At 48.0% G+C, this 107,944-nt stretch overlaps 1 protein-coding gene across 2 annotated transcripts; it reads right to left on the bottom strand.

Moving 5' to 3' along the window:
* Window positions 1-43,886: 43,886 nt before the first annotated feature.
* On the bottom strand, window positions 43,887-106,890 carry LOC104033930 (uncharacterized). Of its 2 annotated transcripts, XM_075708214.1 has the most exons (5): window positions 106,765-106,890; window positions 87,215-87,290; window positions 85,448-85,938; window positions 57,176-57,229; window positions 43,887-44,063 (listed from the first exon to the last, which is right to left on the bottom strand). In XM_075708214.1, exons 1-5 carry the CDS (start codon window positions 106,867-106,869, stop codon window positions 43,935-43,937), a joined length of 855 nt encoding a protein of 284 aa, XP_075564329.1. In that variant the 5' UTR covers window positions 106,870-106,890; the 3' UTR covers window positions 43,887-43,934. The 2 variants fall into 2 exon arrangements, with proteins under 2 accessions (XP_075564329.1, XP_075564330.1); XM_075708215.1 differs by lacking the exon at window positions 57,176-57,229.
* Between the last annotated feature and the right edge of the window lie 1,054 nt (window positions 106,891-107,944).

The raw sequence follows: 107,944 nt of genomic DNA, 5'->3' as shown, positions 1-107,944 counted from the left end.
GGAGGCCACCGAGGGGCTGCCAGGGCCCTGGGGGCACTGCGAGGCCTGCCTGTTCCTGCCCAGCCCCTCTGGGCTCTCGGAGAAAAATGGATCTTATTCTGTTTGTCGCACTTTAACTTTTAAGCAGTGCTTTCCTCGAAACTGCAAGTAGTGGTGGGATTTGGGACCTGAAGACCCCAGCTCGGTAACATGGTCATCATTTGCCAGCTCACCTAAATAGTCACCAACTGGGGGGATCCGGTCCTCTGGGTGACTCACAATTGTCCCAGAGCCAGCGTTGTGGTAAAGGCAAGGGTCACGCAGGGCATCTAAGGGATTGTAAAGCTCTAGGCACAACCGTAGTGGCGAGGAAAGCCATAGAAATGTTAGTGTTGTGCTCCAGGGTCACAGGCCCTTTGGTGTGCTTCCACCGGACAGCGGCCACATCCTCATGGATAAATCGCAGGAGAGCGCATCAGAAGCTGGGGAGAAGGAATAACCGTACAACTCCTCTGGTTCTCGCAATGGTAGTGTTGGAGCAATGGAGCTCACTCCAATTTTACCCCACAGAGAATGTAAAACAGTTTGGCAGCTTGGCATTTTTTAGGTTCTTACTTAACATGCTCAAGTGACATCATCTTTCTGCCTGTAATCTTCAACATACTAAGATTTTTTTTGTCAGCATCTGCTCACCAGGCTGGGCAGCCTGAAGTTTCCTGCTTCTGGCAGGGGTGTATCTTTACGTAATCCAAGGAGCAGCTGTTGCCCCTCCATTCAAAATGCCAGACCTCATAGGTTTCACAGACCCTGTAGCCCTTCTCCAGAGCCTTGTTCAGTTCCAGGGTGCACCAGGTGTCTGCAAGGGACTTCTGTTAATCGCTGTGGGTGCAGAGGGCCTGGCAGGTTTCAAAGTGCAGCACAAAGGAAACAATAGTTTGCCATTTATGCTTGTGAGAAGCACAGGGAAAAAGAGCCTACAAGGTGGGTACACCTTTATTTTGACCATCCCAAAGTAGGGATGTGTGTCAAAATTCTCAAAAAAAAAAAAAAGGACTTCTGGGTTCCCAAGAGGGTATTTTTTAGTTTTGCTGGTGCAAAGATAGAAGCTAGCAAAATTATAGCATTGTATCTTTTCATCAGGGGCCACTTTGCAGTACAGACAAATGTTTTTTGTCCTGCTGCCAAAAAGCACATCTCTGGGGATCAGGGACTGGGCATTTTGGTTCTGGCTAAGACCATGAGCTCCCCATCTGTTTCTTTCCGTAGTGGCTCACTTGTGCTCCCATACAGATGTGATGGTAAAACCTGCTCTCTTTAGGCACTCCATCTTTTGTTGCATTCTGTAATATGAATACCCAAAGGTGGTCCCCACCGGATGGTCCCAGTCATTTTCATGGTAGCATTCAATACAACCATGGAAAAAGCACTCATTATATTTGAAAGTTGTTGTCATCCCATCAGCGATCACTTAGCCATCCCAGAATACGTTCCCACTTGATATTCACGGCCGTGTAACACATGAGAGGTTTGAATATTTTCCTTTTTGGCTGGGAATATATGTCATTTGTCAAATATCTCTTTTTTCCTCCAGTGATAGCCATAAACCAGTATGTGTACATGCAAGCAGAGGCCACCATATTATACAGAAAGGGATCTACACAGCAATAAACCTTGACCTTTTCATCACTCTCTCTCATCCACTGTGTGATGGGCCATCACCGTAATCTTATTTCTGTATGATCTGCAGGCCTCCCTCAAAATTTTTACATCTTGCTGGCAATAGTAACTCAGTTTTTATTGCAAGTCAAAGATCTCCTGATGGTCTGTGACCATGTCAAGAATTGCTTTTTTTTCCTTAAGCACCATGCTGTGTGCTCTGTCATAATCCCATTGTGGAAGAGGGCCTACTTAACTTTGATTTTCAGCAGCATTGAAAAAATGGAGGAAATAACTTTTGCAGCCCTTGATACCCAGCACTTCGGGAAGACTGCTTGGCTTCATGGGTAGAGAGTCTACGAAAATGAAAACTCTAGTTGCACATCAGTTTAGCACCCTGGGTGATTAATTACACACCCAGTTTTTCTTTCAGAAGCTGGCTGACAACTGAGCAGCCATCGCAGCCTTTGGCGTTAAGAGAAGCGTAGCCCTGAAACTTCGTATCATTAAGCAGCTCACTAAAGTCCACGTGTCCCCTTAAGCTCCCATTCTCCTTCAGTTTTCCTTTCCACTCCTTCTTCATCTCATGGGGCATCTGGCACCGACTCCGTGGCAAAAATGTAATCTGGGCCATGTGCCCAGTTTCCTGCATGCGTCCCATCTCGTAGAGAAGAGAGCCTTGCCCTGCATCTGGGGTTTTGATCATGGCATGGAGCACTGCTGCTGGCTTACATTACAGGTCTGTTTGTGGCACAGACCGTGCTTCCAGCCTCTACATTTGAGATGCTTTTCCACATAGATCTTGCACTTTTTCACGTAAAATCAGAGCCAAACAATCTGGGTTCTCCAGACCCATGCAGCAGTCTGCAGCTGGGGCACCTTCTTCTCGTGGTAGTGTTAAGTGCACAGTCATGCAGCAAGCAGAGTTGGGAATAATATTTACAGCTATGGGTGTGGTTATAGCATGTATGGCAAAGCTCACAAAGGTTTCTCACACCAGACACCTTTCCTGACCTCCCTAATGCCATAATGATGTTTACTGTGTCAGAGGAGGAAAGGGGTCTTGGGATATTTAGGACTGTTGCTTGGCTTTTTTTTTCCCCCTGCTTTTTTTAGCATTTTTTTTCTGCTCAGGGGGATGATGAGTACAGTAACACACAGCAGGTCCTCAAACAAGAGGATTCTGCTTAGCACGACCTTCCTGTGCACAGACCACTCTGGTTTTTCATGAAGCTCTCTTGCTCTGCTCAACAGTTCTGCATCAGTCAGACCCCTCACTGTTGTAAGCGCTGTGAGACGTCCAGCAAAACAGAGAAAACTATCACTGGTGGGTCTGAGCTCAATCATACAGCACCACTTTTTGTCTATAACATTAGAACAGAGACAGGCTGCAGGGTCCTGCATACCCCACTCCCAGCAGCTTTTGCTGTGAGAGTAGCCAGGCGGAAAGTCTGATCACATCTCATCTCTCTCTGACTTCATATGAGAGCATTGATCCAGTCTGAAATTTTTTTCTGAATTTGTAGTGCTTAAATTAACAGTGGAAGATTCTAGTTGAAGCTGTGCATGCAGACAGCTTTGAGACAGAGCTGAGCAAAATCACCAGGATCAAACATCTGGCATAAGTCATCAGAAACTTGCTCTACACCCCAAACAAGTGCTTTGTGAGCTTCATGCAGCACTACCTCATCCAAATTAACAAACCTGTACTTTTCCACCTGCTGCCTAGCCCTGAACCTCTGGAATCGCCATTCCCACTGCTGTGTGTGCTCTGTGGAAGCCACAGGTTGGGCTGATGTCCCCTCCACCACCCCCATTACATTTGAGGATGGGGGTAAAGACAGACATTCAAATACAGACCCTGGAGACTTGGGAGGGCAGCTGCTTCCACCATAAGTGCTCTAACAGGACAATCTTGACTGCATGCTGGGTTTTCTGGTTCTTCTTTGCTCCATTGACCAATAGATAAGAAAACATGCAGCAAAGGCTGCATCTCAGGCGTAGCTGTAAGGTCCCCCACCACCATGGGCAAATGGAGCTCATCCCACCACCTGCCATTCCCTGTGTGTCACCTCCACATCAGCCAGCTCTTCTGGTTTGCAAGGTCATTTTTTGCCAGATGCCCCTGGGGCTTGGTGATTTTGACCCAGCACTGTTGCACTTTCTCTCTTCTTTCAAAACCACAGATTAGAGCAAACAACCTCCAGATGGAGCTCATGATGCACAGACCTCACCGTACCTTAGGTCTCCTCCGACTGCAAGGAAGGAATCCCGGCTGTATCTGTGGGTAAGGTCCCTTGAAGAATGCTTCCTCTTGCTTATCTAAGGAAAACTGAAGCTACATCCATGCATGTAACACTCCATTTTCTGGAATAGAAAGGAGCATTCATAAGGTCCTTCAAAGCATTCAAAGGAGCGTAACACTTATTTGGTTACCTACTTGTCAAACTGGGCTTACAACACTGTAAAAAGCTACAGAATGCAGAGAGATGTCATTAACAAGTAGACCATCCTGTAGCCAACTCACAGGCCTTGCTCCAGCATTCAAGACGTGATTGTTTAAAGCTGCTATTTCCTGCACAGAGTGCACGATTAGTTGGTATTTTCTTTGCAACATGTGTTTACCTCATTATCATACTTACTTTCCGCTGCTACAAACCTTCCAGTTCTGTATTCACCTAATAAATACTCTTAAACTGATGGGGCATCAATGCCCTAAGGCCCATGAGCACCTAATATTTGGGCAGCTGGCTGCAAGATATTTTGTTTTGTAGTTCTATGCATAAAGTAATATATATTTTGATACCTGTATAGCAACACAATCTGCTGTTCGGGGGCACAGAATTATACAAACACACTCAGCATCGCTGTAGACATGATATGGGGGGGGGTAGGTTTATTTTTTACATTCTGACAATGAAGTGCTGTCTTAGGAGCTCTCAGTTTCATTTTCAAAGTGATGTGAAGTAAGATGTGAAAAACATTCTTTAAATTAAAGGAAAGGTCTATATATCACCCTGATTTGCTTAATTATGCTTTTAAATTGTGGAAGCGTTTTGTTGATCTTGCAGCTGTGTGGATGTATACGCAGGTGTATGTACGCTTTCGACCATGAATATATTGCTTTGTTTTTCTGCTTTGACCTGTTAAACCACTTGAAACTCAAGTTCATGCTTTTGCTGGACACAGTCTGCTGAAACTGCAGTCTGATGGCATTTTGAGCAACTCGCCTGTTTATCCTGAGTACCTGTTTCAAATCCAGTTTCTTGTAACACCTAGAAATGAGATATGCAGGCTAAGAATAGCATATGATATGAATCCACCCGCAGATGATTGCTCAAGGGAAGTCTAATTAAGATTAGGCTTGTGGAACAGCAGATCAAAACTCACCTGTGCTGGCCCAAATGATGAGGGTGCTTGGACACACCATAGAAGGCTCACCAGCTCCCCCAGACTCAAGGCAGAGGCACTGAGTCTCCCTGTTTGTAAGGATCATGTTTTGTACCCCTGTATATAAAGATATACCTGCTGAAGTCTTGACCATATGGTCAGTACGCAATGTGTGCAGTCCTTTGGTTTAAATGCAACACATGGACTCTGACAAAAATTGATGTTCATGTGAACTGCAAAAATCTTCATGCATAAGGAAATTTTTAAGATCTGGCATATGTGATACAAGCAGGCAGAGTCTGCTCCAAAAGGGCAGTTTCAAAAGGACAAGATTTACCCAGCAGCTTCTTATACTTTCTTCTGTTTGGCAATCGATTATTTTCTTTTCATGCAGACGCCAGGGACTGGCAGACACCTTATGAAGCTGTCCCTTGACAACAGCTTTTCCCAATTTCATTTGATCTTGTATCTTTTCTCCCATTAGACTTGGTTGGGTCTGGTTTGCTGCCACTGGCGCTCCTCTGTTCTGCCATTGCTTCTCCAGTACGTTGAGTCCAGTTCAAGCTTCATCATTCCTCATGGGATAGAACCCCGTGGGGTTGTGCTGAGCTGCTTCCTTTGTTCATTTTCATCCTCAAGCCCATCTCCACCTTAGCTGTATTCCAAATCATCCCCTTCATACTTTTGTCCTGCTCCTGAGTTGCACAAGTGGTTTTGCTGGGAGTTGAACTTAACCAGAAACCAGTCTGAACCACAATTTTCTCCCTCCCTCTTGCCTCCTCCAAGCAGAAACTGAACCTGAATTTGTATTTCAGTGTTTTGAGTGGGACCTCCAGTCCCAGTGGAACCTGAACCAAATACTTTTTTCAGGTGCGTGTCTGTCTCCCAGCTGCCCCTTTTCTTTGGGAGCCTTTTTTGGGGGTTCATCCAGTGCAGAACGAAGTGGGCAGTATCTCTGGCTCAACCTGGTGTTGCCTGGTTTAGCTCTGGCCTCAGCCCAAGTCTGTAGGCTGTGCGCTTACCACTGCCAGGAGTCAACCGAAAGGGTTGGCTCCCAAACTGACAGCTGTCCTGGACAGGAGGTATGTTTGCCATTCGAGCAGGGCTGAGCAGGTTGACGGGTTATGAGCTGGCAGTATGAAGTGGCTCAACCCAAGGCAGCTGGGTAGCCAAATCTCTACCTTTTTGTCCTCTCTAATCAGAGAGGAGTCAGGGAAGGTCTGAGATTTGCTCTTATAAATTTCTTTGTGGGGGAAATGGCAGAGCCATCAGCTCATGTTAGGCTGGGATGACATTTCTTTGCAACAAGCCAGAGGAATATTGATGTGAAATCTCGTAACTTACTCATTCATCTCCTTATTCCCCAACCATAAATAATGACCGCATTCCCATTACACCTCTTCAAGAAACAGCAATCCAGACTGCTCCATAACAGCAAGGCAGTAACATCCTAATTGCTCTTACATGCTAGGGTAATTATAATGGGGTCTGTGGTGGAAAGATGATTTATTTTCCAGTGTTGAAAGCACAGCTGTAAGTACACAGACCTTCTCTGTGCTTCCTCCTGAAACAGCTCTCTTGGCTTCTCAGGTGTCTCACCGCAAAACAGATGAAACCGTTTTCTCTCTCCAAATTAGCAGATTTGCCTGAGAACTGTTATCTGCTCTTGCGAAGCAGTCAGACAAGGAGACATGCTGTGAAGCGCTGATGCTCTGCAGATTCTCTTCTGCCGCTCAAAACACATAGACAAGTATTAAACAGTTTAGGCTCAAGCCCAAGCAGAATCAACTACTGAGATTTCATCCTGACTCACTCCCAACCTCTGACTTTCCTACAGCATTTACCTCTCACTGCTCAATTTGTCCAGCAGTAAGATGCAGCTAATTTCACAGAAATGCAGCTGTACTCAATGAGTGAAACCTTGATCGCTCTGAAAGACTCTGGCACTGGGTCTAGGACTTTGCCGTGTTTGTGAAGAGCTTTGTTAGCCTGGATTGAAAGGTGCCATCAAGTGCCTCCTCCCCCTGAAGATGGAGGTGGTGTTTGGGGTGGGAGGGAGAGAGGGGAGGATGACAGGATCTCTCTTGTGTAGGAAAAGGCAGAATTCAAGCTATGCTTGAAATGACTACAGAAAAGCTTGCTAGATACCTGGATGGGCTGCTGAGAGATAGCAAATGGGCAGGAGATGCAATGTTGTTATGCCAAAAAAAATTACCCTGGTTAGCTGTTGTGGCACCTGGGTGATTAAAATCCTGTCTCAGATTAGGCCCAGGTTGTTCCCTGAATACAAATGTGAAGATGTGCTCTTTTTAGAGTACGGAGTAATGGTTAGATGTTACAACTCTGTATAACTGCTTTCATCTTATGAAATGAGAAAAGCATGAATGAAAAACCCTTAAATGTCCATTAGGGAGACAACTGGGTGGATGGTCCACAGGTACAGATAGTTTAATCTCTTCTCTACTCTATCAGAAATATATTCTGTGCCTGTGAACACTGGCCATATATTTCTCTCTAATCATCCATTCACAGGCTAGATCACACCAGCTATGGTCTGTTCGGGGACAGAACAACTATGAAATCTGGAGTGGCTTCCCCAGCAAGAGGATTGTCTTGCAATCAAGCAGCTTCCTCGGTTTTGTCTCTACAGTGGGAGGGAGATAATTGGAATTCATTCTTCTCATGACTGTAAGCCCAAGATGTATGCGGCTGTGCCCAACTTCCAAAGTCCAGTATCCAGCAGCATTATACGATAGCTCTTCTCCAGCTCCCGTAGAGCTGATCTGTGGTGGCTATATACAGAGAGAGATGCAGGGAATCTACAAACAATATTGCTATCTTGTTTAAAAACGATGTAAAATTTACAGCAAATCAGATTTCATTGTTGTATCCTGCCTCCCCTCTATCTGGAATTTGCTGAAATGTGTAATGGCTGTAGGGTTAACCCAAACCAGTTAAACTCTTTTAATAATGACTTGTCTTTGTCTCTGCTAGCTGCAAAGACTTACTTAATGTTCTGTTGTGTTTTTTAACAAGCATCCAGTGTCAATGGGACCTCATTAGAAGAGGGTGTTTTTTAACTACAGTTCTTGCTCCAGTTTGTATTTTGTAATAATCGTGTTTAAAGGGAAAGAAATGTCATGTCCCAAGCCATGAGGGGGGCATGTGTCTAGATAATACAAAGGAACTGGAACTGGAGCTGTGCAACAGCAGGAGAAGGAAAAAAGTGCCAGATCTTCTCTGCAGCCTCTCGGAGTTTACTAGAAACAGAAATAGCTGCACTGGGCCAGACCAAGGCTCCACTTAGCTTGTTATCTGTTGGATGCATAGAAGAACAAGTGTAAGAAACCATGCATGTGTGTATGCATATATGTATATATACACACATACACGTCTATCTCAGACTATCCTGAGAGGTGCACAGTGGTAGGAGAGAGGCAACAGTCACAACCTGCAGGAAGGAAAATTCCAGTTAGATATTAGGAAAAATTCTTCCCAATGAGGGTGAGGCAGCATCAAAACAGGTGCCCAGAGAGGCTATGGGGTCTCCACGCCTGGAGGGGCTCAACACTCAACAGGACAAGGGCCCGAGCAATCTGACCTAAGTGGGCCTGGCTTTCTGGGGTTTAAACATGTTCACCTCCAGAGGTCTTTTCCAGCCTGAATTATTCTAATATATATGTATTGATTTACATACACATGCACATTTTTAAACTATATGAGGATATGTATGTGGTACACTCACTCTTCATATTCTGTATGGAAAAGGGTGACTTAACCTGTTGCACTGTTGTCTAGTCTTTTCAGTGAAAAGAGAGAAGACCTTTTGGACATGATCCTTCAGACACACTTGTTCAGTGGTTGGTGTTCATGGAAATTTCAATGAAGAGATCATTCCTCCTGAACTGGGTAGAATTGGGCCATTCTCATGAAAGGGTTTGCAAAATCTGACTTAGAACTAAAGTTTAAAGTCAAACTAGAGAAAGCATGCTACAAAACAGACTTCCATGACCAGCTAAGCTGCTGGATCTTTCTTGTGTGAGTCTGCGTAAGTATCTGGCCAACAGATGAGGATGGTTGCTGTGGAACTGGAAGGTCAGATATTGGGGAAAATTATGACCTTTCTTCTGTAAGAAATGATAGTGTGAAATGAGCGCTGTGTGTGAGGGAGTGAATGAGCTGTTGTCTCTTAAACTCTGGTTTTAGTTCTTGCTTTGGATCCTATTACCTTTTGCACAGAAACGTAGTTTATTTCTACATTCCCTTCAGCCTAAAGCAATTTATAGCTCTTGTTCTTCCCCTTGTGAGTGGGTGGGAAGCTCTTATTTCAGAATCCTTTAAATAACCAGACTCAATTTCACCCTCGTAAATTTGATCTCCAACACACATCCCCTTACTAAATAAGCAAATATTTTTCCTAAAACCAGTTTGGCTTATTCCTAGGTTGACCTTTTCTCAACAAAACATGAAGATATTATCGTGATTGGAAACACTTCTCTCAGGCCCATAAACCAGGCAAACAAAAAGGGGAGAGGGGAGGGGAGGGGAGAAAGGCTGGGGCTTAAAAACCTCATTTTGGAAATGTCAACTGGGCAACCATCAACATGAATCATAAAAAACAGTGAAAGAGGCAGAGAAACAATGTGTGAACAGTTATTGCAGTGAAAGAGCTGGTAATTCATTGTATACATAACAAATCTGTCCGTTAAGCTGGGAAACAATATTTCATTTAGTCCTATGGCACAGCCAGGGGTTTTCCATGCAGCAGGCTGGGTTCAGATGGCACAGCCTCCTTGGGCAAGCCAGGGCGGGGGGAAGCCACCAGGATGCCTTGCAGAGGTCCTCAGCTTGTGCACTGCAGCAAACGGCTCACACTGGCTTTGCCAGGAGGGATGCCAGGGATGCTGTAGTTGCCAGGCTGGTAGGCAATCTTCATGTGCTACAGGCAAGTGAGCAGCTTTTCCAAGGCGCCTGTCACCTTCCTTTGCCAGTGAAATTAAAGGTAAGGGGTGTTTGCTCTTCATTCCTCCAACAGGAATTATCCTGGCCAGGGATGCCAGTCCTGCTGACTCCTCCAGAGGTCCTCCAGAGGTTCTCCAGACCTCTCCAGCCTCTGCTGGTCCCAGAGGTCCAAACATGCAATGACAGGATGCCCCAAAGCAGCCAAGTGTAGTTGGCAGGCACAAGCTGGCCTCTGTTTTTCCTCTCCCAGTCCAAGCCCCGGCAGATGTCAAGTGAGGTGAGTGGCTAGGCACAGCCTGTTCAAACAAGCTGCTTCATAAACCTAAGTAAAGATCTTTCCAGAAGCTGAGAAACACTGTTCCCAACTGACTGACAGTGTTAGTGTCATTGAGAGGAAAGGCCTGGGGTGAGCACAGGAGAAATGGTTCATTAAACTCCAGAATGGCATAATTCCTGCTAGGAAAAGCTTGCTACTCGTCATACAGGTCTTCAGTAGCAGTGGGAAGGGATGACCTATCTCAGTGACCTCTCTCAGACATGCGCTTTCCCAGCTGATTCAAACTCCTCTCATCACAACAGCACTGCTGAGCCAAGAGGCAGCATGGATTGCCAAGTATGTGGTGTTGGGGAACCGGGAAGGACATTACCCCCACCACAAGAAGACCCTTTTCATGGGATTGGAAGGCAGTTAGATGCTGATAGAGCTTTTCCTCAGCAACTGCTGACACACCAACCTTCTGGATCAGCTAGTGGCTATTGATCCCTCCTTTCCCCTATGATACTGACTGGGTTGAGTAAACCAAAGAAGAAGGTTTGGTGAAGAGGAGAGTCCAATACAGGCTATGGCCTCCCGGAGCAGTCTGCGTATCACATCTCTTCAGGGAACCATCCTCTCCTGACCATTGCTCATGACTTGTCCCCTCCCTTCTGGTGGCACATGCTTGTTCTGAAATAAGCATGCGTGAGGCATCATTGGCCAGAGCGTGGCAAGTGAAGCTCTGTCCTGCTCCCATCTTTTCTTCCTTGCCTTAGACAAGCTGCATCCTGGGCTAGCCCCTGTGCATTGCCACCAGTGCTATCACCAACTCCAAAATGACATAGGAAAGTTGGTGGAAGAACCAAATGGTGAGTGTACGATGCTGTACTAGAGAGTCAAGATATCACAAAAAATATACTGAGCATCAGGCGCAGGGCAGATAATGCCCATTATCTGCTGTGGTCAGTGGAGTGACAGGGGTCTGTCTCTGGCTTGGTGTTCACATTACAACTTGCTATGCTTTTACTGGATGTCTTCCTGCCGTTACAGAGGGTAGAGAGGAGAGGAAGATGAGAATACAGTTCTTAACAGATTTAGGGAAAGGCTGAAGCTGTAAATCAAGATCTTCAATGCATTTCATCTCCTTCCCTTTCAGTATTTAGCAAGAAAACAAATGCATACACAGGAAATAAGGAACAGATGCGCAAGCGCATCTTGGGACAAATAAATTAACATGTAAGAAAGAAGGCAGGCAAGAGTAGCAATAAAGGGTAATTAGACCACACAGGCACCATCAACATGGGGCTATATCTCCAAATATTGCCAGCACCCAAGAGGGACACAGCAAAGTGAACTCTTCCATTTTTGTTGGTGATGGTCCCAGGCCAGGACTTTGGCTATGAGTACCTGATGCTTTGATGACTGGATGGGTAGTAATGCTCCCCAAGAATAAACAATCACTGAGGGATATGGAAGAAAACCCCCTGGTTCCCTCCTTTTGGGGAAAATTCCCTCTTTCCACAGCAACTAAACAAACTGGATAGCACTTAGGTCAGGGATTGGAAAGTGATCATATCCTGTAGCTGCTCTTGGGGATTGAGTGTGGCCAGCACCTTTCATCTCCCACCCTGTATACAGAAAGGTGGGATTTTTTTCTACTGGATCTACTGAGGTTGACATATTCTTCCCTTGTCCCCAGTGCTCCATAAATCCTTACCCAGCAGTGTCCCAGGACACCAGCCTGCAATGCCGTACAGACCACAATCTTGCAGTGCCCACAGAAATGCAGTACAGCCTTGATGAACTCCTCAAAGGCCAACAGCAGCCCTTAGGCACTGTAGAGTCTTAGATGGCAGGGCAGGGTTTGGCTCTGGGGACCTGGATCTCCTCAAGACCATATGCTTACCATGCTCCCATCTTGCTCTCCTAGTTTCTGCCTTGTATGCATTAGCCCAGCATCTGTATGTGTTTTACTCAAAGGTCTGCCCAGCCTTTTCTGAATAAGCTGAAGGCATCACATGGCACAGCCACCACAGTGATTTGTACTTAGGTCCAAGTAAAAATTAAGCTCAGCTTTGAGTGTCTGTTTATTCCTTTGCTCCCCCCCCCAGTTTTGATTGCACACATGGGACTACAAATGCAGGAAGGTTATGCTTTGTATTGTATTTTGCACCATTCGCTGAGCACCTTCAGATGCTTTGCGAACTGCATGGACCACAGGCTGGCAAGTACTGCGCTGCATGAGAGAAGAGATGACTGCCCTGCCATAAGGACATCTGAGGTGCTACAGCTGTCAGGAAAAGGGAAAAGCAGCGACATGAACACAACAGTACCTGTGTGGCACTGCTGTGCCCAGCTTTTGGAAGGGCAGCTCTGCTTAGCAAACACTGTGGGAGAGTTGATCCTCTCGGGTCAGCAGAGCCCACCACAGCTCCCAAAATGTCCTCACTGCTCTGCTGTAGGGCCATGCCCACCCCTCCACATACAGCCTTCCAGGCAGCAGCAAGGCACCTCCTCTCCAGCCTTGCTCGAGGACTGGGATGGCATTTCCTTATTCAGGTCTATTTGCAAAGTTTTGAGAAGGTGGTGTTTGACCCGGGCTTTTGCCCAAGGCCTGGGAGGTCCCTGCTCCAGCTCCCCACTGCCCTCCACAGTGCCCCTGGGGATTCAGGGAGGCCAGACAGTGATGTCCCCTGAGCCCCAGGAATTTGATAACTGGCAAAAAATCCTAATGTCATCCCTGCGACCAGCCCAACTCCCACTGCCGAGGGGGAGGGAGGTCTGCTCCTACTGCCTCACTTGCTCCAGATAACTGCATTCTGCTTCCCAGCTAGGCCAAATCATTTGGTTAATATCTAATTCCTATGTTCCCCAGATAGGGCAAATGTTGGGCACCTGGAATAAAATATCTGCACGAGTCCTTCCTCCCAAGTTATAAATGACACAAGCATGCTCTTCCTTTCTTTTACCCCTTCCCTCCAACCACAACACGCATTGTTCCTCCTCTGCCTCCTTTATCTGTCACCTACCTCCCCACGGCCTTGCCTTTCAAGTCCTAGCTGCATTGTCTTTTCTCCTGAGCCTCCTTCCTCTCCTCTCTTGCTGTACATTGCACAGATCACTCGACTGTGCAATTGGCAGGACCTGGGCTTCATTAGGTCTCTTTAGTTATCATGCTCTTTCATTAGCTGCCCAGAGACATGCTGGAAGCATGTTGCAGGCTGTCCTTCAGTGGTCAAGCACTTTGGTGGGGTGTTTGCACGAAGGTCTTTGCAAGCCACTCTCAACAGGAGCAGTGTGAAAAGTAAGTAGCAGCAATGCTGGCCATCTTACGCATAGCACAGTGTGCAGGCAGGAGAGAGGTGGTACTTTCCATTGTCAGAAGGTCATTTTGCTCCATGCCCTCCAGCCTTTTTCTGGGGGAAATATTTTTTTTTCCTCTGTGTCTCAAGATCAAAAGGACTAATGCCCCTTCCTGCCAAAAAGCCCATCTTAATGCATATGCATGTTGTCTCACAAGTAATTTTCCCCACAAAAACAATTCTTGAAGCTTTTTGCCACTGTGTGGAGGAGCAACCCGATCTGGTGAGTCTTGCTCTTTAATCACAGGACAACGTTAATGGAAGGGACCTACTGGGCTGTATCTAGTCCTTTGCTATCACAGGCAACTAGGTCATAAAATCCCTTACAGAGACTTATTCTTAGCTCTGTGGAGCTATTCTGGAGAATGTTTGGTTAGCAAGAGTAATATTTATGTTAAGCATGAACTAGAATCAAACCTCAAGCGCAGGTTTCAGTTCTGGTTTGGCATGTCCTCAACCCAATCCCAACAACATATGAAATCTCTAAAACTTCAGGTTTGCATTTCACACTCTGTCTTACATGAGTGTGTGCCTCCAACCAGGCTATCTTGGTATCATGCAGTGTAGAAATAACAAGCTTGCATTTAGCTGCAGGACCCTGTCCAGGTCTCCCATGTTTCACCCACTAAGTGGGTCCCAAAGTGCATGACAGACTATGGAAAGGTTTCTGGAAACCACTTGGGGTCGTGCTGAGAAGCAGCCATCTCTGAACACATTGCAGCACTCACTGAATGGCTTCCAACAATGCGAGAGCTTCATCTGTGAGACTCCTAAGGAAATTGCACCCAGTTGTCATTGCAAAAGAGGGAATTTAAGGCATGCACAATGTAATTATTCCCACTGGGAACCGCCAAAAACAACAAGGGTGGCACCCCATTGCTGTGAGAAAAAAAAAAAAAAAAATGTTGTAGAATATCTACTGCTGTGTGTGGCCAGGACTTTGATGTCCCATCTCCTCTGAGCACGGCCCTTCCCCTCGGCTCCCCCTCTGCCAGCCTCCCAGGCCCTCCGTGTGCAGCAGGAGAGCACAGACCAGGCTGGAGGCAGAGGTAGGAAGCAGCCACAAGGTATTTGGCTGCCTGGTGTGGTAGCACAGACCTGCCTTATTGCAGAGAAAGGCACTATGGAGCTAGGCCAACAGCTAAAAGTTTGGAAGGTCAAAATTTGATTTCCAGCATGTTATGAGCAAAGTGCTTAGATCCAGGTAGGCATTTAGGTACTGAATTATCCTGGACTTAACTGCGAGTTTGATGTCTAAATACATTTGCAGGTCTGTCTGTAAAATGAGCATAATAGCACCTCATATTTTCACAGAGGTTTTGTGAGGAGACAGAAACCCCAGCTGGTGAGGTAGGCGGCACTGGCAGACACAGCGTGGTATGCCTTAGGGGCATTGCCCTGCCTCTCCAGGAGCTCCCGAGCGAGGACCAGTGCCAGTGCGCTACTGCTGCCCTGCCATCCAGAGTACTTCCCATCGACGTACACAAGCCACAAGGCTGCCTGCTTGGGCAGCTTGCTGCTTTTGCAGAAGTCCTGCCGCAGTTAGCCAAAGACAGCCATCACTGGGCTGTCAGGCTGGGAAGGCCAGGGAAATCACTTATCTAAGCTGTTCCAGGCTTCTCCACCACCCTCCAGGCTCTGCAAAATGTCTTCTGGTGTCACCAGAGTTTGAAAAGACCTGGGAAGCAACACCTGGATCAGATCTAGGCTTCATTAATCTGTAAAATGTCCTCCTCTTTTTTCCCTAAGCTCTTCTCCCAGCACACAAAGCAAAAACATAGCAAGGAGCTCAGGGGGAAGCTGGGCCTGGAAGAGGCTCAAAAGAACCTAATCTCATTCTTCTGTGTATGTTTTTGCTTTGCATAGTCTTTTGTATATGCTTTTGCTCCAGATGTCAGCAGCAGAACTGAGCAGCCGGGCTGTGGGCAGCAGAGCAGCCGGTGAGGCAGTAGGGCTGACCAGGCAGGGTGGCATCCCGTGCAAAAGTGGCATCACCCTCACTCTCCCCCATGGCAGCACCCAGGCTTCACTGGCATTTGCAAGGCTATTCCCAGCAATGAGTCTGTCGGTATGAAAGACAGCCCGGCCCCCAGTTGTTAAGAGGAGCTGTGTCTCCTCTGATCTCCCATGAGGACAGCTCAAGTGAAACCACTGGATGGGTCTGACTGACGGCTGGATCTGGATGTCATGGGCATGGCACAGCCCTGTCAGCTGCCAAAATGCGGGAAGTGTCCCACTGATAATCAGTTGTACAGTGAAACGGCCAAAACCCACTTTGATTAATCTCCAGCATCAGCTCTAGATTTCGGTAGTTGTTTTGATCTGTGTGTTAAGTAATACCAGTGCCTTACTGAAAGAATATTTGCAGAAGGTTTAACAGCAATTAAATTCATATGTATCTCTCACATGGGAGCTCAGCTTCAGTGAATATGGTTTCAATAATCAAGTGGTATTTTGTTTACAAGCTGTAATTATGATATTAAAATCTATACACAAACCTCACTGGAGACAACGATCTTTTAATGTGTGGCGGTCTTTGCAACTGATGGGAGGATGCAGAGGTAAAAGGTGACAAGATGGATGTGGTATGAGCACCCGTAAGATTAACGAACACTGCAAATACAGCTGAGCGAGGTCCCTTGCATCCAGCAAGAGGGGCATGGCTTCCAGCTCTTCAGCTGAAAGCTACTAGATGGCTAGCTGAAATCCCTGAAAGATGAGCACTAGCGGGACACCAGTTTGGAATGCTGTGACCACAGGGTCACAGCATTGATGAAGTATTTATCTTTGTAGCTGTGTTTGTAAGATTCACACAACTAGGGCTCACATTTATCATGAAGATGATCTCCCCTCAAGCAACAGGATGTAGGATCCTGAATCTTAGCACTTTAAAACTGCCTAGGGCTGCCAGAAAGGGCTCAGAGTTGCACAGGGACATTTACCTTGTGGAGTAAAGCTTTTTGGAGAACCAGAGAGAATTTCAGAGGACTGACAAAGACAATATGACTCAGTATCAATTGCCATAAATCAAGCACAAGTGGCTCAGTACCAGTTCTGGTTCAAAAGCCTTCAGCACCTCACTTTCTCTCTCTGGATTTGTATCTCCCACCTCATGGCCACCTTCGCCACCTGCAGTGTGAGCTTTTGGAGAAAGAAGCTCTGTCAATACTGAATGCTTGACCCAGAGATTTTGCCTAGCAAGTCATAGCCAGCGCCCCAGTGAGGACATAGCCAGCACATTTTGCCTAGGAGATAATCAGTAAGAGGTGGTGGTGAGAAGTGTCTTGAGATCTTATGCTTTCCCTCTGCTCTGAATATGGACAACCCTGTCCCGTTCCAGGGCAAAGGCAGATCATGATGGCATGAACAAACCTCTGTCTTTCCACTGGAACTGAGGGAAGAAGCTCAATGCAGGCAAGTAAAGGTGAAAAGAAGTCATATTTTTGTACTTTTCATCTCTCCACATCACAGCCCATGCTTTTCCCTGCCACCCCCATCACCACCCCAGCCACACTGCAGAAAGGAGTGACTGGAGACTGCCCAGTGGGAGTGTCCTCCTCCAGCCTCAGCCCAGGGGTTTGGTGGGGAAGGTCAGTGTACAAGGCCCAAGTGAGGGGTGAAGCTCTGGGCCAAACCCCCTGCATGGACGCAGACAGAGGGTCTCCCTGACAGCGCGGGTGCATGCTGTGCCTGCCTGCACGCACCATCGTGGCCAGTGCCTGGGTACATCCTACCAGGGACACGTCAACCTCGCTGTGCCAGTCAGCTGGACACCACTGCTCAGGCTCTGGGCTGTGTTGCACCACCAGCTGAGCAGGGTCCAAATGACTGCTCCTCTCTTTAAAATCTGTGACCACAAAGGAGAGTTAATGTCTGTGTCATGTGTTGAGTCAATGACTTTCCTCCAAGCAGAGGAGTTGTGGGGAGAGAAACAGTCAGGGGCTGAGATTAAACGGTACCTCCAGTAATAAAAGCGAAGCAGATTTGCCTGTAGTGAGTTTTCCTTTCTGAAAGCCATGCCTGGATAATCTCAGCTTCTACCTAAGAGATAGCAGAGCTGTCAGGACATACTCCATGTGGCCACACAAGAAAACACAGACATGACCCCTTGGCTCTTAGGAACTGGGGAGCGGGGGAAGAAAGCACTATCTGGGAAAAAGAAAACAAAAAAAACCCAAATTCATACAGCAAATAAATGTAAGAGCTCTTATTTTACTCAGTAATTTACACGCCTGGCCCCCTTCCTATTTCTTCCATTTTTAATCTACAACAAATATCTCTGAACTGTACTGAGACAATAAATCTGGGCCCCTTGGAAGACTTTGGGCAGCAGTGTGACAATACACTTTATAAACTAAACATTTGAGAGATTAATTTTCCCTTTGATCTGCAGCATGGTACCTCCACTGCATATGTACACACACACCGATGCACATACACATCCTGCTGAACCCACCACACTGTGGTCTGTTGTTCCCCTGTCACTGGCGATGGACATCAGGGAGATCATAGCTGGACATAATACGCAATATACACTCTCGTGGAGATGTACATGTGAGCAAAGCCTTTTTGGTAAAAGAACGCCATAAAAGATGTGACCACTCCAAAACCGGTAAACAGCGGAATTTAAGGTCACAGTGGAAGAATTAATTGTTCAATGGTAGAGGCAGGAAGTGGTTGTAAGCAATTTTAGAGTTTGTTTATTTTTAAAGTACAGTGAGAGAAAAGGAAAGAAACTTATTGCATGATATCTTTCTTGTATCCCCAGGGACCATCAGCGGGGTCACATCCATGAGATCTACTATGCAGACTTCAGCCCCTGAACTAGCAGAGAAAGTGAGGGCAATAGCTATTTGTCATCCTTTGTGTAAGCCTGCTCTGGACACTTTGCCCATGGGTTTCACAGACAATTGTTGACACTGAAAAAATAATGAGGCCTTGATCACTTTGCCACTCTAGTAGCTGTACATCTGAGTCCACATGCCTCCCATAGCCATTGAGCTGAAGGGGTGCAAAGCATTTATTGACTGCATGTTACTCACTGGTGCATCACCCACCTACTTCCCAAATGCAGCTCCCCTGGGCCAGCAATATGGATGTAGATTAGCAAGCAAGCATGACCTCTAAGCACAGCAATTTGGGGCAAGAAATAAAAAAATACACAGCTCAAAGAAAGAGAGTGAAATCTGGTGTGAGAGAAATGCATGGCCCATGCTCAAATTTCCTGGTCATCGTGATGTGAAGTCCTCATTTCATCAGAGCAGTCTCTAGGAGTCAGTATTCATAGACCCATGTAGCAGTAGGCTAGCGTGATCAATCCTGCTGAGCCAGAAGAGAGGGTGTCACATCTGGTGACATCCTGGCCTCTCCTCTGAGGACTTTCAACTAAGAGCTGACCTGGATTGAACCCCCGTGACTTACATGAACTGACAGGATCACAGTAGGAGCAAGGAGGTCCCTGAGCATATTGCTTAAGCTGCAAATAGATCAGCTACAGCACTTGCTGTGTGACGTGTATGTTGGAGATTGAAGCATGGTGTTAAATCCTGGGGAACAGAGAGGAGGTCACTGCCTCTCATTCTTACTCATTTTCTTGATAAACCAGCCTCATGCTGTCCTGCCATTCTGCAAGCAATGATTCAAGCTACAGAATACCAGCTTCTACCGAAGGTGAAGAGTTCAGCTCTCATGCCTATAGGAAAGCATAAGTGTAAGTGTAAGATGAGATTAATTAAAGCAATGTTGTCTTCCTGAGTCTGAAGAGAGCCTGAAACAACAGCTCTGAGAGGTGGAAAAGCCTCAATTCCACATTAAAAGCCTAATTCCACATTAAGTTCCTAATTCTGGGACAACAATTATTTTAACTATCACTGTTTGACTTGCTGGCATTTTAGCAGAAATATCCAGCTTAGATGTCCGTGCCAGGTCTTAAATAATCTCCTACTTTTTCCCTGCTGCTATATTGCCTTTTGTTCAATTGCCTGCTCAATTGCCTTTTGCTCTTAACAAGATCTTCAGTTTCTTCCCTGCGATTTTTAATGGAGATACAGATTGCCAGTGCATCAATCTGATAGTGTGTCAAAACATGGACCCAGCCAAAGTAGTGAAGGGGGCCAGGGAAGAGAGGGAAGGATGCCCAAACCTCATTCCAAAACCAGGATGCTTTTTAGGCTCATTCCTGCCACCTATGCCCAAAATGGTTGGGTTATCACTAGAAGTTTTCCCCTCACTTACTTGCTGCCTGGGGAAGAGCTGCAGCAGGCACACAGAGCCGTGGGGCCAGAGGAGCAGGGCAATAGCTGCAGCTTGTTGAATCAACAGTGTCCTCCAACCCCTGCCCTCCAAAAACCAAAGGAAGGACAAAACCCAATCATCTGACACAAATTAATTTCCTGGAAAGACTGCAGAGTGAGTTAAAAGCACATGCGAGTGCACACATGCAGAGCTCAGACCCTGAAATCTGACCCGTCGCAAGCTGCAGCGAGCAAGCCTGACATGGGGGGACCCAGAAATCTGCCTCCGCAGGAGACGGATGCAAATTGTGCTGCCCCTTCGTTGGTCCAAGTCAGCAAGCAGAGAGAAACGCTGGTGTTTGGACAGATGCAGGTCTGTGTCACAGGCAGAAGGGCTGAGCAAAACGCTGCGTCTCCCGCTGCCCATCATGGGTCTCTCCATAATAATTTTCCAGGCTCCTTTTAGCCATCTCAAAAGGCCTTGCCCTCCAGCTGCTTCTCAGGTCCCTCTCACACTAGCGCTGCCCTGGTGTAACACAGCGGATGTCAGTGAGGACACCCCTGATTTGCCAGGGCATTAGCAAAAAGTGATCCAGGTCCTGGCTTGCCCTCTGATCCTTTGAACAGGAGCTACAGACAGCAAAGTCTTAATGAAATACATTTCAGGCTTTTCCATCTTGCTTTCAGGGTCCAGAGAAGTGACAGTCTTCAGGGCCCAAACACTGAATTTTTCAGCCCATGTGTACCCCAGTAGTGAACTACCCCTGAGAAACTGCAGAGAAAGTCCAGACTGTCATCTAGGCCTTTTAACTAGGACTGTCAAAGCCAAGCTTCAGGCAACTCTCCCAACCAAAATCAGAACATCCTTCATAAAATGTGAGATTTTTTTAAGGGGTTGAGTTCTTTGTTTTGCTTTCTTGCTTTGAAGGCTACATGCAAGCTTTCTTCTTCCCTCAGGAGCCCTGCTGTCACTGCTTTTAGGATGTGAGAGATGAGAGCCACGTATAATCACAGCACTCCAAGAGCTGGATCTTCAAGAGTATTCAAAGAGCAAACCCCGAGGGCAAGGAAAGGGGGGGTAAGTTTGTCTCTGGTGTCTCAGGTCACATACTGGGGCTGGATGTACAGTGCCTGAGAGTGGTTGGGGTGGTCAGTATTTTCCCCCAAACAGTTAATTCTGCTTTTAGACAGTTCATATGGAGAATAATTGCAGGACTAAACACTGGCTACATCATCTGTGCAGCATAGAATTTATGGGGTTGTCATAAATTTTGACCCTCTCTGCTCACAGTTTGCCCCCCAGATGCTACCCCAGCACACCAAGCCATTGCACAGCGGTGACTGGATGTTGCCCAGCGAGGGTATGATGCCCATGAGCACAAAGCAGACGTCAAAGTATGGTGGGCTGCTGCCACTGGAAACACCTAAGGGCATTCTGAGATCCTGGCTATCATGCTCTCTGTTCAGAATCAGAGGAGCTCAGAAATTAGGGCTGAAAAAGACCTCAGGAAGTTGTTTAGTCCAACACCAGTCCCAAGACAGTACCAGCTGTCCCTACACTGCTCCTAACATGTTTGTCTAACCTCTTCTTTAAGACACCTCCACTAAATGGATTTCCACCATTCCCTTATGTGATCCATTAGCAGGGATGACCTAGAACATGCTTAACAGCTTGGGCAGGGAACAGAAAAAGTAAACACTGGAGTGACTTTACTTTCCAGGCTGAGAGAAGAGAAGAAAGTCAAACAGATGTAAGGAGAAGGATAGGAAAGCTGAGAGGAGCAGAAAAAATCTGCAAAGATTTTGATTCATGTCTCCTTCAAACCTCCAAGAACTACACAAAGCCCAATCCTCCTCTCATCACATCTGGAGGCCCAAGAGGCTTCCAGATGGTCTACAAATGAAGAGTCAGAGCCATGTCAGCACGCCACGAGGTCACATCACCACTGGGAGCTGATGCGTGAGAGTGTGACTGTAAAACCCCAGTCTTTGTCACAACCCAGCACTGACCCCAGGAGTAAGATCATGTTGGGGAAGACAGTCACTGGCATGTGCCACTTCTCCCTCCCACTAAAACAGCCTCTTCAGGTTGTCAGATGTTGGCGGTGCCAATGCTAGGGCCGCGATGCCACAGCAGCTCTCTAGCAGTTGGCTTGTTTCAGTCCAACATTTCCAAGCGGTTACAGCCCTGTAACAGCAGAGCAACTCCACTCGGTACACTTCGACATTACCACTACTGTTGATCTTGGCGTATTATTTATCCATCTTCCCAGCCATAAATTTCCTTCCTGGACTCCGTGACTTGCTTTATAACCGCACTCTTTGCGCTGAGACTGCAAAGCCCTGGGGACGAGACCTTTGCCCCCAGGCTTTCTATTTAGGGCTATGCAGTTTTATGACACTAACAGAAAGAGTAACTTCCCAGATGACTTTGCAGCCAGTGCAGAAGTTTTTTGAAATGCTACTTTTTGGCTACTTAGAAGGTCACCAATAAGAGCAGGGATAAATCTCCAGCCTGAGCTGCTACCACATGGGGAGGAGGAGATCCTGGTAGCTTGCTTGCAAATACAACCTATGACAAACTGTAAAGTCTTTCCCCTGTTCTCCCAAACAGATCAGCATCAAAGTCCACCCCAGAGTGTCATTACCTGGCTTCTGTTTCCCAAGTTTAAAGCCTTGAAGGAGGTGAGTAGGCCCACTGTATTATCACCAGAGGCTCAGCTGCCTGCACAGACCTTTGCACCAAGCTTTGGGAGCTCAAGCAAGACCAGGGTTTGCACTGCATGCATGAACGCCTGTCTGAGAGCTCGCCAGGCTCCTGGCTCATGCCAATGACCTCAGAAGGCATCTGACAACAGCGCGGGCCAGCATCAGTTGGCTCACGCTCCAGTCCCCCTCATGAAGTCAATCCTTCCTACCAGCCTTCTTGCTCTGGACCTCTGCAAGCAGTCTGCTGTGGGTCTCTTCATTGGGGTGAGTAAATTTGAACAATGCTTTCCATCCCTGCCTGCCTGGGCTCGGAGGGGTCCCTTGAGTGCGCCATGAAAGGAGAGGCACATCTGGGCTGGATTACAGGGTGGTGCAGTGGCTTTTATAGCTACAGATTCCTGCATATGTTTCTGAGCAGGACGTATATACTCATACATCAAAATGCAGAGAGCCCCCGGGGTTGAGGGCCCTCATTTATACGAGTCGTTCTGGGTTGCCCCCTCTTTGGAGGGCTCAGCTATGGACACGTTGGCAGGCCAGGGTCAGTGGGAGGAGATGCTCTGGGCTGCTGATAACCGGCTTTCCCACTGGGCATGGGGAATTGCTTTCTTTTGAGAACAGAGGCCAAATGGAGGGAGTCATTTACACCATTGAGAAGTGGGTGTAACACTGTGATTTACTGGTGTATTACAGCCCCATAGGCACTGACTTCGCGTGGATAAGGACAACTGTGAAGAAAACAACGGAGAAGGCAATGAGACTCAGAGTAAATCCACAGAGATCAATAATGTTACATCAGATTTACGCCAGTTAGTAAACCAAAGGTTGCAGTCTGTTCTCCACAGTGTTGGTTTATCACAGCTGCAGATTTTACACCATGGTCACTGAAACCAGGATCTGTCCCCTGAGATTTTAGAATTAACCTCTTTCTCTTAAAAATATCTTCTTTAGCTATCCATGGGTTGAGAAAAAGAGACAATGATGTGTGGATGGAAAAGCAACAAAAAAGAACTAAATTAAAATTAAAACGCAGCAAGGCTCCAAAGAATTTACAGATGTCTCTCCTCTCCTTCCCCCCCCGCTTCTCCGTGGTCAGCTGTAAACATTTATCTGGCAGGCTGCAGTGAAAGGCATGGCCCAAAACACTTAATCACAATTTCAGTGTGGCTGCCCTCCAGCGCGCCCCAAACTTGGGGGACGATGGGTTTTTCCTGCAGCTTTGTTAGAGGAAGGTACCTCCATCCTTACACAGGCAAACAAGTGCTTTCAAAAGAGATTCATTACATCTCAAACATGCACTGCTCAATGCTTTTTTTCTTGTTTTTAGGATTTTTTTCTTTCTAAAGGGTTTGATTTTCTTTTTTAACCCTGAGTGAGGGAGATAAACAAGCCCTGCCACCCCACCAACAGCAGCCTGGTGCTGATTGCCAGACAGAAGTGGTGAAAGGGGAAATGTGAAGTTGGACTGGATCAGTCAGGAGCTTTGGGAAATCTTCCCCAGAAGCAGAGGTATCATTATATTTCTACAATTCACCCCAAAGTGTTTCACAAGCGCTGATGAGACACAACCCCGTCGCCCGTGGCGAGGGCAGCTGTCTCAGGGGTGGAGCCTGGCAGCTCCTATGGGGCACTTGGCTCTGCTCAGCAGAAATTTGGGACAAGTGGAAGCACTGCCAGCGGCTGGCAATTGTAGGGGCTTCAGTTTTGAGGATGCCCAGCAAGAAACACTGTTGGCCCAGGGGTTCCTGTGCGGCAATAGGCTGCCCATGAAATCAGGAGCAAATCCCATGGGACCAGGGATTTGCAAGCCTCGTTCCTTGATTTTCAGTCCAGCAGTGAGTCTGGCCTTCTGATTCTGATCTCTCCGCAAGGACATTTGGGAAGATTTCCCCACCTTCAATTGCACCATCCCTCCCCACACATGGCAAACCAATCTTTAGGGGTCTAAACCCCGTGTATTTATACTTCTTTATACTGTTACTTACATTTGTTCCTGCCATGGCAATGGACTGCTGCAGAATTTTCCTTTCTGGTTGTTTCCTAGATGGACCCCATATCCTCCCGACCCTTCATACCCCCAACCATACCACACAGCCAGAGACCAGAAACAAAGTCAAAACACTTCCAGCAAGTGCACTTAGTGTGGCTCCATTTGCCAAGAGCAGCTTCTCCTCCTATGGTTGTGGTTAAGGGACCGTATTTTGTGTTTAAAGGGGAAGAAAATGAACATCTTCCTCTGAACCTCTCTGCAAACACTTGTACATCTGGGCAGTGGGATGCAACCCAGGCAAAGAAGATGGGAACTAGCTTGGCCAGAGTCCCCTAGCTGAAAGACCAGCTGGACCTCCCCGGCTGGTGGTGTTTAGAGGTGTTGATGAAGGGTATGGGTCATTACCCTCAGCTAGCACTGACGTGACATGTAGGCTGTTCCTATTTCATCCCATCCAAACTATTCCTCATTTTTTTTTCTTTTAACTTCTTCCTGCCCCTTCCTCTCCATTCAAATCCAGAGCAGTATCTAGGGCCCATAAATACCGAGCAAAATGCTGCTGTTGACTTCCTTCAAAGGAGACATTGTGCTGAGCCTCTCCTGAGGTCTTACTCTCTGCTTTGATATGGAGGAGCTGGGAGAGGAAAAAGGGAGGACAGGACCATAACACACAAAGCTGTGGCCCCTGTGGGACCACACTCAAGGTGTCTCCCCTAGGTTTGCTCCAGTCCCACAGCAGCTCAGAGGCTGGAGCATGTAAAGAGGCAGCCAACGTTCACTTTCTGTCCCAACTTCCAGCCTCCCCGACCAAAGTGTGGCAGAGTCTTCCTTGGGAGAGGAACTGAGATGTCCAACCAACAGCTCCGTTGCTACTTCACCATAATGATTATTGCCTCAGTCTCCAGCTGAGAGAGATTTGGATGGATTTATTTTGTTTTTACAGTTCTTTGCAATTTTCTGCAGGGAGCGGCACACTTTGGCAAAGCAGAGCCATGCATGACATCACATTTTCTTATTGGTTTTCATTGCACTGCAAATGCTTCACCACTTATTGCCAAGTAGTTGGTTCACCATCTGATTATTTATCAGACTGCCTTTATGCCTTCCTGGACAACAAGATTCACTTCACTTTTTCCCTCCTTGCTAACATTTACAGTGAAAATGATGCATTGTTAGCATATCTGCAAATGTGCAGAGTTCCTTGAAAAGGCAAGTCCACTTTTTGCAATGAAGTCATTTAGAGCAGGTGATCAGTAACCACACACATGAATTGCTCTGAGGTTAATCTATTATCGTATCAGTGGCTCCTGCAATTTTTAACAGACTCTCAGAGCCTAGAGAGTTGTTAAAGCCCCCTCCATGTAAAATGTAAATATATGAGAATCTCAGCTTGCTTCAAAAAATAAACAACCCTGTAACTACCTCCTCCACAGTAATTATTGTGACCTTGCAATTGCAATGCAAAGGGAAGCTGAAAATGTGGCGCAGCTGTATCTGAAAGTTTTAAAAACCAAAATATAGGGTAAGTAATCAGACTCCAAACTGCACAGTATTTAATCTCCTAATTTTTAAGCCAGTTCTGTGAGATTCGGGGCCTTACTCAGGATTTTGAAATCTCTGGGGCTCATAACACTGTAGTGGTTAACTGTGTGCACTAACACCGATTACAGTGTTATTACCTGGGGGCTGTAGTATGCTCTGGGAGCAGCATCTCCTCTTAGGGCAGGCTTTTCCAAAAGGCTCTGTTTGCTTTCACCAAAATGGGCTGCTGGCTTTTTATTGCACGTAGGGCACTGTACTGTGAGCAATTTCCAGTCTCCCTAGTCCTGCCACCCTCTGAGCCCACCCGTTACTGCCCAGCATCGCACCATGAAATCCCTGAAAGTACCTGGCCAACCTTCTCCCCTTGTAATGTAATAAATGGCAGCATTCAGGGGTACACGGGGAAAGGCTGCTTTTATGGCAGGGTGCCTGGGAAGAGCCAGGGTGAAGGTGAGGGAAGGCTTTGCATTATCACCCCACCAGTGCAACGGGGACGGCCCCAGCAGCGTCAGGCACCACCTTCAGGGAGGACAGAGCAGAGCTGGCACTTTGTGTGGCCGTGTGGCCAGGACCCCGCTCATACCCCAAGGGGTTAACATGGTATTGAGTTTACGCAGCTGTAACTCCCATCATCTGCTCCATAGTCATCCCCCATGTCCCACCAGCAGGCGCTTGGGGTAGCTGGCTCATGCATCTGTCCCCGGTCCATTGGGACAGCCGGTTACTGCTGCCTTCATACCGCCGAGGCAGACCATGGCAGGGATGGGGGACATGGGGGAGGGAGAAATATTTTTTATACTGCAACTGCCACCAAGCTGACAGCAGCCAGCCAGAGCCGGGTTTTCCCATGGTCCCTTCACCTTCCCATCAGCGCTGGGGGTGAGGTGCCAGTTTGGCCCCCGGCTGCTGGCCAGCTCTCAAGGAGTTGGGAAGTGGAAGGGGCTGCCCAGGCCCAGCTGGAGCTTCTCTGACCCAAACATCAAGCGCGATGCCGTTTTGGCGATGCACTTTGTCCTCCTGCTTTTGTGAGCCAAGAGTTTATAAACCCGCAGGGAGAAACGCCTCCTCTTCCTCCCAGCACCACCAGCCCTGCTTTCAGCTGCAGGCACTGCTTCGCTGCATGCCTCTGAGCTGCAGATGGGTCTCTGCTGCTCGCTCTTCCCTCTTGTCTTACTAAAGAAAAAAAAAAAATAAAAAAAGGAAAGAGAAATCAAGCAGCTCTTTGCTGTTTGCTTTTCCTCTCTGGGAACTGATTACACAGTGGGAACAGCAGTTTGTTGCCCTGGCCAGTGCCACCCTCCTGCCCTCCCCTTTTTTGCCCCAGACTCAGTAAAGCAGCCGCTCCAGGCAAGTCCCTGAGGAGCAGGAGGTTCACATCGCCTGCAGGCACCATGGGGACCAGCCTGCCTGGGGGTGGCTCCACATGCTCTGTACACCATCTTCAAGGGACATCCCAGGTTCGAGGCCAGGTCAGCTCAGGCACATCCCCACTTGCCCGGTGTTCGTCTCGGGGTCTTTCTGCCCTTTGCAGACCCAGGGGCGAGTCTGTGGTGGCTGGCTGTGGTGGGACTCTTGGATGCAGACAGCATCGAGGAGAGGGATGGGACCCATCCCTCTGTCCCCATTGTGGGCACTGCTACATGTCCCCAACAGCCTGGCCCAGCCAAGCTCATGATATGAAAGGATGACTTGAGCTACACCCTGTGTATTTCCGTCCCTGCTTTTGCTGGCCCAAGCCCAGGAAGCCCAGATTATTTACCAGATACAGACAGAGGGGATGGAGTGATTCATAGATCAAGAGACTTTTCCTTTTACAGAGGGAAGAAATACTACCCCGCTCTTTTGCAGTACGTAAACTGTCCGGCTGTGCCAGCACCAAAAGAAAATCTGTTGTTCTCTCGTGTTACAGAGGAGCATCGAGGCCAGGCCACCAACAGGCTCTGCATAGGAATCACGGCCAGAGGCAGTGCTGGCATATCCAAAGGGTGATGGGGGCTTCCAACATGTACAAGTCTTAAAAGATTAATTTCTGTGTGCTATTGTAAGGAAAGAGTTAAAGCTTTGCCAGGCAGCTGCAAGATGCCATAGGAAGGTAGGATGAGGAGTTACCCAGTCTGTGGTACCCAGCCTCTTGCTATTGCAAGCAACCACGCAGCAGGTGGTCTCAGATGAGAAGACCGAAGTCTATGGCACGTGGCCAGAGCATTTCCCGGCATTCTGCAATGAGCCGAAGAGCCTTGCTCAGCCTCACCTCCACAGAGCAGCAGCATCACTCATAGAGCAAAGGCCTGGCTGTGCAAGAAGCCCTTGGCAGCATTCCCTGCTCAGGACCAGGAGGTGCCTTTCGTGGGCCACCCCAAAGTGCTGGGTCCCCTTCATTAGCCTGGATGGGAGGAGCTGGAAGGAGCAGCTCTTACTCCCTCCTGGCCTGTGTTCCCAGGTTTGCTCTCAATCATGAGAGGGACTGGAGAAGTACAGAGGGACTCTCGGGTCTCATCCTGCGCACCCTGGACAGGGCCGCACTCCAGGCTCCCATAGCTCAACCCAGCACTGGGCACAGCTCCTTGCTTTGCTGACGAACAACTATAACACTTTTTGGCACAAGGACAAAGCTCCTTGAAGGAGCAATGCCGAGTGTGAAGCCTGTCTAAATACCTTGTTCATGGTCATGTACTCAGACAGCGCTACCTGTGGGCAGAGGCACAAAAAGATTGGATTCCCGTGACCCACAAATTATAGGACATGTTCTTCTTTTAACTAGTGCTTCAGATGATCCCAGTTACCTGAGATCAATTCGGGTGATTAATCACTCCGCAGTATCTACCTCAAGTGCAGACACTTTGGCCACCCACTTCCCTTTCCATTTCAGCCACAGCTGTAAAGCCCAAGTCAGGCCTGGGTGGAAACTCAGCCTGAAGACGTCAGCCTGGGATCTCCCAGGCTTGGCCCCCTGCACCCCACATGCAGCCAGCACCACGGCTCCTCAGGAAAAATTCCTTTCAGGCACCAGGAAAAACGTGATTTCCTTTCCAGCCATTCAAGAGCCTCGCTGCCACACGCAGTCTGCAAGCAGCTGCGGGCAGCACGGGATGGCATCCACCTCTGAAGGAAAGAAATGCTCCTGTGGTGGGCAAGTGATGCGAGTCCTGCCAAGCATCTGCTGCCGGTGCGCTGCAGGGACCTCACATCAAGGCGTGCGCCCGAGGTGCTCGGCAGTGCAGGGAGGAGCAGTGCCTCGGCATTGCCCGGGCAGGGGAGCGGCTTGGTGACAAGCAGGAGATGGCAAAGAAACGTGAGAGGGAGCCAAGGCTCTGGGCAAAGCCCATGCACAGTGTTAGACAAAGGTCGGCTGACACATTGCTGCACCTGAGCTGCTGGCCAAGCTGCCCTGCAGCCGAGCCTGGACGGTCAGGCCTCCCTATACCCAGCACCGAGGGAATCCGAGAGTTGGGAAATTTGGTAGCAAATACCTCGTTTATGGACAAACAACCTTGGGAGTTAAGGCATTGCACCCTGCACCTCAGAGAGAAGATGTTCCTTGCGGTGAGACCATCAAGACAGACTCCAGAGATGCAAGGCAAAGTCTTTGTGCAACCAACAATTTCTCTAAGGACCTAAATGATTTACTTACTCTGCTCTGCATGTCAGCTCCAAAGTGAGGATCCTTCCTCTGTGCAGTACCACTGCAGTTCAAAAATAGCAGGAAAATTCAGTATTTTGATGTGCACAAGAAGTAAAATCCTATCTACCTCGGATATTGCGCTGTCTCCCAGAGGCAATCACAAGGCTACAGTTTGTAGAGCACCACGTAATGAAAGCCACAGAAATACCACTGGAGATAGAAAGGTTAGGTGATTTAATATGAACCATACGTGCTGCTCAGAGTTTTCTGAGTAATCCAGCTTCTGCATGTCCTCGCTGCATTACAGAAATGATGCATCGTCTCCTCTTTTCTTGGCTTCGTTACGGGGAATGAATCTCCCCCAAGACCGTAATTGCTTCAAATGCTCTCTGCTCTATTTATATTTGATTTTACCCAGTGGTTTCAAGCAATTCTGATCCTGACTGACTGTTGATCTAGGGCTGTACCCTGGCTAACATCTGCTTTGAAGGAGTTGTGTGCAGGTCTGTTTGAATAACATTACACAGGGCAGAGAGGACTTGGCTCTTCAATTAAAGGCTTTATAATGATCCAGTCAATACAGTGTTTTTCTTCACAGACACAGCCATGTGACCATGACGGTTTTCATATCTGGGGATGCAGTTTCACGCTAATGTGTATCTTTCCACTATCTTTGTGTCGGGTCCTTGCCTTAGCCACTCTCTGTCTCAGTTTCCCCCTCGCAAACTGGCCATAGCTCCCCTGGCTTGGGCCAGGGTGCAGCCGAAACCTCGATAACCTGCCGTGCCCTACCTAAAAAGGGATCTTTCCTTCCCTGCCTGCTGGAAATATCTGCAGCAGGCACCACTGCTGGCAGCCCTGGCATCCAGAGGTCAGTGCAGAGGGGCAATGTTGCTTGCTGCTTCTGGGCAGAGCAGAGCAGGGAACATTTGTACCCTTCTCTGAGCACACATAGACCGGCTTCACGGCCAGGGCAAAGCGATGCCTTCTCTCTCTGCTGTCGCAAGGACAGAGACACGGCTCGGTCTCTGCGGTGGCGGAGGCAGGGGGGCAGGAGGAGCGTGTAAAGCAGACAGATGGCTACACAGCCAGCCCGGTTATTACCAGAATAAATTGGGTAAATCACAGGCTAAGCAGTTGCTCTCCCTGCGGTAGAAGAGGATCTGACACCGTGATTGAAAATTAGCAGCATCTCAGAGGCAATCATGGCTGGGAAGCTTGCTGTGCTGGGAAGCTCCATTGCACTTGGACTATGTTATTACTGCACTTTAAACCACAAGAACAAAATGTTTGGGACATACTAATGACACCAGGAGAAACAGAAGCATTTTGATTTGGTTGTAATTGTTTTCTACCAGAGCAGACACGAATATAATATAATGGGTCTGATTATTTATCAGCATTCAACACAAGAAAGAAAACAATGCCAGTAAATAGCAGAGGGGTTATTTTGGGGAACTGTTTAAAGCCAGAAAAGGACAAAACATCTCTCTTCAAAACAGGGCCTGTGGAGGCTCTGCGCTGAAGATCTCACAAAGGCTTTCAGGATTCAAAAGAGCTGTATACAATTGAGGTTTTGCCCTGCTGCATTTGGCTTGGCTGCATTGCCTAAGGCCAGGCTTGCCGAGCAGCCTTCCATTGGGCAAGACCCTCGCCAACGTCTTGCCAAATGTCACCCATTGGCAATGAAACAGCTTGGGGTGGAAGACTCTGGCTATCCTTTTCGGAAAAATTTGGCAAAGATGCTTCAACCATTTCCAGGAGTGGAACGCAGTTTTGTCTACATTAAAACTTTCTTGCTGTTAAGACTAAAGTCCAAAACAAGGTGGCCAAGGAAGGAAAAAACAACGAGAAAATTTGCGAGGGAAAAGAAATCGCACCAAGACCCCAGCTTCAAAGCCTCTGGGCTGGCTTAGTGCAGGGTCTTAGAGGAACCTGAAACCAGAAGAGAGGTTGAAGAAACAGGGGAGGCCTGGAAAAAGACATGGTCAGGCAGAGGAGAGGCATTCACGGAGGCCAGGGAAAAGAGGAGTAGGTCCAGGTGGACAAACAGGAGAGCTGTGGGCACACAAGGACAGGTGTCGCACCAGCAATACAGGGCACCACCATCCCTCAGTGGGGAGCAAACGCCTGTGAGACCCACCGGTGTAGTGTCCCAGTGTGCTCCAAGGCCACACTACACCAAGGACAGATGCTGGCTAGCCCGTCTCAGCGTGTCTGCAGGACGTGCCAGTGTAAGGAGAGCAGAGCTCCCAGGGGACCCTTCGGTAGAAAGCAACTTTCCTTTGGCTGCAGATGATGACCACTTTCCTTGTCAAAGGGGCTTCGTTGTCTACATTCGTCTCCCCACTTGGCACCCCACTCTCATAGCACTTTCAGTTCCTCCACTCATCTGACCTCGGAGCTACTATGCCGTGAACATGTCAGACGGGAACATGAAATCAGTGCTGGCCAACCCACTAACAGACCATGCTATTATTACAGCAGTCACTGATGTGAGCAGCCACAAAAAGGAAAACAGATTTTTGGGCTCCTCATGTGTCCGGAGCTATCTGCACATCCTGTCCCGGGTTAACTGAAAACATGTGGTCAAGTCCTGCCAGGCTGGCGTGCAGCTACAGCCGGAGCTAGCTCTCAAAGCATCTACATCTTCTATTTCCTCACCCCCTTCCTTGAATAAGTCCACTAAAATCTAGCTCAGGAAATGGTGAGGGTTACCAATCGCTGGAGGACACTTCTCCTTGCTTTCCTAACTCATTCCTACACCCCAGAAGTATATTACATATATAATATACATATTGTAAGCCTGAGACAGTGCTCAAACCAAACTCATTTTGTTCCTATGGCACACAGACACCGGCCTGCCATCAGGTACAGACCTGACCCTCCAAGAGGGGGGTGCTTCGGAAACCTGAGCCTGAGCTATGCCCTTGTGACCAGCCTCTGCACACAGCAGCCATGGATGGTTCAAGCTCAGCCTGGCTGTGGCAAGGGACACGACGGATACCAGGCAGCCCCGATGCCCTGGGGTCCTCCTAGCAGGGCCCCAGCACCTGCACACTGAGGACAGACAGGATCTATAGGATGCCCAATTGCAGCCGTGCAGATAGATCAGCGAGCAGCCCAGGTTTCAAGCTACTCCCTTGTGGTTTAACCCAGCAGGCAGCTAAGCACCACACAGCCGTTCGCTCACTCCCCCACCTCAGTGGGATGGGGGACAGAATCAGAAAAAAGGTAAAACTCATGGGTTGAGATAAAGACAATTTAATAGGACAGAAAAGGAAGGGAAAATAATAATGATAAAAGAATATACGAAACAAGTGATGCACAATGCAATTGCTCATCACCCGCTGACCGATGCCCAGCCAGTTCCTGAGCAGTGGCTGTGCTCCCCCCAGCCAACTCCCCCCAGTTTTTTGTTCAGCATGATGTCATATGGTATGGAATATCCCTTCGTCCAGTTTGGGTCAGCTGTCCTGGCTGTGTCCCCTCCTAGCTTCTTGTGCATCTCCAGCCTCCTCACTGGCAGGCCAGTACGAGAAGCTGCAAAGTCCTTGACTTAGTGTAAGCACTGCTCAGCAACAACTAAAACATCAGTGGGTTATCAACATTATTCTCATCCTAAATGCAAAACACAGTACTATACCAGCTACTAGGAAGAAAATTAATTCTGTCCCAGCCGAAACCAGGACATCCCTGATGCCAACAGCTCAGCAGATGCACCAGGTCATCCCCAACCTCACCACCAAAGACGTGAGGGCCAAGTCACCAGTGAGGCCTCATATCCTTCATATCCTCGTATGCCTTCCTCCTGGGAAGGCAATGGGGGTTTTGCCCCAAGCTTCCATGGAAGTGGGATTAGGCTTTATCCAGACCATTTGTTATCAACCCATTATGTCTGAGAAAATAAAATACAGTTAAACTGCTTTTGTTAATAACAAGAAGAGTGCACTTTGTAAGGAATCAGAGCGACCACGTCTGTTTGGAGACACTAGCCCACCTTGAACCCTGGCAGGAGTGGACTCTGCCCCAGAGGAGGATGAGACGGGGCTGACACAGAGTAACCTGCCCCAGAAAACCCCACCTCACCACCTTCCTCAACCGGAGGTAGCATTTATGCATGCAGTGTTTCCTGGGGAGTATTTTCTTCATTTTTTTTCTGTTTTCAAGTCTGGAGCCATGTAAATATTGAGCAGCCACAGCATCCTGTGGCGCAGGGTTCCCCAGTGCAACCCCACGCTCCGTGCATATCTGCCTCCAGTTGTTTGCTTTGAACCTGCCACTTGCTACTTTTATTTGATGTCCCTGAAGTTCTTGTCTGAGAAGGAACAGCATACAATCACTCTCTCTTTTGTAATGAGGTCGCTTTGTTTTGAGTCACTGTTGTCCAGGTGCCTGCTTCTTTTTAATTCAGTGGTGAAAGCTCCCAAGTGCCTCAAGGAAACAGATCAGGCATTTGTAATTTTTTCCTCACTTTTCCTAAACATTACTGGCGTGATGCATTGCAAAAGTCTGCCAGTTGTTACCACAAATGGCTGAGACTGCAGAAACAGCAAAGAAACACTCACCACCCTTGCCTTGGCATGTGTAACTTACTTGTACATCCTCCGTGCACCACTATCTGCAGACACCTGCAAACACACGGCCTCATTTATGCCCCTCCCCAGCACAAGCTCTTCTGCCCATGCCCCAGATGCACATCCACCAGCATCTGCCCTGCCAGGCCCACACTTGCTTGCATGTGTGCCCTTGCCTTTACTCCTCCAATACTTCCTTCCACTTCAAATATAAATAACATGCCATAAATTTAAATGCCACAACCATATAAATGCCACTGTAAATGCACCCTGTGTCTATACACCCACACTGTATCAGCACATACCCCATCCAACCCTAACCTGATACACACCCTCGAATGCATTCTTCCACCCCATGTCTTGCCACAACATGCTATGCAGCTTCAGAAAGAGCAAGGGAAAGCCCTAAGTCGTTTGAAGGAGACGGTCTGTCCAGCAGGAAATTCTGCTTCTCAGTTGTTTCTGTGCCAAGCTGTGTTTCAGTGGCCTCCATCTAGCCTGGGGTGAGAACCCTGGCCCTAGCAGTACTGCTGATTTTGCCCGTTTTCCTAGTCAATCTGGTAGGTAGGCAGATAGGTCAACACTCAGCACGCAGTTGGAAACAGGGTGGTAGGTGTGTGTTCCAAGCATCATCATGCTTTGTAGCAGACAGATGGTGAGTGTGCCGCAGGTGGGCTTCGCATTGAGCCCTGTCAATGAAAGACCCAGGTGGGCACAGGGCACCCTGCTTGTGGGTGACTGTAAAAGTGGAGAGATTTCTGCACAAACGAAACATAGAGAGACGTAAGTATATATATCATGTGTGTGCATGTGTGTACACGCATATGTATAAGAAAATGTTTGGAAAGCACAAGAAGAGCTGATCCTGTGCACTGGCTGCAAAGGGACTTGCCGAGTCTCAGGCTACACATATAACAACTCACTTTGCTACTGCTGTGAGCTTGGTTCCCCTCTGTTATTTTTATAAGGCCACAGCATTAACCTAATTAATTTACTTTAATTGGAGAACAGTATTAGCCTCAACGGTCCCACTTAAATCACAGAGAAGCCATGGCCAAGCTCCTCAAACAGCCGCCTGTCCCCATTCACCCTCATGCAGATGGTTAACACAGCTGAGTTCAGCACACCTTGGCACAACAGTCCTCCTCTCTTTGTTTTCTGTTCTGAAGGGAAACACCTGCACGTCTCCAAATGAGATCGGCTCAGAGTAGAGAAAGATCTCAGCTTAGAAGTTACGGGCTCCCCCACCGAGCCACAACCCAAACCTGGTGGAAGGACTCACTCCGCAGCCGGGAGCTCCAGCGCATCAGAGGTCCCGAGGGACCCACGCCAAGCTGACTACACTTGTGAACTGCTTCACTTGCACCCCAGCCAGCGTCCCTGCCCGCTCCATCAGTGGAGGGAGTGTTTGCACAAGGTGTTTTGCAAGCCACAGAGGTGAACAGCCCTGCACGGATGTATGCCAGAGGCAGCAACAGGGCGCAGTGGCTGCAACAAGGAGCAGCCTTCAGAAGACCACAGCTCAGCTCTCATTTCCGTGATTTCTGCTGATGGCTTCCTCGGTGGTCTTTGGCAAACCCTTCCCCCATGCCAGCGTCTGGCATCCAAACGAGGCCGACGTCCTTAGCCTCCTTTGTCAGCTACACTGGTAACTACAAGTTAAAAGTACCACATAAGATCTTTGTGAATACCACTGACCTCTTTTCTTTTAGCTTCAGAGTTGTCACCGTATCAAAGCTTACCATATTTTACCACAAAAACTGCCCTGTTTTGTTGATAACTCAGAGGCCCAGCTTGCAGGGAGAGATGAGGGGTGGGCACAATCAAACTTAACCCAAACATATGCTGGGGGCCCAGACTACAGCCCTGGGGGCAGCAGAAGCAGCCCTACACCCCAGCTCAGCCCAGCTGATTAGCTGACTGCACGCTGCAAAGCTTTATGCCAGCTTTCTGCGGTTCCACCTGCTGTACTCTGCAGGATAGGTGTCCGTACCTACAGCCTGGCTGATACAAGGTCAGCACATCCTTGTCTATGCATTTATATCCTTATAAACAAGCTTGACCTGGCAGAAGCCTACAGATGATCAGGGTTTGCAGAGCCATAGCGGCCACCGTGTTTTTGAACGGCATATAGGGCCCCAAAGGTGGGTGTGCTGGACAATCAGTCTGTTTTGGAAGAAACATCACAGAGAAAGGCAATTCTGTATAGGAGGTATGAGAGCAAAGGGCTTAGGGGAGCCAGCAAGTCCACCTTACAACCCTTGGAAAATGGGCCAAGGCCAATTAACAATGAGCTGCAGCTGACAGAGAGGGGAGGCTTTCAAGATAAGAGAGATGGCAGGAAGCCTAGAGGAGATCAGAGCTTGTAGGGAGGAGTAGAAAAGGCCACCTGGGAATGGGGCTAAGTAGGACTGCTAAGGGAAATTAAGCTGGTATCTCTCAGGGGGCCTTGGAAAAGGGAACATAGGTAATAGCCTTGTGAGATGCTGGTTAAGATACAGAGCTAGGAAGAGACAAGAATTAGCTCAAGAAGACAGCGAGGGCTGGGGAATGCACATTACAAGTACCTGAGATGGGGTTTTTAGAACAAGATCCAGAGAAAGGGATGAGCTAGAGTTATGCTCCTGAGGAGAGGAGCATGAGTGCTCCGGGTGTGAGCAAAAGGGCTGCTGAGAAACTTGGGATAGAGGTGTAAGACTTACTAAGGCTAGAATTACAAGCTAAAGACCCAGCTGTGTGGTCACCCACCCTTCTGTTTGCGGGACGGAGATCTCCGGCCAGGATATGTTCAACCCCTAAGCAATAGGCAGGTCACTCAAAAGCTAAAGCACCTTCTTGGTGGGGGGAGCACCAGTGAGGGCCAATATACCATTACCAGGCCTAGCCTCAAAGGGAGCAGCTGCACAGGGAGCTCCTCGTACATGCAAAGAACCTGGCATTTGTTTCAGAGAAGCTCTTGCTGGTTTGTTTTCAAAGCCATTCTCTTGCAGACATGGCTTGGGAGTGCTTGGGACTGGAAGTGCTCTGCCGTAGCTTGCTCTGCTCCATGCCCTCCCACCAACACCCAGAAGATGGCAAACATGTGAGACCCACCAGAGGTGTGAATAGAGCAGCTGTTACACTTTACTTAATTGTTTGTTTGGTTTTTTTTATTTTTCCTTCTGACTGAAAATGAAAGGACAGAGAAAATTTACAAAAGTACTAAAAGGCAACAATATTGGCAGGACGTCTCTGTTCCCTGCTCCCACGTGGGGGAAGGCAGCCTGCCACACCCGTGGGCTGGCAGAAACACACACCTCGGCAACTCCCACTGAGCGAAGGCTGGGGGCTCAGGGGGCTGCCACCCCAACCATCTGCACGGGGAACGTGCCTCTTCAGACAGGTACCAGGCTACAGCTGTCCCTTGAGTGTACCAGCCATTTCAGCAAAGCCGGTGAGGTGAAGGGGTCCGGAGCAGATGGTCACGACGGGGGACCCTTTGTAAAGTGGCAAATCAGTGGCAAAAGCACAGGGAGAGACAGGGCACCCAGCCCCCCACCCAAAGCAGGAAAGAGGGAGCTCCTGACCAGAGGCAGCTCCAACTCAGCGTGGCCGGGGACAAGAGTGACAGCGGCCAAACCCCCTCACGTACAAGAGCAGCCCCCAGGGAGCAGGAGCAACCAGGGTGCAGGGCGGCTGTTGGGGCAGGCAGGGCGCAGCCCCCCTCCTGGCTCTAATGGGAAAACCAACTCAGGGTCATCGCCCTCCCAGGAGAAGACCTAGCAGCTGTGGTTTCCACTCCCCAGAAAGCCATGGCCAGAAGGAACGTGGCAACCCAGACGAAGCTCCCACACAAACACGCAGCCCTCCAGGTCTCTGGCTGCAGGGAGTGCCTGGGCCTGTCACTCGTACCGGAGGGTGGCACAGCCAGCAGCCATTTTCGGTGTGACCAGGTGAATGATCTGCTCAGCCTGGTGGCAGAGCTGGAAGTGGAAAGGCTGAGGAGTGTCAGGGAGTGTGAGGGAGACAGGTTGGTGGAGCCACGCCCTGCCACCCCTGGGGCCAAGGCAGCAGGTGGAGGCCCCACAAGGAGCAGAGGATCCCCCACCCTCTTGCCAGCAAGCAGAAGGAGGGGACCTAAGAGACGGGGGGGAATGGAAACAGGTCCCTGCTTGGGGCGGCAGGCGAATCCCCTCCCGGCCTCCCTCACCTTCCCAGTTGCCCTCACACAACAGATGTGGGGCTCTGGAACTTGAGGGCCAGGCAAATGAGGGTGTAGGTGAAGGTCCAGCCAGGGGATTGCCTAGGGTGAGTCGGTCAGCCCCACGCATTACGAGTGCTTCTGTTAGGAAAAAAAGGAGGGTAACAGTTGTAGGCGATTCCCTCCTATGGGGAACAGAGGGACCAATATGCTGTCCAGACCCATCCCACAGGGAAATCTGCTGGGGCCCGGGTTAGAGACATTACTAAGAAACTCCCTGATCTGGTACAGCCCTCTGATTATTACCCACTGTTGCTTATGCAGGTTGGCAGTGATGAGGTTACAGACAGAAATCCTAAAGTGATCAAAAGGGACTTCAGGGCACTGGGATGACTGGTTGAAGGATCAGGAGCACATGTAGTGTCTTCCTCAATCCCATCAGTGGCAGGGAAGAATACTGAAAGGAACAGGAAAGCCCATCTGATTAGCATGTGACTGATTAACATGTGCCATCAGTGGAATTTTGTTTTTTTCAATCATGGGGAGGTTTACACAGTACTGGGCCTGCTGGCAACAGATGGAGTTCAGCTATCTCCAAGGAGGAAAAGGATCCTCGCCCATGAGTTGGCGGGGCTCATCGGAAGGGCTTTAAACTGGGTTCAAAGGGGGAAGAGGATATAACCAGGCTCACTAGAGAGGAGCCCAGGGGCAGCATGGCAACGTTGGGGGTGAAGTCAATAGCCCAGCTCAAGTGCGTCTACACCAATGCACGCAGCATGGGCAACAAACAAGAGGAGCTGGAAGCCATTGAGCGACAGCTACGACTTAGTCACGATCACAGAAACATGGTGGGATGACTCTCATGACTGGAGTGCTGCACTGGATGGCTATAAGCTCTTCAGAAGGGACAGGCAAGGAAGGAGAGGCGGTGGGGTGGCTCTGCATGTTAGGGAGTGTTTTGATTGCATAGAGCTCAACAGTGGTGATGATAAGGTTGAGTGCTTATGGGTAAGGATGAGGGGGAAGGCCAACAAGGCAGATATCCTGCTGGGAGTCTGTTGTAGACCACCCAACCAGGATGCAGAGGTAGACGAAGCATTCTGTAAGTGGCTGGCAGAAGTCTCACAGTCACTAGCTCTTGTTCTTTTTGGGGATTTCAACTTACCAGACATCTGCTGGAAATAACAACACAGCAGAGAGGAAACAGTCTCAGAGGTTCCTGGAGCGTGTGGAAGATAGCATCCAGGAATGCTGGGCATTCTTCAAGAAGGAAGTCGTACAGGCACAGGAGCAGGCTGTCCCCATGTGCCATAAGATGAACTGGCAGGGAAGACGACCAGCCTGGCTGAACAGGGAGCTTTTGCTGGGACTCAAGAAAAAAAGGAGAGTTTACCACCTTTGGCAGAAGGGGCGGGCAACTCAAGAAGAGTGCAGGGATCTCGTTAGGTCATGCAGGGAGAGAATTAGAAAGACAAAAGCCCAGCTAGAACTCAATCTGGCCACTGTTGTAAGAGATAATAAAAATTGTTTCTACAAATACATTAACAACAAAAAGAGAGCCAAGGAGAATCTCCATGCTTTATTGGATGAGGGGGGGAACATTGCCACCAAGGATGAGGAAAAGGCTGAAGTACTTAATGCCTTCTTTGCCTCAGTCTTTAAGAGCCAGACCAGTTATCCCCAGGGTATTCAGCCCCCTGAGCTGGAAGACAGGGATGGAGAGCAGAATGGAGGCCTCATAATCCAGGAGGAAGCAGTTAATGACCTGCTATGCCTCCTGGATGTGCACAAGTCTATGGGGCCAGGTGGGATCCACCCAAGAGTACTGAGGGAGCTGGCAGAGGAGCTTACCAAGCCACTCTCCATCATCTGTCAGCAGCCCTGGTTAACAGGGGAGCTCCCAGGCGACTGGAGGCTTGCCAATGTGATGCCCACCCATCTACAAGAAGGGCCAGAAGGAGGATCCAGGGAACTACAGGCCTGTCATGCCTGACCTCGGTGCCAGGGAAGATTATGGAGTGGTTCATCTTGAGTGCACTCAACAGGCATGTGCAGGTCAACCAGGGGAGCACGCTCAGCCAGCATGGGTTCATGAAAGGCAGGTCCTGCTTGACCAACCCCATCTCCTTCTATGACCTGGTGACCCATCTAGTGGATGAGGGCAAGGCTGTGGATGTCATCTACCTGGACTTTAGTAAAGCCTTTGACACTGTCTCCCACAGCATTCTCCTAAGGAAGCTGGCGGCTCATGGCCTAGGCAGGTGTACTCTTTGCTGGGTAACAAACTGGCTGGGTGGCCGAGCCCAGAGAGTTGTGGTGAACGGAGTTAAATCCAATTGGCGACGGGTCACAAGCAGTGTTCCCCAGGGCTCAGTTTTGGGGCCAGCCTGGTTTAATATCTTTATCAACGATCTGGATGAGGGGATTGAGTGCACCCTCAGTAAGTTTGCAGATGACACTAAACTGGGTGGGAGTGTCGATCTGCTGGAGGGTAGGATGGCCCTGCAGAGGGACCTGCACAGGCTGCATCGATGGGCCAAGGCCAACTGTATCAGGTTCAACAAGGCCAAGTGCTGGGCCTGCACTTGGGTCACAACAACCCCATGCAACGAATGCTACAGGCTTGGGGAAGAGTGGCTGCTGGAAAGCTGCCTGGTGGAAAAGGACCTGGGGGTGTTGGTTGGCAGTTGGCTGAACATGAGCCAGCAGTGTGCCCAGGTGGCCAAGGTGGCCAACAGCATCCTGGCTTGTATCAGGAATAGTGTGGCCAGCAGGAGCAGGGAAGTGATCGTCCCCCTGTACTCAGCACTGGTGATGCCACACCTCGAATCCTGTGTCCAGTTTTGGGCCCCTCAGTACAAGGAGAACACTGAGGTGCTGGAGCGTGTCCAGAGAAGGGCAACGAAGCTGATGAAGGGTCTGGAGCGCAAGTCTTACAAGGAGCAGCTGAGAAAACTGGGATCGTTTATCCTGGGGAAGAGGAGGCTGAGGGGAGAGCTTATCACTCTCTACAACTACCTGAAAGGAGGTCATAGTGAGGTGGGTGTTGGTCTCTTCTGCCAAGTAGTTAGCGATAGGACAAGAGGAAATGGCCTCCAGTTGCATCAGGGGAGGTTTAGATTGGATATTAGGAAAATTTTCTTCACAGAAAGAGTGGTCAAGCATTGGAACAGGCTGCCCAGAGAGGTGGTGGTGTCAACATCCCTGGAGGTGTTTAAAAAACGTGTAGATGTGGCACTGTGGGACGTGGTTTAGTAGGCATGGTGGTGTTGGGTTGATGGTTGGACTGATGATCTTAGAGGTCCTTTCCAACCTTAATGATTCATAGTTTTACTTTCATTAAGAAATAATCCAGCCACAAAGCCAGGAAACGTGAAATTAAGTATTACTCTACCCTTAATTGGTTTAGTGGTGGACTTGGTTAGGTTAGGTTAATGGTTGGATTTGATGATCTTAAAGGTCATTTCCAACCTAAATGATTCTATGATTCTCCTGAGCACAGGGTTTTTGGTCCGAAGGGGCGACACTTACTGTCCTGCACTGGTCAGCTTGATCTGTCAGCAGTTAAAAAGCTGAGGTGTGCCATTCTCTACAGGGGCAGGAGGAATCAGCAGAGGTATCGGCCTCTGTTGGATGAAGGGACTTCCTGTGGGGAACCATGATGTTCTGCCAGAGGCAACTCACCAGCAAACCCAAGCAACCCCTTGGAGGTGGTGCTGATGCAGGGGGGTGGGCCCAGCTGTGACAGTCTGGAGCCAAAGAGCAGGCAGAGCTGAGGCAGCATCAGGACAGACATCCCCTCACTGCCTTGCCCAGCTGCTCTGCCTGCCTGAGTGAGAAGAGGTTGGGGAGGGAGGAGGGCAGGAGTGGGGGATTCGGGTCCCCAGGCCTAAACGGCCTTTGGGCTTTCCCCAAGGGTCTCAGTGAAGGGCCCAGAAGGCACCAGTGAATGCTGGTTCACTGTGTGGCCTCCTACTGGCAGCTGGACTGACCATTGGTCTCATCCAAAGAATGGCATCAAAGACCTCCACACGGGAGCAGATTTAAAAACAAAAATTATTTTGTATTACTCGCAGTTGCTCCTCTTGATTCAGACAAGAAATAAACTACTCGCTTCCCCTTGCACCCAGCCAGATACAGGCTCAAGGTGGGGAATGCCTAGACAAAGAGGCTACTTTCTCCACCAGATGCAGCAAGGGGAAATGCCTTGTTGCTCTGCCTCACTGAGAGAGATGAGAGCTTGTCCCATTAGCTGTTGCCTTGTGGCACAAAACACATACATGTCTCAAGGCCAGATCCCAGTCAAACTCCAGTGGTAGCAAGGCCTAGCATGGTCCTAACTGTCTTAGTACTGTCTATGCAAAAATGTCCCATAGCTTCACCCAAACTTCCCTCCTGTTTCTTCCACGAACAGGTGGCCACAAAACAGAGACCTCTTTCTCCCACTCCATGCTACATCTGGGAATACTTGTTCCACTGGTACAAGAGGGTTCTACAAGAATTTAACAGCCAGCATAACAGGGGAGTGGAAAGCTGCTGGAGACAGTAGATTTGGTTGAGTTTGGTGATACCAGTTAACGTTCAGCATCAAGCTGGGGCAGCAGGGTATTGGGACAATGCTGTGAAGTGCTGCATATCCCAGAACACAGCCAGCATCAGCAGAGAGGAGACCCAAGAGCACAGTCATCCCGCCAATATCTTCTCTCTGATGATGCTGAGAGGACTGAGGGCGGGCACTGTGTTTCCTTGGATGGCTGAACACAGACCTTCCATTCTAGAATTTTATTCTAACCTTTGATCTACAACCCCTTTCAACCCCATTTTAGACGGTATCACTGAGTTTGCCAGCAGACCAGCTGGAACATGCAGCTAGATTTGCTGGTTACACCCTCCCACCTCCCTCTCCTTGGGTCTTCCACTCAGGAGAGCTTGAAGTGAATGCAGTTGTAACAGTCTCAGAGAGGGATCTTCGTGCTTTCCAGGCAGCCCTGTGTAGCCTCTGTCTCTAATCCTGAGCTCACTTCTGAGTTGGAGAAGGGTCAGGTCTATAGCAAAGCACTGTAGACCGAGGTACTCTTGGGAAACTGACTGGACTTGTTTCAAACTCTATTCATGCATCCCTGCTGCCATGCAGGCCATACTAGCACCTGAACCCCTCAGGGATATCTTCAACTACCACCATCCTTGTGTTTGACACTGCCTTGGGTGGCTGCCCTTGCAGTTTGTGGACCTGACTGGTTTGTTTTGCCCTGAAAGACAAAAATCTCTCCCTTTGCCACTATTCAGATATGGCAATGGTGTGAAAACAGGCACTACTGCAAAGCCATACATTTCCTGCTGCCAGAGAGGCTGTATTGCAAAGATGTGTCACTGTTCCCTTCTTCCCCCACCCATCCCCTTGGGCATTGCCACCTCCCCTTCTCCCTGCCAGGCAGGTGGTTGATTGATAGTTCCTGAGGTTTTTGGAGAAACTCCTTCAGTAGGCACATGATGGTTCTTCCACTGGAGCTATCGGGCTCAGCGGCTTCAAGGTGCTGAGGGAACGGAAGGCAAAGGTGGATGGATCATACACAAAGTGGGGTGGTGGGCGGCCTCCATTGATGCTCTGCAGGGGAGTAAAAAGAGGGACGAAGTCAGTGCTCATATAAGCTGCCAACAGTGAAGTTCTTGCCTCAAGTGCTTTGCCACATCCCTGTCTGGCACAATTACACCTTCGTGAATGGGTGGTCATGTGTGTACTTGCAGCAAATGGCACTAACATAAGCAGTGAAGCGCTTTACTTACTCCCTTGCTCCTACCCCTCAAGAGAAAAAGCATGCGTGTCCCCCCCACCCCAAGACTGAGGTCCCTGGGATCCACATGACCAGGATCCATGGCACCTGTAGCCACTAAGTGAAACAGGATATCCATGATGCATTTAGAGTCCCAGAGTCAGAACAGCATCACGTCCAGAAAGTATCACATGGAAAAGCTGAATTCAGATTCACTTGGCCTTGAAGGAAGATCTACTACACTTTTAGAGCTGGGAGATAAACCAGGTCAATCTCTGAAGATTCTTTCTTCAGTCCTGTTTTTCAGCAGCTCTCCAGTAAGGATTTACAAATCACCCCTTCTTAATCTATGAAGTCCCAGACACACTGAAACTCTCCAGTTTTGGCTCCAGACTCCACAGTTCAATGAGGAATGGCTGGGAGACACTCAGAACAAAAGATCCCACCTGAAGGCCTTACAGCCTGGTTTGTACCACAGCCACCAAAGACTCTTCTCTCCCCTTTTGCTCCCAGTGTTCAGAGCATGGTCAGAGCAGATCCAGAGTAAGGAGGCCAGAAATACCCATGCACTCCTTGCACTGTGTGTCAGGACAGAAATACTGTTCCCCACGAGGCTGTGCTGGGACCTGTGGATCCCAGAGGAACTACAGTGCCAAAGAAGTGATTCCACTCTGTTAAATAGGAAGTCTTTTCCATTTACCTCTTGGGAACTTTGTTTAGCTTCTTTCCTTAAGCAAGCAGAAGCACCAGTGAGGCAGCCGCTTCACAGACATTCTTTGTCCAGAAGAGGAGGTCTCACTACTCTGTGGGCCAGCAGGGTATTTAATCATGCTCTTGCAGAGTTCATTCCCCAGGGACAGGGGTGAGCTACCAAGTGCCACATGCCAGAGAGTTCAGCAGCTCAGAAACTCATGCAGATGTCCCCCACCTTCATCGCACTCCCATCACTGCTGGGAGGGGCTTTACTATTGTTTTTATGGAGGTTGGAAAAAGTCCAGTGAGAAGAGATCTGGCCTGGGCTCTGGAGTTATGTGCCTCCCTGCTGCCTCTTCCTGGCCTTTCCTAGCAAGACCCATGGTTTCCCTCGCTCAGTCTGCACTAAGGGACTGTGTCTCAAAGAATTAGGCTTTTTAGGAACAACTACCAACTCTGCTGTCTCCTCTAAGACAGAGGTTCATTTTGGCACTTCAAAGTCAGGTCTATCAGACAGCTGCAACCACATACCAGCACGGCAAGGTGATATTTTGATGCCACCTGTCTCTATCCTGGCTGGGTTTTATTTTAACTCATCATCACAGGACAAGCACGTGCAACTTTTCCCAGAAAGCTGCTCAAATGGTCAGGCTTACCCAAACAGTCATGACAAATTAGAGAGAGCTACAGAAGTGTCCAAGCCAGGCCCCGGGTGCTGCAGTCACTGCAGCAGGATCTGGAAGCCTCTGCCTCCAGGACCACAGTCACAGCTCGGACCCATGGGGCAGCCTTCATGTCAGAAAGGGCCTCTTTAAAAGCCAGTGTGGGCAGCGTGTTCCTGCCTAGTTGGTACCTCCTCTGCAAATTAAGATGGGCACTTGAGAATGGAAAATGCCAACATGGTGCTTGGCATCAGCTGTACCTGGAGTTTCAGCCAGCAAATCATGCCCTGCTACATCCCCCTGACACCTTGGCCAGCAGCATAAGAAACAAGAGAGGCAGATTTAAGGGCCTTTACTCAATAGCCACCTGCTGTGGGGTTATATATGGTGTGTGCTCTGGCAAGCCTCAGAGCTGGAGGGTAACATAGCAACCCCTATTCAAAGCTAAGGGACAGAATAAATCAGCACATTTGTCCTTCTCCAGAGCAGAGAAGGTCCCCTGCCAGCGCCAAGAGGGAACAGGAACAAAGAACCTGGCAGTCCCCTCCATTTTGAAATGCCAGACAGGATTAGGGGAGGCAGCTGAATCAATTCATTTCTGGCGGACAGCAGATGGAGAAGAGGCTGGGGAAAGACGGGTCCAGAGGACACACAAAAGTCATCCACAAAACTCACCAGGCTTTGGGTGGGAAGGCACCCTGGGGTTTTTCTCTGGGCCTTCTTCTGGGGCCAATGTGTGGGGCAGAGCGCCTTCCCAGGGCACTGCAAGGGAGACGGGCACAGAACAAGGGCTGAGGCGAAGGACAGGGACACAAGAAGAAACAGGAGGATGCAGAGATTCATGGGTGTTCAGGCAGCTGCAAGTAAGGCTCAAACTGCACCTCTTCATCATGGCACCTCTCACGTGGCCACAAGACAACGGCTGGCTTTCAGCAGCGCAGCCACCACAACAGCAGGCGAGGGCAGGGTGAGAAGGGCCTTGTGTCCAAATGTAGGCAGTAACAGGAGAGCCAGTAATGCAACTGCCCTCATTCGTGGGAGCACCCTGACCAATCTGCAGTCATTTATAACCCTGAGCAGTGCAGGTCTGTCTTGCACCTACTCCATAATTGACAGGGCAGCACCTCTGCTAGGGACCTTGCTGGAGGAAAGAAAGAGCACCGGCACCAAAGCACTCCACTCTTCTTGCAGAAGAGCATGTTTTCTTTGGAGCTCATATTCTGCTCTAGGGATGACCAGGCCTGATCTGGCTTAGTCCACGACACCATTTGGGATCACAGCATGTGGTGGTCTGGCTCTGATGAGTAGCACAAGGCAAAGCTCTGTAGATGTATTCTCAGAAAAAAGACGGATAGGGCCGGCTGCCAGAGAGGGGAACACGTTCCTCCCACCCCGTTGCTCGGGCCAGCTGCCTCCCTGTAGTCTGGGCAAGTGTCCTAGCCAGCCTGCCCTTCCCCTTGGGGTGCCCAGCACCAGCCTATGATGCCCGGAACATCGCTTTGACTAATGAAGGCTGTTAGAGTTGCTGCTACTGCAGCAGGCCCCAGAGAGCTTGCCACAAACCTGTCTGACAGCCCCTGCTGAGCAACCCCAGGCCAGCTCCTGCACAGGCTCCTCGGAGCACAAACACTCCACGCTTGACATTAAAGGCCAGTGCGTTCACTCTAATGGCATTCAGGCAGCTGGGTAACTCACACAAAATGGAGCCTAATATGGGCCCTGCGCTAATGGCAATCATTAACCAGAGCCCTCAATTTGTTAGGCAATGTATTTACACAGCTGGAGAACAGCCTGAGATACAAGCACTCGGCTGCTGGCAGGAGGGCGCTGGGATGCACGCTCTGTCACACACACCCATGCTCACTTGCACACACTCACCTGCTCTCACACACCTCAGGTTCTCCCCAGTACACATGCCCTTCCCTGGTCACTTGTCCACACCCCTCCATGCACACACACAGACCTCCTCCTGACTTGGCGATCACAAGGAGAGCTGTCCCCACTCATACAAATCTTGTCCGCTCACATCGTAACTCAAGCCAAGCAGGGCCCGAACTCCACCAGCATCCAGGGGACAGCCCAAGGGAGCACAGCTCATCACTTTGCTTGTACAACTGCCCAGAGCAGAAGGTAGTTTCAGTACCTGCAGACACCCATGGTGCCTCACTGCATGCCTCATTTGATTTAGATGAGCTCCTAAGGGAGTTAGCTTGTGTTAACACGTTTCAAGCAACTACGTGCAGACCGCCTCAGTCACACATGCTTATCAGCATGCACCCAGATACACACTTCTTCCCTCATACACACACACCTACCTATACACTCTTGCAAACCTGTACTGTGGTCAACAACTGCATTATCACCATTAAATACTGGTGGTAAATAAGCAACCATGCTTGAAATATATCTGAAACACATTAACAAAGAAGCACACCTAAAGATGGTTACAGATAGCAACCGGATGCAGGTCCCTCAAAGACAACCAGTGAGATTAAACACCACGGAAGAAATGCAGAATTTCAATCATATTAGCAGCCCTCCGAAAACAGAGAAATGGACAACTGCTCCATAATCCATCTGTAACATAATTGTACGTTTCAGCAAGGAAAAAGTACATAGGAAGAAGATAAACAGGTAAAGGATAAATCTACTAATACAAACTCACATTCCTCCTAGAAACCCGTCCCTTACCCCTATGAAGTCTGGGAAAATATCCCAAGTGCAGATTGTGAAATAATTAATTTTGGACTCATGATTCCACAGAAGCACAGTTCTCTTCGGACAAAGCAAAGGCAAGCACAGCTCCAAGCATGCTTTCAGCTGTAGGAATGACAATCCCCACAGGAGGGGGGAAACGAAGTTACCTAACACAACAATGTCTTAGAAAGGAGTGGTGTGCAGGGGTGAGATGAAACTAAAGCCCTGCTTAATACTCTTTGGTCCTCTTTCGTAAGAGCTCTAGTATCCTGGCAGGATTCAAAATCAGATCAGCTTGTGCACTCTGCCAAGCTGTCCTCTACTCAGGGCCAATCCAGCACAGGAGTCCCTTCTCTCCTACCCCAGCAGCTGGGAAACACTGCCCAGCTCCATTGAAAGGATGCTGCCTTCCAGTGGTGGATGCCTCTCAGTGGTGGGTGAATGATCCCTTTGCAGTCTGTAGACTCACTTGTTAAAAGTCCTTTGGGATGAAAGGCACCATGTAATTGCAAGTTGTAAAGGCGCATCCGATTCCCACCACCACCCTGTGTGGAAAGGAATAAATCCCCAGAAAAGCCTTGGCAAAGACGGATGCCTGCCTGGGATGCTGCCTCTTCATGAGACAGCTGCCTTGCCCAGGAGTGGACAGAGCCAGAGGTAGTACCGATATTCAGGCAGGGCACAGAGACAGTAAAGGCTGTCTGACTCGACAGTGGAGCATTTACAGGTGCACTGCTTTTAATTCCACTCATTTAATTGCCCTTGTTGCTCTCACCCTTGCCAGCTGGTTAGAAAAGAAACTGGTGACACTTCAACTTCGATGTGCGAAACCATCAGCTGTGAGCAAGGGAAGGGGATCCCCAGGCCTGCTCCTAGCTACATCTGTAATTCTGGACATTGTCCTGACCAAGCCACTTCCCATCACCTGTGCCTCAGTTTCTCCTGTGTATAATACATACACCACAGTCAGGCAGCCAGGATGAACCAATTAACATCTCGGTGTTGCGACCTTCTGATGACAGGTGATTTCCTTTCAATTACAGTCTCGCTTCAGGCAGTTTTCAAGAAATAGTCGCTGACAAGCAGGACCAGCTCCTCCAGTGGAGCAGCAATTCACATTTAACTGCTTCTTCATTAACTCCAACAGGGCTTCTGACAATTTATTCCAGTCACAGAGCTGGAACAGTTCAAAGAATAACTTTTCAAAGGCAAACCCCTTCCCTCCTGAAAGTCTCTCCTCCATCCCCAGGTTCATAAGCAGTTTAATTTCAGGGGGTAGCTAAAAGATAGAATGAAGTTCTACCATGATGAAAGACCACTCGTCTCCCTTCTCTTCCAAGAAAAAAAAGATCAACTCCAAACACTGTTCTGAAAAGGAAGAACAAAACTTTGCAGTTAGCACTGTTTTTCTGTGTTCTCCATTACCTTTCCCTAAAAGGCTGAAAGGCCTGTCTTCCTCCACCAGCGTCAGGCTGCCTAACACCTTCCTTCTATGCAACCACATTGCAAAGACCAGTTCAATAGTTTACAAACACATCACTGTTTCTGTTGGAAAGGAAAGAAAATAAATTAAAAAAAAAAAATCTATCAAACATTTGCAAATGTGTATGCATAGTTGTCAGATGGCAACTACCAGACTTAGAGAGGTGCCACCAGACAGACAACACAACTTTTTTGGAAGGTACTTCAAAGGGCCTACCAGATGCTTGCTGGTCACTTGCCCAAAAGCAGAAATAGGCCAGTTTCAGATACAGGTCCATGCTGGCACCAGTGTAACAAGCCTTTCTTTTCCTCTCTCTTACATGTCTTTGAGATGTGTCTTTGAGAAAGCTGACTGCAAGCTTTGATTTTGCCTGCCTGACAATCTGAAGGAAGGAGACCTCCACAATGAAAAGGGACAGATGGGTCATTCAGAAGGGCAGGCTGTCAGTGCTCCCCAGCCAACTTGGGGAACGCACCGCTCCAGGGTCCCAGTGAAGATCACCCTCTGAAGGCCACACAAATCTCTTAGGAACAAGTGAATGAACACCCATCCCCCTACTCGTGAGCTGTGTCTTGTTCCCACTGTCTCTCCTTCTGATACCAAATGGCCTGTGCTTCCCTGCACACACCTGCAGCAGTTCCTGCATGCACCACAGGGTCTGCATGTGCCTGAGTGGGAGGAGGAGCAGGCACAAGAGGAGCTCCAAGCAAGCACAGACGCAGACAAGGCACGATCTGGCCCTAAATCTCTCAATTACATCCAAGTAGAGTCCTTAGCAGTTTTGGTCTATACCTAAGTGACACTACCTTGTCCTCTCCTTCCTCCCCACCTTCCCCCTGCCAGGCCTCCCTGTGTGGCAGGAACATCCTCCCTCCCTTCAGAGGGATCACAGCTGGCTGCCCTCACAGTCCTCCTCCCTTCGGGCCAGGAACACCAGGTACCATGCTTCTCTCAGAACCGGCGCGTGGTGCATACTTGGGCATGTGCAGCTTCCAGTTTGCATGAGGCTAGGGCAACCCGATCCCCTCTGGCCAGGCAAGCTGGCACAGAGCAGCACGCTGCTTTCAACTTAAAGGGAACCCAAATTAAAACTGCAAAGTGAGTATTAATTACCCTGGCATGAGCAGGCTGCAAACGCATGCTGACACAGTGTGCTTGCCTCTGGACAAACCGCCCCAGCCATGAAAGCCAAGCACAGGAAGTGGGTGTATTATGGGAGAGGTGTGTGGGAAAAGAGGATTACAGCTCTGGGGACTGGAAGAGGGAACAGGTGCCAGGTTCCCACAGCCATGCAAACAAAGGGGAGCAGGGAGCAACTGCAGTGGGCCTGGATGCAGTCGTAAAAGATATGCCTGACCTGCCATCTTGGACTTGAAGCTCTGCCAGAAAATAGTGGCAGAGCCGCTGTGACCCTCTGCCATCCCCTACACCCCCCTCTCTCTGCTCTATCACCCAGGTATGACCCAAAAGTCACCAAATCTGTCCCCCTCTCTGTGAAACATGCCTTGCCACTTCCCGGCCCCTTGAACCATGGTGCCACCAGCCACAGCCACCACTGACACACACGGCTGTCCCAGGAGCAGCTGGTGACTGGGCTGCACCTCAGTCCTAACCTCCTTCCTACCCCTTCCCACTCCCCCATTCTTAAACCAGACCCACAACCCATATCAGACCACAAAGCAAGGACAGCGCTGCAAAGAGGATGTCAGCCTCCTGACTCACCAGCCACTCACTACTTTAATGGTGCTGTCTGGATTACAGATCTCTTGGTTATTCCACGTCTATTCTGCAAGCACTTAAATGATTTAATGGGTGCAAGGGCATACATGGCAGGAATTTATAAAAAGCAGGAGCAATAAAAATTCTTTTCTTTAAGGAAGCAGAAGAGAGACACATGACAGTCCCTCTTCTGGCTGCTACGGACAGGCTGAAGGCTGGTTAGCCTTTGCCATGAAATCCAATAAAAGCAATGCTAAATAAAACAATGTCTGGAGCCAGATGTTTGGGATAGTTTTTCACAGACAGAGGCATTTGCACCTTGGCTACACTGGATTCTTCCCCACACTGAGGAAACTCTGGACAAAGTCTTTTGTCACGAATTATTCAGACCAAGGGCTGGGGCTCTCCAGGGCCAGAGACCTTCAGCAGGCAGCTCGGTGGCTGGGTTAGGAGGAGCATGGGGGGAGCTGGCTTCCCCAATAAGCAAATGGATATTCATGCTTTCACTTAGCAGAGGACCTTCTCCATTTTGCTCAGCAGAGAGGTGCCCATCAACAGGAGACAAGAGCCCACCTAGGGAACTGGAGTGCTAAAATCTCCATGAGGGGCCTCTGCCCAGCAAGTAACCCAAGGATGCGACTGGCCAGGGAGATGAGTCTCTCCTGTTACCTCTAAAGGGCAGGTTTGGGTTTAGGCACTCAGTCACCTACTAAAGACAACCAGGAGGGTTTGACAAACTGTTAGCAAGCTGCAGTTTGGGATTTCTGCTGCCTGAGATGTCAGAGCTGTTTAGACTGCATGATAGGGTACAAATAAGTACACAGCTCAAGGAATGTGGTTTGAAGATCAAAGCCCAGACTTCAGTTATCCTCACACTGTCTCTCTTTGGGCAAGCCACATTCTCTGCTGGTTTCTCAGTTTAACTCACTCTGAAATTGCAGTCATTGTATTTATCTGCCTTGGGATGCTATATTTATCAATGCTTGCGAAGCACCTTGAGAGCCTGTGATGGAAGAGGCAACATGTATGTGTGTGTGTATACGTATATATGTATGTATACACACACAAAGTCTTCTGATTTTTTAGAAATCCTTACTTCCTGCTGTGCAGCCAGAACCAGAGGTTTGCACCAATACTGCTCTGTCACCTAGTACGCCTTGCATTTGTGAATAGCTCAGGCGTTTGCCAAGAAGTCTCAGGCCAGCATATCTCCTGCTCAGCTCCAAGCTGAAAAGGTCCCTTGTTTTAGGAGAAGAAAACCCAGCATGTTTCTGCAGTGGCCTTTTACGATGCAGACGCAGAGATAATAGACAGGGAAGTCATTCCAGGGATTTGGCCCCTATCCAAGCAGAAGGCGTTCTCAACATCGATAAGATCAAGGCAAGAGCACAAGAGGTTTATGTTCCGATTTAAAATTCTTATTTTATTTTTACATAGCAGAAAACATCTCTCTGATCAGCCAGGTTATCAGATTGGCCTTGAAATTCTTCCTCCCTCTCTGCCTGCCCCAACAAGAGCTCTCAAGATAACCAGCAGCTTGCCAGTTGTGTCTTCTACCCCACCTACTGCTGCTGAGATAAGCACAGCTCCACTGATCCCATTCAGAGACTGCATGTAGGAGTTTGTGAAGGAAGACCAAGAAGAGGAGGACTTCATGGCAGACTTGTAACCTTCATCCCAAGAGGGCCTGGAGAACTGAAGACTTGCAGTATTATAGAAAGACTCTGGAAGATGGGTCTCTGCATTCAGAGCTGGCTACAGCTGACCAAGCCTGGCCTGGGGTAAAGGCAGTTACACCCTGCAAGCATGTGCTTGTAGAGTCATCCTCCTTCCAGCGCTAAGGAAGTGTCTCCACGCAACACCCAACTGCACCACACAAACATGCTCTGGATGCTAAAATACCCATGCACATGCATGCACCCCTCTCACCCACACCTAGCACCTTGCTACCACTTACAGACATCACGCTGGCTGACTCTTTAGGGCACCAGTGACCAGGTCTGCACATGCACATTGCCCAACTCACTGTGCAACACCCATGGTAGGCCCACGCCTACCCCTCACCTTGCACTGCCCCGTGCTATGCTACATGTATCTATTACGCACAAATCCATATTTCATACACACGCTGCCACCTCCAATTTATCTCTGCTCCTGTCCGCGCAGGGGCCGATTCTCTGGTTCCATTATCCTCTACTGGGGGGGGGGAGGGGGGGAGCGGAACAGAAGGGAGATTTTTGTAATATTATTTTCTTTTCACTGTAGGCCCTGACCTCTCACAGCTGCTATTCCTGAAAACATTTCAAACACATCTGAGCTGCTGCACATTTGGGAAGTTTATTAATCTCTCTGCCTTAATCTGTCTAGGTTCTTAGACTTGTCACATCACTGTCCCATCATTCTACTTAAGAAGCACTGCTGAGCGAATGGAAAGGCTGTAGCCTAACACAGCTTGAGCTGGCCCATGGCAAGCTGAAATACAGGGAACAAGGACAAGGTGGCACCTTAATGTTCAAACAGCATGTGGAAAAGCAAAACCCATCCTAGGTCACCTGCTTGAGAAAGACTCCCGAGGACCAGGAACATTTCCAAGGGCTGAAACTGTGTTTCAGTGCCAGAGGGCAAAGACACTGCCCTTCCATCTCACCTTCCCATGGGAGACATTTCTAGCAGAAGAGGGAGGAAGAGCATAGCTGGGATGATGCATGAGAAAGAGTCACCTTGCATCCTGACATGCCAGTAAGGCCCCAAGACATCAAGGCAACCAAAATATCAGTCAGGAGGACGGTATTTTTAAAAGCACACATGACCTCACAACCACGTAAGACACTGACCTCAGCAAGAACAGGATGAAAATGCTTCATTGATGTTACTAGCAGGTTACTGTCATCATCATCCTCGCACAGGAGGGAATAAAGGCAATCCTCTCTCCTTCAAGGTATTCAGCAGCAGGACAAGTAGGGGGAGAAGGCACGTATCCTTGCTTCAAACCCCTGGCATAAAGCATTAGGTAGCCTGCCTGCCCCTCAGATCAGTTCACTCACTGCATCTCCATCCAGTTGTACACTGTCTGGATGTCGCTGCCCACTTCCGTTCAGAGACTGCTCGCTCTCTATCTGTGCTGAAACAGGAGCACTTGCGCATCAGGGCTTCTCAGGACTACAGCAACACAAGCAAACTGGTTCGCATGGTGATGTTTCCTGTTCAGACACACAGACAGTTGCCTGGTTCCTCCTGTAACTGCTCATCAACCCATTTGCTATGAGATCTGTCTTCATTTCTTCCACCCTCACCACAATGGCAAAGTTCCAGCACTGAACCTGTGTCACCAGACCCTCAGCAACAGAGGACCAAGCCTCTCACCTTGCCTTCTGCTATCATCCTGCAAAAGGTCACATTCAGTAGGGCCCCAGAATAGCCCTCCCAAGTGAACTAAGGTCCCTGGTGTGCTCTGACTCCATTACTGAGTGCTGGGCAAGAGCCAGAAATCACAGAACAGTTGAGGTTGAGCAGGCACCTCTAGAGATAGTCTAGTTCAAACCCCCTCCTCAGAGCAGGGTCAGCAAAAGCACATTGCCCAAGACCATGTCCTGGCATGCTTTGACTATCTCCATGGATGAAGACTCCACAGCTTCTCTGGGCAACCTGAATTCCCTGTGTTTTAACTCGTGCCCGTTACCTCTTGTCCTGCTGCTGGGCAACACTAAGAAGGAACCCCGTGCCAAGCACGTCTTGCTGGATTGAGGTTTCCTTTCATATGATGAGAACACAGCATCGTCCTTCAGAGGGATCGACCTCTCTCAGCTGCTTCCAGAGCTGAGGCACCTTGGCAAGGTATTCTGCCAGGGACCTGCTGCCTCCTTTCTAAGCTGGGTACACAAAAGTGGGCACTCGCAATCATTTGAAAAATGGAAGCAAAAACGCTCCTTTACCTAACAGATCTGCCACCACAACAGACCAAAAAGAGACTGTGAAGTATCATATGGTATTGTCATGGAAACCACACGAGCGCCTCAGGTAGATGCACTGTCCCAGCTTGGCAAGGCTGGCCAGAGAAGTGTGGATTCTGTGCCATCTGTCAGAAGGGTGTGCTTTCAGTTTCTGCTGTTTATTTTAGTGTGAGCTGACATGGGCACAGTAGGGAGTGAAGGAGTAATTCTGCCTTTCATTCTCCAGGGGCACAAGAGTAAGCCGCAATAATGAGCTCAAGGTGTTGGGGGTAACCACCCCACTGAGGTGTCTCTGAATCCCCAGGGATTGTGGGACTGCCACCAAGCAGCACTGGTAATAGCTGTAGTCCAGGGACACCCAGAAAAAAAAACCAACAGCGAAAGCACATGGGGCAGGGATAAAGGAAGGTGACAAACAAGTTGCACTAAAACATTGCGGCAGGATTAGACTGTTGGTAGGTCTGAAGGACAGGCACAGTCTCGGGAGAGCTCAGAGGGCACAGGAGACAGCTCCACTGAAAACAGTCCAGGCGGGAGCGCAAGAGAATACATAATAGATCAGGATTAACTGTGCAATCAGAAGTATCAGGACATTGTGGGGCTGCTGAAGACAAGTGCCCTGGTAGAAGGCACATGAGGAGTGGAGAAATACCATCCAGCTCTGCACAAGGCTCTAGCCAGCCCTACCTGCTCCCCCTCCTCTCAGATAAAGCAGTGATGGGCAGGGGCACCCAATGGCACACCCCTAAACAGTAGTACTCTGGGTACACAAAAGCTTCGGTCCCATTTCCTGCTGGGCAAGGTGTAAACCCTGAAGGATCCTGCTCTGCCATTCATCCCTCTTACAAGGCATCACTGCTGGCTATAATTGCTGCAGTGAAAGTGGTAGTTTTATCACAAAGGGTATCTGTTTTCTTTACCCTCACCTGGTTTTGCCTGTGTATCGCACACATGTGGAGGACCATATGGGGCTCAGTGAACTGAAGCACTTGTTTTGGCTGCAATGTGCAAGGTCACGCACACACCCCCTGCAGCACCATACCGCACAGACCGAAAGAAAGCCAAGGTACCCACAAAGGAGACAGGCTGGCTGAAGAGTCAGGGGATGGGGTACGAGAGACAGAACAGACTCAGAGGTGCGGGCAGCACAAACTACAAGCAGGAGAGTTGAGCAAACCTAGCCCTGCTAGGTGTGTGTGCACTCAAGAACAAGAGATGCTCAGACACTGCAGTGTCATCCCAGCTGCAAAGCCATCCAAGCAATCTAGCTCTCATCTGCCATCATTCAGTCCCACATCCCATACAGTTCTAGAGAAATCAGTGCACCATGCAGGTATAGTTCCTCTTCCGCGGCTATCTACCAGTACTTCTCACCCCTGCTGAACACCACTTGTTACCTCAGATCAGCACTTCCCTTGGTCAAGAAGGATCCAAATGACACCTACAGAACAGCTATGCATAACTGTATGAGCTCATAGCAGGGGATGTAGACTTTCACTCCAAGGAAGCTTTGAACCCATAGTCTCCAAAATGGAAAAGCTGATGTATTATTAGCCTCGTCAGCACCTAACCTAAATTGCAACTACAGTCTATACTCCAGACTAGCAACTTTTGTTATGCAGCTGATCAAGCCACAGGAAACCTCCAGAAATAATCTTCTGGGCATAGATGTTCAAAGAGAATCACCACATTTAGATATATGTGGAAAGATGAAGGAACTGCACCAGAAAAGGGCAACTTACACGAATTTTAATAATTCTAGTCTTCGCTCCACAATTCTTCTTGAGCAGCATCTTCTGAAAGAGAAGTAGAATCCAGGGATTAGTAGCAGTAGCACGAGGGAACAGAGAGAGGGAGGTTGTAGGGAGTCTCTTTTCATCAACATTGAATTAGCAAACAAGATGGGTAGATGGTTAAGTGAGATATGAAAGACTAAGAATTACCAGAGGTGGTCATCAAGTAATCAACCTAATCTGAGACTGTCTCGACCAGCCTGCGCAGAGTCCTTTGGCAGTGGCTGATACCCTGGGTTTTGAAAGAAAGTACAAGAAATTCCACAGAGAAAGAGATGGAACAGCTGCCTAAAAGGAAGTTTCATCCTAATTTCTGTCAATTAGTGGTTAGACTCTGTCCTGAAGCAGGTGAATTTATCTTCCTTTTATGAAGAAAAAAAATAGTCTATTTAATGTAAATGTGGATGTTCCCATTATTTAACTGTTATTTTCATTATGTTTATTTATTTAGAATTAAAAACAAGGTAAAAAGCACCGGCCAACAGTCATAAAACCCTTTGCCATATACCGTAAGAGCCATTAAAGTTGTCATAACATATGAACCACACAACTCAGCAAACATGATATACTTAAAACAGCAATTACTCTGTGTAAGTACAGAAATAAACAGGTGAGTTGCAGCTCTATCCCAGTTCTGAGACAGCACTTTGAAAGTTGGCAAATGAATAAAAATCATTCTTTCCCCTCAAAAATTTTCCAAAAAACCCACTCAAAGTGGAAAATCAAGGCTTCAAGAGAGAACAGTTTTTCTGTTTTTTTTTTTTTTTAAAAAAAAAGAGATACTTCAACTACATTTTTCATAGTGAAAAACTTGGTGGCGGAGGCACATCGGGCAGAAACTTCTCCATCAGCTTTTGAAAGAAATAATAGATTTTCCTAGCTTCCGACTGTTTTCTACCCTTTTCCAGTTGGAAAACTGTGTGAAGTATCAGCAAACACTCACTCTCCCTCCCCCCACCCCCTGCTTTAACAAAGCAACTGAAGTGTTTTTCAGATTAAGTTCTTAATACAGAAGACCTGTGGAAAGCCATCTCACCGTCTTACTAACATGGATGTTAAATAGTGAGACCTTGCTACTTCTTTTCTTGTTTTGTTTGTAGTCTTCCTGATTTTTCCAGTAGAAGACAAGATAAAAGCAACACAGTAAAGGGAGCCTTGGAAACTCAGAAAGTTTTAAAAAAACACCAAAATACACAAACAACCCCCAAAAACCTCAGAAGAAAAAAAAAAAACCCAAACTGAAGACAGCACTCAGGTGAAAGTACATATTATTTTTCTGGTAGAAAGTACTGCTGGGGGGGGTGAGGGGAGAAGTCCCACTTCACCACCACCTTCTGTCATTCTACACCCCATGAGCAAGTCTCTGCAGTGCCAATCCACACAGCTGTCCAAAACTTTGAGAGGGGGTTGGAGACCCACCCACCACTTCTATGCACACCAGCTTCTTGGATCTAAAATCCAGCCCTCAGCACACTCACGGCCCACTTACATGCCTGGAAAAGAGACGGGCACTGCAGCAAGTCTTGAAACTTGTACATGGGTAGTTCGGGGCCTGAGGAAAGTGCATTTCACTGTCCAAGCATGCATGGGGAAGAAGGGAAGTGTGGCAAGGATTTTGAGCTTTTTCTCTTAATGCTTTTGCAGGTGAATCCTAATGCTGCCTTTGTTATTCATCAAAGGGCTCAACAATAGCTATGCCTGATGCCTCTGTCCCCAGGTCTGACCCGGCAGCACAGGCACCCATGTCAACACAGCACCAAGGTTTCTAACCTAAAAGGACCCAACAGGCCTTTGCACAAACCAGGTAGAAGGAGACAAAGGGAACTACCGAACTGAACTAACCCAAGCCTGTGCTGTCCAACTAAGCAAGTAATTCTCCGGGAATTCCTATAAAACTACGTGGGGCTCCGTTCCCAGCCAGGCTGCAAGGCAGTTATTGTAAGCCTGGTATTTACTGTGAGGTTAGTGCCTTTCTTAAGGCCCCCCACAACCACACAGTGAAAATGAGGAGGAGGGAGAACTTGGTGGGGCTGAGAAACGCCAGGGGTGCAGGGAAGGGCAAAGTGAGGAGTTGTGAGGTCTTGCAAAGTTTTGTTCTCTCTGTAAGCTTTTTATTCTAGACTGCTGTGAAATGTTGGCTGGTGGGGATGAGGCTAGACACCTCAAGCCACAAGCCCACTGGCGGGATAAAATGTGCAAGACAAAATAGGGTCAAACAATGAAAGTGAGAATCAGGACTCCGGATTTTGAGCCCCATCCTTTAGGGGAAAAGCGCTGTTACAGCAGGACGTACCCTGCCGCATCCCACTTGACTGCAAGCTGCATGACTTTGGGTGAGACTCTCAGCTTTTCTAGGCTGCTGTAAAGCTGAGCTTTATAGTGCTACTTGGCTGAACCCCCAAGGATGGAGCAAGGCTGTGACACCAAATTCCACAGCAGCTCAGCAGCATCACAGGATCCTCTGCTGAAAAGGGAAAAGTATCTTTAAGCACAACTCTGTCAGCCAGGGAGCAAGTACAACGCCTTCCAGCACAGTTCAGCAGGGTCCAATGCCTAGCGAGGTCCCCATCCGCAGATCCCCCGATGACTCCATTGGGGTGCAACAAAAGACATTATTTCCCAACTGCAAATTAGCAGAGGCAGCAAGACCTTAAATTTACTCATCCTGGCCTTCTGTTAAAATGCATAGGGAGGAACAGACACAGCAATTACAAGACAACGACAAAGACTGACTGAAAAGTTTGAACTGGCCTGTGGGTGGAAGGACAACCAGCCAGACTCTACCAAGAGGAATTCAAGTGCTCAGCTGTATCCCAAGTCCTACACTTCTGGCAGAAAAAAGAGGTGCTCTTTTAGCAATGCTGTTGTGATGAGCTTTAATCATATGAGGAACTTAACCACTGTTTGCACTACTGCTACAGTTCAAAGAGGTTGCATTGTGCAGCAAGCACAGGATGCCCTGCATAACAATTTTTGTTAGGTAATAGTGATCTCTGGTGTACTTCTCGATGGACTTATAGTAAAATGACAACATGACATCCCCTCATCCGCAGGCTGTAAAACTGGAGCGTAAGCCTCAGCAGAGGAAGCTCTCTAGAACTGCTGGGTTTTCCTGCTTCCACTTAGACTGGAAGTGGAGCAAGACCACTTGTGCTGCATTCTTCCAGCTTCACTGCAAGGGCCCAAGATCATCGTAGGAGACAAAACAGAGGGAGGGGGAGAGAGCAGGCAAGCCAGCCACATGCTCCTGCAGCTGAGAATCAATAAATAGAAGGCCAGTTATCAAATGTTATTCTATTTAATCAAATTGCTTCCACCTCACTTGCAGCCACATGCTCTTTGCACCCAGCACAGTAAAGCCATGCTTTACAAAAAGTAAGTCAAGTGTCTTTGTATGGTTTTCCATCCCTCAGTTTTCCTTTTCCTTGCCAAACGTGAGCACAGACTTTCGGACGGGGAAGCTAAAACGCAGTGCTGCCTAGCAACAGCCAGGGACTTTCCACGGCAGCCTCTCCTCATCCTCCCTCTGGAGACCTCCACGTCACAAGCCAGCCATGAGATGCAGCAACTCATTAACTCCTATTTACATAGATACAAGGCAGACCTGAAATAACATTTATTTGGCTACATGACTTGCAGTAGTCTAAAGCCAGGGGGAATGGCCTATAAGAAAGGTTACACATTCAGTTTAGTAACCCTGGGATTATTCGTAGGCCAATCTGGAAGTGCAGTTTTATTTCCTCGAGTTATTTTTTGGGAGCTATGACAAGGAGAAGAGCAGAGATTTGCCAAAGGTCATGGAGAATGTTAGTAGCAGAGCTGAGAATAAACTGTAGGGTTTGGTTTCTGAGACGTTTTTCCACCTGCAGAAAAGGAAATGGAAGAAGGAGGCAGCGTCTGTGCTCAGCCTCCCTATTTCAATTAAAAAGTCCCTCCCTGTTGGTCTCCGACAGAACTGCTGGCATCAGAGCTGAAACCTACAGCTTGGGAGCACTATTATTTGCATGAAGGAAAGTTTATTTTATGATTTGCTCTGGCTTCTACTTAAAAGGAGGAAATTACATGACTAAGAAAATGTGGAAAGTCTTTTTGAAGGCACAAGAGTTATGCCTCACTCTAAAAATAAGGCTGAATTAGAACATTTTAGGGTTAAACTCCCAGAAAACAGCAGAATCGGTTCAGCCTAAGAATCTTCCCACCAATCTCACCTCCTGTTATACAAATACTCTCTGCTCACAACCCGGTGACTCTCTCCGTCCTGGACCTGGATTCGAAAGAAAGTTGCAGGGACTGGAAACGATCACTTAGAGGGTTACATATTTACCGAATGACATGCAGTAATTAACCCTTGAACTGGCATGTGTGGCTTTGCTGCACATCACTGCCACATCAAAATACCACATTAAGAACAGAGATGAACCACCACTCCTGCGTCTCTCAGAGCACAGCTCTCTAGTCCAGGCTTGCTTCAGGAGACATCTCCAATTAAGCAGTAGTGCTCCAAGTCCTCTAACATGGACTTGAGCAGTTCTGAACTAACCCAGACGGTAAGTGGTGCACACATGTATGTGCTTATGCACACAAGCTACTGTATCCAAACTATTGTATAGAAACTGCATCATGCAGATGATTGTAATATATATTAACAAACAAAATATAGATATTCTTAATGCAAGGTCATTCTAGGAATAATGAAATAGTCAAGAAGGATGAATTTATGTCGCACTACTGCAGTTCAAAAATAAATATTTAAAAGTCTGGCAATAAACAGTTTAAAGGCAGGCATCACAGCTTAATTTACAAATATTTAAGAGTTTGAAAAATCTCTTCAGTGTACAATGCAAAATATCACCCTGTGTATTAAACACCTTACATCTGCTTTTTATATGCACATTTCTATTTTTAGAATGGTTTCATTTTCACTACCTCCACAGGACAAAGTAACAGCTCTTTTGTCTACTGGTGGGGTTTTTAAATTATTATTATTTAATTTTGTTATGTGGTTGTAGTTTTAAACCTAAGGGCCTGTCTAGAGTCGGACGCAGTTTAACTATTACCATTTTTTCAAATCAGTTTAGTCTATTTCATGCAAGAGAGCACAGGAACTCTCAAGTTCAACTTAACTCATCATTTAATTTACAATAAATCAGCACACTTCATCAAATGCTACATACTGATATACAATCAGCTTGTTATGACAAGAATTTTGCAGGGATTTTCACTTGTCTAATGAAAAAGATTTCAAAATTTTAAAAAGTTTGTATTCAGTAACTGTGCTGTAACTTGATTCAAAGACCAAACTTTTAGAAGAAAATCAAGCAGGCCAGAAGTCTGCCTTTCATTAGTTTTGCTGAGGACCCTCCACAGAAGGGCTGGTGCACTTTGACTGAAGGAATGGACGTGTCTGTCACTTGTTGACATCTTAAAGCTCTTGACAGGACAAAGTTTTAAGCAGACCAAGTTTTAAGAAAAAGTCTTCTCAGCTCCATAACTCGTTTTACTTCCATGCTGTTAACCCTACCAGCCAGTTTCCCAGTTGTCCAGAGTCTTCCAGGAACAAGGCAGACCAAGCTTGAATGTCTATCACAGAAAATAAAGAAACAGACTGATGGTGGAGTCACCATCCCTGGAAGTGTTCAAAAAACGGGTAGATGTGGCACTTCGGGACATGGTTTAGTCTAGTCTACCCTTGATTAGCTTAGAGTAGACTTGGTAGTGTAGGTTAATGGTTGGACTGGATGATCTTAAAGGTCTTTTCCAACCTAAACAATTCTATGATTCTATGATTCTATGATGTTGCCTTGTTTGTTTAGAAAAAGAACTGAAAGAAGAAACATTACAATGTGAGGAGAAACCGCACTCTAAGTCATAGCAGAAGGCTGATGCGAAAGGAGAAACCATGTCCAGTGATGCGATGTCCATAAAGAGAAAAAATGACAGCAAGGCAGTGAAGCAGCTCTGTGGCCCAATAAGCAGAGAGCTGAAGGGGCCTCAACAAGATGCTTCTTGTGACAGGGAGGTGAAGCAGACACCAGTGCAGAGGCAACACCAACGTGTGAGCTCCAGCCCAACGCCACTCCCAGTGCACACACCAATCTGGCTAGGGGAGCACGGTCCCATGGCTCTTCTCTCCTGGGAAGGCATTTGAGAGCAAGAAGCCTGCCTGACCTTCTTCCCTATGAGCCCCCAGAGCTGGGCTTGGGCCAGGAGGAGCAGCCTTCCCCACCAACCAGCTGCCGAACAAAGCCTGTCCCCTGCCCCACCGCTGCTCAGGCGGGGAGAGTGTGCGGAGGGTTAAGGCACAGGGCAGGGGCGCAGCTGCAGCGCAGTGGGCAGATGAGGTCAGGGCGCTGCACAAAGTGGCTATTGTGCAGCACACTGTGGCTGCAGGCTTCTGCTTGACCAAGTCCCACCTCCGTCCCACCGCGTGGCACGGGGCGGACAGCCCGGGGGTCCGCAGGGGCAGGAGGCCCACAGCTGCTAGCCACCAGAGAGTGGGGAGACATGCATGCAGGCGAACCAGCAGCAGCCTCACATTACCAACAAAGCGGGGGATTTCAGCAGTGCCCTTTTTACAGCACAGGCTGAATTAAAGGAAGGGGATCGGCTACCACCAAAGGCAGTGCTCCCACAAACCGGGCATGAAACCCCGCAAGGCCCCAGCCAGAGCTCAGCAGCAAAGCTGAAGCTTTCGGTGCCTCCCCAACCCGACAGCTCCAGGCAGCTCCAGGCTACAACACTGCAGCCCAGTGCCCTCTGCTTTTGCAGATGCCTCCCACCCAGGCGACCAGTGGTCCATGCCCACGCGGCAGGGTGCAAGGGAACCAGGCCGTGGCTCCCATCCTTTTGCCAACGTGGTGATGGGTACTCTGCAAAGGGCAAAGCTGTGTCTGCCCTCCTGATCGGTTTAGGAGGATAGCAAGCAAAAAACCCTTTTAAAGCTATTTTGTAGGTTGATTTTGGACTGGGTTTTTAAATTCCTTGGCACTGAGCAGTGCTGCTAGGGCATGGGCATCACCTCTTAGTGCTGCAGTACAAAAACTGTAAGGAAAAAGAGTAGATCACAGGCGCCTCCTTACTGCTGTAAAGCTGAAGCAGCTCCAGCTGACCTTACCCCCCAGGCAGGCTCAGGCTCTCAGGCACACATGACTTTTTAATCAGCAGAGAAACAAGGGGGCCAGGCTTTCCCAGCAATCACCTGAGGGTACTCTGCATTTGCATCACTCCCTGCAGCCCTCAGCCAGGAATGCGCCATGCCAGGGGAGCACCCACTGTCTGGGCCCAGGGGTGCGAGGCTACTACCCAGCACATCCATGTGCCAGATGTGGACACGAGCTCCCTGCCCAGCCCCTGCAGCAGCACAGCACCAGGAGGGCTGTATTTCAGCCACAGCTTTGAATCACAATTATCATCTGTCACAGTCTGCAGACTGCTCCATCAGAAGTTAAACAGCTTCACAGCACTTTAAAATACAGGCTAATTCAAGTGGTTTGGCCAACAGTCTCCTCCTACAAAAACAAACCCCAGCATCTGAAGACTGTAAGTTGTGGCGATACTGTGGAATATCCTGAAAAGCCTCTGAACTCTTTAGAAAGTTACTTCTATTTCATATTCAGTTGAATTAGTCATTAACACTTTTTTTGCCACGTTTACCCTCAATTTGTCTGAAACCCCTGCAAAACATCAACACATTTGGTCTCTCAACAGTGTTGTAAAGGGCCCCCATCTCTATCAGGCAGGGGAGCCCCAGTTTTCCAGGCAACACCTCTGTGAGCAAGTGCCATGAATCCACAGCCTCCATTTAAGGCAAACACTGACCACTTAGCACCTCTGGACAGGGCAGCAGAGGAAATGCTGATTACTACATGATCATTGAGAATAAATTCAAATTAAAAAAGAAAAAAAACCAGACAAGGCCTTACAGAAAAAGTGTACTGCAGGGACTTGCCTGGGATCACACAGTCAAACGGTGGACCATGAAAACCACAACAAAATAACTTCTGTGGTCACAAAATCCTCTCCAACATAATGTCATTAGTCACCTCATTTTGTGCATTCCCAGGAGGGGCTCAGCTGTCACTGCTGAAGAGAAATGGGTGAGAGCCTACAGCAAATACAAACCGGCCCTGAACCACAAAGGAGTCTTAACCGGCAGAACAGCAAGTCAATCCCACAAGTGATTGCTCTCTAAACAAGCACAAGCCAGTCGCATCTCAGTCTGGAAGGATGGGCAGGTATCACCACAGAGTCGCACCAGGCTGCTGTGCCTGGTTGATGCCTGCCACAGAAGAGTGTGAGCCGAAGCCTGGCCAGCAAGGTCTGCCACCTGGCAGAGCATCCGAATTCCCACCGCTCCCAAGGCCCAGAGAGCAGACAAATTTATTCAAATTACAGGCTGCTTTTTGAAGTTCTCCCTGAATATCACACCGAGCCACAGCTAATGCAGATGCAGCTACCTACTTACACAGCTGTAGTCTAAGCAGACTCTCTGCCTGTCTGTAGGTGACCGGTTTTCTGCGGCTCCTCTGTCATCTTTGTGCCATACAGTCTCCAGATATGCTCTGGATCCGTACAGAAACCCCGACCCCCTAGGCAGAGATAAAACAGATTTGCCCTGGCACTTTTACCGCTAGCCCTTTGACTGGAATTTGGGGATAGAGGAAGTGAACACTCTGTATGGAGCATCTCTGGCTCAGCAGCCACTTCCCCTGCTGGTCTGGCAGGGTCTGAGTCTGCTGATCTGCAGGGTACATCAGATGGTTCATCTATTCACTCCTCGCCAACCCCAAATCTCTCGCTGAGTTTTCTTTGAGGCCTGGAAAAAATGCAAAGCTCCATTTGTGCAGGAAACAGACCTGACCAAAAACTCCAACACCTGTGGAGTAACAAAAATATAAAGAAGCGGCAGGATTCATTAATTCCCTATCACTCATCTGCACATGCCAAAGTTACCAAAGTTCAAATGCTGGGCTCGCCCCGCCCGCTCAGTAGAGCCTGGGAAGGGAGGAGGGGTGCAAAGGGCCAGGGGGGTCTAGTTTCACAGCTGGCAGGCACGGTAGCAGCTCCTGAGAAAGAGCTTACAAGCTTTTAATTCAGGGTTGCCAACGTGACTGTTCCCTCCCTTCATTCCCGGCCTTGGCTCCAAAGCTGTCCACAGGGAACATCCAGTCTAGTCTAACATATCATCTGATGTCTCTATAGTTTGTCTCACTTCTGCAGTCCCAGCTTGCGACTGTTAACTGAAGCCTTGGCTTGGCGCTTGGATGTGACTCCAAAGCCCTCCCTCCTCACCGACCTTTGCCACAGGCAGAGTTAGGGCAGAAGGCACACTGCCTCCTGCGGCTTTATTCCATTCCCCCCAGCTCTGCTGCTGCAGCACGTGAGAGATGACAGTGCTGGGGGCTTGAAACAGGCAGCCCCAAACACTTCCACCATTTGCTGTTTAAACGCTGTCCCAAGCACACCAAGAAAGGGTTAAGCCATTAGCACAAGTCAGGCAACACAGTAAACACAGTTTCCTCTAAGCAGGGAGACACAGAGAGGGCTCTGAAAGTCACACAGCTGTATACCCTGGGAACGGAAAAAAAAAAAGATCAGTGAAAGGTACAGACTCTTGTCAGCTATGACATTACAGGGACACAAAGAGGAAGAGAATCCACAGATGGCTGCTCCAAACCCAAAGGACACAGGCACTACCAGAGTGTGTGCCAGGTTACCTTTACATCGTTCTCAGCTAACTGAAAAAACTACAAGACACTCCGAAGGACGTGCAAGCCACCAGCCAGACAGCAAATAGCCTACGCATCCAGGACGCCAGATTTCCAGGAGAGTGCACCCTGCCACAGGTTCATCCCGGCAGAGGAAGAGATAGCTGTATGCATGGAAGGCAAAAGAAAAAAAAAAGTTCAAAATTGTTTCAAGCCTAGATTTTTAAGTCAATTTCATCCTGTTTTTAGAGCTAACCTGAATGTTTCAGATGGTGATATCAAGTGCGCAAGGTTAAAGGTACAAATTCTTGGCCCTGAATGCCTGTTTGTCAGCCCAAAAACCTGCCCTAGAGGGTATGGTTAGCACAAGGGAATTTTCAGGAGGTATAAAAACCACACTGTATCTATCTCTAATCCACCACACAAAATGTCCAATGGAGATCAATGGGTTTGTCTAGGGAGAACCTGAAATATGCACCTTTTCCACAGATTCTTAGCCAGAGGGTTGGCCTTAGTGGAGCTTCTCAAAAAAAAGGGCAACATGGGGTAATACTCCTAACACTAACTTCAGGAAAGGATTTTTCAGTGGCCAGGAAGGCAGGCGTGGCCTGTTCTTCATAATGGAAACCTCAAAAGGTGACTCTGAATTGCCTCCCACCCTCTCTCCAGTTGAGCGGAAAGGACATTACCCCATGGGAACCCTTGCCTTGGGTTCAGTCGGTACTGCTGGGAGCGCTGACTAAGGCAACTTTAAGCAGAAAACACACGAGGTCATGTCTTCAGATGAGAACTTGAATTTGTGGACAGTGGAGAAATTTTGAGAAAGCCAAATGCAGACTGACTGCATAAACAGCTCTGGGAAGCCAAAACAAGCCTGTCTCAAGCAAACAAGCAAGCATCCCAAGCCATGGGGCTTGCTCAGGCTCCACAGCGTCTGAATGCAGGGCACAGAATCCCACTCCTTCTCCTCCCAAGACACACACACATGTGTACGTGTCACGTCTGCACAGCCCTGCAGCACATTTCAGCATCTTCTTTCACATGACTGTGCCTATTTGTGAGATCCCATTTGTTTGCATGAGCACATGAAAATAATTTTACATAAACAAGTACTATATTAGAAATTACAGGCCAGAAAATTATTAACAAACAAGAGAGACCATTTTTTGTCTTCAAAGAGACATCCGTGAAGTAGGAATAGTAGAATATTAATAACCACAAAGAGAAATTATGACGTAACCCAACTGTTCCCACATTCCCTACCCTACCACCTACTTGTCCCCCTGCTCCTGCTGAACCTCACATACACGTTAGTGACAAGGGAACATGATGAAGTGGCTGGCTAGCTAATAGGGTAAAGGCCTCTTACTCCAGGGAGCTAATCCATTTATGCAGCATGTAACTAACCACTGTGCTAGGAGAACATTCTCCCAGACCCACATCTGCCTTGCAGCACACCACTACACAGCTCATGGGGTCTGGGGTGGTGGTTGCAGATTGAAGCTCAGAGCTTGTGATGGGGTTTGACCTACCAACTTTGAAAGGGCCAGCCCAGGCCTGTACCCATGTGAACAGCTTGCAAGGATTTCCGAGGAGCCGGTATGCCCCACCTGGTGCTTTGTCCTTCCTCTTCAATAGGTATGGGCTTCCTTTCAGTGCTGGTGATCAGCACTCGTGGATTCTGATACCCTGTTGCATCCCCTTTGTTCACATCCTCATGGCTGCACGTGGCTCAGTATGGCACAGAAGCTGGTCCAGGGAAGCTTCCCCAACATGAGAAGCAATACAACCCATTCGGCAAAGAGTATTTTTCCCTGGACACTTCAATGCGCTGAGCTCCATCTCCACTTGTCCATGGGTGTCAGCACAGGATATACATTACTCCTGACAACTTTTTGAACCTCCCCTATGCAAGACAAGTGATGTGCCAGCTCAGAGCCAGAAGCAGGCCACTACCCTTCTAAACAGGTGTTAGCAGAGCATGGCAACCCTTAGAGCTGTGCCGGAAGCCGTGCACAAAGAACTAGTTGGAGAACTGCTGACCTCATGTATGCCACTCTGTCTGCATCAAGATCCACTTTCCAAATAGTTGGAAATAAACCTCCAACTCAATAGCCTGTAAGATCCATATCAGAGCTTGTGCAACACATGCCAGCACTCATAACACATGCATCAATTTTAACACACAAATAATTTTGGTGTTTCCTTTTTTCAGTTCAGGATTTTGGCCCATCTCATGGTTATGAAATAGTCATGTCCTAGGACCAAGAGGGCTCATTCAGCCACCACACTGGAGAAGGGCAAAAGTTCAGATCATCTCATTACAAGAAGAACGAGCAGAGTGTAAAGGCAGATCCGAATGTCTCAAGGCCAAATTCATTAAGATCCTCTGTGCAGAGAAAGGTTGATAATAAAAGCAAAAACATATACCACATCTATATGAATAGTTTTGAGGATGTTTGAATGATTTGCATGGTTGCATCTGGAAAGCAAATGAACCAGTGTCTCAACTCTGTAGTACAGAGTTTTATACAGCGGACCAAGCAACATAGGCAACTCTCACAGTTGCAGCAGTAGTTACTGCTGCTTTCTACTTCTAAGCCTACTAGCAGCCACATCATGAGATAGCAATCTGATTTTTTTTCAGCTTCTTGTGGTTTACGGTTCACTCATCTCTAGGGTCTTTCCATAGGCTGTTGAGCATAACTGCCCATAGTAAGAGTCTGCAAAATGCAGACAGGAAGAATTAGCACATCAAAAATGCCTTTCACGCTTCTTGTAGCAGTGAGACTTGAAAAGAACATTAGGTGTATGATGAAAGAAAAGATACAAGAATACTAAAAGGATGTCATACTAGAAGTCTCTGTGCTCAAAAAACATTTTCCAAGAGCACCACTTCCACTACTTATAATTACACTCATTCCTCTAACAACACTTAGAAACTAACAGAGCTGGCCATGTTATTCAGAGCATGACAAGAAATTATATTAAGTTGAAAACAAGTTAAGAGCTTGATTTGATAGCACATCAAATTCAGAACTACAATGAAAATGCATGTATCATGAACTCACTGTGCTATTTCAATCAGAGCTCTGAACAAAGCACCGCAGCTTAGGTTTCAAGACTTGCATTATGGTATGCTCAATATACAGTCTTATCACCTAGCTAGGTACACCACGTTCTTATGTGTGGCTTGTCTGTCTTTCCTGCACATGCATTAAACAATAGAGGTAACAGGCTTTCCTGAACAAACCCAGGGCATTCCCTGACCTATGACAGTTTCCCCAGCTGCAAACCACATCACCTGCAACATAACAAATAACATGTTCACAGCAGTAAGAAAACCAGACATCTGACTGGTTCCATTTTAAGGATATTTCTACCTATACTAGGAACTGCACGGATCCACTAGCTTTGCAATTTGGAAAACTATTTGTTAAACTGTTTCTTGTTTCTTAATCATATTATGCCCACATACCGTCACACCAGAGCCTATAGGAGTGTCTGATGAGCCTCTGAAGCGATATGCAAGATAGGGAGCTCCTAAAGTCTCCACAGGTAGGCAACAGACTTATCTATGCTGTCAAAAATGAGCATGCTTACAATAAGATTGCAAAGTAACTTGCAAAGTGATTCAGGGTTTCATCTTTTGTGTAACTGCTCAACCTATTTTTTCCATAATCAAATGCATGAAGGTGAAATTATAGCTTGCAAGAATATGCCAGAATTTTAAAACACAAGCACATTTTTAGAATTAAAAATATAGTTTGCCCTAGTATAGACATGACCACAGACTTCTCATTTACATTAAGTTCCTAATACTCTAGAGGATCCTCAGTTTTGCAAATTCATTCCTATGGAAATTGCTTTGCATGAGCTAGCAAAGTCCAACAGGAGATTGAAAAGATTATTTTCAATGAGGAAAACCAGCAAACTTAATAGGGTTTCTCTTAAGTATCTTCATTTGTGCTTTTTTTAATTTACCTGTGGCCCCCAGAACACCTATGCTTTTGAAACCTTGAATTTAGAAAAAAATGTAATTATACGGTTTTGGCTTGGAGAGGAAGGGTTCGTCTCTGACTTCCCAGTCATTGTTTCCTCAAAACCAGTTGCAGCTCAACAAGTGTGTATCTGGGAACACAGCTCTGGAGAAGGGCAGGGAGTTTTAGAAGTGAATCTGCTCCAGTTTAACTCAGTCTCCATCTACATGAAAAATAGATGCCTCTATTGAGTGCCTCCTCGTGTGAGATGAGCTGTGGACTGATGCCCAAAACTCCCATTGACATCAACAGGCTGAAACAAAGCACAAGCAGAGCCCAGCAGTGCGGTTCTCATGTAAGCCAACAATGGAGAGGCTATTCAGAGCTAAGGCAGAAAATCAGAGCTAAACCCCAGCCCACGCCAAGGACAGCTGTGTTGTTGACAGCCAGACTGGCTATTCTACCATGCCAAAGCTTGCCTCAAAAACAGTATTTCCTAGAGTGTTTACTCTAGTCACAGGCTTGGCCTTAAAAGCGTAGCCAGCTTCTGCCCATTGAACAGTAATGGCTGCTGAGTTTTTATAAGTCTCAGACATGCTCTGAGACAAGCTCCTTGCTTTCAGTCCGTGGTGGCAAAACTGGAGCACAAAAGCCCAGCATTAATAGTTAATCTGCACCATCACATGACCGCCCTATTTCTGCTGTTTCCAAACCTGCACTACCACCTCCCTCCTTCCTTCTCACTCCCAGGCACTGCCCCACAGGGAGACTGCAGGGTGCAAAGCACACCTGTGTCACCTCTCAGACACCAGTGCCAAGCCATGCTGAATGAGGAAGGCGTCCTACTTCAGAGATATGGAGCTATGCAGTGCCAGCAGAAAGTAAAGTGAAAAACAAGCTCTTGCTTTCCATTCCTTGCTACCATCGCTTCTGTGTAGTGCTTTGAACAAGTCTTTTACTGCCTGATTTTTAAGCAGTAGCAGCCCCTGTTATCTTGTGGGTGCTGACTTGTAAGAGACAAGTCACTTATGTAAGTGCTTAAGCTGGGAATTCAACGCTTAGTGGTGGTGGTAGGGTAGGGACAAAAGAAAAAGCCTAACCTATCTCTTCCATTCATTTAAGTTTCTTTATATAATGAAGTCAGAAAAGCAAGCAGAAAACTGCCACCACCATCACACACTCTCTGGACTACATGAGGAATAACCAGCTTGGTTCCAAATAGCCATTTACCCTTTCCAGTCTCCTCAAGCTCACCTCACTGATCCTCCAACGCAGTAAACTGTAAGGCGTTCTCCTTTTCAGAGGTTGCTACCATAAGCAAAAGATGTAACTTATCATGCCCGAAGAGAGATCCATTCACCCGCAGACCAAATACAACATGGGCAGTGACAGCATATGGTGAAGCCGCCTGCAAACTCCTTTTCTCCCCAGGCAACAATGAGATATTTGTATCACAGTGAGCCACATGCTGAGGGAGGAGTGGGAAGGGAGAGGTATCTGGCCAACTCAGCAGCCACACTGGGACCCAACCCAGGTAGTCCTTCTAGTCCAGACACACCAAGGCTGGGGGCAGTGAGGACAATCCAGCCCTATTCCACAGAAGACCACTGTAGAGAAGGTCCTGACCTTCACCTTCAAGCAACATCTACTAACTGGTCTTGCTGGTAAGAATAAACAGGTTGCAGCAAAACTTCTTAATCTGCCAGGCCCTCGAGGCTACTTGGGCTGAATTCAGAGAGTGGGAAAGAGAACGTGCCAACATTATCCTTCTGCACTGTACTCTGTCAAAACAAGAAACAAAACATCCTTTGGAAAACCTTCTTCAAAAAGGACCTGCAACAGCCAACGCTCAAAAGATGGAACAGGGATATGCTGCAGGATGGCCACCCTTGGGTATCCAACCCAGTGCCTACTCTGTGACTGCCATTCATCCCACTTCAAATGGCATTTTAACCAGTTGTGTTGCCACAGTTGGGATCTCTACGTTTTGCTGAGTGATGGCTTTTGTGCCCTGATGGCAGCCCACCATAAACCACTGTCAGTAGATATGGGAGACTGGGCTTTTCCTTCTACTAGTTAAGTAGGAATTACTCTCTGTGGTACTTTGAAAGAAAAATGCTAAAGAGGTCAAGACCCCAACCTTGTCCATTCTCATGCAGAGACTCTGGCAGCCACTTCCAGGTGGGAAAACTTTTTTTTTTCCCCCCTTCCAAATTTGCTCCCTCCGGGCCTACCTACCCATCAGAGTCACACCAAGAGTTCAAGCCTCACACAGTATCACCAGCATCACTCAGGACTTCTCTGTAAGTCATATCCCAAGGACACATGCCAGTGGTGCCCATATGCCCATTTGATCTCATCTCTCTGGTCTGCAGCCAAAGAATCAGCTTTAGTCTAATACCTTCTTACCAGGCTTTAGAGCTTAGAGAAAAAAGAAAGACAGCAGGGTTGGGAAGGTAGCCAGCAAGCCTGCCAATCTAAATGATAAGCCTTTGGCTTTAACCTCGGGATCATAATTTACTGTCACTGGTGCCAGGTGCTATTATTGTCCCTTTGGGAATCTTAATACAACAAAATTACTCTCTCTAACTGTGTCTCTACCCTTTCTTACCCTCCTCTTCCCCTTCCTATCCCAAAGACCTCTGCTGCCTTCAGCACATACTCTCCCACACTTCAGCCACATCTAACTTCTTTCCCTCATCTTCCTTTTCCTCAACCAAGCTCTCTGGTGCACTCAAATCGCCCTGACCAACCTAATCCCCACTCTCTTTCATGATCCAAAACAGCACCTCAAGGAACCAGGTTTCAGATGTTTCATCAGATGTTCTAGCTACTGGTTCACGCTTGAAGACAGCCCAGATGGTACTTAGGCCCCATGGTAGTCCAAATAGCTATATTCACCAACATGCAAGCTCCCAGGAAGAGAAGGCAAAGGTACATGGCCAGATACCCAGGTAAAAAGAGATAAATATTTCCAGACAGAAGCACTCATACAGTGGCTCACTCGCCCGTCTCCCCCTTGAACTGTTGCTCCTTTGCGTGCATTACAAAACCAGATCAAAAATGCACTCAGGTAAAACAAGGAAGGAGGGGATTAGAGAGAAGAGCAGAAGTGTTTGGCCCTAGGAATGGACGAGCCAACACACTCTCTGCCAGGGCTGACAATGGTGTAAGAGGTCCAAGGATAGATGCATGATCAGAATGAAAGTCTGCTAGCAGCACACTTGAAAGGCAAACATAGTATCAACAGATGTCATGGTGCAAGACAGAAGTGCCACGGAAAGTTTGAGCAGACTCGCACAGAAATTAATTCTGTATTTCAACAATGTACAGAGAACAGAGAACCTCACAGAGAAGCTGTTGATGTACAGGTTGGGTGAGCAGACAGCGAGGTGAACTGAAAACTGGGTGAACGGCTGAGCTCAGAGGGTTTTGATCAATGGCACAAAGTCTAGTTGGAGGCCAGTAATTAGTGATGTACCCGAGGGGTCAATACTGGATCCAGTCCTGTTCAACATCTTCATTAATGACCTGGATGATGGGGCAGAGCATACCCTCAGCAAGTTTGGGAGGAGTGGCTGATACACCAGAGGGTTGTGGTGCCATCCAGAGAGACCTCGACAGGCTGGAGAAATGGGCTGATAGGAACCTCATGAAGTTCAACAAGGGGAAGTACAAAGTCCTGCACCTGAGGAGGAACAACCCCAAGCACAAGTACATGCTGGGGGCCACCCAGCTGGAAAGCAGCTTTGCAGAAAAGGATCTGGGGGGCTTGGTGGACACCAGATTGAACATAAACTAGCAATGTGCCCTTGCTCTGAAGAAGGTGAATGGTATTCTTGGTTGCATTAGGAGGAATGTTGCCAGCTGGTCGAGGGAGGTGATCTTTCCCCTCTACTCTGCACTGGTGAGGCCACACTTGGAGTACTGTGTCCAGTTCTGGGGTCCCCAGTACAAGAGAGACATGGAGCTACTGGAGACTGTCCAACAGATGGCCACAAAGATGATTAAGGGACTGGAGCATCTCTCCTATGAGATGAGGCTGAGAGAGCTGGGACTGTTCAGCCTGGAGAAGAAAAGGCTCAGGGGGATCCTATCATTGTGTACAAATATCTGAAGGGAGGACAGAGCCAGGTGCTTTTCAGTGGTACCCAGTGCCAGGACCAGAGGCAATGGGAACAAACAAACGCAGGAGGAGGTTCCCTCTGAACATCAGGAAATACTTCTACTGTGAGGGTGACTGAGCACTGGCAGAAGTTGCCCAGGGAGGTTGCACAGTCTCCATCCTTAGAGATGTTCAAAAGACATCTGGACATGGTCCTAGGCAACTGGCTGCAGGTGACCCTCCTTGAGCAGGAGGTTGGACAAGATGAGCTCCACAGGTTCCTTCCAACCTCAACTATTCTGTGAGAATGCTCTAACCTTTGTCATGCTGATTGATGCTGAAAGCTTAGAAATAGGACTAGATTATCCTACCTGCCTTGCCCTTTGCATTCACAAGCTGGCACCATGGCAGCAGGTGAGCCTTACCATCAGTGAAGTGATGACATAGTCAACTCACTTGCCTTCTTCAGGAAAGAAATGGAAATCATTACCCCTTCTAGGAAGCAGCTAGGCCAAGTTCTGCATGGGTTACTGCTCTCTTATGCTCCGATTCATCCAGCCCTGGCAGCACACAGGCACTTGCATGACAGCATGTTTTTGCATGGATTAGATAACCATCCAGGGAACACTTAGGGGACACAGAGAAAGAGATATCTGCTGCCTGGCAGAGTCATAATCACCTCCTTGGGGCAGGGTGGGGTTCCTCATGCCTTCCCTCAGTACTGAGTCTCTCTACCTCCCAGACCTGGGTGTTCTCAGAAGGCACCCTTCCTTCCAATCCTCCCTCTCTCTGCCACTGTCAGACTACAAATGCCTTAATCAGCAAGCCAGACATCAGCTGCATGGCACTGAGCCAAAGAGCCTTTATAACAGACATCAAACCAGACGAGAACATCTCCTCAGCTCCTCCAAAGGCACAAAGAATGAGACACCTCTACCATGCCCCATCACCCACTCATATGGTACATGTCTATAGAGTCCCAGAGCCTCCTGCCACAGAACTACATCCTTGCAGGCAAACAGACCAGACAATCTAATCAATCTTTTTCAGCCCCAAACTTTCTCATGCTAGGATTGCCTCACAGCAGCCAGGCATAGCATTTGTTTTGCTGGCTGCTTCAGTGCCAAATGCTGGCAGGGGTGAGATAGACAGGGGCTTCTGTGCTGGAGGAACAGCTGTTGTAGAATATTTCTGGGGGTGAAAAATAAAAGCAAAATTGCAGGAGGTTACCAGAAGCAGGATTTCTCATTCTGTAATGGCGCAATTGGTTTCTGCAACAGTTTCCTTATATTGCTTCAATAAGGGCTCTACTGCACCCAGGGACAAAGAACTGCTATGGCCCAACTTTTCACACCTGGGAGAGACAAGTTCTGGCACTGGGCCCCTTAGGAAATGGTGTAAGCCGTTACGCTTAGCACAGGCCCCTGAACTCTGCTCAGTCACTCTGGAGAGCAAGGCCCAGGGCAGAGACAGTGATGAAACTACCACCAGCACCAGCAGTGGGTTTTCCGGCACCCCCTCAGCACAGAGGCAAGCTCAGACAGGCAAACAGATGATAACAATTTTCAGGAACTGACAGGGCCTGGATTCAAATGGGAGGCTGAGATGTGAAAAGGACTCACAAGCTCACACGTTTCTCTATCTGGAAGCTATTTGTCAAGTCCTGGAGAGATAGGCAAGGGCAAAGCCCAGCTGTGCTAAGGATATGGAAATCTCACCCTGGAGCCATTAGCAGCCTGAAGCCCAGACCCCAGCGTACCAGGGGTCACACATTGGTCCTTGGCCACGTGTGATGAGTGCCATCCTGCAGCCTGTGTGCAACCAGTATCGGCCCAAAGAAAGCTTTCCATGCCGATGGCCCTACCAGGCCCAGTCCAACCAAAATGCCAGTATTCAAATATTCAGCAAAAGGACTACCACCCAAATGCTCATACAGGATGTGTTTTTCTCTTCTGTGCTGGCCGTTTTCATCTTAGGACCTCAAAGCATTTTAAATAATGCATTTAGCCTCCATAAGACAATGGAAGCTTGATATTATCTACACATATGTGCAGGCAAACCATGGCAGAAGGGTTTCACAGCTTGTTCAGAACTACCTAGTGACTTCATAGCATAATGGGAAATATACCCACGTACCCAAACTCTCTGTCTTGTACTTCAAAGCAATGCTTTCCTTACCAGCCACCTACCACATATGAGGGCAATTTGGATTTCTCATCCTGCCAACCCAAAGCTGCTCTCCTCCAAGAGACATCTTTTATGATCTCTCTCTCTCTCCTGCAAATGCTGCCCTCTCACTTCTCAAGCTGTTGAAAGTAGATTTCAAAAGAGCTCCAGCCAGTCCCACTAAACAGTACAGGAAGACAGACCCTTTACTTCCTATCTGTTTACGTAACCTGCTGAGACCAATTACTCTCATCCCCTGGGAATGAGCTCAGCAGCTCCAAGGAGTCTTTGTGACACCCTGGACCTCCTTACACCTCAGCCGACCCTTGCATCCCCTGGTGCCTTCACCTTGAGCCATCAAAGGATGTCCAGGCTGTCCTTGACCTCATGCTCTCAGCATTGCCAAAAGTCAGACCTGCTGAGGTTAGCAGGGTGGCAGCAGCCTCAGTCTTTCTAGGACATGCACGGCCTTCATTAAATAGCAAGTGGCTGGCAGCAGGGCCTGTGTGTAATGAGGTTGCTGTCCAAGGACCATGATCAAGGGGTGACTGGCAGAGGGCATTCACTGCAGCAACACGGGTGTCTGCATGAGCCAGGGTATTTCTGCCCAATTAGGGGAAAGAAAGGAAGAAGTCTTCTGAGCTAATTTTCTAGTCCTTTGGAGGAGTGAAGAAAAGTATGTATCGAATTCCCCTTGCTCAGCCTCAATAGGGAAGAGGCTGGGTGGCCAGCTGACCAGCCAGCCAGGGTGGGAAATACACCCACCAACTGCCCAAACTCATGGCTGGGGCACAAAGGGCAGAATCACACTGCCCCATGAAGCTGAAAAGGCATGGCCTGGCACCTAACCAGAACGGGACTTTTTAAACCTGTTCCTATGCAGCCTTTCCTGCTGATGGAGGCTGAACTGAAAGGCCCAGATGATGGAGGCTTCCATTTATCCACAGGCAATGGAGGTAGAAGCACAGCAATTCCCTAACCCCTTCAAAGCACTCAGATTGCCCCCAACCCACTTGTCTCTCCCAAATTTGCTCCCCTTCCTTACCAAAAGGCACCAAATCACTGGAAGACATTTGGACACCACGTGCCACTGATCCATGGCCTTCCTACAAAAGCTGCCTTGTCTGTTCAACCATAAGAATAGCTTAAGCATCCCCACACAGAGCCACTCCACAGCACAACTCTCTGGACTAATTTTACATCACCATCCAACATAAACTGGATTTGATGCAAAGACAAAACACTTGGCATCTCTTCACCCACCCTCAAGTAATGCATACAACATTATGCACCCAAAAGTATCTTCTTGTCTCAGAACACATTTGCTTCTGGCACAAATTAATCTTGCCTGATACTCTTTGTCATCTGCCAGCTTCACAGAAACGCAGGAATGGGAAGTAAGGCTCAGGGATGAGAGTAAAAACCACATCTGCTGCTCAGAAAAGCTTCCATCTGATCAAGCTTTTCAGGTGTATTCTCATGGGCGCAAACATGATAGTAAGAATAAGAATCGTAAAGGAAGAATAGCTTGATATTCAGAGCCCAGACGAATCCTTAGAGTAGCCGGTTTAATATTATCATTCCTCATTTGCATTGTTTACCTGACTAAAAAACACATGATGCCAAGTGCTGTCCAGACAGTTAATAAGAGGCATTTTTGTTGGAGAATGGGGGTACTGAACGAGACTTGCCCAGCTTCATACAAGGATTTTGTGGCAGAACTCAAAACAAAACCCAGATTTGAGATCACTGTCATAAGAAATGAGATTGCAGATTTTAGCTAAGCTGATGGGAACCCAAATGTCAGTAGAAGACCGAATCTACACCACTATTGTTATTTCTGTCATGATTTTTGTAGCAGAAACAAGTACAGGTAGCATGCAAAGCCATGCAGTGAACAAGACTTCCTGGATCAAGAAGTCATCATAAAGCTTCAAGATGTTACTGCTTGAAAATTAACCAATTAAAACTATAAATATAATACAAATAACCAAACACTGTTACAAGGTTCACATTTTCCCCTCCCAGTCCCCCCAAAAGTACACTTTTAAATTAAAACCACTACCTGAATACCCTTTATTACAGGGATTCCACAACCTGGAAGTACGAATGACACCTATAGTAAAAATGTTACTTAAAACCGCACCCCCACCTCCACTCTAGATTTCAACTTCTTTGCAAAAATCTTTGCCACAATTAATCCAGAAGTGTAGTGAGCAGACAGACCAGGAAGCAAATCATTCTCACAAGGTTTCCCAGAAAAACCACAACAGTTTGGAAAGGTTATTTAAATCAGCCTCTAACCTTCACCAACATGCTCCCAAACACACTGCTGAAGGGAATTTAAGGCAGAGCAGGTAGATGCTATGCCTGGCATCCAAATCAGAGAAAGCACCTGGGCCAAAAGAAAAATTTCTCCATTTACTCAAATGCACTCTGAAAGAAAGGCAGCTGGGCACAGGCTTACCAGCTTTTTTCTCCCCTCATTAGGATGTGAGACTAATTAAAGTCTGTCAGTATCAGTAGAAGATTTGGGTGATGTGAAATGCAAGACTGGGCCTTTTGAATGTTCTGTGAGCAGAAACTTGGCGAGAAGGGCAAAGAGGGGGTGAGGAAAACTGTACTGAAACCACAAGTCTCTGCATTATGTATTCATGGGATGTATGTTGCCAGCAGGACTGAGAACAAGCAGCAATGTAATGGGGAAATGGAGGGATCTCACTTTTATAGATCTTGGAAAATAAATACATAATCCTTTCTTCTAGTGGGTCTATCTAGGAGGCTTAAAGGGGGTGTTGTTAGTAAGGTTAAAACTAGTACATCCAACGAATGAGAGGCATTCTTCCCTAATGAGAGGAAATTCAGAACTGAAAATAACTGTCTCTAACTTACTGCAATTTACCAGGATCAGCAGATGTCTGCAGATAACTCTTTCAAACTGAGACTACACCAGTGCAAGAAGAAAAACAAATAATGAAGAGCAAGGTAAAATACTAACTCTATAGCAATGCCTTCTGAGAAGCACCAGATGGGCACTGCACAGGGCAGTCCACCCCACCAGTACCAGGCATGCCCCATTTCCCAGCCTCTGCAGAGATGAGGCAAACTCCTAGCATTTATGTACCTCAATCCAAGGCCCCTACAAAAGTCCTGCAAAATCAAGCGCAACCGCATCTAGAGCAAACCTTAAACAGGTTGTATTTGTAAAGTGTTAAAAAAGTAAAAAGTACTGTTTTACATTGCTGTAAAACTCCTAGGAGGCATAAAGAGGCCTGGGCCCAGGAAGTCAGCAAGTGTGGAAATACCTATTATCATCAAGTTTACAACTGCTTCCATCACAAAGATATTTCTCTATATACCCCAAAGCAGTTAATTTATTTTGGAGTAAATGTAATGGGTCAGCTCATGGCAGCAGGGGTAACTTGACAAAAATGAACTCCAGTGATTTTGTTCATGTGTCATGCAATGAGCTGGTCAGTATGGGCGCTGCCTTCCTACTGGGGGGAGCAAGAAAACAGCCCAATGGTATCAAAAGCCACTCAAGTAGCAGCGGCTTTACCTTTCAAAAGAGGTATCTACACTTCGGCCTAGTTTATCCTAGACAGACAGCAGAAATACCAATTATGCCTCTGAAGGTGTGATCACAAGAAACAACCCTATGACTTTTCATTTTGGTGAAGTCAGCGAGGCAAAGGGGTCCAGAGCAGACGGTCACGACGGGGGACCCTTCTGGAAGAGGCAAATCAGTGGCAAAAGCGCAGGGAGAGAGAGGGCACCCCAGCCCCCCACCCAAAGCAGGAAAGAGGGAGCTCCTGACCAGAGGCAGCTCCAACTCAGCGTGGCCGGGGACAAGAGTGACAGCGGCCAAACCCCCTCACGTACAAGAGCAGCCCCCAGGGAGCAGGAGCAACCAGGGTGCAGGGCGGCTGTTGGGGCAGGCAGGGCGCAGCCCCCCTCCTGGCTCTAATGGGAAAACCAACTCAGGGTCATCGCCCTCCCAGGAGAAGACCTAGCAGCTGTGGTTTCCACTCCCCAGAAAGCCATGGCCAGAAGGAACGTGGCAACCCAGACGAAGCTCCCACACAAACACGCAGCCCTCCAGGTCTCTGGCTGCAGGGAGTGCCTGGGCCTGTCACTCGTACCGGAGGGTGGCACAGCCAGCAGCCATTTTCGGTGTGACCAGGTGAATGATCTGCTCAGCCTGGTGGCAGAGCTGGAAGTGGAAAGGCTGAGGAGTGTCAGGGAGTGTGAGGGAGACAGGTTGGTGGAGCCACGCCCTGCCACCCCTGGGGCCAAGGCAGCAGGTGGAGGCCCCACAAGGAGCAGAGGATCCCCCACCCTCTTGCCAGCAAGCAGAAGGAGGGGACCTAAGAGACGGGGGGGAATGGAAACAGGTCCCTGCTTGGGGCGGCAGGCGAATCCCCTCCCGGCCTCCCTCACCTTCCCAGTTGCCCTCACACAACAGATGTGGGGCTCTGGAACTTGAGGGCCAGGCAAATGAGGGTGTAGGTGAAGGTCCAGCCAGGGGATTGCCTAGGGTGAGTCGGTCAGCCCCACGCATTACGAGTGCTTCTGTTAGGAAAAAAAGGAGGGTAACAGTTGTAGGCGATTCCCTCCTATGGGGAACAGAGGGACCAATATGCTGTCCAGACCCATCCCACAGGGAAATCTGCTGGGGCCCGGGTTAGAGACATTACTAAGAAACTCCCTGATCTGGTACAGCCCTCTGATTATTACCCACTGTTGCTTATGCAGGTTGGCAGTGATGAGGTTACAGACAGAAATCCTAAAGTGATCAAAAGGGACTTCAGGGCACTGGGATGACTGGTTGAAGGATCAGGAGCACATGTAGTGTCTTCCTCAATCCCATCAGTGGCAGGGAAGAATACTGAAAGGAACAGGAAAGCCCATCTGATTAGCATGTGACTGATTAACATGTGCCATCAGTGGAATTTTGTTTTTTTCAATCATGGGGAGGTTTACACAGTACTGGGCCTGCTGGCAACAGATGGAGTTCAGCTATCTCCAAGGAGGAAAAGGATTCTCACCCATGAGTTGGCAGGGCTCATCGGAAGGGCTTTAAACTGGGTTCAAAGGGGGAAGAGGATATAACCAGGCTCACTAGAGAGGAGCCCAGGGGCAGCATGGCAACATTGGGGGTGAAGTCAATAGCCCAGCTCAAGCGCGTCTACACCAATGCACGCAGCATGGGCAACAAACAAGAGGAGCTGGAACCCATTGAGCAGCAGGACAGCTACGACTTAGTCACGATCACAGAAACATGGTGGGAGTGCTGCACTGGATGGCTATAAGCTCTTCAGAAGGGACAGGCAAGGAAGGAGAGGCGGTGGGGTGGCTCTGCATGTTAGGGAGTGTTTCGGTTGTATAGAGCTCAACAGTGGTGATGATAAGGTTGAGTGCTTATGGGTAAGGATGAGGGGGAAGGCCAACAAGGCAGATATCCTGCTGGGAGTCTGTTGTAGACCACACACAACCAGGATGAAGAGGTAGATGAAGCATTCTATAAGCAGCTGGCAGAAGTCTCACAGTCACTAGCTCTTGTTCTTTTTGGGGACTTCAACTTACCAGACATCTGCTGGAAATAAAACACAGCAGAGAGGAAACAGTCTCAGAGGTTCCTGGAGCATGTGGAAGATAACTTCCTGACACAGCTGGTAAGTGAGCCTAACAGGGGAGGTACCTCACTTGACCTGCTGTTTACAAACAGAGGAGGACTCGTGGGAGATGTTGTGGTCAGAGGCCATCTTGGACTTACTGACCACGATATGATAGAATTCTCAATTATTAGCAAAGTAAGGAGGGGGGCCAGAAAAACCACTGCCATGGACTTCCAGAGGGCAGACTTTGGCCTGTTCAGGACACTGATTGGGAAAGTCCCTTGAGAGGCAGTCCTGAAGGGCAAAGGGGTCCAGGAAGGCTGGGCATTCTTCAAGAAGGAAGTCATACAGGCACAGGAGCAGGCTGTCCCCATGTGCCATAAGATGAACTGGCAGGGAAGACAACCAGCCTGGCTGAACAGGGAGCTTTTGCTGGGACTCAAGAAAAAAAGGAGAGTTTACCACCTTTGGCAGAAGGGGCGGGCAACTCAAGAAGAGTGCAGGGATCTCATTAGGTCATGCAGGGAGAGAATTAGAAAGACAAAAGCCCAGCTAGAACTCAATCTGGCCACTGTTGTAAGAGATAATAAAAATTGTTTCTACAAATACATTAACAACAAAAAGAGAGCCAAGGAGAATCTCCATGCTTTACTGGATGAGGGGGGGAACATTGCCACCAAGGATGAGGAAAAGGCTGAAGTACTTAATGCCTTCTTTGCCTCAGTCTTTAAGAGCCACACCAGTCATCCCCAGGGTATTCAGCCCCCTGAGCTGGAAGACAGGGATGGAGAGCAGAATGGAGGCCCCATAATCCAGGAGGAAGCAGTTAATGACCTGCTATGCCTCCTGGACGTGCACAAGTCTATGGGGCCAGGTGGGATCCACCCAAGAGTACTGAGGGAGCTGGCAGAGGAGCTTACCAAGCCACTCTCCATCATCTGTCAGCAGCCCTGGTTAACAGGGGAGCTCCCAGGCGACTGGAGGCTTGCCAATGTGATGCCCACCCATCTACAAGAAGGGCCAGAAGGAGGATCCAGGGAACTACAGGCCTGTCAGCCTGACCTCGGTGCCAGGGAAGATTATGGAGTGGTTCATCTTGAGTACACTCAACAGGCATGTGCAGGTCAACCAGGGGAGCATGCTCAGCCAGCATGGGTTCATGAAAGGCAGGTCCTGCTTGACCAACCCCATCTCCTTCTATGACCTGGTGACCCATCTAGTGGATGAGGGCAAGGCTGTGGATGTCATCTACCTGGACTTTAGTAAAGCCTTTGACACCATCTCCCACAGCATTCTCCTAAGGAAGCTGGCGGCTCATGGCCTAGGCAGGTGTACTCTTTGCTGGGTAACAAACTGGCTGGGTGGCCGAGCCCAGAGAGTTGTGGTGAACGGAGTTAAATCCAATTGGCGACGGGTCACAAGCAGTGTTCCCCAGGGCTCAGTTTTGGGGCCAGCCTGGTTTAATATCTTTATCAACGATCTGGATGAGGGGATTGAGTGCACCCTCAGTAAGTTTGCAGATGACACTAAACTGGGTGGGAGTGTCGATCTGCTGGAGGGTAGGATGGCCCTGCAGAGGGACCTGCACAGGCTGCATCGATGGGCCAAGGCCAACTGTATCAGGTTCAACAAGGCCAAGTGCTGGGCCTGCACTTGGGTCACAACAACCCCATGCAACGAATGCTACAGGCTTGGGGAAGAGTGGCTGCTGGAAAGCTGCCTGGTGGAAAAGGACCTGGGGGTGTTGGTTGGCAGTTGGCTGAACATGAGCCAGCAGTGTGCCCAGGTGGCCAAGGCGGCCAACAGCGTCCTGGCTTGTATCAGAAATAGCGTGGCCAGCAGGAGCAGGGAAGCAATTGGCCCCCTGTACTCGGTGCTGGTGACACGACACCTCGAATCCTGTGTCCAGTTTTGGGCCCCTCAGTACAAGGAGAACACTGAGTTGCTGGAGCATGTCCAGAGAAGGGCAACGAAGCTGGTAAAGGGTCTAGTGCACAAGTCTTACAAGGAGCGGCTGAGAGAACTGGGATTGTTTAGCCTGGAGAAGAGGAGGCTGAGGGGAGTGCTTATCGATCTCTACAACTCCCTGAAAGGAGGCTGTAGTTCTCTTCTGCCAAGTAGTTAGCAATAGGACAGGAGGAAATGGCCTCAAGCTGCATCAGGGGAGGTTTAGATTGGATATTAGGAAAAACTTCTTCACGGAAAGAGTGGTCAAGCATTGGAACAGGCTGCCCAGAGAGGTGGTGGAGTCAGCATCCCTGGAGGTGTTTAAAAAACGTGTAGATGTGGCACTGTGGGACATGGTTTAGTAGGCATGGTGATGTTGGGTTGATGGTTGGACTGATGATCTTAGAGGTCCTTTCCAACCTTAATGATTCCTAGTTTTACTTTCATTAAGAAATAATCCAGCCACAAAGCCAGGAAACATGAAATTAAGTATTACTCTCCCCTTAATTGGTTTAGTGGTGGACTTGCTTAGGTTAGGTTAATGGTTGGATTTGATGATCTTAAAGGTCATTTCCAACCTAAACGATTCTATGATTCTATGACTTTACTGAACCCTGCCTCAAGAACCCATTTCCATCTTTGCTTACACCACCTTCTCTCAAGTGATGATGCTTTCCTCATATGAAGTTGTGCCTTACCTGCTGCATTTTTTCCAGGTCAAGGCTGGGCCTGCTGACCTTATCCCCGTATCCTTGTCGATGTCTCTTACAAGGCATGACTTGCTCAAGGCCTGCCCCAACACTTGTGAAGATTAAAGGTCTGGAGGCTGGGCTCCGCACCAGGGGCTGGAGTCTCTTGGGAGGGGAGGCACTGAACAGCACGGGGCTTGGGCTGGCATGCAGGCCATCGGCCTGCTCTGCCACAGGCCGGAAGGACATAGCGCACAAGTTCTTCACTTCTTCGTCACTGGAGGAGGTGTTGTTGCTGTCGCTGCAGCAGGCAAGCCTGCTGACCTGGGACCACTTTCGCTTCTCAGCAGCAAACTCTCGGTTGATGCGCTCCAGCTCCTCTTCCGAGCTGTGGCGGTCAAGGCTGGCATGGAAGAGGGCCCGAACCTTGCAGCATTGGTTCTCCTGGTTCTGGAGCTGGTTGGTGGCCAGAGGGGTCAAGGTACAATTCCGTCTTCTCTCTGGGTGAGGAGGAGATAGAGGAGTGGCAGAACAGATCTGCATCCCACACCATAATAAACTGGGCCTGCTTTCTCCTGACCTGTTTTTTTTACCTTCTCCCAAGTAAATTTCTGAGCTGCTTTCTGCCTTTTTTTCCCCAGAAGAAACACCCCCCCAGCTGAATGCCTCCCTTTGGATGTTTCCAGAGCTTTTAGACCAGACTGCTAGACATCCCCTTGCAGACTGTCACCTGGAAGTCTAGTTGCAGAGCAAGAACACAGACCTGCCACCCACCTCATCCCCTGAAGGTGAAGAAGACACTATCTTGCAAATGTGTTGTTAGCCACTTACCTCTAGCTAGACATATTACATTCTACTGACCAGTTCTCAGGGCAGAGGTTGTAAGTTAGCTACATTATTCTAAGCAGTACATCTGTGGCTCAAATAATACAGATCTGGTTTCTGGAGGTAAAGGTCCTCTTTCTATTACAAGCCTTGCCATACAAGAGAGTCTCTCCCTTCAGCCATAAGCTGGGAATGCTCTGCCTGTTCTGCTGAGCTCTTTCCATGTTAAGCATGTGGAGGAGGGATTTGAATTTCAACAGGACATATCCTGTGGGTCAGGAATTTAACTTCTGCCTTTGCTTAAGAATCCACTTGAATTTGGCTAAGTTATGATAAAACACAGGGCATGCACAAATGACAGAGGTTTAGCATAGCTCAAGAGATGCATTTACTACAGATTTCACCTACAACTCTAAGCTGCTTCATATCAGGTCCAAGAACAATAGCAGAGCACCTGTTTCTCCTCTGTGAAAGATCCTCAGCTAGATTCAAGAATAGGGCTGCCCAATACCAACGGTACAGGAAGAAGGGAGCAAGCTAATCAGGCAAGTGAGTCCAGGGGAATGAGGAAAGGGACAGTCAAAACTGGAAATTACAAGGAAGAGAAAACCTAGAACAACGATGACACAGGTACATAAGCATGGAATAAAAGATAAATTTTCAATCCCAGCTCTGCTGCTGGCCTGACTGTTGACCTTCTCTGCCCCATGTCTGCAGCACAGGGACCTTAACATGTGGTTAACAATGTCTATCTCTGGTAAGAAAAGTGTAGCTGCAGCATCTGGTAACAACAGCTTCTCCCTGAGAGGTCCCAAAGACTTCAAGGTGACTGACTTAATGCATCTGGTTGTGGTACACTGGGGACAGAGGAAGCACTTCCAAGAGTACAAGTGAAAAGCAAAATGGACTTCAGCTGTGGCATCCCAGGACCCTCCTATCTCATCCCTTTACCTCTGTCGATCTGAGCAAGTTCCTGGTTCTCTCCCTCAGAGTCGTCGCTGTCCTCATCACTTGGGGGGTAGGAGATCTAGGGGGCAAGGAGAAAGAAAGGCTTCATCATGAACACTGAACATTGCCCTGCTGCTGCCCAAGCCACTTCCCCCACCCTCTCCCTCTCATATCCTGTAGGCATCCACCCCAACTAACCACACACACACAGCCATAGGACCTTCCTGTATACATATCCTCATCTCCTGTCCTGGTGTCAGCTGGGATAGAGTTGATTTTCTTCCTAGTAGCTGGTATAGGGCTGTGTTTTGGATTTAGTATGAGAATAATGCTCATAGAAACAACTAAAACTTCGGTGTGCTAAGTAGTGTTTATACTAGTCAAGGACTTTTCAGCTTCCCATGCTCTGCCAGATACACAAGAAGCTGGGAGGGAGCACAGCCAGGACAGCTGACCCAAACTGACCAAAAGGCTATTCCATACCATATGACATCATACTCAGTATATAAACTGGTGGGAGTTGGCCAGGGTGGCAGCAACTGCTGCTTGGGAACTGGCTGGGTATCGGTCAGTGGGTGGTGAGCAATTGCATTGTGCATCACTTATTTGGAATATTACTATTTTCCCTTCCTTTTCTGTCTTATTAAACTGTCTTTATCTCAACCCACAAATTTTACTTTTTTTTTTCCCCCCCAATTCTCTCCCCCATCCCACTGGGGAGGGGGAAAGTGAGCGAACAGCTGTGCGGTGTTTAGATGCCTGCCAGGTTAAACCACATCTCCCAACCTCAAACTCCCATCGTATCCTCTTCCTTGCAGCAACACAAAACACACAGCCTACCACTATTTCCACCTTACTGCACCACCAACTCTTTCCCAAGCACAACGAACATAACCTGCCCTTAGTTCCCCAGACATACAGCTTATAACCATCATGGCCTACCACATCCACATCACATGGGCAACCGAATCTCCAAAACCCACTGCCGAAATAAAGACACATCCTGTCAACAGCACTATCGTCTTGCAAGGCACCCACAAATGGAAGTGGCATGTTAACTTTAGCCATCCTATGTATGTACCCACACTTCCCCCTTGAAAGCACACACACATAAAGTCACCAAAGAACAGACTCATCTTGCTTTCCCATACGACAACTCTGAAGAATGTAATAGAAATAAAAGAAACAGGATTTCACAGAAATGCAAACAGTAACATTAAGCTGTCCCCACCAGCACAGTGTCTCACTGAACACCCTTAAATGCTCCAAGAATAATGACAATTCACATATTTTGTCTATCAGGAATTTTCAGGAACATTTGCTCTGGATCAACCAATGGACTTGACCAAACCACTTGCTGTATACCCAAATACCCACTTACTCAAAGCATGTTCTAACACTGAACAAACTTGGTAGTTGCCTCTTAAGAATGGTTGAGAGATCTGAAACCAAGCTTCTGTAGGTCAGATAGATCCCACTGCTGCTGAGTTTCCTGCTTGGAGGAAACCCTACCTACCTTGTTCCTAAAGTGACTTTTGGTCTGCTGCATAGAGCATACCTGGAAGTTAGTCGATCAAACCTCTGAGCTATGCAGCTCAGTATGTCTCTGGCAATGGCCAAAACCCAGTGAGTCAACGGAAAATGCAGTACTTCAAAAGAAACTTTTACAAGAGACAGTTCTGGAATAACATGATCACTGCAAGATGAGCTTTATTATTCCTTACACCTTTTTATCCAGAGTAACAACAAGCATTCCCATCATTCTTAGCTGAGTCTCACAAATTACTTGCCCACAACGGTATCCAGTGGCAATAGGTTTCAAAAGGTTACATGCTGCCTTTTCCATTTTAAAAGTCTGATGTGCTTGCTGTGCTTGACTTTTATAGAAGACGAGGCAGCATGCAACCATCACACTGATATGGACCCATTTCACCTCCACCACTGTTCCTAGGAAAACATCCTTGGAGTGTTTCAGCCTCCCAGAGACCCAAAAGAGCAACTACACTTAACTAGGTGGCTACGAAAGACACATACAGCTGATGCAGAGAAATAACAGGAATAGTGGAGAAATTCTGACTTTGACAGCTATTAAGTCAACACACCTATTTTGTGACCATCCTCCAGGATTGTTTGGGGGTTTTTTTCCCCCAAAAGCCTGTTGCCACCTTTTTTCTCCTCCTTTTTTAAAGCTACCTTTTGCTCTTTTATCTTTACATTGCCCTTTAAGAAATCAGAAAATATTTTCCTTCCCTGCTAGTCTTTACACTATTTTCTCAACTGTCAAATGATGAATGGGAAAAGTGGCACAGATTTATCCCCATTTCTGACATCCTTGAAGTAAATGCGGGGGGTTGTTTTTCCACCACAACTACAATTTGCTTGTATGTATTCACACACATGAGTCATTTAATAAAGGCAGCTGGCACTGAGGAACACTGCCAAATTAACAGACTTCTAGTTGTCCCCCAAACAGGTATAATACCTTGTTTGTGCCATGGCAGTTCATAGAGGGGACAGCTGACACTGAGGTGCCATTGTGCTAGCTGCTGTACAGACAGACAGTGGTCCCTGTCCTCATTACAAAAGCTAAGGCTCCAATTCTAACTAACTCGAGAGGTACTGACCTTAGTTTGTGGCTCATTCCCACATAAACACTCTTCATTTGGATGTGGCATGGTTTTTACTGAGGTTTAACAGCTCTGTATGGGAAATCTGTCAGCTCTGGTTTTTTTGCTGTGTAAATGTCAATTCATGGCACAGTACTGCTTCCAAAAAGGAGGCAGTGACACCTAGCACATGCAGGTCAGGGAGCTACTGCACAATGTCACTGGCTTGAGATGATTAAAATAGGACTTAGATTTGAGGCAATGATTGATGTTTTGAAGGTCTTTGTGTCTACTGGTCCTGGGCTTCCAGAATATTCACTCCTCCATGTACGAGTACAATTATACTAGCCTCCTGTCTCATATGGGTAACTCACTTCCACTAAGTACTCCCCAGTCCCACAGGCAGCCCAAGGCTACACCCCTCTGAGCTGCCTTGAACACTTCTCTAGAGGCTTTGTCCCAGCACCTGCGAGAGAAACCTCTTTCAAACAAGAAGATACTGAGTCTGTGGATTTGATCCCATAGTATATCCCAAATTAAAGTGGTAGGACAATACAAAAGGCTTAATGGAAAAAGGGGGCTCGCACAGACTTTCTAATAATCCTCCAGATGCTAGCCATGGAAAAGTAAGCACCTGCTCTTCTAGAATCAACTACAATTTTTATGAGCAACATACCAAGTGCTTTTCAGAAACAATTAGACACACCTATTAAGCCACTCTTCCTGACACTCATCTTTTGTTTTGGGAGAAAAGTTCTCCCAACATTCAGACTTGATTTCTCCCACTGGTTTATTATACCCTTGTTCTAGACAATACCCTCAGAAGTTAGAATATTTTCTTAATATACATCACAGGCTAACCATAAAAAAGCCTTAAACCCCAGCAATTGTGCATTTTATCCATGAATGAAGTAAACATGATAGAACTCAGAAGTCACATTACCTCTGATGATCCATGACCTGCACTGACTTTCAGAAGTCTTCTCATCTCTGATTTTGTGTGGGTTACATACATGCAAATACCCTCCTGCTTGGTCTTCACATCTTTCAGTCAGACATCATCATTTTCTCCCCATTTGTCATTTAGCAAGGTCTTCTATTTTAGTATTGTTACATTCTCTTTCTATTAGTAAATCCTTCCACAAATTATATCCTGGTTGTGGGAACCAAAGTCTCCCAAGCTCCTATGTATGAGACCCTAGCTCCCATGTTCTATAACAGAGAACCATCATTCATAGCAGACTAACCATTAATCTTGCAGAGTTCAAATTTTACACATGAAACTCATTGCCATAATACACCACACAGGCAAAGATTAATGGAAGTTCAAAAAAAGGACTGTCTGTATATATAACAAGAATTTCCAGAAATTATAAAGATACAGGGAATCAGACTAATGCTCTGACTAGTTGGAGATAAATGCTCTCTCCCTTGACTCTTCCCAGGCTTTAAAAGTAACACTGTCCTCCCTTCAGAAGCATTCCACTAAACACAGCGGTATTGTGTTCAGGCCTCCAGCCTCCCTTGCACAGTCCCTGTCTTATTTTAGCCACAGATTTACTTTTGTCCAAGGCAGCACAGCCCTGTTTGCCCCACAAACTCAGAATTGTGGCACTGTGATAACAGAAAACTCAGTCTCCATGTCAAAGATCCCACTAGATCATGGCTTCATCCACAGCATACGAATCACAGAACTGGTTAGATTGGAAGAGACCTCTTGGTATATTCTAGTCCAAGCCCCTGCTCAAGTGAGTCAACTGGAACAGGCTGCCCAGGACTGTGTCCAGTACACTCTGTACCTTAATGTGCAAAATTAAAGAGAAGAAAATGTCCAATTCACATAGATGTGTGAATGTTTACAAGCCATGGCACAAAACAAGCCAGAAAACAAAGGATGCCCATCCAACCTCCAGTCCTTCTTCAGGAAATGCATCAGATCTGCAGTTCAAAGACAGCAGCCTCCTGTTGATGAGAATCTCAGTCTTATACCTGGGACCTCAGCTCCAGCACCAGACATGCCTTCTGTCAGGCTAAGGGCTCCCACCGTGCCAAATGGAAACACGGACAAACTTCCCCACGTGCTTGATTTTGCGTCAATCTCCAGTAAGGAAAAATGGGCTTGTGTAGAATAATCAGATGGTATTTAAGGAGAACTGAGTGTAAAGCTTATAACTTTGAGGGAGATCTAACATGAAAGACAAACTAGCAGATATAAGAGAAAGACAGAGACAGAAAAAAATTTTGTCTTTCTCTTCACACTGCTGCTTGTCAACTGAGCAATGATTACTAGCTGCAGCCAGAATTGCTCAGGTCCTAAAAGGTCCAGTCACCCTTAAAGTCTAAAGCCCTGAAATACATCAGACAATTAAAAAAATTCACCCTGTTAAAGCAAAGTTTCTCTTGATCTTTGCTCACAGAAGAGAAATTAACCTGCTATCATATGATCAAAAGTAATTACATTAAGAATCATCTGGGAGCTTACAAAAGAGAAGGGACTCTCACTTTTAAGGCAAAACAAATCTCTCCCAACAGACTTCACTTAATGGCTGTATTGTCCTAAAAAACTAAAACAGCAGTGGGGTCGTTTCATGCAGTGGAGGGGGTGTGCATGAGGAGCAGATAAGACAAAGACAACTGGCCACAGGCAACCCCTCGTTCCCAGCTTGAATCAAGAATGCACACAGGCTGGAGGGCATCATTCCCAGTCTTCCTCTGGGAGGGAGGGAGGGAGGGAGGGAGTTTACCTCCAGGGAGGTGGCTTCCTCAGCAGAGGCCTGTGCTGCCACATATAAGACTGTTTGTGACACAGGCTCATTCACTTGAGCCCTGGCACTCCAGTAAAGCACCTTCCATGTGCCCTGGAAAGAGACTTTGCTGAGTTGGTCTCACTCACTGGTTCCTGGCACAAAAGCAGAAATGTATGATGAGCTCAGCAATGACTACCAATATCTCTGCTATGGGGAACCAGTTTCCATTTCTTTAGACTGAAGAAATGAAACCAGCGCTCACTTACCTTCTCCCTGCCACACTGCCTACAGAGCAGCCGCTAGAGACATGGGCAACCTACAGCACAGGGCTCTGCCGCTGGCTCTTCTCCTTCCCAACTGCTTGGCTTTAGTAAAAACATTTTACTTAATTTCCCCACTGTTCTTTTTCCAGGTCAACAATTGCTGTAGTTGCCATGGGACACTGCCTGATCTTAAATGAGGGAGGTGCCACCCTCCCAGTTATAAGAAACTCTGAATTAGAGAGAGTGGAAAGACAAGGGAGATGAGACACTGAAGGGCAGTTTTGAGCTGTGGAACAACATGAGGAAGAAGGAAGGAGTGAGTCAAATAGACCTTCAAATTAACATCTAACTCCTTTCCCAAGTTCCCCTTTAAATTTTATTTTAGAGATATTCAGCATTGCAGGGACAACTTATGCTAGTAAAACAGGCTGTAATGCTTGCGCTCTCCTCAAGAAAAGCAGCAGTTAGAGGTTAGAGGAAAGGTTCAGTTCAGTCTGCAAACTGTGAGATATGACTGCCCAGACTAGATCTGGGTTTTACAGCTGGGGTCCTTCAACAGCTAAGCTTCCAGACAGAACAGTCCTAGTTTGGAAAAGCTTTCTAAAGTCTTTTTCCATTGTTATTATTGTTGTTTTCCTTCTAAATTTTCCTAATAGCCTGCCTCCAAACTTCTTTCCCCATTTCCTTGTAAATGGCTACAATTCAAACCTAGGGTTCATAACCCTTGAACATTGTCTTGCTTGACAGAGCAGCTGCCCGGCAGAGTCAGTGAAAGCAGTGGTGGGCCAGTGGGACACAGCACTCCTCAAGGCCCTTGTTTTCCAGGCCTGCCCCATGCCAAAGACAGCATGATTCCTATTTTTTGTAGGAATGCTGCATGTTTAGTCAGACACGTCATCTTCTGCATGGGTCTAGAGTCTAGTTAACCATGGGTGGTTTCACAGATTTGAGGGAGGCAGAGAGTAGGTAGCCGAGTCCACAGTGTTTTAACAATACAGATGTAATTTTTGTTGCTGACTTACCTTAGACATAGGCAAATATAGTGACTGGCAACTCTCAGGATGCAAGTGGTGGGAGTCATTAGCCAGAGAACATGGAAACTGAGCTTCTGTTCTGAGGAACAATGACTGAACTTGATTTCCAGAACTGTGAGCTTAAGTTGGGTTACCGAGATCTTCAGGGAGGAAAGCATTAGGCTTGCACAGAACAGCAAGGACACGAGTGGTGGGTGGGTGTGGAGAGGCACATATGTGGTCCTCTGTTTCAAATTCTCTACCTCATCCTTCCATAATTTCATGAACAAATTAACATGTGTGTTTTGAATGTACTGTTTGCACAGCAAGATTATGGTTCTCTACTCTCTCTAGCTCTTGGAAAGAAGTTACAACTGTGGCCAAACTACAGATATGACAGGGCACTTCCCTAGGCTTGGGGATCCTCATTTGCAAGTGGAGTGAATCAGAGGACTCTATGCAGAGACAAGTGCAGTGGGGCTGGGTTCAGCACTGGCAAGGGACACAGAGATTGGTCAAAATATGGTTCATTCCAAACCCAGAAAGCACAGCTGGACACTCTGCACAGTCTCATCTGCCCCACATCAGTTTTCTTGCAGCAGTCAGAGTCTGCAAACCTCCTTTTCTAAACCTCCCCCTGCTCTTTCCAGGGCTAAGCTGAGATGATTTTGCAGGAGAAGGCTAAAGATAAAAACACCAGGGGCTTTCACAAAATGAAAAAACAGGAAGCCCTGATGCTTCACTGTTGCTCCAGAGAAGTACAGCATACAGCACCAATGAGCCTATGGTATACGGACTCCATAGTCACCAGAAACAGCAGACATCTGATGTTCTCTGATCACAGGGAACTGAATGCAGCCAATGCCTACAATTGAGCTCCACTGTTTTACGTCAGCTAGGGATCAGGTCTTATACACAAGTATCAGGTGAGCCACCGCAATAGCCTTTTCCATTGACTCCTATACACCATGGGTCTGTTCTCAAAAGCTCTGGGCAGATTTTGTTAGAAGAGCAAAACCAAGATCATCCTTTTAAATTCCACTCAAGATAAACCTCCAAAAGGCAGTACTTGCAAACAGACTAGAACAGCCTCAGGTCTACCCAGCAGAGACCAATGGTATAGGCACCCACTCCTCCCACCAGCCATCAAACTTTTGAGACAGAGGACAAAAAGAATGCAGCCAACTAAAATATGAGACTTTAAAAAGCCTCCTAGGCAGAAAACACCCAGACTCTGGTCCTTAGCACCCAAAATACTCCAAATCTTAGAGAGCTCCATTCAGTTTAATTATCCTCTAAGCCACTATGAGAACCAGAGTCTCCTTTTATAAACATAGCTGTAGTCATGTTTGGGGCTATGATTTAACAGGTCATGATGTTAGAGGTTACAGATGGGACAAAGTCACTACGGCCCTCACTCAGCAAGTGGATGGGGTCTGGTAACAAAGTGTTACCACTGAAGTAGAGCCTTTAATCCTCAAATTTCCTCCTTGCCTTCCCAGACCACTAGGTTTTACAAAATAAGATTGCTTCTGCAGTACAGGAGCCAGGGCAATGCTGCAGCTCCATGCTGTGATATGCATCATCCTTTCTGGTAGCAAGAATTTTTACAAAATTCTCAAACTATCCCTATGTTGTTAGCTTAAGAGGCTGGTGAAGGTTTATAGCTCTTACTATAGAGACAGAAAGCATACACTACTCCACATCCACTTCTACCTGCAAGTGAAGCTTCCAGATGTGCCACTTCCCAGTAAGCCTCCAGCAAATGCTCTCTCCTCCCACCGTTCAGTTTCTGCTCAGTACAAATCCCCAGCGCAGCCTGTCCTCAGCCAGCAGTCGCCTGCATGTGATGGAGCCACACAGCAAGTTTCTCACCAGCTCCGTTGCTCTACTCATGGCTTTGCTGATGTGATAAAGAGTTATGGCTAATTCATATCTAAGTTTCAAGGATTCTCTTGGAAGACTAGCATTCACTTGTTAACTTTCTCATCCTATGTGGGGAGATAGCATTTTACATACATAGTTCAGAAGGGAATTAGCAAAGAAAACAGTGGTAAAGTGTCGGGAAACACCCATCAGAAAGAAGCAGCAACCTACAAAACGGCTGTGCTGGAAAGAGATCCCTTTGCAAAGGAGGTCAACTCCTCTTAACAGCTCACAGCATAGAGCCCTGGCACTCCCCTGGCTTGCACCCTGCAGGAGCAGCGTTATTCAGTGTTACTCAGCAGTGTTGACACCACAAAGCACAGCAGTCCAGAAAGATGAGAAGGAGCCTGAGGGATTAAAGACCTTCATTACCGGGCCTCACCCACCCTGCATTAAGATACAGTGACAGCTCCATCTGTAACTTACAGCCCATTTGCTGTTAAACCTCAGCTCCAAACATAGTCAGATTAAAAGCAGCACTATTTATCACAGGCTGACAACTCTCTCAGACATAAGGGGAAGACGGTACAAAGGACACCTAGAACTGGAGGGACACCTATAGCATAGCTAATCTTACCTGTAATGCATGCACTGAGAGATGGCTGCTCACACCAGTGCCAACCATTCCTGCTTAGGCCACAGGGACTTAAATACACTCCTCCCAACTCAGACCCCATCTCCACTGGCCTAGCTCCATTATTGCACTGCTGTGATGAGAAGAGGTCCCTTTGCACAGGCCAGCTTCTCTGACAGTTTACAGCAATTCGCCAGCATTGCATGGGTCCCCTCTACCAGGGAAGTACAGCTGACAGCAGCTGGCATAAACAACACATCTGGTAACAGTTTTTCCACCCCCTCCTCAAATGACCCAGAGAGGGCAACTGCCATTGCCCTGAGATACTTCATTAGCTGAGGAGAAGCTGCCTGTGTTGGGAGACCTCACTCGACACTCACCTCTGCTCAGCCATAAAGAACTACATTAGCCAGATTTGCAAACACAAGGAACAATGCCTTACAGTCAGGCTGGAAAATGCATTTGGAGCACATGAGATTTCAGGCTTCTCCTCTAAAAATCCCACATTAACCCTTCTGAGTGCAAGTGGATGCAAGCTGTTTCATCTCTATGGATTTACACCAAACTTCTTGTGTTCTATCATGGAGCAAGCCAGTAATAGAGGATAATCCTTCAAGACCAAATCTTTGATCCATCTGCTCAGGCATCTTTAAAGTAAGAGTTAGGACCATGTAGAAACTTGCAATGGCTCTCACTGCATCAGATCGTTTCCTGATAGGCATTGTGTGATTCCAAGTGGTTCCTAGTTGGGAGAAGCTGGCCAAAGGGGTGGTCTCTTCACCCTGCACATGGAGGGATGGGCTAGAGATGAGGCTAGAGATGAGCGGCACAAAGAATTTGAGTGTTTACTCTCTCCTCCAATATATGAGTCAGAAAGCACGAAATTAAAATAGTAAGAGGCAAGTTGTAACAAACAACAGGTGATCTTTCAGCAACATGTAGTTAAGGTGTGAAACTTTTTTGCCACAGGATGTTCTGGATGCAAAGACCCTAGATAGATTTGGTGGGGGGAAGTGGGCAGGTTTAGGTAAAAGAAGTCCACTGGGCTACTAAGGTACAGACAGCAGTTCTGTCTCAAGAAGTCCCCAAGACCAAAGTCTGTGCTGTTCTTACAGTCTTCCCTAGGTGCCCACCTCTGGCACCTGCAGGAGATAGGATACCAGGGGAAACAGACCATAGGCCTAACACAGGATGGGTGCTCTTAAGGCGCATTCATGGAAGCAGGCCACAAAGCACGTGCATTTACTTGCAATGTCACAACACAAGGGAACACACAGAACAAAACCCAACCGTGTTGGGTTGCAGATCCAACTCGCCTCACTCACCACAGACAGCTACTGACACAGTGTCCAAGCATCACATGCTAAATCAGCACCCCCGCATACCATTTCAGGTGAAAGACAGGGGAAAAGTTGCATTGCACTGCAGCCTGCTGCAAAATACCACCGAGGGGTTTCCCAAGAATGGCTTGTTCTATCCAAGCCAGAATAAAGGGGTTTCTATGAACAAAAATACATACATGGAAGCTGCTGATTTTTTAAGCCTCTAAATTATGTCATTTCATATGCTCCACACCAAATACCACTGTTCTCTCCTGTTAATTAGCATTTGGCCAAAGAACTTTTATTTCTTTGGAATAATCAACTCCTAGGAATAAAGAAAAAACTGAAAAAAAAAAAAAAGAAACCCACACACAAAAACAGTCTGGCTGCAGACAACTGTCTGGAACAACCACTTGGATTTGTGTGTAATAAGTTGGTGACAGGATATGGAAGGATTATTTTATATTTACCCAGCTTACATCCAGACACACTCTCAGCAAACTCGAGGATCTAACTGCCTGTCTGGCACCTCTCCTCAAGATGGGAAATTCCCCATTCAACCAAAGGAAATTTTCTTCTCATCTTATGCCCATATAGAGCTTGGCAGATTGCAGCCTCTGATGCCAAGAAGTAAGGCCATCAGTTAAATAAAAAATAGCCTGCATCATGGAAACAATGTGACCCCATTAGGAAGGAGTAAGATGAGACAGATTTCTGAACAAAATGAGTGTGAGGGGATAGGATCTTTATGCCATCAGCAGCTTGAACTCTGTGATCTCCTTGAAATAAGTGGCTCAAAACCAGGTTTGTAGCCCAGTCAAATCAATTAATCAGCTACCCAAGGCCAATCAATAGTTTGTTCCCTAGAAATGTCAGAAACCAAGGTCTGTCTACTCTCACTGTGGACATTAACAAATATTGAGGCATGTGGGAGTACTTATCCAGGCATCTCCTGTTCTTTCATAAATCTAAATTCAGGTAAGGACCCTCTACCTTGCAGTCAAGCATCAAACCTCAGGTCAACCCATCCCTGAAATGGGAAACATGACTAACAAAAACCTCCTCTGGCCACCTAGACTCAGGCACTGGTTTCCTCTTTTCCTCCAAAGGTGTTTCCAGCCCTGAACTCTTACATCTTCTCATATAGGCTGATGCTGGAACAAGGGTTGGCAGGTGATCCCAGGCAAAGCTGTAAAGGGCTTTTCTCAGGTGTGTTTGCTGGGTACAACGACCAACCACCCCAGTCATGTCAGTCCCACACGATGGCAGCTCATTTGAGGAAGGCTTTTCCTTTAGCCTCACAGTCTACCAAGTCTGAGGGACACCTCCCCAGGTTTCAGCACATCTCCTCGCTGACAACACTCATTTAGAAGGTGCATGCCAGTGGGGCACGGACATCAATCTCCATTCCCAGCACCACAGCTCAAGCCTTGGCAAGCTGAAGGGGCTCTGCAGCAGGACTTCATTTCTACAGTGAGCCTGGATGGTGGGCTGGCTGGCTAGCTAGCTAAGAGTGCTAGGTGAGGAGGGGTCTAGAAACAAAGGCTGGTCCACACCAGCTGCTTGCAAAGCTGACAGTCACTCACAGAATCTTCACTGGGCTTTTAGCCCCTGCCACCTCCAAATGACATTCTGCCATACTAACCCAGAACAACTAGGAAGAACCAGGATTTGGATTATTGCACATGCAGCTATGGTGTAAATCTTCCAAGCAAGATCCTTTCTTATATCCAGGTCTACCAGGAAGTTTCCATAAGTGTCCATAGTATTTCACCCTCCATGAAGCTGTCAAGACTGGACAACCATGTGAGCTCTTCACATGATGTACCCACACAAGGGTACTCTGTTGTAGCATTCCCATGCTGCTAGGGCTGTCTCAAAGAGGGAACAGCAGAAGTTCACCTGACCAAGAGCTTGGTGTGCTGCAGTAATTACAGAGGAGGATGAGAGACTACTCACCATCTAAGATCCAATCCCTCTGCCTCAGCCAGCTCCCAAGATGACCCAGCCTCAAAATGCCTGTCCTACAACTGAACATTTCAGTCTGATGTATTGTCGTGGTTTAGCCCCAGCCAGCAACTAAGCACCACACAACCGCTCACTCACTCCCCCTACCCCAGTGGGATGGGGGAGAGAATCGGAGGCATAAGAGTGAGAAACACTCCTGGGTTGAGATAAGAACAGTTTAATAATTGAAATAAAGTAAAATAGTAATGATAATAACAATATAATAATGATAACAACAATAATAATATACAAAGCAAGTGATGCACAATGCAATTGCTCATCACCCGCCGACCGATACCCAACCAGTTCCCGAGCACTGATCGCTGCTCCCCGGCCAACCCCCCGCCCCCAGTTTCTATACTGAGCATGACGTCATATGGTATGGAATAGCCCTTTGGTCAGTTTGGATCAACTATTCTGGCTGTGCCCCCTCCCAGTTTCTTGTGTACCTGGCAGAGCATGGGAAGCTGAAAAGTCCTTGACTAGCATAAGCAGTACTTAGCAACAACTAAAAACATCAGTGTGTTATCAACATTCTTCTCCTACTAAATCCAAAACACAGCACTATGTCTGCTACTAGGAAGAAAATTAACTCTATCCCAGCCGAAACCAGGACATGTATATACTGAGGTACACATGGAGGCCAGGTCAATGTCCAAACAGACCAGCCCACAGCAGGGAGAAGATTATAATGGGTCTGGAAAAGCAAGAACAACATAGCAAGAGGGGCGAAATACCCAGAGGCACCCTGAACTGTCCACCCCCGAGCAGTGACCAAGCTGGTCCAGAAGAAACCAGACTTCTTTGAACTGTGCTTCACATGTGTGCTGTGTCCCCACAGCTTGGGCAGGCCTGTGCCCACATTAGCATGTAGACAGTTCTGCATAGGTCACATTGGGCCACATGTCCTTTACATCGACTTTTAGGCCTGGGTCACAGCAGAGTTCGTACTGCACAAGGAACGCTTTCTGTGCAGATAAAGGTCACAACTAATTGGCTTTTCTCTAAATCCTTGCCTGGGTGTTCATGCTGAGCAGTTGTGGGTGGTGCTGGTACCTATTCAAAACCAGCTTAGCTGGCTGTGACTCTGCTGGTCAACAGTGGCAAGAGGACAAACAGGCTCTGCCCACAGCCACATACAAGTGACTGCTGCAGAAAACAGCCCTGAGTGCACACATACCTGTGATGCTGGTTGCTAGGAAGAGTTGGGTCACCCGGCAACCCAAATCCCACTGAACAGGAGAACAGGGGCTACAGATAAATGCGTGGGGCTGGAGAGCTTGGCACTGCCTACACTGTAGGTAGGAGCATATTTCCCACTGAAAAGGGAATACAGCCTTTGGTTCCCGTACTGAGGCATCCCAACAACACTTCTGTGACACCAGGCATGCTCCAGGAACAGCCAGAGAAGCTGGCCAGACTGGCATGCCATGGCAGAGTGTCCCCTGCCCACCCACCACTCTGCAGATATGTCCTGAGTGGATGCAAGCCTTGCTTTTTACTTCAAAAAAAGGTGAACCCATTGTTTTGCAAGAGCCATAATTAAAATAAATTATGACCTTGGTCTGCTTTCTATTTTCACTTCAAATATAAGCTATTTTCCTGCTCAGGAGAACCTTTAGCATCCCAAACAGTGCAACATAATTCAGCAGCTGTAAGAGAGTGCATGACAGCAAGAAATGAAGTAGAACTGCACTGTCCAGCAAAACAAAATGGATTAATCTGTTTTCACTGAAATGCAAGAGTTAAATACATAGTATTACATTTTCAGAATTAAATTTTTCATTCAAATAAAAGTCAAGAATTGGGAAATACAAGGAAAAGTAATGACATTTCTTCATGACACTGGGGGGTAGATTTTTTTTTTAATCTAGCCCATATTTTCATATCAGTCATGAACAAGGCCAGCTAAGAGGACATCTCACTGAAGTGTCCCAATGCCAATGAACTTCCCATTATGCTATATTTGCAATATCTGCAATTTTTCTGAAGTCCCACTCTCTGGAATTAAGTCATTACATGAGATTGGTGCTGGATGTCTGCACAGGAAAGATGACAACCCTTGAAGATTCAGACCTTAGAAGCCAAGTAGAAAGAATTGCAAACCTATTATTTTACAATGCCTCGGGCAGAAGTCTCAAAAACTTAAGGTTTCTGAGTGGCTGGTATTGCCTGTTCTATTCTTTGCTTTGGCTAAGTATCTATCACAGCATTTCTAACCCACTAACAAAATTTTAGTCCAAATTATCACAAATCTAACTTTAGGCATATTCATAGATACTTCAATAGCCAAAACTATACTTACACACTTACATTCACGCAAGTGCTTGTCCCCCTTCTAAGTGAGATTAAGACAAACCAGAAGCATCTAATGTTACCAGGTGTCAATAGGAGGAAAAGCAAAGCTTTGATGTGAAACAGAGTCCTTCAGCCCTAGAGGAATGAACCTGTTTGGTGGGATGTGCTGAAAAACCCGTGAAGGAGAGAAAACCTTCATACACGACAGGAGACAGACAAAGCTAAATTTTCACTGTGTCAAGCTGTCTTCAGCCAGCCTGAAGACCATTGGCTGGCTGAGCACATGACAAGCAGTCAACCCAAAGAAAGAATGAAATTAATCTGTCCTCATTCATACAAAGCATGAGCCCTTACACAGGTCTTTGAAAGCACCCCCACTGTGCATCAATAACAACAATGCCACTTCACTCTTTTTTGGTCTGAGGAGAAAAAGTTTAAACAACACACTCCTGGCTCTGCAGAATAACCAGCTACTGCCAGGACAGCGACTCAGAAGTCACTGCCTGCAAGCCTGAGGATCACTTTGCACAGCCAACTGAACCCCCTTCATACAGGAAGGATCGGGATGATTTCCCATCAGGGCTGGCCAGCCAGGCTGGAGTCTCATAGCTGACTCCAGATGCAGATGCCAGCAGAAAGTAAGTGACATGACTTGCTGGTCCCCAGCGCTGTGTATGCACACCTACAAGCTGCAAGGTTACGTGAAGAGAGCTGACATGGTGGCTTTGTTAGTGCCTAGTCCACAGTTCCCTTGCAAGCAAGTGTAAGGCTAAAGTTACATAGCAGAGGAATGGAGTTCTCTATTATGAGAACAGACTCACATATGACTTCATTTCGTTGATTGACATTAAGGAAATGACAAGCATGTCTTAAGTACCTCTGCCCAGGATAAAAAGAAATATGCCAAGTACATAAGTAATTTAACAACTTTTGTGGATTAGAACATCAATTGCATCGCCTCCAAAGTTGGTTGTGTCAACAGCAAAGTTGGAATGGAATTGCCACCCTTGAAGTGCTCAGTTTTCTTCAGCTACATGTTCCAGCCAGTTAATTTTTTAAACACACCACAATCCAACTGTTTCATTCTGATGGACATCTAGGTCCACTAATTAAGGGCTTAGTTTGACTGGCAATGCACAGACTTGTTCCAACCAGATGCTCCCTGCCCCAAGGAGCTTGCTTGCAAGCAAAGCTTAGAAAATAGACACCTACACTTTAGCCACTACACAAATATGCAAGGGCACAAGAGCTGAAGAGGGATTTGGAAGAAATTAATTTGTGTGAGAAACCCCTACCCCAAGTAGTGGGGATGAACAAGACGTTTCACTTGTAGACAGCTCACTGAGTTGGTTGGAGAATACTTCTAACAGCTGAATATCAGTATGCCGTCACGTAAACCCACATGCAACTAACTCCAGGATATGCATTTTAAAAGCTCTTTGAACAATTTGACTTATAATTCAGGAAGGGCTTCTCAGGGCCACCAGTCCAAAACTATGAAAGAAAATAATAAAAAACTGTACTAGCCTGTAATAGTGGACAACCAACAAAAAATTCAGGTCTTGAGTTACAGGCCTCTCTCCTTATTTGAAGGATTTCACTACAGTATGGGACAACCCCCTGTTCTCACTCTTCTCTCCTGTCCCAGAAAGTCTGCTCTGGAACAGACCCAATTGCCAGCTGTTATCAAAGATGAGCCCTAACCTGTAAAGTCAGATCTGCTTTTGGCTCTCAATTTCTAACAGCCAGCCAAAAACCAGAGGTTTCTGAATCTGGCCTAATCTTCAGCAAATAACACCAGACCACTGAAGCAAGAGGTGGAACAACAGGCTGAGGCACAAGGCTCCAATTCACAATCCTTTCTTGGATTTAGCTGCAGCAGCTGAAGGACTCTAAGCCAATGGGCTGGACTATGAACCACAACAGCTCCGGAGTGGCCATGCTGCTACTGAGCCACCCCCGCTACAGGGGCACGAGCGTCCAGTGGGGAGACAGCAAGGTCAGCAGGACCAGTCTTCCAAAGCTAAGGGTTCAAATTTGAACCCTAACTACCACACTTCACGGCCCAGCCACCCTTACCAGAAACTGCTGGCAGTGCTCACTACAGCACTAACCCAACAGCAGGTGAAATGTCAGTCAGTCAATCCCTCCCTTCCCGTTACGGTGACTTCTGGTGAAAGGGCAATAAAGGGACAGTAACTTGCTCAGCAACACCAGCACAAACCAGCAGACCTCTTGAGTCAAAGCCCTCTGAGCAGCCTTAGTTGTCAACTGTCCAAAGACCAACTTTAGTAGGGAAAAAAAGAAGTCCATTACATCAACACCCAAAGCCTGTGTATTTCCTGGTTTCACTTACAGGAGGCAATGGTAGTCTCTCACCTTCTCCAAGTGGGGGAAGACTAGGAAGACCCACCACAGCCACGCTAAACCAATTTGGGACACATGGTAGCAAAATGAGATCTTTACAGCGGGCAGAAACTTCATCCTGAAAGGATTCCTGAAGCTTGGATGCCAACCCAAGATTGGTTAAATCTCCCAAGCTTACAAAAAAAATGAGTTGACAATTTATGCAAGGACAGTCTCCCAGGACTTTGCCTAATGGCAATACTGTTGCAAGCTAGAAACACAACAGCAGCTTGCTTTCCCTTGAATTTGGGAACTTCCAACAAAGGTCATAAGGTGTGAAAGCAAGTGGGTAATGAAGGAGAAGAGCAGCTCAGCACACTGTTTTTAAAGCTTAGAAAGCTCTTGGTTTGGATGTTGGATGCAGATCAGTTTTTATTCTATCCAAATTAGTTGCTCATTCTCTACTTACATTACTACAGATCTGCTTTTATGCTCACACCTAACTAACTTTTCACTAGGTCTCAATGACAGCAGACTGGACCTTTTAAATAATGCACGTACCACACATGCCAGAATACGTACAGACCTGCACAGGCACAGACCAATGTGAGGAAGCTGAGAAGGCAGAAGTCCGGTCTGTGCCTGGCAGCCCCACATCATCCGAGGGCAGCAGAGGGAAACAGTACAGGACACTTGGCCTCGTCACAGGGTCCATGCACAGTGCAGCCACGGGAAGCTTCCACACCGCTCACCGCTTGTGACACCTATCCCGTGTCCACACCTGCAAGAAGATCTGGCCCAACACCTAAGATAGAGCACTGCATGCTCTGTTAAGCGATTAGTATGCTGGTACGAGGCTCAACCAAGACCAGGCAGCTGCATGTGGTCCCCAAAGGCCTACAAAACATACATAAACCCAGAGTTCGAAAGTCTGGCTTTCTGCCCATACACATGTATACTAGTCATTGTACCGCTCCCCACAGCAGGCTGCAACGCTACCTCTGATGGTCTATGCATTAGCCTTGCAAGAACGAGTGCAAGCTTAAGTCTCACTTCTCTATTGAGCCTGCAAAAATGCAGACCACCTGTTTGCAGCACAAAACCTTGGCACTAATATGAACAAAATGGCTGCAGATACCCACTCCTGCGGGTTTTCCTGCCTGCCTCTAAGCATCCTGAAGGCTGTATATACCCCCGAGAGCTCCTTCCAAAGATTCTCACAGTTTCACAACCTGAGGCTCCAAGAGATAAACAATAAAGCTAAAGGAGGTGATCACAGCCACAAGGCCCAGAAACACAGTGTTCAAAAGAAATCCCCCACTGCCTCTGCAGAGATATTCTGCACTGAATCCTTCTACCACAACCTAAAGCATTGCCCTTATTTTATTTCCAACAATAAAATCTAATCCTGCCTCCCCCAAGAACTACAGAATATGCAATCCCCGCAGGAAGAAGTACACGGACACAGCAAACTTTGAGGAAACATCAACACTGTTTCTAACAAAGTTGCCATCAGCGTGTCCAGTGACTGCGCAGAAGTGCAGCCACACGGCAATCTGCCTCTGTGTAACACATACAAAAGACTCCACTAGAGTCTGGTATACGGATCCCCAGCCCCCAACTTGGGCAATGAGGGCTGCTACTTTTCCCAGATCCCTTCTTTGATTTGGGGCCAGGTGCTACACTTCCCGCAGTACTGATGCCGATCCAGAGTAACTCTGCTGATTTCAGGGTGTATCCCTTGATTCACAATACTTTCACCAAATCAGGATCTGGTAATTTTTTGTAAGTAAATCATCATGACTCCATTTTTATCCCATTGCATATGGCTTAAAAATTCCTCCTTGCATTTGGCAGGAAAGGCTTAGATATTCCTTATCCTGAATCTGTGATCCTCATTTTTCTTTTGAGCACTAAGAAAGGATGTAAGCAGAGTTCAGAAAGCCATGGGTCAATGCAGCAAACCCAACTGCAAACTTCAGCTCAGATTCCAGCCTTCAGGAGCAGAAGGGTGAAAAATGCAAATAACAAGCTGAAAGGCATTTTAGGCAAATCATGTTTGTACAGTACCTAGCACAGGAAGGGTTCTAGCCTGGTGAGGGCTGGGACACTACAGTTGCACACATACAAAGGTAAGCAGACAGGCAAATGCCTACATAGCTAAACACGAACCCCGTTAAAAATAAATACTTCTAAAGAACAGACAGAGATACATCTGCCTTTATCCACCTTTCTGTATTACCTATTGAATCGTGCAGGGTAACTCTGAGAGCAAAGGAACAGGACTTTAGTAACAGGCATACAGCCTAGGCCAGTTCCTACTGAGCACACTGGCTGAGAGGAAACTGGCCCAGCATAGTAAACACTGCAAGTTACCAGCTTCTCAAGGCCCTGTTATTAGTTACCTGAAGGGTGCAAAAAAACAACCGAGACAAAACCGGCTGTTCTTACCTTCAGCTGGAAAGGTTGAATTTCATTCAAAGTCTGGTTCCTGAGCTTTTTGGTGAGGATCTTCAGCATGGTACAAATCCGAGGAGCCAAGAAAGGGTTAAGCATACACACACGCACGCAGCTACATCTGCCGAGCCGCTGCTGCTACGCTTGGAGGAGCTCCGCAGAGCTTGCATCCAGCACCCCCAGGTACACGGCTGGGGAGAGGGGGGCAAGGCTCCGGACAGCCCGCTTCCAGCCGTGCCCCTCTCTCCTCCGCCACCACACTCTGCCCGACAGCCCTCCGCCTGGGGGGGGGGGGGGGGGGGGGGGGGCGGGGGGGGGACACGGAATCCCTTTCCAAAGGCTAACGAAGAAAATAAATACCAAACTTCCTTTGCTTTCCACCCCCTCCCCGGTCACGCTTCAGAAAGGAGGGAGGTACCAGCTGGCAGCGTGCTGCAAGGGACCAGAGACAGTGGGCGCAGAGTGTTTATTGAGGGACGGCAGAGCTCCCTAGCCGAGGCCCCAGGCTCCGCTCATGGCAGCGCTCCCGCCTGCCCCCCTCAGCCCCGACGCCGGCGGCCCCAGGCGGGCATCGCGCCCCGCTGCCCCCGGCCGCCGCCACCCCGGGCTCCCGCAACGCCGCGGCCGCCCCGCGCCCCTGCCCGCGACGGGAAACTTGTAACAAACGGCGCGGCAGCCGCGGCGCCCATTGGCCGGACGGGGCAGGGCGGGGCGGGGCGGGGCGGGGCCTCCGCTTAAAGGGGCCCCGTCGGCGTGACCGCCGGTGCCTGCCGTGCCGGCCCGCAGGGTGCCCGAGGGGCAGGGGCAGGGGCAGGCCCGCCGCGCTGCTGCCGGCCCTTCCCGGGCGGCCTTCCCCGGGTCCCCGACCTGGGCGGGCTCTGCTCAGGCCGTGGCACACTGGTAACTGCTTGCGCTGTACCGCGTCACGGCTCGCCGCCTGCTCACACCGGGAGGGTCACAGGATGCCGTGACCTGCCCGTCCTGCCCCCTGGTTCGGAGCACGGATCCATAGGGAGGGCTCGAGTATCCCATGCCGAGTCCCTGGAGCTCCCCCGGGAGCTTGCAAGGGGCCCGCGGCCGCGGGGAAACTCGCCACCGCCTTTTGTCCCGGCAAAAGCCAGCGCGGGGCCAGGGCTGCCCCGGCTGCCCCCGGGCAAGGCGCTCCGTTTCCGTG

The sequence above is a fragment of the Pelecanus crispus genome, chromosome 3, assembly GCF_030463565.1.
Source record: "Pelecanus crispus isolate bPelCri1 chromosome 3, bPelCri1.pri, whole genome shotgun sequence".
Lineage (NCBI taxonomy): Eukaryota > Metazoa > Chordata > Aves > Pelecaniformes > Pelecanidae > Pelecanus > Pelecanus crispus.
Note: the sequence above shows the minus strand (reverse complement) of the source record. Positions and strands in the feature narration are given on the sequence as shown.

What these genes read in the sequence shown, in the direction of transcription:
- LOC104033930 (XM_075708214.1), bottom strand. Translation starts at nt 106,869, where the DNA reads ATGCTTAACCCTTTCTTGGCTCCTCGGATTTGTACCATGCTGAAGATC. An exon ending in ACCTGGAAAAAATGCAGCAG is followed by an intron (nt 57,230 to 85,447) that starts GTAAGGCACAAC and finishes CTTCTCTTTCAG; the next exon opens with AAGATGCTGCTCAAGAAGAA. An exon ending in CTAGAATTATTAAAATTCGT is followed by an intron (nt 44,064 to 57,175) that starts GTAAGTTGCCCT and finishes ACTCCCCTGCAG; the next exon opens with AGCATCAATGGAGGCCGCCC.